This window comes from Stomoxys calcitrans, chromosome 1 (assembly GCF_963082655.1).
Source record: "Stomoxys calcitrans chromosome 1, idStoCalc2.1, whole genome shotgun sequence".
NCBI lineage: Eukaryota > Metazoa > Arthropoda > Insecta > Diptera > Muscidae > Stomoxys > Stomoxys calcitrans.
This window is the reverse complement of record NC_081552.1, coordinates 230,246,761-230,390,939: the sequence shown is the minus strand read 5'-3', so window position 1 is coordinate 230,390,939 and position 144,179 is coordinate 230,246,761. Positions and strand designations below refer to the sequence as shown.

General features: G+C 39.7%; 3 protein-coding genes across 3 annotated transcripts; 1 reads left to right on the top strand and 2 right to left on the bottom strand.

The window, feature by feature from the left end:
- Positions 1 to 6,440: 6,440 nt before the first annotated feature.
- LOC106093427 (uncharacterized) lies at positions 6,441 to 8,195 on the top strand. Its single transcript, XM_059368719.1, has one exon. The coding sequence runs from the start codon at positions 6,441 to 6,443 to the stop codon at positions 8,193 to 8,195; it is 1,755 nt and encodes a 584-aa protein (XP_059224702.1).
- A 15,819-nt stretch (positions 8,196 to 24,014) lies between these two features.
- Positions 24,015 to 88,746, bottom strand: LOC106093426 (neurotrophin 1). Its single transcript, XM_059368709.1, has 8 exons — positions 88,401 to 88,746; positions 38,756 to 39,212; positions 37,450 to 38,693; positions 29,466 to 29,594; positions 29,263 to 29,412; positions 25,134 to 25,806; positions 24,910 to 25,048; positions 24,015 to 24,868 (listed from the first exon to the last, which is right to left on the bottom strand). Exons 2-8 carry the CDS (start codon positions 39,197 to 39,199, stop codon positions 24,015 to 24,017), a joined length of 3,633 nt encoding a protein of 1,210 aa, XP_059224692.1. The 5' UTR covers positions 39,200 to 39,212; positions 88,401 to 88,746.
- Positions 88,747 to 134,654: 45,908 nt separating this feature from the next.
- Positions 134,655 to 141,733, bottom strand: LOC106094751 (mucin-2; the record flags this gene model as incomplete). Its single annotated transcript, XM_013261988.2, has 4 exons — positions 134,655 to 135,814; positions 135,884 to 136,274; positions 138,999 to 139,192; positions 139,285 to 141,733. Coding segments are annotated over 4 exons (3,345 nt in total), but the record flags the coding sequence as incomplete, so codon positions are not given.
- Between the last annotated feature and the right edge of the window lie 2,446 nt (positions 141,734 to 144,179).

The window sequence follows — 144,179 nt, the reverse complement described above, 5'->3', positions numbered from 1 at the left end:
GACCATCGGAAAAATTTTCATCGGTGGTTTTCCCCTCCTAATGCTGGCAACATTTGTGAGGTACTATGTCATGTAAAACTTCTCTCCAAAGAGGTGTCGCACTGCAGCATGCCTTTCGGACTCGACTATAAAAAGGAGGTCCCTTATCATTGAGCTTAAAACTTGAATCGGACTGCACTCATTGACATGTGAGAAGTTTTCCCCTGTTCCTTAGTGGAATGTTCATGGACAAAATTTGTATATTTGTCCTCTGGCCCTGACTAGCTAGCTAACCTTTGTTTCTACCATGGAAGACTTTGCTTCCACAACGGAGACTTTTGTCTTTTCTCTTCACCATGGAGACAAGTGTCTTCACAATGTCCAACGAAGACTTGTCCCTTTACAATTAAGACGTATGTCTGCACAATGAAGACTTGGGTCTGCACAATGAGACTTGTGTCGCCACAATAGAGACTTGTGTCGCCACAATAGAGACTTGTCTCACCACAAAAGAGGCTTGTGTCTTCACTATGGAGATTTGTGTCTTCACAATGAGACTTGTTTTCCACAATGGAGACCTTTGTTTTCACAATGGAGACTTATGTCTTATCCATAGACTTTTCAATTCACTGTGGAGATGAGTTTTTGCAATGGAGACTTGTGTCTTTATAATATAGACTTGTGTCTCCACAATGAGACTTTTGTCTGCACAATGAAGACTTGTGTTGCCACAATGGAGACTTGTGTCTCCACAAAAGAGGCTTGTGTCTTCACACCATAGAGACTTATGTCTCCACAATGGGACTTGTGTTTCCACAATGGAGACCTTTGTTTTCACAAGAGGGACTTTTGTCTTGTCCATTGTCTTTTCTCTTCACGGTGGAGACTAGTGTCTCCACCAAGGAGACTTGTGTCACCATAATGAAGACTTGTGTCTCCACAATGGAGACTTGTGTCTCCACAATGGAGACTTGTGTCTCCACAATGGAGACTTGTGTCTCCACAATGGAGACTTGTGTCTCCACAATGGAGACTTGTGTCTCTACAATGGAGACTTGTGTCTCCACAATGGAGACTTGTGTCCCCACAATGGAGACTTGTGTCTCCACAATGGAGACTTGTGTCTCCACAATGGAGACTTGTGTCTCCACAATGGAGACTTGTGTCTCCATAATGGGGAATTTTGTCTCCACAATGGAAGGTAGCGTCTTGACAATTGAAACATATGCCTTCACAATGGAGACTTCTGTCTCCACAATCGAAACCTTTGTTTCCGCAATGGAGACTTGTGTATCCACAGTGGAGACTTGTGTCTTTACAATTTATCTCCACAATTGACAACTTTTTCAAGTTCTTAACCTTAATGTCCGCAACGGAAATCTTGGTGTCCCCATTGAAGGCCTTTATCTCCACAATTAAAACTTTTTATCTCCACAATTGTGACTTTTTGTCTACACATTATATCCTTTTATCGGCAGAGTGGATATCTTTGTCTCCACAATTGAGACCTAAGTGTCCCTAATGGAGTCCTCTGGTTTTCACAGTGTGAACATTTGTCTCCAAAATAGAGACTTTCGTCTTCATAGTGGAGTCTGTTGGCCGCAATGGAGACATTTGTCTCCATAATAAAGATATTTGTCTCCACATTGGCGATCATTGTCTGCACAATTAGGACATTTGTCTCAACGATGAATATCTTTGCCTCCACAATGGAGAGCCTCGTCTTCACAGTGGAGAACTCTTTCTCCACAATCGAGACAGTGTGAACATATGTCTCCAAAATAGAGACTTTCGTCATCATAGTGGAGACTTTTTGTTTCCACAATGTAGACATTTATCTCCACATTGGCGATCATTGTCTCCACAATCAGGACATTTGTCTCAACGATGAATATCTTTGCCTCCACAATGCAGAGCCTCGTCTTCACAGTGGAGAACTCTTTCTCCACAATTGAGACATTTGTCTACACAAAGGAAGCCTTTTATCTCCACAATGGAAACCTTGGTGTCCACAATGAAAACTTTGGTATCCACAATGAAGGCTTTTATCTCCGCAATGCAGACTTTTAGTCTCCATTGTGGAGACTTTTTGTCTCCACATCGGATACCTTTGTTTCACAATAAAGACCTTTGAAACCACAAGCAGGCGTTTAGTCTCCACAATCGAAACATTTGTCACCACAACAGAGAATTTTGTCCCCACAGTTTAGACTTTTTGTTTCAACAATGGAGACTTTTCGCATACACAATGTTGATATTTTGTCTCAATAAAGGTGAGTTTTGTCTCCACAAAAGGAGACTTTCGTCGACACAAAAGGAGACTTTTGTCGCCACAAAAGGAGACTTTTGTCGCCACAAAAGGAGACTTTTGTCGCCACAAAAGGAGACTTTTGTCGCCACAAAAGGAGACTTTTGTCGCCACAAAAGGAGACTTTTGTCTCCGCAAAAGGAGACTTTTGTCGCTACAAAAGGAGACTTTTGTCGCCACAAAAGGAGACTTTTGTCGCCACAAAAGGAGACTTTTGTCTCCGCAAAAGGAGACTTTTGTCGCCACAAAAGGAGACTTTTGTCGCCACAAAAGGAGACTTTTGTCGCCACAAAAGGAGATTTCGTCTCCATCATGAAGACTTTTTTCTTCTCAAGTGAGACTTTTTGCTCCATCATCCAAGCTTTTATCTTCACAATGGAAACTTATGTCTCCACGTCGTAGACTCTTGTCTACACAGTTAAGACTATTGCCTCCTTAATACAGACATATCTACACATTGGAGGACTTTTGTCTCTATAATGAAGGCTTTCGTCTCAATAAAAAAAACCCTTTGTCTCCACAATGCAGATTTTTTCTCAACAATGGAATCTTTTCCATCAATAATGGAGACTTTTGCAAAGATATTCACACTCGACGCATTCGCTTTCAACCTTCTTATTCCGTTGACACACGTATTTCCGCCTGCAGGACACCCAGATCTATTATGTCCTCTAGCTTTCATCCAACCGTGTTGCATGAACCGCCAGATGGCAATACCAGCTTCTAACGGCCACCGTGGAGACTATGTTAGCATGACCGCCTATGACACCAAATGCCTGGATTCATATCCCTGCGTGAACATCAGTAAATTTTTCGGAGGCGGTTATACCCCTACTAATGCTGGCTGCATTTGTGAGGTATCTTGCCATGTTAAAACTTCTCTACCAATTGTTGTCGCTATAGGGCGAACCGTTCAGACTCATCATAAAAAAGGAAGGGACCTCCTTTATGGGTTGATCATTAGTAGGACAGCTCGCATTGATATGAGAGAAGTACCCCCTGTTCCGTGGAGGCCACCGTAGTGCAGAGGTTAACATGTCCGCCTATGACGATGAACGCCTGGGTTCAAATCCTGGTGAGAACAATAGAAATGTTTTTCTGCGTTGGGGATTCCCCTCATAATGCTGGCGATATTTGCGAGGTACTATGCCATGTTAAAACTTCTCCCCAAAGAGTAGTTGCACTGCGGCATGCCGTTCGGACACGGCTCGACAAATCAGTTCATATTAAGACTCTTAGGTTTATATGGTAAATGTGGATCGATAAGGCTTTATACAACCCCAACCGACCCTAATCATTAGTTCAAAATCATCATGAAATAAATGGTGGGTAAAAAGTAGCCCAATTAAATTTTGTATCATAATTTGGCTCTCACTTATTCTATGTCTGAACAATTTAACCACCTGTGTGATACAAACCAGGTATACTGAATGTATTTCATATTTCCAAATGCGGGCTACACAATGACCTACAATCTACCACAAACAATTAGTGAAAATAGGCGCAGCAAGGTCGTAAGCTATTGAGATGTTTGTGGCGAACCATTAACTAATAATGAATGTTGTCATAGTTATGAGCTAAATGTAAATAGGCCTTGTAGTAATGATGCCTTCAACAGGTGGTAATATTTCTAAAAATGCATCAAATTTAGAAAGCGTGTTGTCAATTATGAAAACCAAAAATGTATCAATGATGGCAAACGAACTATTTTCTGGTCACTTGCGAAAAACTTCAAACGCTGCAACTGGTTTCAAACATGGCTAGATCGAAATATTTATGTGAAATAGCAGTCCCCCGACTTACACACCGCCAAAAATATCTGAAGATATTTTCAAGGAATAACTAGTCCTTCGTTCACAGTTTTGAAAGATTTTTATGTAACTCAAGGCTCGCCCCTATCCTGTTTAGGTATACATAAAAGTTTTAATTAAATCTCCATACCATATGCAAATAACTGGCTATTGGTAAACCATTTGTCATAGTTCAAAAAAAAAAAAAAAATCCCGTGGGCATGTATGTAACGGTTCATGTGGTTTGCAAAAGTTATTAACCACTTTTATGCACTTCCTTTTGTTTGTCCGTCCACATTTCTGCATATGGGGCTGGGTTGGCCCCACAGATAACTTTACTACCCAGATCAAATGTTACTCTGCATCACGTTCTCCAGTTATTGAGGTATATGGAGTAATACAAAATCCTGCAGCCATAGTCTATCCACCCATATCCACACATCAAATATTGGACTATAAAAAAATATATCACACTTTAACTCGTCCATATTGGTGCAATATTCAACATTGTGCCACATATGCCACCCGACCAATGCAAGTGGATGAACTGGTGTCTGTTTGGTGTTTGCTCTGGCACCCATGCATCAAAACCATGGCCATGACAACGGTCAACGTGCCATTGATTTCCCATTGAATGGCTGAGGCTGAGCTGGCGGTGGAAGACATCAATAAACTAAAACAGGGTAGAAAACAAAGGAGATGGAGATGGAGAGAGAGAGAGAGCGAAAAACATCATTGGAACCAGACGTGAACGACATTGAGGATGTTGAGTGTTTGCTTGTGCGGTCAACAAAGACAAAGACACTGAGAGAAACAGTTGTTCAAATTTATCCATGAACATTTGATGAAGGTACAGGGGCACATTTCTCACATATCAATGAAAGCTGTCTGATTCAAATGGAGGCCACCGTAGCGCAGAGGTTAGCATGTCCGCCTAAGACGCTGAACGCCTGGGTTCGAATCCTGGCGAGACCATCAGAAAAAAATGTTTCCCTCCTAATGCTGGCAACATTTGTGAGGTAATATGCCATGTAAAACTTCTCTCCAAAGAGGTGTCGCACTGCAGCATGCCTTTCGGACTCGGCTATAAAAAGGAGGCCCCTTATCATTGAGCTTAAACTTGAATCGAACTGCACTCATTGATAGGTGAGAAGTTTGCCCTTGTTCCTTAGTGGAATGTTCATGGGCAAAATTTGCAATTTCCTATGTGATTCTAGTTTAAGCTCAATGATAAGGGACCTCCTTTCTATAGCCGAGTGCGAACGCTGTGGCGCTGTGCAAAATTTATATGGGAAAAAGTTTTCACAAGTCTTCTTTGCATGGCATTGTATTGGGTTGCCCAAAAAGTAATTGCGGATTTTTCATATAGTCGGCGTTGACAAATTTTTTTTTCTTTGCATGGCATTGTATTGGGTTGCCCAAAAAGTAATTGCGGATTTTTCATATAGTCGGCGTTGACAAATTTTTTTCACAGCTTATGACTCTGTAATTGCATTCTTTCTTCTGTCAGTTATCAGCTGCTACTTTAAGCTTGCTTTAGAAAAAAATGTAAAAAAAGTATATTTGATTAAAGTTTTATGAAAAATGCATTTACTTTCTTTTAAAAAATCCGCAATTACTTTTTGGGCAACCCAATATTATCCTTTGTTTGTCTATAAAAGCGATATCGGCCGAAGAGAAAGAAGAGAGAAATTTATCATGGTCCTTCGACCCGGATCATGGTTAATTTCGTTGTTAATTTCGGCGCTGTGATCGTGAGGCTGTTGAAGAGCAGTAGATGTGGCTTCAACAAAATGACATAATTGGGCCGTATCAATGCAGTTTAAAATCTGGTAGATCCACCACAGATCACATATGTACACAGTGCCAAATACAGGAAAAGACCGACTACAAAGCCGGCTTCGACAGCCCTATACATTCAAAAGTATTTGAGGATATGTCTGAGTTTCTACACAAATGTTAAGACACCTCACACAAAATTTTGTAAAGATCGGACCAAAATGTGGACATTTCGGTCAAAACATTTTTGGGGTTTCTCTTGTGTTTCTTTAAGTGTATGCTGAAAAACACATTACAAAAGTTCAGTTTTCACTTTCATTTTAACTTCATTTTCATATGCTGAGGTAACACATACAACATTTGGTCACTGAAAATCCGCCACTGCACCTCAGCAGCAGTGACTCAATGGAAAAGTGGAAAAACAAGTGGAAATGTTATACAAATCCCTCAAAAAATTATAAAGTCTTGAGATCAACGCATTTTCGCAACAGTTGTGCGGACGATATCAAAGAGTGAACAAAGTGTGGCAAATAAAAAGTATTTTGTGGTCATTGCTTTTTTTTCGGAAAAATTGCATGCATAAAATGTCCAAGCAATTGAAAGGTTTAATATATCTGCTATTATATGGCACATCCTTTGTGAAGGCCATAACAATACGAGATGAGCTCACAACGACCACGGTCAGCTCCAGCGGTAACCCGGTAGAAACCTCAACATACCGCATAACCCAGCCCAAGGCGAAAAATCCCAGTCATCGAGTTCCGGAATATTTGCAGCGTGTCAGGAATGGCTTTGTCTATGAAGATGCCGATGATGTCATTCATGTCATTGAGCCACCCAAGCACTTTGAGCAACTTAAAATGTTAATGCAGAGTCGTCAAAATATACCGGCTCCAGAGATACGGGAACGAGGGACTGTTAAAACTAAACCCACAAGGCCACTGACCAAGGCCAAACCCAAGAAAAGTCTCAGACCACAACGAACTACCACAAAAAAACCAGTTAAAAAAGATTTGGAAATACAAGAGACCGAACAATTGCCAGTGGAAATTTTGGCCTCCGTGAGAAAGACGGAAAATTATTTGAGGAAATTTAAGCCCAAACTGCCATTGGCCCCTTTGCAGAGAGTCAAGACAAAGAAAATCCATACGGTCATTTGGGAAAAGGCTCAAGAGCAACAGCAGTATGTGCAGGGCCAAGAGAAAAAGGTGGGAGGGATACGTCATTTCGCCGAAAGCAAACAGAGGCGTAAATTTCTAAAGAAACGCATTAAACGGGCAGCAGCTTCACCGCAGCCGCTGAAGGGGGAGGACCTGTTGGAACACATCGATGAATTGGTAAAGAATGCTTCTTTATATTTGGATAATTTTAAAGCTTATGAAGATATCAATGCAGGCATTGTTGCAGATACATCTCAACTAGAGCATCTCGATGAAGAAAAACTCCCATCCAGCTCATTTCCACAACAACAACAACCCCCTATACTGGAAGATGATATTGTTAAAATTTTGGAGAACTCTGTCAAAGCCACGCATGTTATAATGGACCAAATTAAAAATCAATCAAATTTTACCAACATTCCCAGCAGATGTGAATACTCCCAGGGCCAGGGGAGCAGCAGCAGTCGAGTACACAATTTGAGGCAACAAATCTATTGCATGCAAGGCATTATAAAACTGATGAGGGCTAAGAAACTTCATGATCTAGGCAAAACTGAGCCACCGCCAACTGCCTATAGGCACTATGGCGAAAGATTGACTGTACGCAAATCAAAAGACTTAAGACGCAAACCTTTTTTGGTAGCCGCTGTGGGAGATGAGTACTTTGAAGACTCCACACCCTCACCCCTAAATACTTCGCTGATATACGATGATGTTATGACAACCATAAGAAATCTTTTGCATGCCACTAATCTACAGACACTGGAAGAATCCATTTTGCCCACCTCGACTACGGCCTCCCCATTGGAGTCTGAGACTGAATTTCTCAGCACTTGGGAAGATTTCAGCATACCTCAAGATAATTCTCAAGAGCCTGTCGATTTTCACAATTTAAATCAATATTTGAATTCTTTGCAAACTGTTGTGGCCAATTTACCTCAAATATCCAATTCATCGTTAAACATTCATGAGATAGAGGGAAAATCCTCCAAGTATTATTTCATTAATCCTCTGGGAGGAATTCACAATCTGCCACAACCTTTTCATTCAAAGGGTCAACGTCCTTTGCCACCTACAGCGATATTTCGTAAGTTTCCTGACATACCCTCGCTCTCGGAGTATCTGGGGGCAAGTGGCAGCCTCCTGAAGGCTACACAGAAAGTTATAGAGATCTTATAGAAATTAATTTTGGATATTATTAAGAAGACAGTTCAGTTTAAGAGGTAATGTTTTTGTTTTCTAAAAGCCAAATAAATTGTTTCTAAAAATGTTATAAAAACTGTTTTTTATACCCACCACCAAAGGATGGGGGGGGGGGGGGTATATTCATTTTGTCATTCCGTTTGCAACACATGGATCAGCGTAAAAATCTAAGACCATCTAGACATGTCCGTCCGTCTGTCCGTCTGTCTATTGAAATCACGCTACAGTTTTTAAAAATACAGATATTGAGCTGAAACTTTACACAGATTCTTTTTTTTTTTTTTTTAAAGCAGGTTAAGTTCGAAGATGGGCTATATCGGACTATATCTTAATATAGCCCCCATATAGACCGATCCTCCAATTTAGGGTCTTAGGCCCATAAAAGCCACATTTTTTATCCGATTTTGCTGAAATTTGAGATAGTGAGTTGTTTTAGGCCCCTCAATACCTTTAGTGAATTTGGCCCATATCGGTTCAGATTTGGATATAGCTGCCATATAGACCGATCCTCCGATTTAGGGTCTTAGGCCCAAATTAAGCCACATTTATTATTCGATTTTGCAGAAATTTGAGACGGTGAGTTGTGTTAGGCCCTGCAATACCTTTAGTGAATTTGGCCCATATCGGTTCAGATTTAGATATAGCTGCCATATAGACCGATCCTCCGATTTAGGGTCTTAAGCCCATAAAAGCCACATTTATTATTCGATTTTAGTGAAATTTGAGACAGTGAGTTGCGTTATGCCCTTCGACATCATTCATCAATTTGGCTCGGATCGGTTCAGATTTGGATATAGCTGCCATATAGACCGATCTTTCGATTTAGGGTCTTAGGCCCATAAAAGCCACATTTATTACCAGATTTTGCCGAAATTTGAGACAGTGAGTTGCGTTATACCCTTCGACATCATTCATCAATTTGGCCCGGATCGGTTCAGATTTGGATATAGCTGCCATATAGACCGATCCTACGATATAGGGTCTTAGGCCCATAAAAGCCACATTTATAACCAGATTTTAGCGAAATTTGAGACAGTGATTTGCGTTAGGCCCTTCAACATCCTTTCTCAATTTGGCCCATATCGGTTCAGATTTAAATATAGCTGCCATATAGACCGATCCTCCGATTTAGGGTCTTAGGCCCATAAAAGCCACATTTATTATCCGATTTTGCTGAAATTTGAGACTGTGAGTTGTGTTAGCCCTTTCGACATCATTCGTTATTTTGGCCCAGATCGGTCCAGATTCGGATATACCTGCCATATAGACCGATCCTCCGATTTAGGGTCTTAGGCCCATTAAAGCCACATTTATTATCCGATTTTGCTGAAATTTGAGACAGTGAGTTGCGTTATGCCCTTCGATATCATTCATCAATTTGGCCCTGATCGGTTCAGATTTGGATATAGCTGCCATATAGACCGATCCTACGATATAGGGTCTTAGGCCCATAAAAGCCACATTTATAACCAGATTTTGGCGAAATTTGAGACAGTGATTTGCGTTAGGCCCTTCAATATCCTTGGTGAATTTGGCCTATATCCGTTCAGATTTGGATATAGCTGCCATATAGACCGATCCTCCGATTTAGGGTCTTAGGCCCATAAAAGCCACATTTATTATCCGATTTTGCTGAAATTTGAGACTGTGAGTTGTGTTAGGCCTTTCGACATCATTCGTTAATTTGGCCCAGATCGGTCCAGATTCGGATATAGCTGCTATATAGACCGATCCTCCGATTTAGGGTCTTAGGCCCATTAAAGCCACATTTATTATCCGATTTTGCTGAAATTTGAGACTGTGAGTTGTCTTAGACCCTTCGACGTCTTTCTTCAATTTGGCTCTGATCGGTTCAGATTTGGATATAGCTGCCATATAGACCGATCCTCCGATTTAGGGTCTTAGGCCCATAAAAGCCACATTTATTACCAGATTTTGCCGAAATTTGAGACAGTGAGTTGTGTTAGGCCCTTCAACATCCTTCCTCAATTTGCCCCAGATCGGTCCAGATTCGGATTTAGGTGCCATATAGACCGGTCTCTCGGTTTTAGGTTTCGAGGCCATAAAAGGCGCATTTATTGTCCGATATCGCTGAATTTTGGGACATCGAGTTGTGTTAGGCTCTTCGGCGTCCTTCCTCAATTTGGCCCTGATCGGTTCAGATTTGGATATAGCTGCCATATAGACCGTTCTCTCGATTTAAGGTTTTGGTCCCATAAAAGACGCATTTATTTTCCGATTTCGCCGAAATTTGGGACAGCGAGTTGTCTTAGACCCTTCGTCATCATTCATCAATTTGGCCCAGATCTGTTCAGATTTGGATATAGCTGCCATACAGACCGATCTCTCAATTTAAGGTCTTGCGCCCATAAAGGGCGCATTTATCGACCGATTTCTCTGAAATTTGACACAGTCACTTATGTTAGGCTTTTCGACATCCGTCTCGTTTATGGTTCAGATCGGTCTATATTTGGATATGGCTGACACAAAGACCAATATTTTGTTCTACAAAATGGAACAATGACTTGTGCTTATTAGACCAGTCGGACCATATTCCGATAAAGCTGCTATGGGACATAACGTATGCAATTTTCATCGGATTTTAATGAAAGGTGGTTTACATATATATACCCGAGGTGGTGGGTATCCAAGGTTCGGCCCGGCCGAATTTAACGCCTTTTTACTTGTTTTTAATTGTTGTTGGTAGATATTGTTAAGCAAAAATCTACTTAAGAACGCACAACAAGCCGATTACTTGCTTAGGTGTATGTCCATAGTGGCATGGGGCGGTTTTATATCCATACCCTCTTTTCACTTGTTCCATCTCTTGTGCTATTCAATCTTTTTGCCGATAAAGCTATTCTTATTCAGATATATTTTATAGCTTATTTTATCTTAACTGCTACTAAGTTTTTTTCATATCTAAATTTAACTGCGGAAGCATCAACAATATCAAATATCAACCAACCTATGAAAAATGGAAGTGTCACTTAATTCCTTTGAAAAAAAAAGAAGACTTAAATGACATTCCAGAGCAAAAATAAGTCTCATATTAATGGCTAACTATACCCATCTCCATAATCGTTGTTTTTCTACACTTCGCCTTTAGTGAACTTCTGGTCTGATAAAGCAAATTATGTTATTTATTTCTACTGTCCGACAGACAATATCAAGATTTGAAATGAGATTTCAATCGCTCCATCAATCAATCGTTATACTCGCACGGAATTAATGCAAATTTTGCGATTAGTATTCAAGCATTATAAGTTAATAAAAGTCAAAAGTTTTTAAGTGATTTGATAATGGGTCTACACACACACACACACAAATATTTTGATATGATCTTCATAGGAAAAATTTGTTATTGAAAGTCAAAACAAAACTCCACATGCGACATTTCATTCAAATCGGATAAGACTTGCAGCGCGCAATCAACTTTTATCAACATTCCCAGTAGATGTAAATACTCCCAGGGGGAGGGGAGCAGCACCAGCAGCAGTCGAGTACACATTTTAAGGCAACAATTTCATTGCATGCAAGGCATTATAAAACTGATGAGGGCTAAGAAACTTCACGATCTAAGCAAAACTGAGCCACCGCCAGCTGCCCATAGACACAATGGCGAAAGATTGACAGTATGCAAATCAAAAGACTTAAGACACAAACCCTTTTTGGTAGCCCCTAGAGCGCCTAGAAGCTCTAGAAGCCAAGATCCGAGATGGGTTTGTATGGCAACTTGTAGCTTGACTGATTATCGCCCTAAAGCTAGAATTATGCAATTTTGAATGAATGTTGCTCTTGGTGATATTCGTACCTTTAGGTACTAAAAACGTACCAAAAAGTACGAAATGGTAAATTTTTGCCCAGCGCGAACGGAAAGGGATAGAATTTTGTTTTTAGGCCCAAATTAAAGAGCTTCTAAAAAAAAAAAAATAAAGTTTGGTAATACAATTTTGGAAAATCGTTCCGAAAGTAAAAGAAATAGTACAAATAGTACCGCAATCGGTACTCTTTGGTACCTTCTTTGTAAATTGAACTAGAGCTCTGAATTTTGAAACTTTGGTACACTATGACAACCTCAATAGGATGACTAAAAGAGTTTTTGGAAACTTGTACATTTAGGTACTAAAAAAACGTACCAAAAAGGTACGAAATTGCTGAACTTTGTACAGGGCGGATGGATAGAGATGGAATTTTTAAATTTGACTTAAAAGACATCTGGTGAAAAAGGATGAGGGTGAAAAGAAAAAAATGGAATAATGGAAAAATAGTACTGGTAACGGCAGAAAACGTACGTTTAGTACCGAAATTGGTACCATTTGGTACTTTCTTTACAGATGGAGCTAGAGGTCTGAAATTTGGCATGTAGGTACATCTAAGAAATGCATATGATGGGTGACTAAATGATCTATTCAAAATTCATACATTTTGGTACCAAAATTGGTACTTTTTTTACCGATGGAGCTAAAGGTCTCAAATATGGCATGCAAGTACAACTAGGATAAATATGATGGGTGACTATGATCTTTTTGAAATTCGTACATTTTGGTACCAATATCGGTATCACTATTTGGTACTTTCTGTGCAGATGAAGCTAGAGAACTGACATCTTGGATGTAGGCAAAATTTAGAAATATATGATGCTCGACTAAATTATTTTTCACAATTCTAACATTTTGGTACCGAAATTGGTACTATTTGGTACTTTCTTTGTATATGGAACTAGAGGTCCGAATTTGGGAGGTAGGTACAACTAAGAAATGAATGGCGGATGACTAAATGATCTATTAAAAATTCGTACTTTTTGGTTCCAAAATTTGGTACCATTTGGTACTTTCTGTTCAGATGAAGCTTGGGGTCTGAAATTTGGCATCTAGGTATAACTATGAAATATAGGATAGGTAACTAAGTGTTCTGTGGAAAGAAAAAATGGAATAATGGAAAAATAGTACTGGTAACGGCAGAAAACGTATGTTTTGTACCGAAATTGGTACCATTTAGTACTTTCTTTACAGATGGAGCTAGAGGTCTGAAATTTGGCATGTAGGTACGACTATGAAATATATGATGGATGACTAAATGATCTATTCAAAATTCATACATTTTGGTACTAAAATTGGTACCATTTGGTACTTTCTTTACCGATGGAGCTAGAGGTCTCAAATATGGCATGCAATTACAACTAGGATAAATATGATGGGTGACTATGATCTTTTTGCAATTCGTACATTTTGGTACCAAAATCGGTATCAATATTTGGTACTTTCTGTGCAGATAGAGCTAGAGAACTGACATCTTGGATGTAGGCAAAACTTAGAAATATATGATGCCCGACTAAATTATTTTTTGACAATTCTAACATTTTGGTACCGAAATTGGTACCATTTGGTACTTTCTTTGTATATGGAACTAGAGGTCCGAAATTTGGGAGGTAGGTACAACTAAGAAATGAATGGTGGATGACTAAATGATCTATTAAAAATTCGTACTTTTTGGTTCCAAAACTAGTACCATTTGGTACTTTCTGTTCAGACGAAGCTTGAGGTCTGAAATGTGGTATATAGGTAGAACTAAGAAATAAATTTTGGATGACTAACTGTTCTATTAAAAATTCGGTACACTTTGGTACCATTTGGCACTTTCCCCATAAATAGAGCTAAAGGTCTGAAATTTGGCATGTAGATACAACTAAGAAATTTATGATTGGTCACTAAATGATCTATTAAATATTCATACATTTTGGTACAATTTTGTACTTTTTTTTCAGATAGAGTTGGTGGTCTGAAATTTGCCATATAGGTACAAGAAAGAAATATATAATGAGTGACTAAATGATCCATTCAAAATTCATACATTTTGGTAGCAAAAAGTGCAAAATTGTACGAAATTGCTTATATTCGCCCACAGGGAAAGGGGACGGCTAAAATTAAGCAATTAAAAAAAAACATTTGCTGTCTTGACAAAAATACGACATGTGGAAAAAACTTACAAATTGTGGTGTAATTGGTACCTTGAAAGAATATATTGGGTAACAAGAAGATATTTTTATACCCACCACCATAGTCATTTCGTTTTTCATACCTCGAAAAATTCGTCTAAGACCCCTTAAAGAATGTATGTTCTTGATCGTCTCGACATTCCGTGTATATCCCGATTTTACTTCTTGAGCCCTGTGAATCCGTAATTATTGTCCGATTTGGCATGTAGTGTTCTGTTATAACTTCCAACAACTGTGCAAAGAACGGTCCAAATCGGTCTATAACCTGATAAAGCTCCCATATAAACCGATCTCCCGATTTGACTTCTTGAGCCCTTACGAGCCGCAATTTTTGTCCAATTGGGCTGAAGTTTTGTGTTTCGTTATGGCTTCCAACAACTGTGCAATAAACGGTTCGAATCGGTCTACAACCTGATATAGCTCCAATATAAACCGATCTCCGGATTTGAGTTCTTGAGCCCTTACAAGCAGCAATTTTTCCCCGATTTGAGTGAAATTTTGTATAGTTGTGCATGTAGAACCCAGGCGTTCAGCGTCATAGGCGGACATGCTAACCTCTGCGCTACGGTGGCCTCCGCTGTAGCAGCCACAGTTTTAGTCTGATCCATACAAAATTTTGCATGGAGAGTTTGGTTTGAGTGGAGAAGGAGGGAGAGTTCGGAGGAGTGGAGAACCGTCCGTCCCTACTCAAGCGCAGATCTACCTACGCCGGATCTTATAGCACCCCCCGTTGGAACCATCCTGTTCCCTCAACAAACCTCGGGAGACATACCAGAGGTACGTTTGCAAGTTCACCCAGAACATAGAAGAAACGGCTCCCCAGAAAGTAGAACCTATGTCTCTGCAGACCCGGACAGGATCACAGCAAGTGCTCAATAGTCTCCTCTTTATCCTCATCGTGGTAACTCGTACAGAAGTCATTGTGCGGTATCCCCATGCGCCCTATGGCTCAGTATCAGGTTATGACTCCTTTCGAAGTACTCATCGAGCTCTTATCGAACGCCAGCAACTCCCACGTCCTCCTCCGGTCGATGACCGACCATAGCGCCTTCGCAGTCCGGCAACCATGTACCGAGTCTCACCTCGCCACCGACGCCGCCCTTCGGCCATCCCATCTACTGTGTTCAGTAGCTCGGCAAATGGCATATAGGCAAGACCGATAACTGGTCCGCCCGGCGCAGACGAACGCCTCCTGGCGCACTCGCCCGCCCTCTCATTTTCTGGAAATCGCTCATGCCAAGGAACCCTTGTCATCATCACATCGTGGGCCCGGAGCCTATTCAGGGATTCCAAACAATCCGCCAATCATTTCGACCTCTCCATCCTCGACCCCAAGGCCTTTAGCGCCGCCATACTGTCCACATAAATTCTGAGTTTCGAGGGCGGTTAGCTCCTTAGAAGAATTTCTCCTGCGGCCACTGCAATGGCACAGACCTCTGCCTGAAAGATTGTACACTCGTCCGACAGTATCAGAGAAACGACGCTGGCCAGTCTCTGGACCTTCTCGAACTCCCTCGCTCGCATTCCACCATACCAGTGCTCCATAGGCCAGTACTGGTCTCACGAAGGCCGTATAAATCCAATAAATCATCCTGGGAGTCACCCCCCACTTCCTACCGAACATCCTCCTGCAACAGTAAAAAACGCACAGTGCCTTACGACTTCTCTCCTCGACGTTTCTCTTCCAGGACAATTTCGAATCAAGGACTATGCCTAGGTACTTCGTCACCTTGTACAGCTGCAGGGTGACACCGTTCAAGGAGCGCCACCATACTGTTTACATAAATTCTGAGTTTCGAGGCCGGTAAGCCACTTACCAGAATTTCTCTTGCGGCCACTGCAATGGACATACCTGAAAGACTGTACACTCATCCGCAGTCTTAGGGACATACTGATATTGAGTGCATCAGAGTAAACCCCCAATCCAGTCCCTGACTCCATCTTAGAGACATCTGTGTAGATCGAGGTCTAATGCTCCTTAAGTACACCATCCGCCCCCATTCGTCTCTATCAGGAAAACGAATCGCGAATGCCCTTATTCCAGTCGCCAATGGTGCCAGGTAGTCGGAGATCCTCCTCAGTCTACCCTCCGCATCCATAACACCCAGAAACGAACTGTGGCCGCAACCATCCTCCTTCAGCATGCCGAGCTCCCTAAGCCTAAGCGCGACCCTGGCGGGGCAGTTCCAAATATAAGCCCTATGGGCTGCATAGACAGCATCGCCTCCAGGCCTGCCTGTGGTGCGAATCTCAGTGCCCCTGTGATCACGACGCAGGCAAGTCTCTGGACCTTCTCGTACTCCCTCGCTTGCCTTCCACCATACCAGTGCTCCATAGGCCAGTACTGGTCTCACGAAGGCCGTATAAATCCAAGAAATCATCCTGGGAGTCACACCTCACCTCCTACCGAACATCCTCCTGCAGCAGTAAAAAACGCACAGTGCCTTACGGCTTCTTTCCTCGGTGTTCCTCTTCCAGGACAGTTTCGAGTCGAGGACTATGCCTAGGTTCTTCGCCTCCTTCGACAGCCGCAGGGTGACCCCGTCCAAGGACGGGAGTCTGAACTCGGGTATCTTATGTCTACGCCTAAAGAACACCCTGGCTTGGAACTCAACCCAGCAGCACGACGTCGTCCGCATAAGCGATAATCCTTGTGCTGTCCCCAATGGGCTGCATAGACAGCATCGCCTGCAGGCCCGCCTGCGGTACGGATCTTAGTGCCCCTGTGATATCCCGACGCAGGCCAGTCTCTGGATCTTCTCTAACTCCCTCGCACGCGTCCTCTTCCCTACGGCATTCCACCATACCAGTGCTCCATAGGCCAGTACTGGTCTCAAGATGGCCATATTCATCCAATAAATCATACTGGGGATCATCCCCCACTTCCTACCGAACATCCTCTTGCAGCAGTAAAAAACGCGCAGTGCCTTACGACTTCTTTCTTCGGTGTTTCTCTTCCAGGACGGTTTCGAATCGCTTGCTTCGACAGCCGCAGGGTGACCCGTCCAAGCACGGCAGTCTGAACTCCGGTATCTTATATCTATGCGTAAAGAGCACCAGCTCCGTCATCCCTGGTTTGGTCCTTAACCCATTTCTGGTAGCCCATCGCGACAACCTCATCAGTGACCCTTCCATGATCTTGCTAATCGTCGACAGAAACTTGCCTCGTACCAGCAACACGACGTCGTCCGCATAAACGATAATCATCATGCCGTCCCCACCGAGATCCATTAATCACGAGGTTCCATAGAATCGGTGATAATGCCCCAAGTAGGGGTGTTCTCACCTCCCTTCTGACCACACTTTCTCCCAGGTTCGCATTAATAATCCTGCCATAAAGCATATTATTTGTCCATTGGGAGATTTAGGGGTGAATCCCCGCGCGGTCCAGTGTGGTGACTATCGCCCCCAATCTCCACATTATTGAAAGCCCCCTTATCCAAAAAGGCCGCCAAAGTTTAATCCTTCTGTCGGAGAGACGTCTGGACCTCCTGTACCACTTTATGAAGGGCCGTCTCCACCGGCCTGCCTTTGAGGTATGCTTATTGTGTCCCACTGAAGTTCTCCGGCGTCAATCCCCCTCTCACCTTCGGGTCAAGTCCTAGTGGTGTTCAATGCAGGCACCTGCCGCGTTGGCCTAATCCTGCAGGGCTCTTAACCCCGTGTGAATATAATGCGTCCACCAACGCCCCCATTCATACCCTAAGCTATGCATGGGTACCAATTCGAGTTCACGTTGTCTGGACGTGTTCTCCCCCTTGGTTAGGGGCGTAGCACTATCTAAAACTCCTTTCGATCTATGGGTCACGGCACCCGGTTGCAATGCAACTCCACATCGAGCTAGCGCTCTACCCGCGATATGGGTCCAAACCAAAGCCACCACGTTACTCCCCACTGGGGCCTCACCATAGTCGGGCTGGAATCGAAATTCCAGAGGCCTCCGACTCCAGTGGTACCATGGTACCAGATTAAGGATTTCGGTCAGACCTCGTAGCCGAAGCTACTACCAGTTGAACCCAAACGGTTCCGGACTGGTCACCTGAAAGGAAAACGGGCAAAGCCCACTTTGCGCAACCTAGATACCTCACTAGTGATATCCAATTCCCCACAAAATTTCGCACAGGAACTCCGCTTCGCATTGCTCGTCTCCTTCTTGAACTTAGCAAGACTGTCACGATGTCCAAGCGCTCTGCCGTGTTCTCTCTCTTGGCCTTATTAAAAAGTCTTCTGCTCTCCCTCTTGAGCACCTTCAATTCCGGTGAGCACCATGACTGGCTGGTTTTACGTGGCGGTACTCTTGCGGGACATGCCTTCAAAAATGGGTCGTTCAGGCATCCCGTTACAAGATCGACTGCGGTCTACAGTTCCCTTGCGACCTTCAGAGGCCCCCTTGGGGGCCCCAATTTCGGCAAGTGTTCCTTGAACTTCTCCCAGTCGTTCCTCCTCGGGTATCTGTATGGTACCCTCCTCGCCCTCGAAAAGGAGCACTCGATGGAAATGTTTCAGTCCTGTTCAAACAAAAAAAGTTTGGTCAAAATGTTCTCATTGTGGTTAGTTTGTTAAGTCTTTTGGTAAAGTTTAGCTCTTCATAGAAATTTCTCTCTTTCTTTCTCCCTCTCACTCTCTCTCTTAGTCCCTATTAAATTACAACAACTATTCTGAAACATATTTTGTGTACTTACAGTTATTAGGTGGGTAATTTGTGGAATGCCTAAAAAGACTGTAAACCCCTCATTTTGGTTGTGACCTACATGTACCACCTAGCTTATCATTCACATTGCTTGTAACTCGTATTTTTCTTTTGTCAAAGACTTCAATTTAACGGCATTCCGCCTAAACAACCTTCAACTTGAACTCTTTCTTACCAAACCGTTTAATTTCTTCTTTTTTCGGTTTCTGGTCTTTGTCAGTGGTCGTATTTGTGTGGTCATCAAGTTTATGTAAATTTATTTTTCACTTCAGTCGTTTGTTTGTCTTTTCTTTGTCTTGTGTAAAGTCAAATCCAGTTTTTGTGAACGCTACAGTTGCTGCTGCTGAGCGATATGATCCACCAATGGTTTATTATTGGGTTGCCCAAAAAGTAATTGCGTATTTTTTAAAAGAAAGTAAATGCATTTTTAATAAAACTTAGAATGAACTTTAATCAAATATACTTTTTTACACTTTTTTTCTAAAGCAAGCTAAAAGTAACAGCTGATAACTGATAGATGAAAGAATGCAATTACAGAGTCACAAGCTGTGAAAAAAATTTGTCAACGCCGACTATATGAAAAATCCGCAATTACTTTTTGGGCAACCCTATATTTGTTTTGTTAAAAGTTAACAGTAATTGGCAGTTAACATTGTATGTACCATTAACACTAGTGCTGTAACAGCGAATGTATTTTAACAGTAAGCCATTGTAATAAGTGGCCCGCCTAAAAGTATGCAACAATTCTATAAAGCGTGCTTAATTTGGGCAAAACGGTTTAAATGTAATTTAAATATTCGGGAAGTTTCTATTGATTGCGTTCGAAGGGATTGTGAAGGAAATTGTGTATGATTTAAGAGCTCTTAGGAGGATCCAAATTTTCGTTTCTTTTAAAATTCCAGGACCTTATAAGGCATCAATAGTCAAACCACAAGCTTAGCCCGATTGACATTAAAGAATTTGTATCCTTAATAAGAGTTTCATAGATCCTTTTTTTTGCGTATTGTTTCTAAGGCCCAAACTTTGAATAAAGATCGAAATATATTTGGATGTTAGGAAACTGACATTGAAAGAAGTACAACCTTGTGCTTTAGCACAATCTAATACATAAAAAGTTAAATTTCAATCGGGCCGAATCTTATATACCCTACACCATGGATCGCATGTGTCAAGTTATTTTTCCGGTATCTCTTTATACGCAAACAAGGAATGGACATGAAGTCCAAGATCACACCTAAGTATTTGGCCTTGTCAGATATCGAAATCGTCTTATTGAGGAAATGTGGTGCCTTAAAATGGCCCACCTTCGTCTTCCTCGTGAACAGGCATATTTCAGTCTTCTCTGGGTTAACAATGAGACCCCTGGGTCTAGCCCAGTCATATGCCATATGCAAGACGCTTTCGGCCCTTCTGCATAGCTCGTTCGGTTCTTTACCCCTTAGAAGTATTGTAACATCGTCTGCGTTGCAGACGGGTTCAAATCCCTCCTCGGTCAGCAGACGGTAGACTCGAAATGGGGTCTGAATCCTAGGATAGTCCACTGGCTCTACAGGAGCGTGATTAGACCTATACTTACTTACGCCTCAGTAGTTTGGTGGACTGCTATGGAGAAAAAGTGCAACATAAGGACCATACAACATTTTGTCTTGGCATAGGTGGAGCGATGAGGACCACGCCCACTAGGGCTCTGGAGACTATTCTAGATATACGACCCATTGACACGCAGATTAAGTGTGAGGCAGCCACTGCAGCTATGAGACTTAAGGCGATGGGAGATTGGATTGAGGATGGGAGCAGCTCATACCATCGCTGTATAATCGAGGCGACGATAGGAAACCTGAAAGAAGGGAAGAGGTTTGCGATCGGAAACCTGAGACGACACTTGAGGTCGAGTGCAAGGTACTGCTGCCATTGACGGAACCCTAGTATTGCCTGCCAACTGGAAGATCATATTACATGGATGGATCAAAGCTTGAGGACAGAGTGGGCTTGGGGGTTTACATTGAAAACCCAGGGACTGACATCTGTTTTAGACTGCCTGACCACAATACGGTATTGCAGGCGGAGATCTGGGCGATCACGGAATGCGTGAAGTGCTGTGGTGCTAAAGCGAGGACGTCGAGTGTGAACATCTTTAAGGACAGTTAGATGGCCATAAGGGCAATAACAACCAGGGCGGTAAGGTCACGAACAGTCTTGCAGTGTAAGAAGGAGTTTAACGCCTTCTCTGAGGATGGCCAAATCCGCATCGTTTGGTTACCGGGCCATAACGGAGTAAGAGGAAATGAAAGGGCAAACGATTTGGCGGTGAAGGCCAGAGGACTGTCTTCAATAAACTTGGTTAACCCGAAGCCGGGTCGGGTCGACGCAGTCCAAGTTAAGAGAATGGGCGAGGAATGCGCATTCAACATTGTGGAACAGCGAAACGATCGGTAGGACGGTGAAAATCCTATGGGGGGGATCTATATCGTGAGAAGGCGAGGCTATTACTGAAAGGAAGCAAGAAGGAGGTCAGTATAGCTATTGGTATCATAACGGGGCACATAGGACACGAGCTCACTCATATGAAATCGGTGCGGCAAATGATAGCAGGTGTAGTTCATGCGGATTATTTCCTTTGTCATTGCCCGGCTTTCGGGTCCAACCGATACCGGTACTCAGGTGGAGACACAATTTAGGGGAGTGGCATTGAAAGCAATTAAGGATTTTGTAAGTAGCACTGAATTCCTAACTTAAAATTTTCTTTTTAGAGGTTACTTTACAGTTTTTAGAGCGCACAACAAGCCGATTACTGGCTTGGGTGTATGTCCATAGTGGCATGGGGCGGATTAATATCTGCACCTTTTTATACCCTCCACCATAGGATGGGGGGTATACTAATTTCTTCATTCTGTTTGCAACCACTCGAAATATTCGTCGGAGACCCCATAGAGTATATACAGTTTTGATCGTCGCGATATTTTATGTCGATCTAGCCATGTCCGTCCGTCTGTCTGTCCATCTGTCTGTCGAAAGCACGCTAACTTCCGAAGGAGTAAAGCTAGCCGCTTGAAATTTTGCACAAATACTTCTTATCAGTGTAGGTCGGTTGGCATTGTAAATGGGCCATATCGGTCCACAACCTGATATAGCTGTCATATAAACCGATTTTGAGTCTTGACTTCTTGAGCCTCTAGAGGGCGCAATTCTTATCCGATTGGAATGAAATTTTGCACGACGTGTTTTGTTATGATATTCAACAACTGTGCCAAGTATGGTTCAAATCGGTTCATAACCTGATATAGCTACCATATAAACCGATCTTGGGTTTTGACTTCTTGAGCCTCTAGAGGGCGCAAATCTTATCCGATTTGAATGCATTTTTGCACGAAGTATTTTGTTATGATATCCAACAACTGTGCCAATTATGGTTCAAATCGGTTCAAAACCTGATATAGCTGTCATGTACACCGATCTGGGGTCTTGACTTCTTGAGCCTCTAGAGGGCGCAATTTTTATCCGATTTGAATGAATTTTTGCACGAAGCATTTTGTTATGATATCCAACAACTGTGTCAAATAGGGTTCAAATCGGTTCATAACCTGATATAGCTGCCATATAAACCGATCTTGGGTCTTGACTTCTTGAGCCACTAGAGTGCGCAATTCTTATCCGATTTGAATGAATTTTTGCACGACGTGTTTTGTTATGATATCCAACAACTGTGCCAATTATGGTTCAAATCGGTCCATAACCTGATATAGCTGCCATATAAACCGATCTGGGATCTTGACTTCTTGAGCCTCTAGAGGGCGCAATTCTTATCCGATTTGAATGAATTTTTGCACGAAGTATTTTGTTATGACTTTCAACAACTGTGCCAAATAGGGTTCAAATCGGTCTATAACCTGATATAGCTGCCATATAAACCGATCTGGGATCTTGACTTCTTGAGCCTCTAGAGGTCGCAATTATTATCCGATTTGCCTGAAATTTTGTACGACGGATTCTCTCATGACCATCAACATACGTGTTTATTATGGTCTGAATCGGTCTATAGCCCGATACAGCTCCCATATATATCTATCTCTCTATTTTACGTCTTGAGCCCCCAAAGGGTGCTATTCTTATTCGAATTGGCTGACATTTTACACAGGTCTCCAACATATAATTTTATTGTGGTCCAAACCGGACCATATCTTGATATCGCTCTAATAGCAGAGCAAATCTTTTCTTCTATCCTGTTTTGCCTAAGAAGAGATGCCGGGAAAAGAACTCGACAAATGCGATCCATGGTGGAGGGTATATAAGATTCGGCCCGGCCGAACTTGTTTCAACCTAACCTAGCCTACTTTCCATAAATTGTTTCCGCCAATCCACTATGCGCCGTCTGTTGGAAGACTGTTGCATGAGGGCTGATGAAGAAGAATGCGTTGGGTGTAGCCTAACCAGCTACCATTCCCCCAACCCATTTAAGAGTGTCCCTCTGCTTAGTGATGAAAATCTTAGGAGCAGTCACAAAGAGGCGCCCTTCTCTTCGCAGGGCTGTATGTTGTTGCCAGAGAAGGCCAAGGGCTGAATACAATGTCAGGTATTCGAATATTAGAGGGTATCCTCAAGATCGGAACGAGGGATTTTTCGTAAATCAGTGATCTGCTGGCTAGCGAAGCCTACCTACTGCACAAAAGCCAAAACTTTATCGATTGCAAAATCTTCCTTAACTCATTATTACCAGAAAAAAAGGTATTTCAACTCTTTATTCAGAAAATATTCGACATATATAAAAAAAAAATTATATTTTTAATAACTAAATTTTGATCCTTAATAAAACTAAGAAATAGGGTAAACTTAGTCTCACACAAAATGGAGTGGAGTGGTGAGCAGCAGCACCTTGTGGAGAGAAATTTTACAAAACATTACAGGGGCAAGCTTTCTGCTTAACAACTAGCAAAATAAATAAGGCAATAAATAAATACAATAAATAATGAATTAAATTTAGAGAGCGACTTATGATATGCACCTAAGTTAAGTTAAACTCGGGCAAGTGTAACTACGATCGGTGTTAGTATTAGATCGACATTAGTGTTGGGGGATAGCAAAGCGGTTTATATTTGTATGGGTGGTGTGTTTAGAAATTCTCCAATACAACGGGGTGCCAAACATCAGCAACTTCCGTTTCCTGCTGAGAGCGTACAGCGGGAAAGGGTTGTTGGGCTAGAGCGGGTGTTTGGTCACCGTGTTGAATTTTATGGGAAAATTGTAGGTGGGTTCTAACACTACTACCGTCACCATCAGCACCGTAACCAATTCTACGCTCATTGTGTTGTGTTGATGGCTGTTGTTGTTGCTCTTGTTGCTGTGAGTTCTGGTGGTGATATGTGTTGAGCGCAACAGCATTGGGAATTTTGTGGGCATACAATTGTGTGGAAGAGAGTAGATATGAAGGCCTTGCCGTCGACCTAACCCTTCTCACAGTGGCCGCTATGGATGGTGCTGGGGAAGGCGGAGGCGTTGTTGTACTGCCATCGCTAATACTCGATTGAATTCTGCGATTATATTCGAAAAAATCAATGATGGGATGATAGCTGTAGTTAATGCGCCTCGGTGGTGAAGGAGATTTTGTGCTGCCGTTAACCTGCGACCCAGTCGCCATCGGCTTCGGTGTGGTCAAATTAAATGTACTTATGTAGGGATTGCGGAAGACATCCGAAGTTATAGAAGGTATAACCGGGCGCTTCGATGGCGTCTCGCGTTGTGCGGTCGTTTCGGGGATGGCCGTTGTGGTGGACGTTTTGCTGCCGGCTGTCGTTCCCGTTGCAGCGATGCGTACCCTCGACCGGTGGACTTTGAGGCCACCTCCTGATGCATCGGTGTAGTAATGGGCTGGTAGTGAAGCTGCCCGGACGGCTGGTGTTGTGGACTGGGATACTGATGATTCGTGTGGTAGTGTGGTTCTATCATTGTCGCTTCCAGCGGCATTCTCTGCTGGTAGGGTCTCTGTGCGTGTGTCGTGGTGGTCTGGCCTGAGTGATGGTGGTTTTTGGTGGGCATTGGTATCGAAAGCGAAAGGTCGTCCTGTTGTGGGTGCGCTAGGGAGTGGTGTGAGTGCACGAATGGTTCCGGTGCTAGTGGTGATGGCCGTAGTGCTGTCATTGCTACTACCTGTATGGATAACAGAATAGATAGGTTTAGTTTTAGTCGATTGAGTGCGATCTTGCTTGCCGTAGGGAGTGCCAAAAACGTTTACCTCTCTCTCGGAGTGTTGTTCACTGGGTGAGTATTCCAGATCAGCGGCTTGATAGTCACCACTGTAGCTTTTCTGAGGTCTACGCTTAGCCAAATCTCGTAGAATTTTCCTAGAGGAACCTGCGGGCGACGAAGAAGATGGCGAGGACAAAGACACTGAAGAAGCTGGAGCCGAATGCTTGTACACCGTACTAGTGTCTCTTGGCAGTTTGTAAGGATATTGCTCAAATTCATCATCTCCCGGAGGACTGAGATAAGAACCCACCGTGGGACTTGGTATCTTAGTTCTCACCCTTTTACTGCTGCCCGACAACAATTCATTGGCATCAAAACTGCTGTCGTGTTTATAGTGATTAGTGGTGCGCACATTAAAGCCAAAGTCATCATCCTCATCCTCATCTAAATCCTCTTCAGCATATTCGTGTGGCTCATTGCGATATGACTCAGTCTTAGGGGCCGGGCTGTATTCTTTCTTATTGAAGGAGCTTAGAACAGCAGCAAATTGCTGCTGTCGGATGCCACTGATTTGACAGGAACAACAGGTGGGCACCTTAAAGATGTCCACATGCAAGCCACGAGTCTTATCCCAACTCAAAAGGCGATGATAGTTATAGACCTGTGAACAATAGGACTTGTAGCTGGAGGAAAGATAGGAGCAGCTTTCTTGGGGACTTCTAAAAAATAAAAGAACAGTGGAAGTGAAATATTAACAAAATTCGTTACTAAAATTCCAAAAATATCGCTGAGGAACTATGAAACTAAGAGCGTGCTAAGTTCGGCCGGGCCGAATCTTATATACCCTCCACCATGGACAGCATTTGTCGAGTTCTTTCTTTTTAGGCAAACGAAGAATAATGAATTAGAACTGTTATGCTATTCGGACCATAAATGAAGTCCATGCTGAACATTATGGAAGTCATTTTGTAATATTTTAGTCCATTCGTATAAGAATTGCGCCTTGTGGGGGCTCAAGAAGCAAAATCGGGAGATCGGTTTATATGGGAGCTGTATCAAGCTATTGATCGATTCAGACCATATTGGACACGTATGTTGAGATCATAGGAGAAGTCGACCTACACTAAAAAAAAAGTATTTGTGCAAAATTTCAAGCGGCTAGCTTTACTCCTTCGAAAGTTAGCGTGCTTACGACAGACAGACGGACGGATATGGCTAGATCGACTTCAAATGTCAAGACGATCAAGAATATATGTACTTGATGCGGTATTAGTATACCCCCATCCCATGGTGGAGGGTATAAAAATAAGTAAAACGTGCAAAGTTCTCATACGCCGAATCGTGAGCACCTTGAGTTCTGCGAAAAATGACTAACACTAACAGCTTAACAATATAAGTGCCTTCATCTGAATCCCATATCATCTTTATTGGTCTACGAATTTGGATGTTAGGCGTACTCCACTCTTAAAATACTTTATTTCAGCCCGATATTCCCATGACACATGATTTAGGGGTGTTTTCGGGGGTCAGGTGGTCCCCCAGACACTTGGCCCTGAAAAAAATATTAGCATCGTGCTCGTATTCTCAAATACCATTTATTTAAACCCCATATTGCCCCCATATGGGGCCATGTGTTTGGGGGACGCCTCAAAATAGGTTATCAAATTCGTTTTCTCATCTCAAATATCTTTCATTTGAGCCACATATTGGCATGGTCGAAAAAATGTTTACCCTTTGGGGGGTGTTTTTTGGGGGAAGGGGTGGTGCCCTAAATACATGGTCCTACATTTGGATATCAAATTCGTATTCTACTCCCAAATACCTTTATTGGAGCCCCATATTGCGATGGTCAGTAAAAAATTGCTGTTTGTGGAGTATATTGGGAAAGGGGTAGACCCCCAAAAAATTGGTCTAGACAATGGATATCAATTATTGCTCTACCCCCCAATATCTTTCATTTAAGCCCCACATTAACATGGTCGGTAAATATGCCCGAATTAGGGGTGTTTTGGAGATTGGGGTGGTCCCCCAAACATTAAGCCTGGAAAATATATCAGCAACGTGCTCTACTCTCATATATCTATATATCATTTATTTGAACCCCTAATTGCCATTGGCCTCAAAATTGAATAACAAATTCGTTTTCAAATCTCATTTAAACTGCTTATTGCAAAAGTCAGCAAATATCTCCGGTTTGGGGTATTGGCCCTAAAAACTATGAATATTTAGTTCCACTCTCTTTAAGAGCCAAATTGTCTTGGTGAGCAAATACGTCCTATTTGGCGGTTGTTATGGTGGTGGGACGGGGTTATTATGCTGCTGGCAGGCGGCCCCTCAAACACCTTTTATTTAAGCCCCATATTCCCATGGTCAGTAAATAAGTCCTGTTTGGGTTTGTTTTGGGGACACGTGGTCCCACATTTAGATATTAGATTCGTATTCTACTCGCAAATACTTTTCATTTGATTGCCATATTGCCAAGGTCGGTAAGTACGGACACATCTAGATCGTCTATAATCGAGAGAGATCGGTTAATATATCAGATTATAGGCTGATTTAGACCGTGCTTGGCACAGTTGTTGGAAGTAAAAACAGAACAGATCATATGCAAAATTTCAGCCAAATTCGACAACAATTGAAATCAAGAAGTCAAATCGAGAGACCGGTTTATATGGGAGCCATATCAGGTTATAGATCGATTCAGACCGTACATGGCACAGTTTTCGGAAGTCACAACAGAACACCATATGCAAAATTTCAGCGAAAAATTTCGGCTTCCAGGGGTTTAGGAAGCTAAGTCGGGAGATCGGCTAAATCAGGTTAAAGACCGATTTGGATCGTACTTGGCACAGTTGTTGGAAGTAAAAACAAAACATGCAAAATTTCAGGCAAATCTGACAAAAATTGCGGCTTGTAAGGGCTCAAGAAGTCAAGTCGGGAGATCGGTTTATATGGGAGCTTTATCAGGTTATAGACCCGTTTAAACCTTACACAGGCACAGTTGTTGGAAATAATAATAAAATACTACATGCAAAATTTCAGCCAAATCGGACAAAAATTGTGGATTTCAGGGGTTCAAGAAGTCAAATCGGGAGATCGGTTCATATGGGAGCTATATCTAAATCTGAACCGAAATAGCCCATTCACTATCCTCAACGACCTACATCAATACTAAGTATCTGTGCAAAATTTCAAGTGGCTAGCTTTACGCGTTCGACCGCTATCGTGATTTGGACAGACGGACGGACGGACAAAGCCATGTCCTGAAAAGAATTCTGCAAGAATTCTGTGCGATATTTGAACGTCTTGTCGTACGGTTTTTTTAGATTTTTCCGTCCGACGTTTCGGAAGGAATGCTGAACGATGTCGTCGCGTCCTGTCGCGTGGGTTTTTTCGAATTTCTCTATTACATTTTGAAGGGAATTTTTATCGATCTCTGAACACCGCATCTAATGTTTTTGTCCATTTTTATATTTTTTTTTTATTTTTTTTTTGGTTCACTAGGTAGTTATCAAATATAACGATATCCTGATTTAAGGTTTATTGGGTATTTAACCGATTTCGTCGAAATTTGACACAATGGGCTATGTTAAGCTTTTCGACATCAGTGCTTTATATGGTCCTTTTCGGTCTTTGTTTGTATATGTGTGTCATATATTTTGGAAGTCACCATAGCGCAGAGGTCAGCATGTCCTCTGCGCTATGGTGCAGCTACAACACCAGAAAAAAATTTCAGCGATGGTTATCCCTTATGCTGGCGACATTTGTGAGGTACTGTACCATTTGGTACGCCAGCCATGTACAAAATTTCTTCACAAAGAGATGTCGTACTGCTATACGCCGTTCGGAATCGACCATAAAAAGTAGGCCCCTTATCAGTGAGTTTAAACTTGAATAGGACAAATTGATGCAGACAACAAATGCGACCTAAACCTTGATCACAAAAATTCATGGATAGACAAACGGACATAACTAAATCGACTCAGGAAGTGATTCTAACCCATCGGTATACTTATCTCTGATTGTAGCTTATCGACTTCTTAGCGTTGCAAAGAATTGCACAAATTTATAATACCATGTACCCCAGTGATGGTGTAGGGTATAAAAACAAATAGCATAGTCACACCATACCATCTGCCCGGAAGAATAGAAAAATCATTCTAACAAAAACTTACGTGCATTTCTCCAATCTCAATGTCTGTGTATGTTGACCGGTATTCACAATAAATTTCCACTCGCCCGATGCAGATCGAGCCTTTTGTGGGCGAGCATAGCGAACAATGCTTTGACACAAACCTCCTTGAACCTCATTCGTATCCTGGCGCCTAGAAAATATATATGAAGCTACCTTGCTACAAAAGATTTTCAAGCCACTTACCTTTTCTTTGAATTAAAATACTCATCGAAATCATCTGAACTCTCCACATTATGCAGCTTGTCATTGTATTCAGCCAACAAAGCTGTCATGGCATTGCGATGTCTTCTTATGCTGCCCATTATCTGATCTCTGTGGGTGATGGTTTAGCAAGGGAGAAAATAAAATTTTAAAATTAATCCATTTAACAGACTAAGCATAAACCTTTAACCTGGAACCGGGTGCTACCTTTTCAACCAAATGCATGGTTAATAAAAGCCAAAAAAAATTTTGCAGGGGTTGCCTGTTTGTGCTGGGTTTTTTGATTTTGATTTTGATTGGGAACAAAGGGCCTTTCATCCTTGTTGTGTTAGCCTTCTTCAGTATTCACAAAATGTACACAACATTATACCAACATTGAGTTAACTTAGTTTATTATTAATTTTATTTATTTTTGTTTTTAAATGCAATCTCGTTGTTGGAAAACTACTTACAATTATGATAGAATTTTAAATTATACGCAAGGATTTTTTAGAAAATCAATTGGGTGTTTAGTTGGTAGTTCGGTAGTTGGATTGGAGTAGAAGCTTCTTATGACAAATGCTTTGATTGTTGTGCAATAGTGCTGCAAGATTGGAGTAAGGGAAACAATGAATGAAATGAGAACCGACATACATAAGAATGTTGGCACGGAAACACGTATTTATGATGTTCCTAACATCCCGTTTGAGATGACTATACGATATATGCAGGTGTGAATAAATCACACCATTCAAGACAATGATCCAACCTGTGTTATTTTATGGCTGCAAAGCATGTCAGTACTTGGAGTGTTTGAAAGAAAGTTTCTTCGTTAAATGTGTGAGTGTATCTCCGTTGATACCGAATGTCGGTGTCATATGAACGCCAAGTTGTATGACGATGCCTAACTATGCTAGGTGAGAAAGAAGCCCTAGCTAAATCGTCCTTTAGAAATAGATCAGATGGTAAACACATTAAAAGAATACCAAAAGTCCTCTCTAAAGACCAAGTGCAGAAGGAATCTTTGACTGTGGTCAGTCACTTCAGTCATTTTACTGTGGAATCAAAAGACTTAAGACACGAACTTCAACAGCTGGATGAATATTTGTTCAGTCCCTTCAATACCAAAAGTCATCTCTAAAGACCAAGTGCAGAAAGAAACTTTGACTGTGGTCAGTCACTTCAGTCATTTTACTGTGGAATCAAAAGACTTAAGACACGAACTTCAACAGCTGGATAAATATTTGTTCAGTCACTTCAGTCATTTTACTGTGGAATCAAAAGACTTAAGACACGAACTTTAACAGCTATGCTAGGTCATAAAGAAGCCGTAGCTATATCGTTCTTTGGAAATAGATCAGATGGTAAACACAGAAAGAGAATACCAAAAGTCCTCTCTAAAGACCAAGTGCAGAAAGAAACTTTGACTGTGGTCAGTCACTTCAGTCATTTTACTGTGGAATCAAAAGACTTAAGACACGAACTTCAACAGCTGGATGAATATTTGTTCAGTCACTTCAGTCATTTTACTGTGGAATCAAAAGACTTAAGACACAAACTTCAACAGCTGGATGAATATTTGTTCAGTCACATCAGCCATTTTACTGTGGAATCGAAAGACTTAAGACACAAACTTCAAAAGCTGAATGAATATTTGTTCAGTCACTTCAGTCATTTTACTGTGGAATCAAAAGACTTAAGACACGAACTTTAACAGCTGGATGAATATTTGTTCAGTCACTTCAGTCATTTTACTATAGAATCAAAAGACTTAAGACACGAACTTTAACAGCTAGATGAATATTTGTTCAGGCACTTCAGTCATTTTACTGTGGAATCAAAAGACTTAAGACACGAACTTCAACAGCTGAATGAATATCTGTTCCGCGATGGGGCGGACCCTTTCCCTTAACACGATTTAATAGAAATTATGTATGCCGACTTATGATAACCTAACATCAGTAAGGAAAGGCAAAAGTCGGGTGGCGCCGACTTTATAATGCCCTACACCTACCTACCCTATAGGTACAAAGTAGAAGCTATGTCTAATTCTAAAACAAATTTGATGGACCTCGCCGGATGTTTTCAGATGGGTTGTTAAACAATCCGTATCATATTTCGAGCAAATATGTTCAAACTATAATAACTACGGTTCACAAATGACAACATTATTGCAATTTACCCAAAATTTGACGAACACGCATATGGGAGCTATATCTAATTCTAAACTGATTTCGATTTCAAACTTCTCAGATATTGTGGTACTCGCCGAGAAAAGTGTTGTGCAAGATTGGTCAAAAAATGCGATTGCAATGGCTTTAGAAGTGAAAATCGGGCGATATACATATATGCCAGCTATATCTAAATATGAACCAATTCATCTATAATGACGAGAGTCAAGAGAAAATCCTTCCTGCCATATTTCGAGAGAATCGATTAACAAATGACCATTTGATTGCATTATTACTGCAAATCGAAAGAACATATATATGGGAGCTATGTCTAAATCTGAACCGATTTCGAGCAAACTTTGTAGACATTGTGGATGTCGTCAAGGAAAGCGTTGTACAAAATTGTGGGATTATTGGTCAATAAATGCGCTTACAGTGGCTCTAGGAGTGAAAATCGGGCGCTATGTAATGGGTTGCCCAAGAAGTAATTGCGGATTTTTCATATAGTTGGCGTTGAGAAATTTTTTCACCGCCTGCGACTCTGTAATTGCATTCTTTCTTCTGTCAGTTATCAGCTGTTACTTTTAGCTTGCTTTAGAAAAAAAGTGTAAAAAAGTATATTTGATTAAAGTTCATTCTAAGTTTTATTAAAAATGCATTTACTTTCTTTTAAAAAATCCGCAATTACTTTTTGGGCAACCCAATATATGAGAGCTATATCTAAATCTGAAGAGATTTCCATGCAATTCACCAGTAATTTCGAGAGTCTAGAGAAAATCCTTCGTAACAAATTTCAAGAGAATCGATTATCAAATGACTATTTTATTGCATTATTACTGCAAATCGGGCGAACATATATATGGGAGCTATATCTAGATCTGAACCGATTTTTTCCAATCTTAATAGGCTTCATCTCTAGACCGAAAAACATGCCCATACCAAATTTAAAGACAATCGGATGAAAATTGCAACCTGTAGTTTCTACACAAATCAACATGGACAGACGGACAGACTGACGGACGGACAGACGGACATAGCTAAATCGAATCGGAAAGTGATTCTGAGTCGATCGGTATATTTGTCAATGGGTCTATCTCACTTCCTTTTGGGTGTTACAAACTAATTCACTAAGTTATAATACCCTGTAACACAGTAGTGTACCCTAGTACAAACACAAAATTGGTTAAAAACTTTCAGGTCAAATAACCGAGGGGGGACGCCCCACCCAAACGGAGATATTTACCGATTGGTTCAATATGGGTATCAAATGAAAGGTATTTAAGAGTAGAGTACGAACTTGACATAACAATTCAACCTCACGTGTCGGGGGGCCGCCCCATCCCCGAAAACCGCATAAAAACCACATGTTTGCCAATTGGGACAGTGTAGGTATCAAATGAAAGGTAATTTAAAATAGAACCCGAAGCTTATATACAAAATTTGGGTTAATTCCCAGGAGGGCCCGACCCACCCAAAAATCATCCAAAAAAAAAAAAAAAACATGTAGGCCGATGGAGACAAATAATATGGGATTCAAACGTAAGGTACTTGAAAGTAGAATACAAAACTTATATTCCCTGACAGGTCACGCCACCCCAAAAATTATGCACCAAATTGACATGTACACCGAACGGGATGAGATGGGACTCAAACGAAAGGTATTAGAGAGTAGAAAACGAAAATTATATAAAAATTTGGGTCAACTCCCAGCGAGTCGCCCCACCCCAAAATGATGACCCAAAAGGACATGTATATGAAACGGGACAATATGGGATTGTAATGACAGTTTAAATACGAATATAAACAATTTTAAAATTTGGACCATGTCGAAAGGGGTTTGCAAACACTTATGAGTGTAGCGAAGTACACCGAGTTATAAAGGGTGATTTGTTTAGCTATTATCTCTTTAGCAACACTCTTTTGTTTCACTTTCAAACATCCTCAGTTTGGTTTAAAACTTTACCGTCTTACAAATGAACCAACGCTTGAACATTATTTAATTTTATTCTCAAAATGGGTGCTCTATTAAAAAAGTTCATCGCGCACTTCTTCTTGTGTTGTGTCAATAAGCTGAATTGTCGATTTTGGAGTGAAAATCAGCCAGATGCATTGCAAGAGCTACCAATGCATCCAGAAAAAGTCACAGTTAGCTGCGGTTTATGGGCTGGTGGCATCATTGGACCGTACTTCTTCAAAGATGATGCGTATGGTTACTTAACTGTGAATGGTGCGCTCTACAGTGAGATGATATCCAACTTTTTTTTAGCTCAAAATGCAAGAGCTTTGACTTGCATGACATGGGCCACATGCTACACAGCACCCGTAACAATGGACCTATTGAGAGGCGAGTTCGGTGAACATTTTATTTGACGTTCGGGATCGGTCAATTGGCCGCCTAGATCGTACGCCTTTTGACTATTTTTTGTGGGGCTATGTTAAAGCTCATGTCTATCCAGACAAGCCCGCTTCAATTGACGCATTGGAAGACAACATTGAAGCATTTATTTGTCCGATACCGGCCGAAATGTTGGAAAGAGTATATGAAAATTGGACTAAGCGGATGGACCATTTGAGGCGCACTCACGGTCAACATTTGCATGAAATAATCTTCAAACATTAAATTATAAGGACCATATCGAATCGATTCAAATAAAGATTTCATAAATTTCATATGATCTTTAATGGTCTACGATTACAAGTTTGGATGTAAGGTGTACTCCATTCTTAAAATTCTTAATTTCAGCCCGATATTCTCATGATGTCTGATTTAGGGGTGTCTTAGGGGGTAAGGCGGTCCCCCAGACGCTTGGGGGTCATGATCTTCTCCCAAATACCATACATTGAAACCCCATATTGCCATTGGTTTTAAGGGGGAGTTTCCATGGATGAGGCGCCCCCAACCAAATGGTCCCAAAATTGGTTATCAAATTCGTGTTCTAATCTCAAATACCTTTCATTTGAGCCACATATTGGCATGGTCGAAAAATGTTTACCCTTTGGGGGGTGTTTTGGGGAAGGGGTGATGCCCTAAATACATGGTCCTACATTTGAATATCAAATTCGTATTCTGCTCCCAAATACCTTTATTTGAGCCCCATATTGAGGTGGTCAGTAAAGAATTGCTGTTTGTGGGGTATTTCGGGAAAGGGGTAGACCCCCCGAAATTTGGTCCCGAAAATGGGTATCAATTATTGCTCTACCCCCCAATATCTTTCATTTAAGCCCCACATTAACATGGTCGGTAAATATGCCCGATTTAGGGGTGTTTTGGAGATTGGGGTGGTCCCCCAAACAATAAGCCCGGAAATATATCAGCAACGTGATCTATTCTCATATATCTATATATCATTTATTTGTACCCCATATTGCCATTGGCCTCAAAATTGGATATCAAATTCGTTTTCTAATCTCATTTAAACTTCTTATTGCAAAAGTCAGCAAAAATGTTCGGTTTGGGCTTTTGGCCATAAAAACTATAAAAATTTAATTCCACTCTCTTTAAGACCCAAATTGTCTTGGTGAGCAAATACGTCCTACTTGGCGGTTGTTATGGTGATGGGACGTGCCCTAGACAGTTGGTCCCGAATGTTGATATCAGATACGTAGTCTTCTCACAAATACCTTTAATTGAAGCCCCATATTTCCATAGTCGGCAAACATGACTAAAACACCCCCAAGTGTTTTAGGGTATGGTAGGTAGGGTTTGGGGAGAGACGGCCCCCCAAACACTTGGTCACATATTTGGATATTAGATTGGAATTCTACACTCAAATACCTTTTATGTTAGCCCCATATTGGCATGGTCAGTAAATAAGTCCTGTTTGGGGGGAGTTTTGGGGATGGGGTGGACCCCCATAAAAGTGGTCCCACATTTGGATATCAGATTCGTATTTTACTCGCAAATACCTTTCATTTGAGTCCCATATTCCCATGGTAGGTAAATATGTCCGATTTAGGGGTGTTTTGGGGCTTGGGGTGGTCCCCCTAGCACTTGGTCCGAAAATTGGATATCAGAAACCCACTTATTTGAGCCTCATATTGCAATAGTCAGAAAATACTTACTATTTGTGTGGTGTTGTGGGGGTGGCATGGCCCCATAGACACTTTTCCCGAATATTGATATCAAATTCGTGCTTTACTCCCGAACACCTTTCATTTGAGCCACATATTGCTATGGTCTTAAATTTGTCCCCTTTGGGGGATGTTTTTGGTGATAGACGGCCCCCCAAACACTTGGTTACATATTTGGATATCAGATTCGTATTCTACATTCAAATACCTTTTATGTAAGCCCCATATTGGCATGGTCAGTAAATAAGTCCTGTTTGGGGGGAGTTTTGGGGATGGGGTGGACCCCCATAAAAGTGGTCCCACATTTGGATATCAGATTCGTATTTTACTCGCAAATACCTTTCATTTGAGTCCCATATTCCCATGGTAGGTAAATATGTCCGATTTAGGGGTGTTTTGGGGCTTGGGGTGGTCCCCCTAGCAATTGGTCCGAAAATTGGATATCAGTAACCCACTCATTTGAGCCTCATATTGCAATAATCAGAAAATACTTACTATTTGGGTGGTGTTGTGGGGGTAGCATGGCCCCATAGACACTTTACCCAAATATTGATGTCAGATTCGTGCTTTACTCCCAAAGGCCTTTCAATTGAGCCCCATATTGCTATGGTCGTAAATTTGTCCCCTTTGAGGGATGTTTTTGGTGAAAGGCGGCCCCCAAACACTTGATTCCACATTTGGATAACAGATTCGTATTCTACACTCAAATACCTTTTATATAAGCCGCATATTGGCATGGTCAGTAAATTAGTCCTGTTTGGGGGGTGTTTTGGGGGTTGGGGTGGTCCCCCAAACACTTGGTCCCACATTTGGCTATCAGATTCGTATTCTACTCGCAAATACCTTTCATTTGAATCCCATATTGTTGTGATTGATCTAAATATATGTCTGGTAGGTTTTAGGGTGGGGCAGCCCCCCTAGGTACTCCATCCGAAATTTGGATATCAAATTTTTGTTTAAAGGTTACTGTAAGAGAGCAAAATTTCGCTTAAATCGCACCACCCATCTCCGAGATCTGGCGTTTGTGAAAATTAGGGTAAGGGGGGAGGGTCCGCTCCCCCTTCAGATATCAAAAAATTTTGTATCCTATTTTATCATTATGTGCCATCTGTGAAAATTTCAAGAAAATCGTTTCCGCTATTTCTGAGTCTTTAAGGACACACAAACAAACCTATAACCGTCGTTGTGTCTGTCTGTCGTCCTTTCATCCTCCGTATATCCTGTTGTCCATGCGTCGAGCAAACGATTGGAGCTATTCTCGTTGATTTAATTCATTGGGGTTGGAATTTGGGCCAATTCACTTCATATTTGGTTGTAGCTCCCATAGAGCTTCAAATTTTATGTAATAGGGCTTGAAATTTGATTTGAGTCTTATCGTCCATATCCTCCAACACCCATGCGTTTAGAAATAATAGGTGATTTATTAGCTACTAGTTCCCCTCAGAGATATTTCTAAAGCCCAATTTAAGCCTAAATTAAGAATTAGACATTCCATATCCTTTAGCTGAACCTCGAGCCACTAATGCACAAAATCAAAGCATTCATTTGAATTATTATAAGCAAAACATAATCTCAAATATGTATAAATAATAAACTAAACTTAATTAATTAAAACTAACTACAATCTAGAATAAATAAAGCCAAAAAAAAAAAAAAAATGAAAAGAAAAATTTAAAAAAAAAAAAATAGGAAAATTCCATAAAACCATTTGCCCGACATTTTCACAGTCAAATGTCATTGCTTACATGGGATAATCTTCGGTTCGTATACACATGGAGGCGGTGAAACGTTCACATTTCTTTGGTGGCGAAACACCAGTGCCCTTGATGGGGCGGCCACGCACCTTGGTCAGAACACGCTTACCTTTGGGCATAGGGCCAGAGGTGCGCATATTTATAATTTTATTTGCCGACACTCGATAACGTGGACCAGCTATCAACTCCTCGGGAGTGGGTAAAGCTTCTGCCGGCTCTTCCTCATTATCGGGGGTGATATCATCCTCGGTTGTCTGATTGTCTGCTCCCAGAAGGATTTCTGAACCATTCAAACTGGCAAATGCTAAATCTTCCACCAATTGGTAAGGCTCCAGTTGATCATTATCAGATTTTGGTGTCTCAGCTGTGTGATCAACTGTGGGTTCGGCTGTAACCAAGGGCTTCAACGTAGACTCCTTGGGCGATGCAAAAGCAGTGGTATTTAGTTTTAAAGTTCTGCCCGCCAAACCTCTTTGCAAGTCAGCCTCATTGACAGACAAAGGCACCGATCTTATCAATTTGTGTACAAATTCACGATTCTCTGTAGCTCTTCGTGTACGTCTTAAAGTAGTGGGTGTGGTGGATACAATTGAAGCTGCAGCGGATTTGGTTAACTTCTTTTCTGCGCCGCTTGGTATGGGCACACTGCCCTTAAGCAATTCTAGGGTGGGTACATCTTTTTGCAATTCCAAATTGATTTTAATGGGATCATCTACAATGACCTCTGGCTCTTCTATGGGTTTCTTTAATTCTTCCCTTTTCTTGGCTTCGGCTACAATCACAGGTATGGCTTTCTTACCGGTTTGAGCTTTTTTTGCAGTTTCAGTTTGTAACTCCTTATTGATTTCCATGGGATCTAAATACTCTTCACGCATATCTTCCATAAAATCTTCCATATCATCTTCCTTGGACAGCTCGCCTGTATAAGGCAAAGTGCCAATGCCCTCATTTAAGTCATCTTCTGCCAATTCAGTGGAAGATAAATCCAATTTTTTCCGCTCAGCTTGAACTGTGCCCTTGCCAAAGTTTGTCAAATTGTCATCTTCATCCAATTCAATGGTAGACAAATCCAATTTTTTTCTATCATTTTGCACCTTGGCCTTGCCAAATTTGGCCAAATCTTGCAAGGAGTAATCGAAACTAATATATTTCTTGGCCGAACTTTTAACCAAATTGGCAATGTCATAGACCACGGGCAAAATTAAACTTTTGTCATCGCCAAACATCATGCGGACCTTTAGGGAAAATTCCATTAGTAAGCAGTAAATATTGAAATTTTTTAATAATTTCTACTCACCTGATCCAATTTCAACTCATGCCCCTGTTTGGCACTTATCTGCGCCGTTATCAATGCTGACAAGGCCAATTTTTGTTGCCTAGACAAGACCCTAAGTATGGGCATTACTTCGATAAATTTTTGTCTCACCACTTTGTTGGTTAAAGCCTTGGACAGTGCCGTTCTTAGCAATTTTTCACGCCAATCGAATGGAATCGAATGCACCTTATTGTCCTGCTCCTCCAAAAGATCGAAATCATCCTCAAAGGTTATGGTATTCTCTTCGGGTTTCGCTGTGGACTTTTTGAAATTCTCCTGACTATTCTCATTTTCGTAATTCCAATCGATTTCCTTAAGATCACTGAAATCGAAATCCATCAAGTCCTCATCGCTGGCACTAACCAAATACAGCACACAGTATAAGGTGGCCCACCAAAAACATCGCGCCGATTGACCCATTTTCATGGTGCCAGTTCAACTGGAAGGAAATGAAAAAAATAAAAATTTATTCATAAAAGTCGTTATAAATTTTTCAATGGAATCGAAAGACTTAAGACACGAACATCAGATAAGTTGATTAACAAAGGTGTTGAAATGAAAGGCTTTTGCGAGGAGTGTGCGAACAGGGTAAGGAAATTCAAATTCAAAATTCGTTTAAATTGTCTAACCGGGCCAATATGACACTCAAATGAAAAGTTTTCAGAAGAGGACTACGCATTTGAGGAGGCTCATTTTTGGCTCAATGGGTACGTGTGAGTGAACGTTTTGAGTGAAGATCAGCCAGAAGATCAAAATACATCGGCAGCGTTGGCGGGGTCATGTTGCCGGAATGGATGAAGAAGCTCCAACAAAGAAGTCTTTTGAAGGCAAACACGGTGGCACACACAAACTGGGAAGACCAAAAGCCCGATGGAATGATCAAGTGGTGGGAGACACTTCGAAACTTGGTGTCAGAGATTTTAGAATGAGCGCAGAAGGTCGAGACACTTGGAACGCTATTCTAAGTTCGGCTAGTGGAACAAATGTTCTATCATAGCCAATTAAAGTAAAAGTAAGATCAGCCAGAAGCATTACAAGAACTACCAATGCATCCTGAAAAAGTCACAGTTAGGTGCGGTTTATGGGCTGGTGGCATCATTGGACCGTACTTCTTCAAGGATGATGCGAATCGTAACCTAACTGTGAATGGTGAGCGCTACCAGGAGATGATATCAAGCTTTTTTTGCCCAAAATGTAAGAGCTTGACTTGTCTGTCATGTGGTTTCAACAAGACGGTGCCACATCCCACACAGCACAATAGACATAACAATGGACTTATTAAGAAGTGAGTTCGGTGAACATTTTATTTCACGGTGGTACACGCAAACCGGAAAGACCAAAAGCCCGATGGAATGATCAAGTGGTGGGAGACACTTCGAAACTTGGTGTCAGTGATTTTAGAATAAGAGCTCGAGATTTTAAAATAAGAGATCGAGGCGCTTAGAACGCTATTCTACATTGGAAAAAATGTTCTGTCATAGCCAATTAAAGTAAAGTAAAAGTAAGATCAGCCAGAAGCATTGCAAGAACTGCCAATTCATCCCGAAAAAGACACAGTTTGGTGCGGTTTATGGGCTGGTGGCATCATTGGACCGTACTTCTTCAAAGATAATGCGAATCGTAACCTAACTGTGAATGGTGAGCGCTACCAGGAGATGATATCAAACTTATTTTTGCCCATAATGCAAGAGCTTGACTTGCATGACATGTGGTTTCAACAAGTCGTTGCCACATCCCACACAGCACAATAGACGTAACAATGGACTTATTGAGAAGTGAGTTCGGTGAACATTTTATTTCACGGTGGTACACGCAAACCGGGAAGATCAAAAGCCCGATGGAATGATCAAGTGGTGGGAGACACTTCGAAACTTGGTGTCAGAGATTTTAGAATGAGCGCAGAAGGTCGAGACACTTGGAACGCTATTCTAAGTTCGGCTAGTGGAACAAATGTTCTATCATAGCCAATTAAAGTAAAAATAAGATCAGCCAGAAGCATTACAAGAACTACCAATGCATCCTGAAAAAGTCACAGTTAGGTGCGGTTTATGGTCTGGTGGCATCATTGGACCGTACTTCTTCAAAGATGATGCGAATCGTAACGTAACTGTGAATGGTGAGCGCTACCAGGAGATGATATCAAACTTTTTTTTGCCCAAAATGTAAGAGCTTGACTTGTCTGTCATGTGGTTTCAACAAGACGGTGCCACATCCCACACAGCACAATAGACGTAACAATGGACTTATTGAGAAGTGAGTTCGGTGAACATTTTATTTCACGGTGGTACACGCAAACCGGGAAGATCAAAAGCCCGATGGAATGATCAAGTGGTGGGAGACACTTCGAAACTTGGTGTCAGAGATTTCAGAATAAGCGCAGAAGGTCGAGACACTTGGCACCCTATCTACGTTCGGCTAGTGGAAATAATGTTCTGTCATAGCCAATTAAAAGTAAGATCAGCCAGAAGCATTGCAAGAACTGCCAATTCATCCCGAAAAAGACACAGTTTGGTGCGGTTTATGGGCTGGTGGCATCATTGGACCGTACTTCTTCAAAGATAATGCGAATCGTAACCTAACTGTGAAGGGTGAATGCTACCGTGATTTGATATCCAACTTATTTTTGCCCAAAATGCAAGAGCTTGACTTGCATGACATGTGGTTTCAACAAGACGGTGCCACACAGCACGCGTAACAATGAACTTATTGAGAGGCGAGTTCGGTGAACATTTTATTTCACTTTCGGGACCGATCAATTGGCCGCCCAGATCATGCGATTTAACGCCTTTAGACTACTTTTTTTGGGCTATGTTAAAGCCCGCATCATTTGACACATTGGAAGACAACATTGAAGCATATATTCGTGAGATACCGGCCGAAATGTTGGATAGAGTATAGGAAAATTGAACTAAGCAAATGAACCATTTCAGACGTAGTCACGGTCAACATTTGCTTGACCGATAGTGCGATCCACATTGAATCATATGGACCGTACTATCGGTTTGAGCTGGAAATTTTTGAAAAAATATTTCGAGCACACCCATCCGCTAGATTCCATTTTCTTTTAAAATTTTTCAAAAAAAAAATTGGTCTAAATTTTATTTCTCTACAAAATTTTTTCAAGATTTCAAAATTTTCTCTTTTTACCCTTCTTTTTATTTTAGTTGTTTAAATTTTTTCATTGGATTTCTTTGTCCCGCTGCTTCTATTTAGGTAAAGTTGAAAAGAGGGTGCGGATATTAATCCGCCCCATGCCACTATGGACATACACCAAAGCCTGTAATCGGCGTATTGTGCGCTCTAAATACTAAAAAGTAACCTCGAATAGAAAATCAAGTCAGGAATTCCGTGCTACTTACAAAAACCTTAATTGTTGTTCATACCACTCCCTTTAGTTGGTTCATGTCTGGTTTTGAGTCCCGTTGCATGTTTGATGCATACTTTTGAATGCTGGCTTGAGGTCGGCTTAGGGCGATTTTTTCTAATTCAGGTGACCAGTCCGCAACTGTTTGGGGTTCAACTGGTAGTAGTCTTTTAAGGCTACGAAGTCTGACCGGAGACTTTAATCTGGTACCACGGGTGTCAGGAGCCCCTGGAACTTTGGTTCCAGCCTGACAATGGTGCGGCCCCAGTGGGGAGCAACGTGGTGTCTGTAGTTTGTACCCAAATCGTGGGTAGAGCATAAGCTCGGCGTGGAGTGCCGTGATCCATACATAGATCGGAAGGAGCTTTAGGTAGTGCTCCGCTCCTAACCAAGGAGGTGAACACGTCCAAATACGTGGGATCAAATTGGTACTCATGTGTGGGTTACCACATGTGGGGGCGTTGGTAGACGCATTGTATTCACCCTTGGGCCTTGGCCCTCGCACGTTTGGGCCGTGATGGCAGGTATCTGCGTAAAAATCGACATTCATGTTCTGCTTGTTATTGCCCAGATGGCCAGTTTACTGTCTGTAAAGATGTTTGCACTCGACATCCTCACTTTAATACCACATCACCTTACGCATTCCATGAGTGCCCGTATCCCCGCCTGCAGGACCATATATTGGTCAAGCATACTAAAACAGATCTCAGTTCCCTGGTTTATCAATGTAGTCGAACCGGGCCCACTCTGTCCTCTAATTTGATCCATCTGTTTAGCATGATCTTGCAGATGGCAATATCAGGGTTCCGTCACGTCAGGGTTCCGTTACCACGTCCGTGGGCGTGGTCCTCATCGCTCCGCCTATGCCAAGAAAACATGTTCTCAGAACCTGGTTCAATGGTCCTTATGTTGCACTTTTTCTCCACCGTAGTCCACCAAACTACTGAGGCGTAAGTAAGTATTGGTCCAATTACGCTCCTGTAGAGCCAGTGGACTATCCTCGGATTCAGGGCCCATTTCGAGCCTTAGACCCGTCTATATATTGCCCAACATCTGTGATCCTTCCCAGTATGCTTCTTAATGTGACACTTCCAATTAATTTTTCTGTCCAAGATAAAAACGAACAGGGGCAAACTTCTAAATGAGTGCAGTCCGATTCAAGTTTAAGTTCAATGATAAATGACCTCCTTTTTATAGCCGAGTTCGAACGGCGGGCGTGCGACACCTCTTTGGAGAGAAGTTTTACATGGCATAGTACCTCACAAATATTGCCAGCATTAGGAGGGGAAAACCACTGCTGAAAATGTTTTTCAGATGGTCTCGGCAGGTTTATAGGGCCTTTGGGTTATAGGGCCTTTGGCTTATAGGGTCTTTGGCTTATAGGGCCTTTGGCTTATAGGGTCTTTGGCTTATAGGGCCTTTGGCTTATAGGGCCTTTGGCTTATAGGGCCTTTGGCTTATAGGGCCTTTGGCTTATAGGGCCTTTGGCTTATAGGGCCTTTGGCTTATAGGGCCTTTGGCTTATAGGGCCTTTGGCTTATAGGGCTGTAGGCCTTTAGTGTCGCATAACTTGCCTTGATCCTGGCTTTCGAAATCTTAAGACAGCAACACATTTCCACTTCAAACAACAGTTACACAAATAAAATGCGTCTTAAATAGTGTTTTACATTTTATAAGAGAATTTTTTGCTTTCGATTTCAGACACAACAACATGTATGGCCAATTCAAAATTGAAATTGTTCTTATACTGATTGGGATTTATAAAAGCTACCATATCTGTTTATAATATCTTTTTGGACTCTAATGTTTCCTCGAACAATTCCTAGGAGCATTATTTCATCCACGAGCCACTTATATACAATGAAGATGTCAGCTACTTTGACAGAAAAGGTGATGACACCTGCCATAACGCCATCATAAATATTAATGGATCTTTTTAATGGTAAGTGGACATACCATTTATTTTTTATTACTTAGGCGCTTATAAAACCATCACGAAGATAGTTAAATTTTACTACCGGCCTCTGAGAGCCATTGCCTCCTGTGGCATGGCAAACGACTTCAAGTGCCTCTGTTCATACATCAAAGTCAAATCATGTTCATACATCAAAGTCAAAGGATTATGACCATGGTACAGTGGGCGTAAGAAAAAAGTAATAAGACTTAGGACAGAAATTGACGAAATTTTCTCTAAAGAATAAATTTTAATGAAATTTTCTCTAAAGAAAAAATTTCTATGAAATTTTCTCTCCCGACAAAATTTCTATGAAATTTTCTCTCCCGACAAAATTTCTATGAAATTTTCTCTCCTGGCAATATTGCTATGAAATTTTCTCTCCTGGCAATATTGCTATGAAATTTTCTCTCCCAACAAAATTTCTATGAAATTTTCTCTCCCTACATCATTTCTATGAAATTTTCTCTCCCGACAAAATTTCTATGAAATTTTTCTCTCCCAACAAAATTTCTATGAAATTTTCTCTCTCCCGACAAAATTTCTATGGAATTTTCTCTCCCGACAAAATATCTATGAAATTTTCTCTCACGACAAAATTTCTATAAAATTTTTCCTCCCAACAAAATATCTATGAAATTTTCTCTCACGACAAAATTTCTATGAAATTTTCTCTCCTGACAATATTGCTATGAAATTTTCTCTGCCTACAAAATTTCTATAAAATTTTCTCTCCCGACAAAATTTCCATGAAATTTTCTCTCCCGAAAAAATTTCCATGAAATTTTCTCTCCCGACAAAATTTCTATGAAATTTTCTCTCCCAACAAAATTTCTATGAAATTTTCTCTCCCAACAAAATTTCTATGAAATTTTCCCTCCCGACAAAATTTCTATGAAATTTTCTCTCCCGACAAAATTTCTATGAAATTTTCTCTCCCGACAAAATTTCTATGAAATTTTCTCTCCCGACAAAATTTCTATGAAATTTTCTCTCCCGACAAAATTTCTATGAAATTTTCTCTCCCGACAAAATTTCAATGAAATTTTCTCTCCCAACAAAATTTCTATGAAATTTTCTCTCCAGACAAAATTTCTATGAAATTTTCTCTCTCCCGACAAAATTTCTATGGAATTTTCTCTCCCGACAAAATATCTATGAAATTTTCTCTCACGACAAAATTTCTATGAAATTTTCTCTCCCGACAAAATTTCTATGAAAGTTTCTCTCCTAACACAATTTCTATAAAATTTTCTCTCCCGACAAAATTTCTATGAAATTTTCTCTCCCGACAAAATTTCTATGAAATTTTCTCTCCCGACAAAATTTCTATGAAATTTTCTCTCCCGACAAAATTTCTATGAAATTTTCTCTCACGAAAAAATTTTTACTAAAATTTCTCTCACGAAAAAATTTCTATGAAATTTTCTCTCCCGACAAAATTTCTATGAAAGTTTCTCTCCTAACACAATTTCTATGAAATTTTCTCTGCCGACAAAATTTCTATGAAATTTTCTCTCCTGGCAATATTGCTATGAAATTTTCTCTCCCAACAAAATTTCTATGAAATTTTCTCTCCCGACAAAATTTCTGTGAAATTTTCTCTCCCTACATCATTTCTATGAAATTTTCTCTCCCGACAAAATTTCTATGAAATTTTCTCTCCCAACAAAATTTCTTTGCAATTTTCTCTCCCGACAAAATTTCTATGAAATTTTCTCTCTCGACAAAATTTCTATGAAATTTTCTCTGCCTACAAAATTTCTATAAAATTTTCTCTCCCGACAAAATTTCCATGAAATTTTCTCTCCCGACAAAATTTCCATGAAATTTTCTCTCCCGACAAAATTTCCATGAAATTTTCTCTCCCAACAAAATTTCTATGAAATTTTCTCTCCCGACAAAATTTCTATGAAATTTTCTCTCCCGACAAAATTTCTATGTAATTTTCTCTCCCGACAAAATTTCTATGAAATTTTCTCTCCCGACAAAATTTCTATGAAATTTTCTCTCCCGACAAAATTTCTATGAAATTTTCTCTCCCAACAAAATTTCTATGAAATTTTCTCTCCCGACAGAATTTCTATGAAATTTTCTATCCCAACAAAATTTCTATGAAATTTTCTCTCCCAACAAAATTTCTATGAAATTTTCTCTGCCGACAAAATTTCTATGAAATTTTCTCTCCCAACAAAATTTCTATGAAATTTTCTCTCCCAACAAAATTTCTAGGAAATTTCCTCTCCTGGCAATATTGCTATGAAATTTTCTCTCCCAACAAAATTTCTATGAAATTTTCTCTCCCAACAAAATTTCTATGAAATTTTCTCTCCCAACAAAACTTCTATGAAATTTTCTCTCCCGACAAAATTTCTATGCAATTTTCTCTCCCCACAAAATTTCCATGAAATTTTCTCTCCCGACAAAATTTCTATGAAATTTTCTATCCCGACAAAATTTCTGTGAAATTTTCTCTCCCGACTAAATTTCTATGAAATTTTCTCTCCCGACAAAATTTCTATTAAATTTTCTCTCTCGACAAAATTTCTATGAAATTTTCTCTCTCGACAAAATTTCTATGAAATTTTCTCTCCCGACAAAATTTCTATGAAATTTTCTCTCCCGACAAAATTTCCATAAAATTTTCTCTCCCGACAAAATTTCTATGATTTTTTTTTTTCTTATTCTTACTTTCAACAACTAAGGTTCAAATCAGTATATAACCTGATATAGCTGTCATATAAACCGATCTGGGATCTTGACTCCTTTTTTTTGCCTAAGAAGAGATGCCGGGAAAAGAACTCGAGGAATGCGATCCATGGTGGAGGGTATATAAGATTCGGCCCGGCCGAACTTGGCGCGCTTTTACTAAATTCCCACACCATCGAATTTTGCAAGCATACCTCTGACATCCACTGTCCAACAGCAACTGAAGCGTGTTTAAACACTTGTCACTTAACTACCGTTTAACCGTTTAACAGTTTAACATTAAACGCAACATCCAATGGTTATCTTTGCTTGTTGGTTTGTTTGCCTTTGTATAGCTCAGCATGATTGTTAGATGAATACAGCGATAAAGAGATAACTAACGATATTGGCTATTTAAGTTTATTTACCTCCTTATGAGCGTCGTTATTATTATGAGCCATTAGACGGACGCAAAGCCTTTGGAATGAGCAGACAATTAATGGGTAATCTCAAAAATATTTGGCTGAAAAGAAGACGACACCTGACAGCGTGGGGTTATCTTCAAGGCAAGGTTGAGTAATTATTTTTGCGCGTCTTGTTCAGCTGGAAGCTACTATGAACTACCATCGCCACAGCTTATAGAGCGTGTATGGAATAATTTCTTCTGGGATCACAAACGGAGTAATGTTGTCAAGAGGCGATGACTTTTACTTTTCCGCTTTGTCATCATCGCCAGCAATGAAATGTCAGACTTACCCACTTGGCAAAGCTCGAGGTGATGGGAAAAGTGTGTTTTTTTGGTAGATGTCTTTCAAAAAAAAAAAAAAAACAGAGTAAGAGAATAATAATAATTGTTGGCATTTATTTAACATTAAGCATTTAAAACGCTTTTGTGTTAGGTGTTTAGTGCTATTAAAAGACAACAATTCCAGCTATTACTTTCTTTCTTCTTCCTCATGTTGGAAAACTTATTCATATGTAAAGTAGCGGATATGATAAGCTAATTGTTTTTTGAAAAACAACACTCATTTTCTGTAGAAAGTCTATGAGAAATAAATATGGCTTGCTGCAATCATTTAAACATTCAATCGGATTGTGGGGCGAATTAATGGTGTGCTGTTTTTGGTTTCTTTCTAACATCACATAGCAGTGGCATTTCGATCATTCATTTCTATTCCTAAAAAGTAGTAAATAATGATGTATAGCATTTAGTGTTTGTTTCCTTTCTGCGATATACTCTCTACAATTGAGTTGATTTACTATTTATGAACTAATGTTATAAGTATTTGATTTAAGTGTTTCAGATTTTTAACGTATCTCGAACTTAGACTTCTTGGGGCTTAAGAACTACAATCGTGAAATGGGCTTAGTAAGGACTATAACTATCTGGATCATAATAATAGAAAATATAAATCTACCTTTGCTTCACATACTTGGGCCGTAAGAATTGAAATCGGAGTTGCAGTAAATATGGGAGCAAGGTATATCCAAATGTGAAATGATTTTTTTTTTTTCGAACAAACAAACGGATATAACTAGATCGACATAGAATTAGTTCGCCACCATGTGGTTGGTTAGAAAATAATGTTCCCAGATCATTCTCAGAGTCGACGGAAGGATATATATGGAGAAATAAAAAAATTAAGTTCGGCCGGACCAAAATTTGGATACCCACCACCTCGGGTATAGATGTAAACCCCCTTTCGTCACAATCCGGTGGAAATTGCATAACTTATGCACCTAAACTCGGCACGGACATTGAGTGGCCTAATAAATATAAGTCACTGGTGAATTTTGTATTTAAAATTTCAACAAAATCGGGTAATAAATAAAGCTTTTATGAGCTTCAGACCCTTAACTGGCATATCGGTCTATATGACAGCCATATTTGAGTCGGATCTTGGGAAGCGTAAAACTACTCACTGTTTCACTGTTTCAAATTTCAGAGAAATCAGTTAAAAATAAAGTTTTATGGCTATATCTAAATATAGTCCGATCCAAACCATATTTGGGACGGATGTCGGGAGCCGTAAAACTACTCACTGTTTCAAATTTCAGAGAAATCGGGTAATAAATAGAGTTTTTGTTGGCTTCAGACCCATTATCGGCAGATCGGTCTATATGTAAATATAGTCCGATCTGAACCATATTTGGGTCCTATGTTGGGAGGATTAAAACTACTCGCTGCTTCAAATATCAGCGAAATCGGGTAATAAATAAAGCTTTTATGGGCTTCAGACCATTTATCGGGAGATCGGTATATATGGTAGCTATATGTAAATATAATCCGATATGAACCATATTTAGGTCCTATGTTGAGAGGATCAAAACTACTCGCTGTTTCAAATTTCAGCGAAATCGGGTAATAAATAAAGATTTTATGGGCTTCAGACCCTTAATCGGGAGATCGGTATATACGGCAGCTACATCTAAATATAGTCCGATATGAACCATATTTGGGACGGATGTCGGAAAACATAAAACTAGCCACTGCTTCAAATTTCAGCGAAATCGGGTAAAAAATAGAGCTTTAATGGATTCTAGACCCTTAATCGGGAGATCGGTCTATATGGCAGCTATATCTAAATATTGTCCGATCCGAACCATACTTAGGTCAGATGTCGGGAGGCTTAAAACTACTCGCTGTTTAAAATTTCAGCGAAATCGGTTAAAAAAATAAAGCTTTTTGGGCATCAGATCCTTTATCGGCAGATCAGTCTATATGACGGCTATATCTAAATATAGTCCGATCTGAACCATATTTGGGTCCTTTGTTGGGAGACTAAAAACTAAAGACTAAAGACTTCAAAAAAAAAAAACAGTGAGTTTCAAATTTCTGCAAAATCGGTTGAAAACTAAAGCTTTTATGGGCCTTAGACCCTTAACCGGCAGATCGGCCCATATGGATGCTATATATAAATATAGTCCGATTTGATCCATATCTAAGACAAATATCGGGAGGCTTAGAGTAACCTACTGTTCCAAATTTCAGCGAAATCGGGTAATAAATAGAGCTTTTATGGATTTCAGACCTTAAATCGGCAGATCGGTCTATATGACGGCTATATCTAAATATAGTCCGATCTGAACCATATTTGGATCCTATGTGGGGAGGCTTAAAACTCCTCACTGTTTTAAATTTCAGCAAAATCGGTTAAAAACTAAACCTTTTGTGGGCCTTAGACCCTTAACCGGCAGATCGGTCCATATGGGAGCTATATCCATATATAGTCCGATCTGAATCATATTTAGGCCAAATGTCGGGAGGCCTAAAACTATTCACTGTTTAAAATTGCAGTGAAATACGATAAAAAATAAAGCACTTATGGCCACTAGAACCTTTATCGTCAGATCGGTCATATAGCAGCTATATCCAAATATGGTCCGATTTGGCCCGTTCAAGAACTTAGTCAGCGTGCATCAAAAAGACGTATCTGTGGCAAATTTCAGTGCAATGCCTCAATTTTTGAAGGCTGTAGAGTGATTACAACAGACGAACGGACAGAGACACACGGGCAGCGTTAAATCGTGTTAGAATTTTGCGACGATCCGAAATATATATACTTTGTAGGGTCGGAAATTGATATTTCGATGTGTTGCAAACTGAATGACTAAATGAATATAACCCGCATTATATATAAAATTCAATTTGTGTTTGTTTGTTTGTCGGTTTGTTTGTTTGTTCCTTATAGACTCAAGAACAGCTGAACCGATTACCTTGAAATTTTCACAGGTTGTGTAGGTTGGTCTGGAACGAAACATAGGCTATATAATTTTTTGATATCGGGAGGGGGGCGGACCCTCCCCCTCATCCCAAAAGTACTACCCAGAAATAAAAATGAACTATCGGAACAATATGGAATTCAAATGAAAGGTATTCAAGAGTAGAGTACGAATTTCATAATAAAATTTGGGTCCAAGTACCTGTGGGACCGCCCCTTACCCCAAAACCCCCTAAAATAGGTTTATTTGACGATCATGACAATATGGGACTCAAATGAAAGGTATTCGGGAGTAGATTACGAATATGGTCAGGAAGTCAATTGTCAGGAAGGAATAGGCTTTATAATTTATTGATAACCCCAAAACCCCCTATTTTAGGGGATTTTGGGGTTGGGGCGCTCCCACAGGTACTTGGACCCAAATTTTATTATGAAATTAGTACTCTACTCTTAAATACCTTTCATTTGAACTCCATATTGTCCTTATCGGTCCACTTTAGATTTTGGGTGGTGTTTTTTTGGGGTAGGAACACCGTTACCCCAAAAACACCACCCAAAATCTAAAGTGGACCGATAAGGACAATATGGAGTTCAAATGAAAGGTATTTAAGAGTAGAGTACTAATTTCATAATAAAATTTGGGTCCAAGTATCAGACCTGTGGGACCGCCCCAACCCCAAAACCCCCTACAATAGGTTTATTTGACGATCATGACAATATGGGACTCATATGAAAGGTATTCGGGAGTAGATTACGAATATGGTCAGGAAGTTGGAATAGGCTTTATAATTTATTGATAACGAAAGGGAACACCATTACCCCAAAAACACCACCCAAATCCAAAATGGACCGATAAGGACAATATTGGTATCAAATGAATAGAATGCGGGAGTAGATACAGAATCTGGCATACAAAATTCATGTCGATGTATAGGGTGTGGCCCACCCCCCCAAAAAAAAACCAAAATGGGTACATTAACCAATACATGGGACTCGGTTTGTTTGTTCCACATAGACCGAAAAATGGTAGAACCGATTTTCTCTAAGTTTTCGCATATTTTGTAGGGTGGTCTGAAAGGAAACATAGCCTATATAATTTTTCGGTATCGGAAGGGGGATGGACCCTCCCCCTTATGCCAAAAATACTAGTCAAAATCAAAAGTGGGCCGATCGGGACAATATAGGTATCAACTGAAAGGTATTGGAGAGTAGAATACGAACAGACTTATAGGATGTTCATTTTAATATGGGGCGCAAATTAAAGGTATTCGGGCGTAGATTTCGAATCTGGCATACAAAATCAGATCGAAGTACAGCGGGTCACGCCACCCCTAAAAAACGCCATTAGACCCATTATGACTATATGATACTTGACTGAACCGATTTTCTAAAAATTTTCATAAATTGTGTACGTTTGTCTGCAGGCGGATCCTCCCCCTTACACCGAAAACGCCACCCATATTCGAAAGTGGTGTGAAGGATACAATCAAATGAAAGGTATTGAAGACCAGAAGGGTACCCAGCAGGGTAAAATTAGGAAATTTTGTAATTAAAAAAAAAAATACTTTATTGGATATATATTGAAATTTGTCCTGCTCCCATCCTATGGTGGAGTATAAAAAATCTAAATAATTAACTTTGATTTTTATATTTTAGATATGTTGGGTTCCTCAAAAAGTGATTGCGGATTTTTTAAAAGAAAGTAAATGCATTTTTAATAAAACTTAGAATGAACTTTAATCAAATATACTTTTTTTAAACTTTTTTTCTAAAGCAAACTAAAAGTAACAGCTGATAACTGACAGAAGAAAGAATGCAAATACAGAGTCACAAGCTGTGAAAAAATTTTTCAAGCCGACTATATGAAAAATCCGCAATTACTTTTTGGGCAACCCAATATTTATTCAGTTCACTTCGATACTTGAGTTAGAAAAAGCTTTCACTGATTCCCATAGGATACGATTAAGCAATCCCTTAGGTTCCCTCAAACATATTTCACCTCAAAGCTAATTATCAAAAATGCGATTAGAGTTTTCTCCTAGCAAAGGTGCTCCCAAAAAAAACAAATTTACCAAAATTTGTTTAGTTCACTCAATCTAATCACGTATCTAGTTACAAGTTTCCTTCACAGCTTGTCAAAACAAAAGACGAGACATTAATTAAATAACAAGAGATTGATGTTTTGACAACATCTAGACTTTCTTTAGCTTCCACAGTAGCGTTGGCCACCACATCACTCTTTAGGGTTTATTAGCACCTAAATGCTAAGAGGATAGGCAAACAAACTCTAAACATTTTTCGTCTTCAAAACAACTCAATCCATAGCAAACATGTTGGCTTTTCGAAGAAAATCTCCAAAACCGACAGACTTTCATTGGCAGGGTGTAAAAACAGCAAATGCCAAAATTAAAGACACCTCGAAACAAGTCAAGGATTTTTCAAATCAAACTGTCTGCAAAAAAAAAAAAATTACACAAAAAATTCCCACACGAAATTGTCATAGACCCATGAGGGATGGCAAATAAAACTTTAGGATGTGGCTGCATCATTGCTGCCATTGTGTGGCATCATCGAACTTTGCAAATGTTATCCAATGTACAGGTGTGCAACATAAATTAACGCCAAACTTATAAGGCACGACCACGAACTCTCAAGGATGATATTTGCCAAAGCCAAGGAGATGCTCCAAAGGCAATGGCCACCACCACCACACCACCAACACCAACCTTCATTTCCAATTTTTTCTTTTTTTTTCTACTAACACACCGCATGTAATGTAACAATGGAATTTCGAATTTGACTTGGAACCAACATTTATTTTCTTATAAAAACAAAATAAGCTTAGATTGTATCAATGGCAATGACTGCAGCTTGGTCGCTAGTGTCATTGATGGCAGCCGGACGGACAACCTTTGAGCTGCATTTTAGATGCCATCACTTATCAAGATTCACAAAGGAGTTGCTCAGACAGCCACCATAGGAGCAGAAAAATGTTTGTCAATTTCCATGACCGTGACGTTAATATTGGTGGACAGTGGTATGCCATAGGGACTCAAGGCAATTGTTGCGAAATGAATCCAAATAGAAAGATAAAAATTTTTATATACCCTTAACTTTCGATCTTCAGGTAGGTTTTGTGCAAGCGAAATTTGTAAGCTGAAAGGAAGGAAAACAAAAAAAAATCGCCTCCACCATGGATCACACTTGTCAAGTTCTATGCCCGGTATATGTTTAAAGGTAACCAAGGATAATGGATAAGAATTGCTATGTTATTAGAGCTATATCAGGTTATGGGCCGATTCGAGTCATACTTTGATTTTGGAGACCATAGCAGAAAATATTGTACAATTTTAGCCAAATTGGATAAGAATTATGCCCTATAACTCAAGAACTAAAATCGGAAGATCGGTTTATATGGGAGCTTTATCAGGTTATGATCTGATATGAATCATGTTTTGCACGTATAATGAAGGCCATGAGAAAAGTTTTACCAAATTGCAGCCAAATCGGATGAGAAAGTGCGCCCTCTAGAGGGTAAAATCGTTTTATATGGCTACCTCAGGTTATGAACCGATTTAGACCATACTTCGCATAGTGGCTGGAATTCAAAACAAAAAACTTCGTGCAAAATTTCAACCACATCGGATAATAAAAGCGCACTCTAGAGGAGAGAAGCACTCTAGTGAAGTCAAGATCCGAGATCGATTTATATAACACTATAAAAGGACATGATCCGATTTAGACCATACTCGGCATAGTGGCTGCAAGTCAAAACAAAACACCTAGCATAAAATTTCAGCCAAATCGGATAAGAATTGCGCCATCTAGAGGCTCAAGAAGTCAAGACCCGAGATCGGTTTATATGGCAGCTATATCAGGTTATGGATTGATTTGAACCATATTTGACACAGTAGTTAGAAGGCATAACAAAACACCTCACGCAAAATTTCAGCCAAATCGGATAAGAATTGCACGCTCTATTGGCTCAAGAAGTCAAGATCCCAGATCAGTTTATATGACAGCTATACCAGATTATGAACCGATTTGAATCATACTTAACGCAGGAAGTGATACCAAAACACTACGTGCAAAATTTCAGTCAAATCGGATGAGAATTGCGCCCTCTAGAGGCTCAAGAAGTCAAGATCCAAAATCGGTTCATATGGAAGCTATATCAAACAAAATCGGTTCATATGGAAGCTATATCAGAATAAAATTTCAGCCAAATCTGCCAAGAATTGCGCCGTCTAAAGGCTCAAGAAGTCAAGAGCCAAGATCGGTTTATATGGCAGCTATACCAAAACATGAACCGATATAGCCCATTTACAATCCCAACCGACCTTCACTAATAAGACCCCAGAAATGGTTGGTCTATGGAGGGATTGCCAAAAACTCTTCAAAGGGGGGAAAGCCACAAGGCAAGGCACCAAAATACTACGTGCAAAGTTTCAGTCAAATCGGATGAGAATTGCGCCCTCTAGAGGCTCAAGAAGTCAAGATCCAAAATCGGTTCATTTGGAAACTGTATCAAAAATCATAATAAAATTTCAGCCAAATCTGCCAAGAATTGCGCCGTCTAAAGGCTCAAGAAGTCAAGAGCCAAGATCGGTTTATATGGCAGCTATACCATTGGACCGATATGGCCCATTTACAATCCCAACCGACCTTCACTAATAAGACCCCCGAAATGGTTGGTCTATGGAGGGATTGCCAAAAACTCTTCAAAGGGGGGAAAGCCACAAGGCACCATGCGATTGGGACGACTATAAGGTTGAGCTATGAAAATACAAGGGCGAGCTGAGAAAGGCACAGAACAAATCTTGGATGGAGTTCCTGCAGCTTCGTGGAGGATACATCTGAGGCCTCTAGGCTAAGGAAAATCCTAATCTTGAGACCTATTACGGTGCGCAGAGAATGCATGGACAATGTCTAGTGAAAAAACACTAGAACTACTCGTTGATATACATTTCCCGGGAAACTCTTCAACAAACAACGTGGCTCTGGAAGATGTTGTCACTATTGTGCTTTCGTCGGAGGTTATCGTAGAAATTATGTCTGAGCCTTAAATCCTTTGGGTGATAAAAATTTTCGACTACGTTAAGTTAACAAATATGCCCAAGAACATTCCATGAGGGACAGGGGAAAACATCTCACAATCTCTATGATATGGGGCCTCATTTTTATAGCCGTGTCCGAACGGCGTGCCTCATCTAAGAAGAAGTTTTTACATGACAAAGTACCTCACAAATGTCGCCAGCATTAGGAGGGAATAACCAACGCTGAAAATGTCTGATGTTATCGCCAGGATTTGAACCCAGGCGTTCAGCTCCATAGGCGGACATGACAACCTCTGGGCTACGTTGGCCTTCTGATAATGTATCTTCTGTAGGATTACAAGATGTGTCCGACAGACTGGATTCTTGGCTTAGGGAGATATACTCTGCTTGCATCAATCCCATGGCAGCCGGTTGTATGTACCGGATTGATCGGCAAGGGCTGCCACCTCAGTGTACCACACACTGCTGCTACAACAACAACAACCTGTGGGATGGAAGGATACAAAGGTCATATTCATATCAAAAGAAGGAAAACCATACTGTCTGTCATCCATTATGGTGAAGACTCTTGAGAAGTTTATAAAAACATGTCATAGTTCAAACGTTCCTGGAGATCGCCTGTCTGGGCCACTGCATGCATATTGCAAGGGCAAGTCCACTGAGACAGCCCTTCACGACCAAGTCGGCTACATAGAGGTTTCTCTCTCTGTCAAGGGATACACAACGATAGCATTTCTTGACATTGAAGGTGCTTTCAGTAATGCAAAACCGACGTCAATCATGAGTGAGCTGAAGTTTCTAGGCATCCACACTACCATAAGAAATTTTTTTAAAAACTTACTAGAAGAAGCATTACGGCAGGCTTTGGATCTGTAGATCTGAAAAGATGAGTCACCAGAGGAACACCTCAAGGAAGTGTACCGACTTCTCTACTTTGGAATATGGTCATTGACAATATATTTTTGTCTCTGGAAGAAAAAGTTGTGTGCTGATAAAGTGGCTATTGCTGTTAGAGGAAAGTTTCCCAGCACTCCTAGAAATATACTTCAGGAAGCTCTACGTGCGACAGCGAAGTAGGCAACCGAAAGTTGTTCAAGCGTAAAACCATGCAAGAAGAAGTTTTTTTCAGGTTACTTAAAGTGGAATCTGTCACCTTGGGCGGAGAGAATGTTTGACTTACTGATAGTGCAAAATACCTGGGTATTTTGTTGGACAGGAAATTCAACTTCAAATCCAACCTTTTGGAAAGGGGAAGAGAGGCAACTCTTGCCCTATACACCTGCAAGAGAGCCATAGGAAAAAAATGCAAGGTTAAACCGCGTGTCATGCGCTGTATTTTTGCTGTAGTTGTTAGACCTACAATGCTATATGGTGTTGTGGTCTGGTGGACGGCGCTTCAAAGGTTCACCTATTGCTCAAAACTCAACCGGATCCAAAGGATGGCTTGTTTGTGCATCACAGCCACACTGAGGACGACACCAATTTATGCATCGAATTTAATGTTACACCTTATGACTCCAAACATTATGGCTAGACAAATTACTGCAACCACTGCTGAAAGGCTAAGGGAGCTTTCCCTTTGGTCATGCGGTGCCTACGGACACTGTGTTATCCTTGATACAATGTCCGATGTTCGAGCCAGTGTGGACTACATCCTAACTGAAAAGCTTTGTGAAAAAAAGTCCAGTACCACTATTCCCAATGGAATCCATTGGCACTACAATATTTCCGGTAAAAGAAGTTACATATACATAGAAGTTTGCGAATGGTACAAAACTAGACGACCAGATGGGCTTTGGGATGTACTCTGAAGAACTAGAATTGATCATATCGCGAAGTTTAGCCGACCACTGCAGTGTGTATCAAACGGAGACCTTGCAATTAAAGAAGTGATGGAATGGCTTGGATACTTTGTCATAACGACGATGGGCATAAATATGTTGTCAGACAGCCAGGCAGCCATCTAATACCTGAAGAATTTACACAGATAAAAATAATTTTGAAAAAACAACAACTTTGGCCGAGAAACGACGACGAAATTTGTTAATTTTCCTGCAACAATCTATTTTGAGTCTAAGCGACCGAAAGTACAAATTTGTTGTTTAAATGCTCTCTATGCAAGGCAGCATACAACAACAACATTGGTCGAAAAACGACGACGAAATTTGTTAATTTTCCTGCAACAATCTATTTTGAGTCTAAGCGACCGAGAGTACAAATTTGTTGTTTAAATGCTCTCTATGCAAGGCAGCATACAACAACAACATATCCATAAGCATGAAAAAAAAAAAACATTTAACACACCACGACATATGCTTCCCATAAGGTGGGGTATACTAATTTCGTCATTTCGTTTGTAACACCTTCAAATATTCGTCTGAGACTCCATAAAGCAAACATATTCTTGATCTTCATGACATTTTAAGTCGATCTAGCCATGTCCGTCCGTCTGTCCATCCTAACACAATTTTGCACAAATTCTTCTTATAGGTGTAGGTCGGTTGGGATTGTAAATGGGCCATATCGGTCCATGTGTTGATACAGCAGCCATATAAACCGATCCTGGATCTTGACTTCTTGAGCCACTAGATGGCGCAATTCTTATCATATTTGACTGAAATTTTGCATGAAGTATTTTACTATGACTTCCAACAACAGTGCTAAATACGGTCGAAATCGGCACATGCAAATTCATTGATCCTCTTTTGGGCCCATGTTATGTAGTTCTATAGGTTAACTTCCTGGCGATAGCAGTTGAACTTGTGTCTGGTAAAGTCAGATTTGCCTCTGAGTTCCTTCAGGCAGACGGCCCACTTATAAATTTTCCTAAGCAGCTTGCTTGACGGTTCATCGATCAACTTGTCTATATTTCTTCGAACTCTTTTTCTTTTTTTGTCTTATTTTGTAAAAACTAGGAACTAGGAAACGTCTGAAATGAATTTTTTTACCCACCACCACCATTGGATAGGGGGTATATTCATTTATTCATTCCGTTTGCAACACGACGAAATATCAATTTCCCACTCTGCAAAATATAAATATTTCGGATCGTTGTAAAATTCTCAGACGATCTAACGATGTCCGTGTGTCTGTCCATCTATCCCTCTATCCGTCTGTCCGTCCGGCTGTTGCAATCACTCTACAGCCTTCAAAAATTAAGATATTTAGCTGAAATGGCACAGATACGTCTTTTTGATGCACCCTGGTTAAGTTCTTGAACGGGCCAAATCGGACCATATTTGGATATAGCTGCTATATAGACTGATTTTCCGATAAAGGGTCTAATGCCCATAAATACTTTATTTTTCATCTAATTTTGCTGAAATTTTAAACAGTGAGTAGCTTTAGGCCTCCCGACATCTGACCCAAACTTTATTCAGATCGGACTATATTTAGATATAGCTGCCATATAGACCTATCTCCCCATAAAGGATCTGAAGCCCATAAAAGCTTTATTTATTACCCGATTTCGCTGAAATTTGAAACAGTGGGTTATATCCAGCCTCCTGACATCTGACTTAAATATAGTCGATGGGACTATATTTAGATATAGCTGCCATATTGACCGATCTGCCAATAAGGGGTCTGAAGTCCATAAAAGCTTTATTTATTTACCTAAAATTTTAAACAGTTAGTAGGTTAAGACCTCCCAACATCCGACCTAAATATGGTTCAGATCGGACTATATTTAGATATAGCTGCCATATAGACCTATCTGCCAATAAGGGGACTGAAGCCCATAAAAACTTTGTTTATTACCCGATTTCGCTTTGATACAGTGAGTTTTTCTGAGCCTCACGACATACGACCTTAATATGGTTCAGATCGGTTATAATTGGATATATCTGCCAAAAATACCAATACTCAATGCCAATGACGAATTTGGTTGCTTAAGTTACCTAATTTTCACCGGATTATGACGAAATGGGATTTACATGTATACCCGTAGAGGTGGGTATCCAAAGTTCGGCCCCGCCGAACTTAATGGCTTTTTTACTTGTTATACCCACCACCGAAGGATGGGGGTATATTCATTTTGTCATTCCGTTTGCAACACATCGAAATATCCATTTCCGACCCTATAAAGTATATATATTCTTGATCAGCGTAAAAATCTAAGACGATCTAGACATGTCCGTCCGTGTGTCCGTCTGTCCGTCTGTCGGTTGAAATCACGCTACAGTCTTTAAAAATAGAGATATTGAGCTGAAATTTTGCACAGATTCTTTTTTTGTCCATAAGCAGGTTAAGTTCGAAGATGGTCTATATCGGACTATATCTTGATATAGCCCCCATATAGAACGATCCGCCGATTTAGGGTCTTAGGCCCATAAAAGCCACATTTATTATCCGATTTCGCAGAAATTTGGGACGGTGGGTTGTGTTAGGCCCTTCGACATCCTTCGTCAATTTGGCTAAGATCGGTTCAGATTTGGATATAGCTGCCATATAGACCGATCCTCCGATTTAGGGTCTAAGGCTCATAAAAGCCACATTTATTATCCGATTTCGCAGAAATTTGGGACGGTGAGTTGTGTTAGGCCCTTCGACTTTCTTCGTTAATTTGGACCAGATCGGTCCAGATTTGGATATAGCTGTCATATAGACCGATCCTCCGATTTAGGGTCTTAGGCCCACAAAAGCCAAATTTATTATCCGATTTTGATGAAATTCGGGACAGTGAATTGTGTTAGGACCATCGACATCCTTCGTCAATTTGGCCCAGATCGGTCCAGATTTGGATATAGCTGCCATATAGACCGAACCTCCGATTTAGGGTCTTAGGCCCATAAAAGCCACATTTATTATCCGATTTTGGTGAAATTTGGGACAGTGAGTTGTGTTAAGCCCCTCGACATCCTTCGTCAATTTGGCCCAGATCGGTCCAGATTTGGATATAGCTGCCATATAGACCGATCCTCCGATTTAGGGTCTTAAGCCCATAAAAGCCACATACAGGGTGGCTGATGAATATTGCTACAATGATGAATATTGCTACATTTTTTTTTCGGTGTATGGAATACATTTTTCTTTTATTCATGTTAAATTAAATTATTAAATTAATTATTAAATTATTATTAATTAAATTAATTAATTAATTAATTAAATTAATTATTAAATTATTATTATTAAATAGAAAAAAAGTTATTACATTTTTTTTTGGTAGCGGCTTTCATCAGCCACCCTGTATATTATCCGATTTTGCTGAAATTTGGGACAGGGAGTTGTGTAAGGCCCTTCGACTTCCTTCGTTAATTTTGCCTAGATCGGTTCAGATTTGGATATAGCTGCCATATAGAACGATCCTCCGATTTAGGGTCTAAGGCCCACAAAAGCCACATTTATTATCCGATTTCGCAGAAATTTGGGACGGTGAGTTGTCTTAGGCCCTTCGACATCTGTCTTCAATTTGTCCCAGATCAGTTCAGATTTGGATATAGCTGCCATATAGACCGATTTCCTGATTTAAGGTTTTGGGCCCATAAAATGCTCATTTATTGTCCGATGTCGCTGAAATTCGGGAAATTCGGATTAAGCCCCTAGACATACTTTTTAATATCGCACAGATCGGTCCAGATTTGGATATAGCTGCCATATAGACCGATCTCTGGATTTAAGGTTTTGGGCCCATAGAAGAGGCATTTATTGTCCGATTTCGGTTAAATTTGGGACAGTGCTTTAAGTTAGGCTCTTCGACATTTTTATGCAACTTGGCCCAAATCGGTCCAGATTTGGATATAGCTGCCATGTAGACCGATATCTCGATTTAATGTCTTGGCCCCATAAAATTCGCATTTATAATCCGATATCACTGAAATTTGACAAAGTCTTATGTTGGGCTTTTCGACATCCGTGTCGTATATGGTTCAGATCGGTTTATTTTTAGATATATCTACTGTACTTATTAGTATTTGGTCCAAATCGGAACATATTTTAATATAACTGATATGGGACATAAGTTATGAATTTTTCACCGAATTTTGATGAAAGGCGGTTCACATATATACCCGAGGTGGTGGGTATCCATAGTTCGACCCGGCCGAACTTAATGCCTTTTTACTTGTTTTCTGTATACTTCTGAATTCAGAAACCGCCCTCGGTTGTCATATATCTCTTAACAAGATGACAGAACAGTTCAAATTTCACCAGTTCCCGGTGCCGGACTACAGAGATATCCCAGGCAATTCTAAAGCGGATGATCTTGCAAGACTAGGAACTACCTTACACATTACAGGGGCAACTGAAATCTGTAGGTATTCATCTAGCGACATGTAAATTAATGTAAGCGACGAATGTTAGAAGGTCAAAAAGGGGGGTTGTGAACATTCCAAAACTATGTGGCCTAATCTAGACTTGTCATTGGCTAGAACAGACGTCTCAGGCATTGTGACCGTCATGATAGGTCACTGCCTGATCAGAAGACATGCTGGCAGACTGAAGGTTGCCAATAAAGACTTTCACCGAATCTTTGAGGATGTCGAGGAAGAAGAGACTTTAGACCATCTGCTGTGTGTTTGTCCCGCACTGGCAGTCAGAAGGAGTTCCACTTTAGGTTCCCATTCTTCTTTGAGAACTTGTGTGATTTAGCGTAAATGAACCAAAGGCCTGCGCAAGACCATTCATTTCTGCTTTCAAGACACACTAGCAATCCTAGAGTATTTCAGAGAGAACTAAACTCTTCGTTTACAAATACAACATCGTATAAGACAATTGAGAACTGATTAAAACTGATAAACAAGACATCAAGTAACGACATGAATGAAAGATTGATTCGGATTTCAATCAGTGCACGTTGTACACGGCATACAATGCATATACAGGGAGTACTTTCTCATAACTCACCGTAGGAGCTACGAATTCGAGAAAAAATACTCCCAGCTACTGAAAGGTGGTTTTTTTCAAGATTATCTACTCAACAACAACGTTTTACACAATCTTCAGTGTCTCGCTCTTCAGTAGTCTGTAAATACAACATCATGTGGGTGCAGTGTTGAGCAAAAACTGTCACCAATGAATGGTTTTGTGCAGTGCTTCGAAGTAAACATTCGCAAGTTGTAAGCCTTGCTGATCGCCCGGGTTCGAATCCTGGCGAGACCAACAGAAAAAAATTTTCAACCGTGGTTTTCCCCTCCTAATACTGGCAACATTTGTGAGGTACTATGCCATGTAAAACTTCTCTCCAAAGAGATGTCGCACTGCGGCACGCCGATTGGACTCGGGTATAAAAAGGTGGCCCCTTATCATTGAGCTTAAAATTTGAATCGGACTGCACTCATTGATATGTGGGAAGTTTTCCCCTGTTCCTTAGTGGAATGTTCATAGGGAAAATTTGCATTTTTCATCCTATGGTGGAGGATATAAAAATAATACTTCCTATTGAGGTAAATCATTAGATATTGGCAAAGGGGAAAATCAGTTGAGATGTGTATATATCTCCAACATAAACCCATCCCCAATCCCAGAAGGCCCAATTTTTGCCTGAAACTCATAAAATTAAGAACAGTCCCGTGCTTGCCCCTGTTCCTTAATGGAATGGTCAAGGGCAAATTTGCATTTACAATTCGATTCTCTGAATTAACTTCTTGGGTCCCTATGCGCCTCAAGTTTCATTTCATCTGGATGAGGAGTTGATTTGCGACTTCCCATACCCATACCAACAACTCGTATATTAAAAGATTACCTAGAAGCTTCCATTTTCGACCGATTATTCTTTCCTCTTTGACCACTGTAAATATATTTGCAAAGGAGTTGCTCATTACCAATTCGTCTAGTGCAAAGGCCAACCAAATGTTAAGGCTGGTTCCACAAAAAAGGAAGCAACCAATGACAAAAAACAAACCCTGCCTGGCGATATCAAACGCCAGTGAGTCTTGGCTAGGATTTATTCATTCAATGCACAAAACATTCAAAGCTCATCCATATCCATATCCCACATAGTTTGAATGTCAAGCTATAATTTCACTTTTGTTTTCATAGGTCACGTTTTGAAATATCAGTTGCGATTAACAGCAGCAAAATAAAAAAAAAAAAAACACACCAAGATGAGACTTAGACTGTGGGTTTGCCTTGGCCATCGATGTGTTGGAGGCCTGATTCCATGCAGCTGCTGGTGGCTCCAAAGTTTAGGCTGTGCCACAGCAGCTCTCAATGTCCATGCTAATGGAATTTGCTTAGCTTGCCACATGGAAATGGAAGCCAATGACACCACCGAATGCATGGAGCATTCAGCCAGCCACAGCTGCCTCCTAATAAGCCTTAGAAACAAGTGTCTTCTTCTTAAGGCAATTTGCGTTTATTTTTAAAAACAGTCAAGAAAAACTACAAAATTTAAAATTTGGCGACAATAAAAACTCGCTGATGTGACAATTTGACCATCGACCTTTGAAAAAAAATCTTGTTTTTGAGACTTTTTTGAGAGAAAAAATTTTGAAAACATTAACCAAAAATAAAATTTATTACATTCACCCAAGATTATTATGTGTAATTTCTTATATGGCATACACTCTTACCACTCTTACTGGCGGCTTTGGTCACTGAAGTAAAGGATGTCCATGTCATTGCCCAAATGACAATGGATTTTTGTTTTAGAAATATGAAAGTCTTTTATGCTATCCTACAATGGAAAGTGTGCACTTTTTAAGAATAATTTTTCCCACCTGTTCTCAGGTCTCACGTTTGAGTGACATACTGTCACTTTTTTTGATGTCTGTCATATTTTAAGTCGTGATCATCCTTTCCCTTTATGGCAAAATCGAGACCACTTCGAAAAGAGCTTAGCCATTAGAAAGGGCACTCAGATGGGGACTGGTAAAATAAACAAATTTATGATTTTGTGCTAATGTATTTCTTTATGGTAGATGGAAGTCAAATTTGGCGAAAGATCCATTCTCTTGAGGGTAATTTGATAATAAACTGGCCATCAATGTAAAATTTTCTGCAGCACCTGTATTGTGAATCAATGAAGAGAGCTTGTTAAAATGACATTGAAACAAACAAGTAAAAAGGCATTAAGTTCGGCCGGGCCGAACTTTGGATACCCACCAACTCGGGTACATATTTAAATTTCCTTCGTCACAATCCGGTGAAAATTGGATAACTCGTGCACCCAAATTTTGTTTAAAATTTCAGCAAAATCGCAAAATAAAGTATTTATGGGTATTTTTAGACCCTTTATCGGAAAATCGGTCTATATAGCAGCTATATCCAAATATGGTCCGATTTGGCCCATTCAAGAACTTAACCAGCCTGCATCAAAAAGACGTATCTGTGCCAAATTTCAGCTAGGTTAGGTTAGGTAAGGTTGAAAAGAGGGTGCAGATATTAAACCGCCCCATGCCACTATGGACATACACTCAAGCCAGTAATCGGCTTGTTGTGCGCTCTAAAAACTATAAAGTATCCTCTAAAAAGAAAATCCAAATGTACAAAATCCTTAAATGTTTTCAATACCACTCCCCTAAGTTGGTTCATGTCTGATATTGTGTCTCCACCTAAGTACCGGCAGCTGTTGAACGCCAAAGCCGGGCAATGACAAAGGAAATGCTCCAACGTCTCATCATCTTCCCCGCATGCCCTACATATGCTATCACTTGCCGCACCGATTTTACATAAGTGAGCTCGTAGTCCTATGTGTCCCATTATGATACCAATAGCTATACTGACCTCCTTCTAGCTTCCTTTTAGTTAAAGCCACGTCTTTCTACGATCTGGATCCCCCCATAGGAATTTCGCCGTCCTACCGACCGACCGCGTTCGTCGCCCACTCCCTTAACTTGGTGTGCGTCGACTCGAAAGGCCTCGGGTTAACCAAGTTTATTGACGGCAGTCCTCTGGCTTTCACCGCCAAATTGTCTGCCCTTTAATTTCCCCTTACTCCGTTATGGCCCGGCACCCAAACGATGCGGATTTTGCCATCCTCAGAGAAGGCGTTCGTCTCCTTCTTACACTGCAAGACTGTTCGTGACCTTACCGTACTGGTTCTTATTGCCCTTAAGGCAATTTTACTGTCGATAAAGATGTTCAGACTCGACGTCCTCACGTCACTATGGATATACGCAATTATTATCCGATCTCACTGAAATTTTACATTTCGACCAAGTATGGTTGCAATCGATTTATAAACCGATCTGCCGATTATACCTCTTGAGCCTATAGAGGGTGCAATTCTTATCCAATTTGGCTGTCATACATGCCAAATGTGGTCTAAATCGGCCTTTAACCTGGTATAGATCCAGTTTTTTTTTTTTTTTAAATTTGGAAAACATTTTTGTGAGAAAAATTATTCAAAGACAACACACCAACATAATTTTCTCTAAAAACACTATTTCGATAAAAGTTCTCTAAGAAAAATGTTCTTGAAATTTTGAATAAGACCGATCTGCCGATTAAGGGACTACATTTAGATATAGCTGCCATAAGACCGATCTGTCGATTAAGGGTATTAAACCCATAGAAGCCGTAATTATTACCCGATTTCGCTGAAATTTAAAACGGAGAGTTGTTTTTAGCCCGCCGATATCCCACCTTAATATGGTTCAGATCACCCTTATTAAGATGTAGGTGCCATATAGACCTATCTTCCAATATAAGGTCTTAATCCCATAAAAAGCGGTTTTGTTGCCCAATTTCGCTGAAACTATAACTTGTACTCGGGACCTCAATCAGACCAACCCCGGTTTGCATATCACAATGGATATGCTAGTGGAGTTGTTACAAAAGAGGATGGTTAATTTCTCAACGGTGGTAGGTATCCAAAGTTCTGCACAGCCGAACTGAACTCATTTTTATACCCACCACCATAGGATGGGGGTATACTAATCTAGTCATTCCGTTCGTAGCACCTCGAAATATCGATCTGTGACCCCATAAAGTATATAAATTCTGGATCGTCTTGACATTCTGATTCGATTTAGCCATGTCTGTCCGTCTATCGAAATCACGATAGCGGTCAAACGCGTAAGGCTAGCAGCTTTAAATTATTAATCGATCTCCCGATTTGACTTCTTGAGCCCCTATCAATTGCCGTAATTGCTATCTGATTGTGCTGCAATTTTTCGTTAGAACACTTCGCCCTGAATGCGGATATTGAATTCGTGCCATTGTAGCCAATGACGCTGAACTCATTCGAATCCTGGCGAGAACATCGCACAAAGCGGTGTTTATCCCTTCTTAATATTGGCGACATTTACGAGGTACAATGGTCATTTAAAAAATTTGTTTTGGGTCTGGGGCGGCCACCAGCTTTTTGCACTGAAAATAGATATCAAATTCGTTCTTTATTCCCAACGGAAATTGAAGTTCAGTTTAGGGGGTGCTTGAGGGCGTACCCCAAAACACTTGGCTCCAAAATTGGAAATCAAATTCGTTTTCTACTCTCAAATACTTTTCATTTGAGTACCATATTGTCATAATGGGTCAAATAACCCAGCGCCACCTAGACTTGAACGCAAATTTTAATATCATATTCGTAATCTACCTTCTAATACCTTTTCCCATATAGCCATGGTCGGCTAATATGCCCATTTGGAAGTGGGCGACCTACCATTACTTGAACCTAATGTTTTATGCCATATTTGTAATCTACTGCCTAATAGGTTTCATTTAAAGTCCCATATTGGCATGAAATTCGAATATATATGTTTAGAGAAGATTTGTGGCTGGGGGGAGGGGGGGGGGGGGGGGGCAAGTAGACCCAAATTTTAATACCATATTCGTGTTCTGCTCTCTCCAATACCTTTCAATGGATACCTGTATTGTCCCGATCGGTCCACTTTTGATTTTGGGCTGTGTTTATGGCATAAGGGGGATGGTCCGTCCCCCTCCCGATACATAAAAAAAATTATATAGGCTATGTTTCCTTCCCGACCAACCTACACAATATGCGCCAATTTCGAGAAAATCGGTTCAGCCGTTTTTCAGTCTATGCGGAGCAAACAAACCGAGTCCCATATATCCGTGATTGGCTAATGTGGGCGTTTATGAGGGGGTGGGGTGACCCCCTATACTTCGACATGAATTTGTATGCCAAATTCGTTATCTACTCCCGCATACTTTTCATTTGATCCCCATATTGGTCTTTATCGGTCCACGTTTGTTTTTGTGGTGGTGTTTTTCGGGGTAACGGTGGAGGGTCCGCCCCCTTCCGTTATCAATAAATTATAAAGCCTATTCCAACTTCGTAATCTACTTCCGAAAACCTTTCATTTGAGTCCCATATTGTCGTGATCTTCAAATTACTCTATTTTGAGGGGTTTTGGGGTTGGGGCGGCCCCCAGGTACTTGAACCCAAATTTTATTATAAAATTCGTACTCTACTCTTGAATACCTTTCTCTGGAATCCCATATTGTCCCGATCGGTCCACTTTTATTTTTGGGTCGTACTTTTGGGATAAGGGGGAGGGTCCGCTCCCCTCCCGATATCAAAAAATTATATATGCTATGTTTCTTTCCAGACCAACGTACACAATCTGTTAAAATTTCAAGGTAATCGGTTCAGCCGTCTATACGGAACAAACAAACAAACCGACAAACAAACAAACACAAATTGAATTTATATAAAGGGTGATTTTTTTGAGGTTAGGATTTTCATGCATTAGTATTTGACAGATCACGTGGGATTTCAGACATGGTGTCAAAGAGAAAGATGCTCAGTATGCTTTGACATTTCATCATGAATAGACTTACTAACGAGCAACGCTTGCAAATCATTGAATTTTATTACCAAAATCAGTGTTCGGTTCGAAATGTGTTCATTCACCGTAACGTTGCGTCCAACAGCATCTTTGAAAAAATACGGTCCAATGATTCCACCAGCGTACAAACCACACCAAACAGTGCATTTTTCGGGATGCATGGGCAGTTCTTGAACGGCTTCTGGTTGCTCTTCACTCCAAATGCGGCAATTTTGCTTATTTACGTAGCCATTCAACCAGAAATGAGCCTCATCGCTGAACAAAATTTGTCAAAATTTGAACACATTTCGAACCGAACACTGATTTTGGTAATAAAATTCAATGATTTGCAAGCGTTGCTCGTTAGTAAGTCTATTCATGATGAAATGTCAAAGCATACTGAGCATCTTTCTCTTTGACACCATGTCTGAAATCCCACGTGATCTGTCAAATACTAATGCATGAAAATCCTAACCTCAAAAAAATCACCCTTTACATAAGATGGGGTCCTAGATCAGTATTTCGAGGTGTTACAAACGAAATTGCTATATTATTGGGTTGCCCAAAAAGTAATTGCGGATTTTTTATATAGTCGGCGTTGACAAATTTTTTCACAGCTTGTGACTCTGTAATTGCATTCTATCTTCGGTCAGTTATCAGCTGTGCCTTTTGGCTTGCTTTAGAAAAAAAGTGTAAAAAAAAGTATATTTGATTAAAGTTCATTCTAAGTTTTATTAAAAATGCATTTAAATACTTTCTTTTAAAAAATCCGCAACTACTTTTTGGGCAACCCAATAGTATATCCCCATGCTATGGTGGTGGATATGAAAGTGAGTGAAGTGTCCCCCCCTGCTGTAAAATGTATCTAATATTGCTCACCAGAATTTTTAGCCAGACATGCATATCCCAGGCGGACATTCTAACCTACGCACCAAGGTTATCTTCACACTTAATCCTTAAACTGCCAAAAAAAAAATGTCTTTGCTTTCTTAGAAATCTCTTGTAATTCATGGTTTATTTTAAAAGATTCTTCATTAGCATTCTGAATCAAATGACCAATTAACTGTTTAGAGTTATTAACCACACATTCCAGCAAGTACTATACTTTCGATAAATCGGTTATGAGAAATATCTTTAGCTTTCTTGGTGAAAATGAAAAGTTTCTCTTGTGGCGGTTTATTTTTCCAATGTCTAATGTCACTGCAGAATAAATATTTTCTTGTATTTTCAGGTAGGAGGCCAATGCCGATACGTTTTACAGTTTAAAAACGAAAACGTTTTCTTTTCTATTCAGCACGAGATAAACCAGTTTCGATTTTTCTCAATTGGATGGATATTTTATTGGAAAAGAAAAAGTTTTATCTCTCCAAACAAGAACGGGTTCTAGAGCATGGTCAAGTTCAATAAAAGTAGCGCAATTAAATGACACAGTGTTTTAGTCTACATGTCAATATAAAAAACCAACTGTTAATGCGATAAAATAAGAAAACGCAGTGGGGATTATACGCAGGCAGGTTTCTCATCATCACATGCAGATACAGCGGAAAATGTAAGTTCTAAGACAACATTTCATAAAAGTCGCCAATAGAAGAATGTTGAAAATGTTACTTTAGATTTATGACACCACACAAAAAGGTTTGTTATCACAGTTTCTTAAAAAAAAGTGTTACAACGATATGACATTGTTAAATTCGTAGATTATTTTTATACCCTCCACCATAGGATGGGGGAAAAATAATTTCTTCATTCCGTTTGTAACACATCGTAATATTGATCTGAGACCCAACAAAGTGTACATATTCTTGATCGCCTTGACATTCTTAGTCGATTTGGCCATGTCCGTCCATCTGTCTGTCCGTTCTTCCGTTTGTCTGCCTGTCGAAAGGACGTGAAATTTCGAAGCAGGAAAGCTTTATTAGTGCAGGTCGGTTGATATTGTAAATAGGCCAAATCGATCCATGTTTTGGTATAGCTCCCATATAAACCGATATCGGATCTTGATTTCTAGATCCTCTAGAGGGCGCAATTCTTGGCCGATTTCGATGAAATTTTGCCAAGTATAGTCCAAATCGGTTCATAACCTGATATGGTTCCCACATAAACCGATGTCGAATATTGATTTCTAAAGCCGTTAGAGGGCGCAATCTGAAATTTTGCCTAATGTGTTGTGGTTTGACCATCAACAACTCTTTCAAGTATGATCCAAATCGGTTCATAACCTGATATAGCTCCCATATGAACCGACCTTGGATCTTGATTTCTTGAGCCGATAGAGGGCGCTATTATTATCCGATTTGGCAGAAATTGTGCGCAAAGTGTTTTGGTATGGCCACCAAACAACTGTGTCACGTATGGCTCAAATCGGTTTATAGCCTGGTATAGCTACCATGTAAACCAAACCATGCAAAAACTCAAATCGGTTTATAACCTGATATAGCTACCATGTAAACCGATTACGGATCTTGTCTTCTTGCGCCGATAGAGGTCGCAATTATTATTCGATTTGGCTGAAATTTTGCATTAAGTGTTTTAGTTTGGTCAAGTATGGTCTAAATCGGTTCATAACCTAATATAGCCCCCATGTAAACCGATTTCGGATCTTGATTTCGTGAGCCGATAGAGGGCGCAATTATTATCCGATTTGGCTAAAATTTTGCATGAAGTGGTTTGGTGTAACCATCAACAACTGGTCCCATGTAAACCGATTTCGGATCTTGATTTCGTGAGCCGATAGAGGGCGCAATTATTATCCGATTTGGTTGAAATATTGCATGAAGTGCCAAGTATAGTTCAAATCGGTTTATAACCTGATAAAGCTACCATGTAAACCGATTTCGGATCTTGACTTCTTGAGCCGATAGAGGGCGCAATTATTATCCGATTTGGCTGAAATTTTGCACAAAGTGTTTTGGTGTGGCCACCAACAACTGTGCCACGTATGGCGCAAATCGGTTTATAACCTGATATAGCTCCCATATAATCCGATCCCGGATCTCGACTTCGTGAGCCCCTAGAGGGCGCAATTATTATCCGATTTGGCTGGAATGTTGCATGAAATGTTTTCATTTGACCATCAACAACTACGCCAAGTATAGTTCAAATCGGTTTATAACCTGATATAGCTCCCATATAATCCGATCCCGGATCTTGACTTTATGAGCCTCTAGAGGGCGCGATAATTATCCGATTTGGCTAAAATTTAGCATGAAGTGTTTTGGTGTGACCATCAACAACTGCCCCAAAATGGTTCATAACCTGATATAGCTACCATGTAAACCGATTTCGGATTTTGACTTCTTGAGCCGATAGAGGGCGTAATTATTATCGGATTTGGCTGATATATTGCATGAAGTGTCAAGTATAGTACAAATCGGCTTATAACCTGATAAAGCTCCCATATAATCCGATCCCGAATCTTGATTTCGTGAGCCTCTAGAGGGCACAATTATTATTCGATTTGGCGGAAATTTTGCATGAAGTGTTTTGGTGAGACCATCAACCACTGCGCCAAGTATAGCTTAAAATGGTTCACAACCTGATATAGCAACAATATAAACCGATCTCTTAGGGCTTAAGACCCTAAACCAGCATATCGGTCTATATGGCAGTTATATGTAAATATGGTCTAATACAGACCATATTCGCTTCCTATATTGGAACTCCTGGTACAACTCAGTCACAGAGCGACAGCTCTTTGGGGAGAAGTTTTTACATGGCAAGGTGCCTCACAAATGTCGCCAGCATTAGGAGGGGAAAACCACCGTCGAAAAATGTTCTGATGTTCCTGCCAGGATTCGTACCCAGGCGTTCAGAGTCATAGGCGGACATGCTAACCTTTGCGCTACGGTGGCCTCCCATGGTTATAGTAGTGTTATAAAAATTATACCCTACACTACTACCACTACCACTACACTACTGGTACAGGGTATTATAACTTAGTGCATTTGTTTGTAACACTCATAGGAAGAGAAATATACCCATTGATAGGTATACCGATCGACTCAAAATCACTTTCTTATTCGATTTAGCTATGTGCGCCTGTATGTCTGTCGGTCCCACGCATTCAGAGTCATAGGCGGACATGCTAACCTCTGCGCTACGATGGACTCCAGTTCACTATCAACTTCGGCCCTTAAAATTTCACCATCCCTTAGCAATATCTTATATATATAGTTCAATTTGTGTTTGTTTGTCGGAAACATAGGCTATATTACTTTTTGATATCAGGAGGGGGGCGGACCCTCCCCCTTACCCCAAAAGTACTACCCAAAAATAAAAGTGTATCGATCGGGACAATATGGGATTCAAATGAAAGGCATTCAAGAGTAGAGTACGAATAGTTGGGTCCAAGAACCAAGTTTGTTTGTTAGTCGGAAACATAGGCTATATTACTTTTTGATATCAGGAGGGGGGCGGACCCTCCCCCTTACCCCAAAAGTACTACCCAAAAATAAAAGTGTATCGATCGGGACAATATGGGATTCAAATAAAAGGCATTCAAGAGTAGAGTACGAATAGTTGGGTCCAAGTACCTGGGGGGCCGCCCCAGCCCCAAAACCCCTTAAAATAGGTTTATTTGACGATCATAACAATATGGGACTCAAATGAAAGGTATTCGGGAGTAGATTACGAATATGTTCAGGAATTAGGAATATGCTTTATAATTTATTGATAACGCAAAGAGGCGTACCCTCCATCGTTACCCCAAAAACACCACCCAAAATCTAAAGTGGATCGATAAGGATAATACGGGTATCAAATAAAAAGTATGCGGGAGTAGTTAACGAATCTGGCATACAAATTAATGTCTAAGTATAGGGGGTCACCCCATCCCCACAAGAACGTCAAAAATGGGCAAATTAGCCAATCACAGATGTATGGGACTCGGTTTGTTTGTTCCGTATAGACTGGAAATGGGCAGAACCGATTTTTTCGAAATGTTCGCTTATTGTGTAGGTTGGTCTGGAAGGAAACATGGGCTATACAATTTTCCGTTATCGGAAGGGGGACGGACCCTCCCCCTTATGATAAAAACACAACCCAAAATCAAAAGTGGACCGATCGGGACAATATAGGTATCAAATGAAAGGTATTGGAGAGTAGAATACGAATATGGTATTAAAAATTGAGTCTCAGTACCCATCGGGCCGTCCAACCCCAAAACTACCCCAAACAGACATATTGGACGTTCATTTCAATATGGGGCTCAAATGAAAGGTTTTCGGGAATAGATTTCGAATCTGGCATACAAAATCAGATCGAAGGGTGTCACACAATCCCTCAAAAACGCCATTAGACCCATTATGACTATATGATACTTGTCTAAACCGATTTTCTTAAAATTTTCATAGACTGTGTACGTTTGTCTAAAAGGAAGCATAGGCTATATAGTTTTTTGATATCGTTGAAGGCGGACCCTCCCCCTAACCCCAAAAACCCCATTCACATCCGAAAGTGGTCCGATGGGCACAATAAGGGTATCAAATGAAAGGTATTGGAGACCAAGTACCCAGCGGGCCCCCAACCCCAAAACTCTTCTAAGCAGATATATTCTAAATTCATGTCAATATGGGACTCAAATGGAAAGTATTAGGCAGTAAATTACAAATATGGCATAAAACATAAGGTCCAAGTACAGGGAGGTCCCCCACCCCAGATACCCCCAAATGGGCATATTAGCCGACCATGGTTATATGGGACTCAAATGAAAGGTATTTGGGAGTAAATTACGAATATGACAATAAAATTTGCGTTCAAGTCTAGGTGCCGCTTTTCCTCCTAAAGATACGTCAAATGGCTTATTTCACCCATAATGACAATATGGGACTCAAATGAAAGGTATTTGAGAGTAAAAAAGGGGCCACCGTAGCGCAGAGGTGACGCTGAACGCCTGGGTTCGAATCCTGGCGAGATCATGAGAAAAAATTTTCAACGGTGGTTTTCCCCTCCTAATGCTGGCAACATTTGTGAGGTACTAAGCCATGTAAAAATTCTCTCTAAAGAGGTGTCGCACTACGGCACGCCGTTCGGACTCGTCTTTAAAAAAGAGACCCCTTATCATTGAGCTTAAATTTGAATCGGACTGCACTCATTGATATATGAGAAGTTTGCCCTTGTTCCTTAGTGGAATGTTCATGGGCAAAATTTGCATTTGAGAGAAGAAAACGAATTTGATATCGAATTTTGGAGCCAAGTGTTTTGGGGGAAGCCCTTAAGCACCCCCTGAAATGAATTTCATTTCCATTGGGAATAAAAAACGAATTTGATATCCATATTTGAGTCGAAATGTCTGAGATGCCACCATTAGGAACCGAGAAGGGGCAAATTCTCACACATCCATGAGTGCTTTCCGATTCAAGTTTAAACTCACTGATAAGGGACCTTTTTTATAGCCGAGTCCGAACAGCGTCCTGTATTGCTACTGCTATTTGGGGAAAATTTTTTAAATGACCATGCATGACATTGTACCTCGCAAATGTTGCCAACATTAAGAGAGGATAAACACCGCTTTGTCCGATGTTCTCGCCAGGATTCGAACGCTTTCAGCGTCATAGGCTTCAATGGCACGAATTCGATATCCGCATTCAGGGCGAAGTGTCGCCACCCTAAATAGATATTAGAGAGTTAAAGAAGGCGCAGCGGAGCGGGCCGGTTCGGCTAGTTCCCTTTGTAAGCCGAACCCCAGGCCAGCAGAAAACTTTTGGATTTCGGCTGCCTTATTATTATTAAGCTACCGCCATTTAGACCCCATAATGGTAAGCGGTATCTTGTTTTTATTAATCCCATATGGCATTTGCTTTAATATTGGGTTGCCAAAAAGGAAATTGCGGATTTTTTAAAAGAAAGTAAATGCATTTTTAATAAAACTTAGAATGAACTTTAATCAAATATACTTTTTTTACACTCTTTTTCTAAAGCAAGCTAAAAGTAACAGCTGATGACTGACAGAAGAAAGAATGCAATTACAGAGTCACAAGCTGTGAAAAAATTTGTCAACGCCGACTATATGAAAAATCCGCAATTACTTTTTGGGCAACCCAATAGCTTTCTGTGTGAGATTTTATCCCATAATTCTTTAACATTCAGTCCATGACCATCACCACTCCCCATCAGAGACTCATTTTACTGTTAAACAATCTATGCATCTATACATATAGACCCCTCCCATAATATTTTACAGCTTTAAATCCCAAAAAACTAACAACAAAAGAGAACAAAAATAGCTACGCAATATCATCCAGTAGATGTTTCTTACCATAAATTGAGGACACATGGTGCAAACAACAAGGCTAGACTTGGTGTTGCAACCATGAATAACAACAACAAAAGCTTAGATTAAAAGGCGAATAGTAATTCAAACCAAACAACTGTAACATCGACGGAGACACCATTAAATGAAGATCAGATAAATGTGTTTTTCGCGGTCGTGCAGCAGCTAACGAATATGGAGAATATGCTGCAAGTTGCTAAACACAAAATTTTTTTATACTCAGCGCCGACAACACAGCTTAGCGTTGACAATAACGCATTGAATTGAAGGCATCGAAATAACCAACTAACCCATTTTTAAGTTTTTTGCCATGACAAAAAACACGGAAAAGCTTTATTTGAATGATGGTATGAGTGTTACTGCAGCGTCAAGATTTACTTCATTGCAACTTTTCGATTTCTATAATGCTGATATTTCCTCCTTTGTCTTTGTGCTGCATAATGACATCGCGTGATAATCATTTGCGAATTTTATTTTTCCCTCGTCTAGCTTTTTTTTGTGTTTCTGTTTCTTTTTCACCCTTTTTATTTTCGGTTAAAGCGGAAATATTTAGCGGAGTTAATTAATATGCTAACCATATGGAGAAGAATTCGTTAAAATCATTATTCAAGATTAAAGGCTATTGAGAAAGACAGCATAGCCCATTGATGTTATTTGAGGCACTTGTCATGTGAGTCAGTGAATTGGGAAAAAGTTTTAATGGTTGAAGCGAATACCGCAGATCACGCTGAAAGCCATAGTTAAAATGCCGATGGGGACATAAAAGAACATTTTTTGCTTGTAGGCTTCCATTTACTGGTACCGATAGCAGAGTTGGTCTAACTCACGACTCTGAACTACCAGTGCGGGGGTCCTGAGTTCGATTCCCACCATTGACCACATCTGTCACCACTGTGGTATCACAATGGGCTTAAGAGTCTAAGTGAGTCTGCCTATACAAGTTAAATCGAGCTAAATTCGTCCAGGCCGAATCTTATATACCCCCAGTCATGGATCGCATTTGTCAAGTTCTTTGCCGGATATCTCCTTATAGACAAACAAAGGATAATGGGTACGAATTGCTATGCTATTGTAGCTATATCAGGTTATAGACTGATTCGGGCCATACTTGGTTTGGATCTTGGGAAACATTATTGGGCAAAATTTCAATCCATTCGGAAAAGAATTGCGCCCTATAGGTGCTCAGGATTGAAAATCGGGAGATCGCTTGATATGGAACCCATACCAGGCTAATGACCTATTCAGACCATATTTGGTACGAATGTTGAAGGTAATAGGAAAAGCCGTTGTACAAAATTTCAGCCAAATCGGATATTATTGGGTTGCCCAAAAAGTAATTGCGTTTTTTTTTTAAAAGAAAGTAAATGCTTTTTTAATAAAACTTACAATGAACTTTAATCAAATATACTTTTTTTACACTTTTTTTCTAAAGCAAACTAAAAGTTACAGCTGATAACTGACAGAAGAAAGAATGCAAATACAGAGTCACAAGCTGTGAAAAAATGTTTCAACGCCGACTATATGAAAAATCCGCAATTACTTTTTGGGCAACCCATAATTACGCGCTCTACTTGCTGCAAAATTTCAGCCAAATCGGATAATAATTCCGTCCTCTTGTGACTCAAGAAGTCCAGATTCGAGATGGGTTTGCACCATGTTTACATCACGTTATATGTCGATTTGCACCATTAACAATCAATCCCAACCGACCTTCACCAAGAAGAAGTATTTGTGCAAGATATCAAACGCATGGAGGCCACCGTAGCGCAGAGGTTTGCATGTCCGCCTATGCATGTCCGCTGATCGCCTGGATTCGAATCCTGGCGAGACCATCAGAAAAAATTTTCAGCAGGGGTTTTCCCCTCCTAATGCTGGCAACATTTGTGAGGTACTATGCCATGTAGAACTTCTCTCCAAAGAGGTGTCGCACTGCAGCACGCCGTTCGGACTCGGCTATAAAAGGAAGGTCAAAGTTAGCTTGCTTTCCACCGACAGAAAGACGGACAGACAGACCGACGGTCATGGAACTTGGAATGTCGAAAGCACCAAGAATATCTAAATTTGTGGGGTCTCAGATCAATAGTTCGATGAGTTACAAACGGAATAACGAAATTATTTGGTTGCCCAAAAAGTAATTGCGGATTTTTCATATAGTCGGCGTTGACAAATTTTTTCACAGCTTGTGACTCTGTAATTGCATTCTTTCTTCTGTCAGTTATCAGCTGTTACTATTAGCTTGCTTTAGAAAAAAGTGTAAAAAAGTATATTTGATTAAAGTTCACTCTAAGTATTATTAAAAATGCATTTACTTTATTTAAAAAAATCCGCAATTACTTTTTGGGCAACCCAATAGTTCACTCCCATCCTATGGTGGAGGTTAAAAAAAGACTATCACTCAAAACTAACCCAACCATCCCTTTACTGGTACTAGCAACATTAAAAAGTATGCCAACTAGAGGAGTGCACGTGAGTCACGTGATTCGTGAGTGAGATCCATATCCAATCACGTGATCATACATGACCGCGAATTAAAATTCTTTGTGTGCGAGCGTGAGAGTGATATCATACTCACAACACTAATCACGGCTAACGGAACGCTCACAAACAAAAATAACGAAAAAGAAAATTTTTCGCATGCTCTTAAATCATATGGTATTTTAACGTACAAATCTGTCTACAGATGCAGAAAAGGGAAAGAGGAAATACCTAAGTGGTTATGCAGGGCTGATACATTGTATACATGATTATTGGTTCGTTCAAATGCTGTATCATTTGAGGCGAGTGGAAACAAATTATTATTCGCTTCATGGAAAAAATATTTGTTTAACCGTGAGTAGGCACTCACGGTCAGTCGTTCTTGTCTCGTGAGTCGTGAGTGTTTTGTGAGTGCCTCTTGAGCCGTTAATGTCTCTTGAGTTATGAGTGTTTCGTGAGTCATGAGTATTTAGTGAGTCGTGCGTGAGTCGTTCTTGTCTCGTGAGTCGTGAGTGCCACTTGAGTCGTTAATGTCTCGTGAGTCATGCGTGTTTCGTGAATCATGAGTATCTAATGAGTCGTGCGTGAGTCGTTCTTGTATCGTGATACGTTAGTGCTTCTTGAGCCGTTAATGTCTCGTGAGTCATGAGTGTTTCGTGAGTCATGAGTATCTAGTGAGTCGTGCGTGAGTCGTGGGTGTTTCGTGAGTGCCTCTTGAGCCGTTAATGTCTCGTGAGTCATGAGTGTTTCGTGAGTCATGAGTATCTTGTGAGTCGTGCGTGAGTCGTTCTTGTCTCGTGAGTCGTGAGTGTTTCGTGAGTGCCTCTTGAGCCGTTAATGTCTCGTGAGTCACGAGTGTTTCGTGAGTCATGAGTACCTAGCGAGTCGAACGTGAGTCGTTCTTGTCTCGTGAGTGTTTCGTGAGTGCTTCTTGAGCCGTTAATGTCTCGTGAGTCATGAGTATCTAGTGAGTCGTGAGTGTTTCGTGAGTGCCTCTTGAGCCGTTAATATCTCGTGAGTCATGAGTGTTTCGTGAGTCATGAGTGTTTCGTGAGTCATGAGTATCTGGTGAGTCGTGCGTGAGTCGTGAGTCGTGAGTGCCTCTTGAGCCGTTAATGTCTTGTGAGCCATGAGTGTTTCGTGAGGCATGAGTATCTAGTGAGTCGTGAGTGTTTCGTGAGTGCTTCTTGAGCCGTTAATGTCTCGTGAGTCATGAGTATCTAGTGAGTCGTGAGTGTTTCGAGAGTGCCTCTTGAGCCGTTAATATCTCGTGAGTCATGAGAGTTTCGTGAGTCATGTGTGTTTCGTGAGTCATGAGTGTTTCGTGAGTCATGAGTGTCTAGTGAGTCGTGCGTGAGTCGTTCTTGTCTCGTGAGTCGTGAGTGCCTCTTGAGCCGTTAATGTCTTGTGAGCCATGAGTGTTTCGTGAGGCATGAGTATCTAGTGAGTCGTGCGTGAGTCGTTCTTGTCTCGTGAGTCGTGAGTGTTTCGTGAGTGCCTCTTGAGCCGTTAATGTCTCGTGAGTCATGAGTGTTTCGTGAGTCATGAGTATCTAGTGAGTCGTTCTTGTCTCGCGAGTGTTTTGTGAGTGCCTCTTGAGCCGTTAATGTCTCGTGAGTCATGAGTGTTTCGTTAGTCATAAGTATCTTGTGAGTCGTGCGTGAGTCGTTCTTGTCTCGTGAGTCGTGAGTGTTTTGTGAGTGCCTCTTGAGCCGTTAATGTCTCGTGAGTCATGAGTGTTTCGTGAGTCATGAGTATCTAGCGTGTCGTGCGCGAGCTTAAAATTTTTTTTCGTGTGTGTGCGTAAGTCGACATAAAAAAGTCGTACGTGAATAACATTTTTTCTCGTGAGCGTGAGTTAAAAATCACTTACGCTCACATCTCTAATTCCAACCTTTTACAATGTCCCTACGTGAGGTGCCGCATTGCGTTCGTAGGATAGTGTGAACATATAGACGAACGGAGAGACAAACGGATTTTGGTAAATCGACTTGGAATCTCATGGCGATCAATTAAACTATATTCGAGGTGTTAAAAATATAATGACGATGTTAGTATCTCTCAACACAGAACGTTATGGGGCTTCGCTGCTCTCAATATAGTATCTCAGTTACCATTATATGAAGAGTGAAGTTAAGTACTTCAATAGGGGTATTAAAAGATCCACACATGTTTTGGATTCTAATCAAATGTTTTGTTAAAGGACTATCTACCAAAACTGCCCAGAGTCTAAAGAACTTCTTCTGAGTGGCAGTGCGAGACACACACACAGCAGATGTCTCTTCAACCTTGAAGTCCTCACAGCTCCTGCAGAAGTCGTTATCTGCAACCTGCATTTTGTCAGCATGTTTTCCGATCAGACAGTGACCTGTTTTGACGAATGTCATGGCGTGACCACTTTTACACCTTTATCTTCCAGAGACAATAATATATTGTTAATGGCTTTATTCCAAACAAATAAGAGCGTGCTCAGTTCGGCCGGGCCGAATCTTATATACCCTCCACCATGGATCGCATTTGTCGAGTTCTATGTGCGGTATCTCCTTTTAGGCAAACAAAGAGTATTGAATAAAAACTGTTATGCTATTGGTGTTATATCAAGTTATAATCCGATTCGGACGATAAATGAATGCTGAACATTGTAGATGTCATTATTTCAGTTCATTCGGATAAGAATTGCGCCTTGTAGGGGCTCAAGAAGCGAAATCGGGAGATAGGTTTCTATGGGAGCTGTATCAAGCTATTGCTCGATTCAGGCCATATTAGACATGCATGTTGAAGGTCATGAGAGAAGCCGTTGTACAAAATTTCAGCCAATTCGGAGCAGAATTGCGACCTTAAGAGGCTTAAGAAATCAAGATCCCAGATCGGTTTATATGGCAGCTATATTAGGTTATGTACCGATTTATGCCATACTTAGCACATATATTGGAAGTCATAACAAAACACCACGTACAAAATCTCAACCAAATCGGAAGAGAATTACGCCCTCTAGAGGCTCAGGAAGTCAAGACCCAAGATCGGTTTTATATGGCAGCTATATCAATACATGGACTGATTTGAACCATACTTAGGGCAGTTGTTGGAAGTCATAACAAAACACCACGTACAAAATTTCAGTCAAATCGGATGAGAATTGCGCCCTCTAGAGGCTCAAGAAGTCAAGACCCAAGATCGATTTATATGGCAGCTATATCAAAACATGGACCGATTTGGCCCATTTACAAGGAAGCCTGTCAGAAACAGCTTCTTATTCAAGTCAAGTCCTGGCATACTAGTGACACTCTCCTGGTGCCACATTGTCTGTTGGAGAGTTTCCCGGGAAATGTGTGTCAACGCGTAGTTCTAATGTTTCCTCACTAGACATAGGTCTCGAGGATACGATTTACCTTAGCCTGGAGGCCTTGAAAGTATATTCCACGGAGCTACAGAATTCCACCCAGGATATGTTCTGGGCCTTTCTCAGCTTGACCTGGTATTTTCTTTCTAGATGTCCCAATCGAATTGTACCCTAATGGCTCTTGCTTTGGCGCTTGGAAATGCTGACACAAGTGAGTCATTCAGGGTCTTTGTGATCCGCTTGACCATTATATCTATGTTCCCTGCAATTTCCTCTTTCTTTTCTGGTCTGGAAGGGATAGTCATGCGGGATAGATGTGCGCCGAAATTTATCCCCATCCACTTTTCTTCTGTTTAGCCGAGAGACCACCTTTGCAGTATTTTTTTCAAGGCTGAAACTAATATAAAGATGATCAGAGAACCTGTGGTCATCCAAACTTTCCCGTCACGTATCGGGGGGAAGTTTGGATCACCACAGCTAGTACCTCCTGCCTGTTCCTGGTAACATAAGTCGCCACATTTCAACTTAAAATATATTCGATAAGCAGCTCACCCCTTTCGTTAATAACCGAACTGCCCCATATCTGGTGATGTGTTTTAGCATCACATCCTACATTGAGGTTGTTTCTCGCAGAAGAAGCAGTTTGAAGCAGCATCTTAAGGCTTGAAGGCGGCATCTCTGAACCGGGTGTCATATATAGGGAAGCCAGCCAATAATGGGATTTATTAATCTGAAGGCTGGCTACTACTGAATCTTCAGTACTTAGCGACGGATGAAGAAAAACATTGCAAAAATACCGACTCTATGACTCCTTTTCGCCGTACCCTTGAATAGTTTAAATCCAGGAATACTTTGTCCACGAACTATTCTTCCACACACCCATGGTTCCTGGATAAGAATCACATGAAATCCTCCTGGCATAAGAATAAGCTTAAGTGGCGCTGAAGCGTCCTTTCAATTGTGGAAATTTATTGGTAGAAACTGGACCATTGTCAGGAATCAAAATTTCCAACAATGTTTGCCTCGCCCACTGAATCTGCCAGAAGTTCATCCTCACAAGATTCGTTCGATCTTCTCATGATGAGTTTCCTTGCGCATTAAGAAGCAGTTGATAGGGCATTGTAACCACTCTTGCTCAGGACTCTGGACACTTGCGGTGTGCACGGTTCCTTCTTAGATACTTCACTAGCTGCTTCTGGAGAAGTAACTTTAAAGTTGCGTCTTGCCTCGGTGGCGCACACCTTTGCCCCAAACCAACCGGATGACCCACCCACAGGGCTTGTCGGGTCCCGTTTCGATGCCTCACCCTTATGTTTTGATGGTAGCTGGAGGATTTTCAGTATCCAGCAATCCGCCAGACTTTAGAAATGTGGCTGACAGTTCCTCGGACTAGTGTTTAGCAACAAATTTTTATACCCTCCACCATAGGATCGGGGTATACTAATTTCGTCATTCTGTTTGTAACTACTCGAAATATTCGTCTGAGACCCCATAAAGTATATATATTCTTGATCGTCGTGACATTTTATGTCGATCTAGCCATGTCCGTCAGTCCGTCCGCCAGTCCGTCTGTCCGTCCGTCTGTCTGTCTGTCGAAAGCACGCTAGATTTCGAAAGAGTTAACCTAGGCTCTTGAAATTTTGCACAAATACTTCTTATCAGTGTAGGTCGGTTGGGATTGTAAATGGGACATATCGGTCCATGTTTTGATATAGCTATCATATAAACCGATCTTGGGTCTTGACTTCCTGAGTTTTTCTATGACTTTCAACAACTGTGTCAAGTATGGTTTAAATCGGTCCATAACCTGATATAGCTGCCATATAAACCGATCTTGGGTCTTGACTTTTTGAGCCTCTAGAGGGCGCAATTGTTTTCCGATTGGAATGAAATTTAGCACGACATGTTTTTCTATGACTTTCAACAACTGTGCCAAGTATGGTTGAAATCGGTTCATAACCTGATATAGTTGCCATATAAACCGATCTTGTGTCTTGACTTCTTGAGCCTCTAGAGGGTGCAATTCTTATCCGATTGGAATGAAATTAAGCACGACGTGTTTTGCTATGACTTTCAACAACTGTGCCAAGTATGGTTGACATCGGTTCATAACCTGATATAGCTGTCATATAAACCGATTTGGGTCTTGACTTTTTGAGCCTCTAGAGGGCGCAATTCTTTTCCGATTGGAATGAAATTTTGCGTGACGTATTTTGTTATAATATTCACCAACTGTGCCAAGTATGGTTGAAATCGGTTCATAACCTGATATAGCTGCCATATAAACCGATCTTGGGTCTTGACTTCTTGAGCCTCTAGAGGGCGCAATTCTTATCCGATTGGAATGAAATTTTGGGCAACGTGTTTCGCTATGACTTTCAACAACTATGCCAAGTATGGTTGAAATCGGTTCATAACCTGATATAGTTGCCATATAAACCGATCTTGTGTCTTGACTTCTTGAGCCTCTAGAGGGCGCAATTCTTTTCCGATTGGAATGAAATTTTGCGCGACGTGTTTTGTTATGATATCCAACAACTGTGCCAAGTATGGTTGAAATCGGTTCATAACCTGATATAGCTGTCATATAAACCGATCTTGGGTCTTGACTTCTTGAGCCTCTAGAGGGCGCAGTTCCTATCCGATTTGGCTGAAATTTAGCATGAAGTATTTTATTATGAATTTCAACAACTGTGCCGAATAAGGTTCAAATCGGTTCATAATCTGCTATAGCTGCCAAAATAAACCGGTCTGGGATCTTGACTTCTTGAGCTTCTAGAGGTCGCAATTATTATGCGATTTGTCTGAAATTTTGTACGACGGATCCTCTCATGACCATCAACATACGTGTTTATTATGGTCTATAGCCTGATACAGCTCCCATATAAATCGATCTCTCTATTTTACTTCTTGAGCCCCCAAAGGGCGCAATTCTTATTCGAATTTTACACAGGTCTCCAACATACAATTGAATTGTGGTCCGTACCGGACCATATCTTGATATCGCTCTAGTAGCAGAGCAAATCTTTTCTTTTATCATTTTTTTTTTTGCCTTAGAAGAGATGCCGGGAAAAGAACTCGACAAATGCGATCCATGGTGGAGGGTATATAAGATTCGGCCCGGCCAAACTTAGCACTCTTTTACTTGTTTTTACTTAAATTGCTATCATAAAATAATAATACAAACAATTCGTTGAAGCCACATTATCGCAACCACTGTAATTAAATTTTTTGTAATGAACTATTTTGCCCCTCCTCTTCATTCTTCCGGGTTATTTTCTCAAACATCTCAACAGCTGTTATCAAACATATAAACCTGAAAAAAATTCCAAGATTTATTTGTCATTACATAATTGTTCCCTTGGGCAATCTTTTCGATATATGATATCTTTATTACCAAAGGTAATTAACAAAATTATGTTGAAGATATTTTTATAGTTTCACATTTATTTTTATTTCCTCTGCGTAAAAGCTATACTGTTCGCCTATTCGTTTTGATAATTTTTATCCGATTAGATGACTACACAAAAAAGTGCTACGTATGAAGAAATGCTGATCCATGGAATTTGAAGTTTTATGTTGAATGTTGAATGTCACTAGCTTACAATCCTGATGAAAATGCTGTTTGAAAAAGTTTTAATAATGGTAAATAATAAACAATTAAAAGCGTGCTAAGTTCGGCCGGGCCGAATCTTATATACCCTCCACCATGGATCGCATTTGTCGAGTTCTTTTCCCGGCATCTCTTCTTAGGCAAAAAAAAGGATGAAAGAAAAGATTTGCTCTGCTATGTGTAAAATGTCAGCCAATTCGAATAAGAATTGCGCCCTTTGGGGGCTCAAGAAATAAAATAGAGAGATCGATTTATATGGGAGCTGTATCGAGCTATAGACCGATTCAGACCATAATAAACACGTATTTTGATGGTCATGAGAGGATCCGTCGTACAAAATTTCAGGCAAATCGGATAATAATTGTGACCTCTAGAGGCTCAAGAAGACAAGATCCCAGATCGGTTTATATGGGAGCTATATTAGGTTATGAACCGATTGAAACCTTATTTGACACAGTTGTTGAAAGTAAAAATAACATACGCCATGCAAAATTTCAGCCAAATCGGATAGGAATTGCGCCCTCTAGAAGCTCAAGAAATCAAGTCCCCAGATCTGTTTATATGACAGCTATATCAGGTTATGAACCGATTGGAACCACACTTGGCACAGTTGTTGGATATCATAACAAAATACTTGGTGCAAAAATTCATTCAAATCGGATGAAAATTACGCCCTCTAGAGACTCAAGAAGTCAAGACCCAAGATCGGCCTATAAGGCAGCTATATCCAAATCGGGACCGATCTGGGCCAAATTGAAGAAGCATATCGAGTGGCCTAACACAACTCACTGTCCCAAATATCAGCAAAATCGGATCATAAATGTGGCTTTTATGGACCTAAGACCCTAAATCGGCGGATCGGTCTATATGGCAGCTATATCCAGCTATATTCAAAAACGTGCTAAGTTCGGCACCCACCCTTGGAAACACACCACCATGGAATCTGCTAAAATATAGGAGCCCATGTAGTTATAGAACGAATTGGACCGTACTTGGCTCAGTTGTTGAGAGTCATAACAGAACACTGTATTCAAATTTTCAGCTAAATCGGACAAATATTGCGGCTTGTAAGGGCTCAAGAAGTCAAATCGGGAGATCGGTTTATATGGGAGCTATATCAGGTTCTTGACTGATTTGAACCATACTAGGCACAGTTGTTAGAATTCATAATAGGATACTATGTGCAAAATTTCAGCCAAATCGGACAAAAATTTCGCCTTCCAGGGGCTCAAGAAGTCAAATCGGGAGATTGGTTAATATGGAAGCTATATCAGGTTCTTGAACGATTTGAACCATACTTGGCACAGTTGTTTGAAGTCATAACATAACACTCCGTGCAAAATTTCAGCCAAATCGGACAAACATTTCGCCTTCCAGGGGCTCAAGAAGTCAAATCGGGTTATCGGTTTATATGGGAGCTATATCAGGCTCTTGACTGATTTGAACCGTACTTGACACAGTTGTTTGAAGTCATAACAGAACACTATGTGCAAAATTTCAGCCGAATCATACAAAAATTGCGGCTTCCAGGGGCTAAAGAAATCAAATCGGGAGATCGGTTTATATGGCAGCTATATCCAAATGTGAACCGATTTGGCCCGTTTGCAATCCCCAATAAGCTACATCAATATAAAGTATCTGTGTAAAATTTCAAGTGGCTAACTCTCCGCATTCGACCGCTATCGTGATTTCGACAGACGGACGGACATGGCTAATTCGACTCAAAATGTCGAGACGATCAAGAATATATCTAATTTTTGGGGTCCTCGATCAATATTTCGAGGTGTTACAAACGAAATGGCTAGGTTTGTATACCTCCATCCTATGGTGGTGGGTATAAAAAGGCATTGCCAAAAATAATTGGACTTGAACCCCTATATACACAAAACTATGGTTTGCCCAAAAAGTAATTGCGGATTTTTTAAAAGAAAGTAAATGCATTTTTAATAAAACTTAGTATGAACTTTAATCAAATATACTTTTTTTACACTTTTTTTCTAAAGCAAGCTAAAAGTAACAGCTGATAACTGACAGAAGAAAGAATGCAATTACAGAGTCACAAGCCGTTGAAAAAATTTGTCAACTAAATTAGTATACCCCTTCCTATGGTGGTGGGTATAAAAAGGCATTGCCAAAAATAATTGGACTTGAACCCCTATACACAAAAAAAACTACTTGACACATTGAAATCAAATATCACATTTTCAGGAGCCCACCGTAGCGCAGGGGTTAGCATGTCCGCCTATGCATGTTCGCTGAACGCCTGGGTTCGAATCCTGGCGAGACCATCAGAAAAAATCAGTGGTTTTCCCCTCCTAATGCTGGTTCTATGCCATGTAAAACTTCTCTCCATAGAGGTGTCGCACTGCGGCACGCCGTTCGGACTCGCCCATAAATAGGAGGCCCCTTATCATTGAGCCTAAACTTGAATCGGGCTGCACTCATTGATATGTGAGAAGTTTGCCCGTCTTCCCTAGTGGAATGTTCATGAGCAAAATTTGCAATTTTGCACATTTACAATAATTGGAATGTTCTCTGTCAAATTGCATGCAAAAATTTGCATCCCGAATATGTTGGATTTTGCCGTTGTTGGCCACGGATGTGATACTGTGTGGCGCGCCTCAGTGCGATGCCTTTTTAGGGAGAAGTTTTTATATGGCTTAAATGTCGCATCATTTAGGGGAGATAACCACTGCTGCCAATTTTGTCTGATATTCTCGCCAGAATTCCATCCCAGACTTTCAGCTTCATAGGTTGACATGCTCTGTGCTACGGTGGCCTCCATTTCATCATGTCACAAACAGAAATACGGATAAATGATGAAATGGGAGTGGACCACAAATGGCCATCGAAACGCTCTTTATTGATATTAGAAAAATATTTTCACCCATTTTGAATCACAGCTTTCTGCATAAGTTTGCATAAAACACAGTACCACTTCATCCGTGTTCTAAATCTAACAAAAAAAAAAAAAAACAAAATCAAAGCCAAACTCACAATCCACTTGCATAAATTCCCTCATGCAAACAAAAGACTTAAGAAACGAACTTCTTATGTTCTTCATCAAGCGAAAGTAACACAGGCTACTAAGCCAGCCATGAGCCTCTTTATATTTCAGCCATAATTTGAACGGTTTCTAAAAAAAAAATAATGTATACTGGTATTTGTTTGCATGGCAGTCGGCCGAATAGCTGACCCAATTAGAAAAAAAGAATTTTCAATTCAATAGCCCAGCCGATAGTAATTCAAATAATCACAATAGCTTGGGTGAATGATACACTCAGCTGTTGTTTGTTGCTGACGACACATCATTAACGGCTTTGTTTTTGTAGCTATTGGTGTTGTTGATGGTCACTATGGTGTTGTTGTTGTTGACACTTGGAAATCGCTTTAAAATATGCACAACAATATTCGTATGCGTGTCTGTGTGAGTTGTTTTTATTTGTGTTGATTTTCTTGCTGTAGAAAGTTACCTTCTTTTCTTGTTGCGTGGTGCGATGTTGTTTTTGTGATGTCAATGGTGTGGCTCCCACTGTTCGTTTGATGGTATCACCTATCAATTCTGCTCAGTTGTGTTATGTTAATCCCACAAATCGTTGTCGGTTGTATTTTTTTTTTTCGCTTTTTTTTTGTAAAAAGAAATTCTTATGAACTACAAAGGCTGTTGTGAATGGGCTAAGATTGTAGTTTGTGCTTTGCCTTGCTTTCAGAGTATTTTCACTTTTATCTCAATTTCGATATGTATGAATAACTTTTGCCAACTGATGGTAGGCTATGGACAACAGAGACGCACAGAGTGCGCGTATTAGTGGCTTATCTTGGTTGCTTGTAATTATTTAATTTTTCTTCAAAAAAAAAAACTCTTCAATCTTCACTTTTTTTCTTAGGATTTTTTTTTTTTTTTTGGTTTTGTTTTTATTTTTGTGTGCCGTATGTTTTCCACCCAATATTAAAGGCCCATAATTAAATCGTAACGAAATGCTTTGTTTTCTTTGCCTTTGTTTTTATGCTATTTTCTTGGATTTTCTATTTCATATTTGTTATTTTCTTTAACGGTTTTTTTTGTAAATTTTTTTGTATTGTTTGTGTTCGACGTTTATGGTAACAGTTGCTTTCTTTCTTTCTTTTCTTAGTTTATTAATATTAAATAGCCATATTAAAGTGTTTTAACCGTACGCCTGGAATCACGTCTTTACCATTCAAACTCTCACCGCTAACTGATAATTCAATGGCAACAATTTTATGGTCTTCTTGGCCAACAGCAAAATGTTGGCACTCCAATGAGTTGAGTGAATTTGGCTTTGTAGACTTTTAAAAGTTTTGTCTTCAAGTCATTTAAAGTCTCTCTTGGAGTGAAGTACGGTTTTTTTGCGGAGAGTGAGTATAAAGCTTGGAATTAGAGTCGTAGGTCGGTTAGAAGATGAGTTGCATATGTATACAAAAATTAGCTGGGGAGGTGAGAAGTAGACCAGCAATGTTGATTATAAAAAAATTCTTCATAATTGGCAACTAAAGTTAATGTGTCCTCTTCTGGCCATGAACGCCTAAATTCCGATCCTGGGGAGTTCCAAATATCCCATGAACATTCCATTAAGCAACAAAGGATACTTCTCTCATATCAATGAGCGCAGTCCGATTAAAGTTTAAGCTCAATGGTAAGAGGCCTCCTTTTTTATGCCGAGTCCGAACGGCGTGCCGCATAGCGACACCATTTGGCAAAGAAGTTTTCAACATGGCAGAATACCCTACAAATGTAGCCAACATTAGTAAGGGGGTAAAGATCGCTGAAAATTTTGTTGATGTGCACGCCGGGATTTGAACCCAGGTGTTCGGCGTCATAGGCGGACTTGCTAACCTCGGCGCCACGGTGGCCTCCCGGCGATTGAATTCCAAAAAAAAAAATGTTTCAACAGCCGTTTTCCCTTCTAATACCGGTGACATTTGTGAGGCACTCGAAGAAGGCTATAAAAATGAGTCCCTTATCTTTAAGCTTAAACTTAAATACGACATCACTCATAGATATGTGAGAAATTTGTCCCATGCTTCGAGACGGGCTATGGGTAAATACCCAAAAGGTGTTTACCCGGTAGATTGAGTAAATACCCGGGTATTTGCCCATTTATACCCAAATGATGTGAGATGTTTGTCCCATGCTTAGAGATGGGCGATGGGTAAATACCCAAAAGGTGTTTACCCGGTAGATTGGGTAAATACCCGGGTATTTACCCATTTAAACCTAAAAGATGGGTATTTATAAATTTGGAGATATCTTGGGTATAAAAACATTTTCCAAACATTTTCCAAACATTTTTTGTTGATTTTTGTCTTCTTTTTTGTATATTAACCTGACCTTTTGATCTCATAAAATCGGATTTTAGTTATATACAGCCGCTATACAGACCGCTCTCCAGACTTAAGGCAATAAATTGGTCTTGAGGCAATCAATTTTTTATCCGATTTCGATGAAATTTGCCACAGTAAGTTCTGGTAGACCCCTATCCATTTATGTTAAGTGCGGTTCAGATCGGACTATATTTACAAATAGCTGCCCTAAAGACCTGCCCTGAGGATGGGAAAATCCGCATCAGTTGAGTGCCAGGCTAAGAGGAAATGAAAGGGCAGACGATTTGGCAGTGATGGCCAGAGGACTGCCGTCAATAAACTTGGACTGCGTCGACCCGAAAGGCTTCGGGTTAAGGGAGAGGGCGACGAATGCGCATGCAACATCGTGGAACAGTGAAAAGGTTGGTAGGACGGCGAAAATCCTATGGGGGGATCCAAATCGTGAGAAGACGAGGCTATTACTGAAAGGAAGCAAGAAGGAGGTCCGTATAGCTATTGGTATCATAACGGAACACCTAGGACTACGAGCTCACTTATGTAAAATCCGTGCGGCAAGTGATAGCATGTGCTTTGTCATTGCCCGGCTTTCGCATTTTACAGATACCAGCACTTAGGTGGAGACACAATACCAGACATGAACCAACTTTGGGGAGTGATATTGAAAACAATTAAGGATTTTGTAAGTAGCACAAAATTCCTAACTTTAAATTTTCTTTTTAGAGATTACTTTATAGTTTATAGAGCGCACAACAAGCCGATTACTGGCTTAGGTGTATGTCCATAGTGACATGGGGCGGATTAATATCTGCACCCTCTTTTGAACTTCGCCTTGACGGACGAATGGACGGACAGATGGACAGACGGATGGACAGATAGATGGACGGACGGATGGACGGACGGACGGATGGACGGATGGACGGACGGATGGACGGACGGATGGACGGACGGACGGATGGACGGACGGATGGACGGACGGATGGACGGACGGATGGACGGACGGATGGACGGACGGATGGACGGACGGATGGACGGACGGATGGACGGACGGATGGACGGACGGATGGACGGACGGATGGACGGACGGATGGACGGACGGATGGACGGACGGATGGACGGACGGATGGACGGACGGATGGACGGACGGATGGACGGACGGATGGACGGACGGATGGACGGACGGATGGACGGATGGACGGATGGACGGACGGATGGACGGACGGACGGATGGACGGACGGATGGACGGACGGATGGACGGACGGATGGATGGACGGACGGACGGACGGATGGATGGACGGACGGATGGGCGGACGGATGGACGGATGGACGGACGGACGGACGGATGGACGGACGGACGGATGGACGGACGGACGGATGGACGGACGGATGGACGGACGGATGGACGGACGGATGGACAGACGGATGGACGGACGGATGGACGGACGGACGGATGGACGGACGGATGGACGGACGGATGGTCGGAAGGACGGATGGACGGACGGACGGACGGATGGACGGACGGATGGACGGACGGATGGACGGACGGATGGACGGACGGATGGACGGACGGATGGACGGACGGATGGACGGACGGATGGACGGACGGACGGCCTCAGATATCTGAACTCAGGTATCTTCCTTCAGTTCAACTTACTATCTACAATAAACACAATCTTGCCGATTTAGAAAGATCCAATGCTGTCCCTTACAGCCTCAGCAATCTGAACTCTTCCAGACATTAACACCTAGTCTACCCAGTAGCCCAAAAAGGCGTGACCCCGAGAGCAGTAGCTCAGACAGGGTATCCAAGAACTTTGCTTTAGCAAGAGTAATCAGGTTACCAGCATACTCCCAAACCCTGACCTCTAGCGTCTCAAGTCACTCTTAAACACCTGCCATTTGGGATTTTTTGGAAGTGGGGCGGATCCCAGGGGCTTTTAGGTAAAAATTTTATTATCGATCCTTGGATAAGACTTGAATATCGGTCAGTTGAGACCCATATTGCTGCAATTACCTTACATATCCATTGAGTGGCATTTTGGTTATTTTTATACCCACCACCACCACAGGATGGGGGCATGCTAATTTAGTCATTCCGTTTGTAACACCTTGAAATATTCGTTTAAGACCCCATTTTCTTTTATATATAAAATTCAATTTGCATTTGTTTGTCGGTTTGTTTGTTTGTTCCGTATAGACTGAAAAACGGCAGAACCGATTTTCTCGAAATTTTCGCATATTGTATATGTTGGTCTGGAAGGAAACATAAGCTATATAATTTTTCGATATCGGACGGGGGACCGACCCTCCCCCTTAGTCAAAAACACAACCCAAAATCAAAAGTCGACCGATCGGGACAATATAGGTATCAAATGAAAGGTATTTGGGAGTAGATTTCGAATCTGGCATAAAAAATCAGATCGAAGTATAGGGAATCACTCCACCCCTCAAAAACGCCATTAGACCCATTATGACTATATGATACTTGGCTAAACGGATTTTCTTAAAATTTACATAGATTTTTTTTTATAATTTTTAATTATCGGGTGGAGGCGTACCCTCCCCCTTACCCCAAAACGCCACCCATATCCGAAAGTGGTCCGATGGGCACAACAAGGGTATTCAATGAAATGCATTGGAGACCATAAAACGAATATGGTATATAAATTTGGGTCCAAGTACCCAGCGGTCCCCCCAACCCCAAAACTCCTCTAAGCAGATATATTTGAAGTTCATGTCAATATGGGACTCCAGTTAAAAGTAATGGCAGTAATTTACAAATATGGCAAAAAACAATAGGTCCAAATAATGGGAGGTCGCCCACCCCCAAATGGGCATATTAGCCGACCATGGCTATATCGGACTCAAAGGAAAGGTATTTGGAAATAGAATATGACATTCAAATTTGCGTGCAAGTCTATGTGGCGCTTTTCCTCCTAAAGATACGTCAAATGGGTTATTTGACCCATAATGACAATATGGAACTCAGATGAAAGGTATATGAGAGTAGAAAACGAATTTGATATCCAATTTTGGAGTCAAGTGTTTTGTGGTACACGCTAAAGCACCCCCCAAACTGAACTTCAATTCCGTTGGGAATAAAGAACGAATTTGATATATAATATCAGTGCAAAGTGTCGGTTGCCGCCCCAGCCCCAAAACACCCTCCAAACGGTTCATATTTACCGGCCATGGCAATATGGGGCTCAAATTAAAGGGATTTGAAAGTGCAGCACGAATTTGATATCCATATTTGAGTGAAAATGTCTGAGGTGCCATCCCACCCCTCAAAAGCACTCCTCATTACACTAATTTTTAAAAACACCAGGAACCGAGCAGGGGCAAGCTTCTCACACATCATTGAGTGCTTTCCGATTTAAGCTTAAACTCAATGATAAGTGACCTTTCTTTATAGCCGAATCCGGACGGCGTCCGGCAATGCCACACCTTTTTGGGGAAATTTTTTTAAATTGCCATGCATGGCATTGTACCTCGCAAATGTCGCCAACCTCAGCTTTTTCCAATGTTCTCGCCAGGATTGGAACTCGTTCAGCGTCATGTCTACAATGGCACGAATTCAATATCCGCATTCAGGGTGGAGTGTACCCACCCTAAAAACATATTAGAGAGTTAAAGAATGCACAGCGGAGCCGGCCCAGTTCGGCTAGTAAGTGCATATTTTATTGATCGTCTCGACATTCTGAGTCGATCCAGCCATGTCCGTCCTCCCATTCGCTTGTCGAAATCACGATAGCGGTCGAACGCGTAAAGCTAGCCACTTGAAATTTTGCACAGATACTTAGTATTGATTAGGGATTGCAAATGGGCCATATCGGTTCAGATTTGGATATAGCTCCCATATAAACCAATCTCCCGATTTGACTTCTTGAGCCTCTGGAAACCACAATTTTTGTCCGATATGGCTGAAATTTTGCACATAGGGTTCTGTTATGACCTTCTGTGCTTAATAGGTTAAAATCGGTCGATGACCTGATATAGCTCCCATATAAACCAATCTTTCGATTTGACTTCCTGAGCCCTTGAAAGCCTCAATTTCCATACGATTGGGCTGAAATTTTGCGAATAGTGTTCCGTTATGACTTCCAACAACTGTGTTAAGTGCGGTGCAAATCGGTCAAGAATCTGATATATCTCCCATATAAACCGATTTCCCGATTTGACTTCTTGAGCCCCTGGCAGCCTCATTTTTTGCCCGATTTAGCTGAAATGTTGCACGTAGCATTCTAATATGACTTCCAACAACTGTGTTAAGAACAGTTCCAATCGGTCTAGAACCTGATATGTCTCCCATATAAACCGATCGCCCGATTTAACTTCTTGAGCCCTTACAAGCCGCAATTTTGTCGGATTTGGCTGAAATTTCGTATGTGGTGTTCTGTTATGACTTCTGTACTAAGTAAAGTCCAAATCGATCTATAGCCTGGTATAGCTCCCATGTAAACCGATCTGCCGATTTGACTTTTTGAGTCCTTGCAAACCGCGATTTTTGTCTGATTTGACTGAAATTTGAATGTAGTATTTTGTTATGACTTTCAACAATTGTTCCATGTACTGTCCAAATCAGTCTATAACCATATATAGCTCCCATATAAACCAGTCTCTCCATTATCCTTATTCGGTTTCTAGAAGCTTTAATTTGATTTATTGTTTGCCCAAAAAGTAATTGCGGATTTTTCATATAGTCGGCGTTGACAAATTTTTTCAACGGCTTGTGACTCTGTAATTGCATTCTTTCTTCTGTCAGTTATCAGCTGTTACTTTTAGCTTGCTTTAGAAAAAAAGTGTAAAAAAAAGTATATTTGATTAAAGTTCATTCCAAGCTTTATTAAAAATGCATTTACTTTCTTTTAAAAAATCCGCAATTACTTTTTGGGCAACCCAATAGTTTGTATACATTTTTACCAGAATCCATGGTGGTGGGTTCCTAAAATTCGACCTGCCCAAACACGTTTTTAATTGTTTAGACCAGACTCCTACCCTACTTCCAAATAACTTTTATTTGATACCGATATTCCTCCAAACGGTTAATGGTGGGGCATTCCCCCCTATCGCATAGCCTCAAAGTTTTTCAATGTATCGCTTGTTCTTAAACTTATGAAAAGGGCATTTTTCCCCCATCGTAGAGTTATAATGATTCAGTTTTTTTCTTCATAACAATATTTTTATTTGGTCAGTGTTCAGTGTTCATATCAACATGGGTTCTAAATTAAAAATTATTTAAAAACGTTGACGGTGGACAAGACGACGTTGGGTTTTGTAACGATAGCCATCATTGCCAAAATCGACGGAAGGAGCAGGAGCAGAGGCTGCAGGAGGAATGTAACTGCTGGAGGGGGCAGAAGCAGCTGGGGCAATATAACTATTGGAAGGAGCTGAGGCAGCTGGGGCAATGTAGCTGTTGGAGGGAGCGGCGGCATAACTTTCAACTTGGGCAGAAGCAGCTGGAGGAATGTAGCTGCTGGAGGGAGCGGAGGCCGCAAAGGAAGGAGCACTATAGGATTGAGCAGCAGGAGCGCTATAAGACTGAGCAGCAGGGGCGCTGTAAGATTGAACTGGAGCCGAAGCAGCTGGGGGAATATAAGTATTGGCTGGAGCAGAAGCCGCTGGAGCATTATAGTCATAACCCGACAACTCGGACACATCAGCCATAGCCGAAGCAACCAAAGCCAAGGACAAGATGAGGAATTTCTGCAAAAAGAACACAAAGGATAAATTGAAACATTTTAAATCTCTTTAATAGTTAGTATTTTTCCACCTACCATATTGAAGTTTAAAAAAAGTCTAAATTTGATTGTTTTCCAAAGAACAGTTAAATAGCTTGTGATATCTTTCAATGTTTCGACATACTATATTTATATGTTTTACTTATTATTACCTTATGTTATGGTATCTTATGCTCTTTCTCAATTAGCATACCCGGATTGCTTAATGATATATGTATTAAGCATTTAATGAATTCCACCTCAATTCTGCACCTCATACCTTTCATTTATTTAAATTTTAGCTTCATTGATAAAAGCAATAGTGTTTTTTTTTTCTTTTTTGGTTCATTTTAAATCTAGCTTATCGAAGTCTAGACATCTCCAAAGCTCTATGTGAAGCATTATTAATTGGTAGACTAAATTCATGTGTCTAACACCTTGCCGGAAGATGCACTGCACTACACTTTCCACATATCAACTCTTATCGGTTTAGTTTTTCAGTCAGTGATGTATGTGATTTAAGCCAAAGACCTTGAATGGCTACCACATGTGAATGGCCAATAGCTAAGATGATCGCAGAAAATAGGGAAAATGTTTATAAAAAGCATTGAGAGCTTCTATATGATAATAGAATATTTAGAGCAATAAAGAGCAAGAATTATCAAATTTTATTTAAAAACAAGCAAAAATGTTCAAACTGTAAAAACTAAGGTTGACAACATTATGGCAAAATTACCCAAAAACTTACGAACGTATATATGGGAGCTAAATCTAAATCTGAACCGATTCCGTGCAAACTTCTCAGATGATGTGGTAGTCGTCGAGGAAAACGTTGTGCAAAATTTTGGCAAGATTGGTCAATAAATACGCTTGCAGTGGCTCTTAAAGTGAAAATCGGGTGATATACATATATGACAGCTATATCTAAATCTGAACCGATTTCTATGAAATTCACCAACAATATTGAGAGTCATAAGAAAATCCTTCCTGCCAAACTTCGAGAAAATCGGTTAACAAAAGACCATTTTATTGCAATATTACTGGAAATCGGACAAACATATAAATGGGAGCTATATCTAAATCTGATCCGATTTCGAGCAAACTCCTCAGATACTGTGGCAGTCGTCGAGGAAAGCGTTTTGCAAAATGTTGGCAAGATGGATCAAAAAATGCGCTTGCAGTGGCTCTTAAAGAGAAAATCGGGCGATATATATATATGAAAGCTATATCTAAATCTGGGCCGATTTCTATGAAATTCACCAGTAATATTAAGAGTCAAGAGAAAATCCCTCCTGCCGAATTTCAAGAAAATCGGTTAACAAAAGACCATTTTATTGCAATATTACTGGAAATCAGACGAACATATATATGGGAGCTATATCTAAATCTGAACCGATTTCCATGAAATTCACCAGTAATGTCGACAGTCGTAAACATTGCTCCATTGGCAGGTTAAGTTCAAAGATAGGCTATATACGCCGATTTAGGGTCTTAGGCCCATAAAAGCCACATTTATTATCCAATTTTGCTGAAATTTGGGACAGTGACTTGTGTTAGGCCAGTCGACATCCGTCTTCAATTTGGCCGCGATCGGTCCAGATTTGGATATAGCTGCCATATACACCGTTCCCCCAATTATGGCACATAAAAGGCGCATTTATTATTAAATTTTGCTGAAATTTGAGACAGTGACTTGTGTTAGGCCAGTCGACATGCGTCTTCAATTTGGCCCCGATCGGTCGAGATTTAGATATAGCTGCCATATGGACCGATCTATCGATTTGAGGTTTTGGGCCCACAACAGGCCAATTCGGCCGAAATTTGGGACAGTGAGTGTTAGGACCTTCAACATCGTTCTGCAATGTAGTCCAGATGGGTCTAGATTTAGATATAGCTGCCATAGAGACCGATCTTCCGATTTGATGTTTCGGGCCCATAACAGGTGCATTTATTGTGCGGTTTCGCCGAAATTTGGCACAGTGAATTGTGTTAGGCTACTCGACTTCTTTCTGCAATTTGGCCCAGATCAGTCCAGACTTAGATATAGCTGCCATATAGACCGATCATCCGGAGCATTTATTGTCCGACGACGCCGAAATTTGAGACAGTGGGTTGTGTTAGACCCCTCGAGATCTTTCTGCCATTTGGCCCAGATCGGTCTAGACTTAGATATAGCTGCCATATAGACCGATCTTCCGATTTGAGGTTTTGGGTCCATAAAAGGAGCATTTATTGTCCGATGTCGCCGAAATTTGAGACAGTGAGTTGTGTTAGGCCCTTCGACATCCTTCTTCAACTTGGCCTAGATTAATCCAAATTTTTTATGCAAATGTTGGCAGTGACTGCGCTTCAAATGGTCCATCCACTTAGTCCAATTTTGGCATACTTCTTCCAATATATCGGTCGGTATCTTAGGAATAAATGCTTCAATGTTGTCTTCCAATGAGTCAATTGAAGACGGCTTGTCTGTATAGACATGAGCTTTAACATGGCCCCAAATAAAATAGTCTAAAGGCTTTCAATCGCACTATCTAGGCGGCCAATTGCCCTGTCCCGAACGTGAAATAGAATATTCACCGAACTCATCTCCCAATAAATCCATTGTTACGCGTGCTGTGTGGCATGTGGCACCGTCTTGTTGAAACCACATGTCATGCAAGACAAGCTCCTGCATTTTGGGCAAAAAAAGATGGCTATCATCTGGCGATAGTGGTCACAATTCACAGTTACGATTCCCAGTATCTTTGAAGAAGTACGGTCCAATGATGCTACCAGCCCATAAACCACACCAATCTGTGACTTTTTGTGAATGCATTGGTAGCTCTTGTAATGCTTTTGGCTGATCTTCACTCAAAAACTGACAGTTCTGCTTATTTAGGTACCCATTGAGCCAAAAATGAGCTTCGTCGCCGAAAACATGAGAGAACAATTGAGCGCGTTGAACTTTCTTTACCCTCCGGCGGGTGAGAAGATCCCTGGGGTCCTTTTTTTCATTTTCAAACTGAAATTACTCCTTGTATTCTAAGGAAATTTTATCTAGAATCGTTAAAAATAATTCAAAGTGACCCAACCAATAGTTTAATTTCGTTTCAGGAACGGGTCAAAAAGTACACTGGGATTAACCAACAGCGAGTTTGCGGCTATTGATGATATTAGCCAAATCTTGCAATCTATCTTGGTAGCAGCTTACACTCCGCATGATGCAGTGACCGTTGATAAGCAGTTATAACCATACAGAGGCCGCACCCGTTTCTCACAATATATTCCATCGAAGCCTGCCAAATATGGTATAAAGATATGGTGGTTGTGCGACTCAAATCATTTTATCCTGTCAAAGGAATGATTTACTCTGGGAAATTGCCTGACCAGGCACGAGAGGTGAATCAATGCCTACAATTTTTTCACAACTTTGGATTCGGCGCGTGCTTTAATCAAGAAGAAAACCGCATATGTTGAAACAGTGCGCTCGAATAAGACATGTGTGCCTAGGGAATTCCAAAAAAAAAATCATTCCTGTAACAATCCAGTTTGGGCAGAGCATTCAACACTTATGCATCGATGCCACACCTGCACAGATAATATGTTGGACGAGGGACAATCTACACAAAAATAGTTGTTTAGGCTCTTTTCTTAATATTTAACTCATAAAAGATAAATAATGTTATATATAAACAAAATTCTAACTTTCATCATAGATGTATAATCAGTAAAGAAAAAAATATGTAAAAAATGCGTTTTCATATAAAGTTCCATACAGAGTCCTTTTTTCAAACACCATTGGTTTCATAAGGAAAATCTCTTTCCGTAGATGTACTGGATGATGCAATACTGTAAAGTTTTCTGCGGAAATCATCGCGAAAACCAATCTTTTTTGGACATAACATTTCAAGTTCGTTTTCAAGACCAAAAACGCTGTGACACCTTAATTTTTTCGAATTTGGAAAATTTTCCAGCATTCCGCAATTCGAAATTCAAAGACGATTCGAATAATAAACAGAATTACTTAAAATTTCACATTTGATTTGTTTACATTTTTTTTTAGCAAGGCTAACCCCTTATGAAAATTTGCAAATTTTGATGCGAAAAAAATTTTCGAGTTGGGTATACAGTATTGAAGATTATGGCACAAAAATTCGGATAAGTGCAACTCCTATGCTTTTTCGTCAAAAAACAAGCTCAAAATCGCATAATTTATAACCGAAAAATGCTAAAAAATCAAGGTGAGTGTGAAATTGCTGTAACATCTTTTGTTTTGCGTATTTCAAAATTTCTGAGGACACCGTTGGATTTTCGAGGAAAATCTCTTTCTGTAATGGTGCTGGACGAAGCAATACTCTGTCCTGTTTTCATGAATACTTTAGAGTTTTCCTTTAAAGTCGCATAATTCATATCCAAAAAATTCAAAAAAAAACACCAACGTGAGTTTGCAATTGCTGTAACTTCATTAGTTTTGCCAGCATCAGAATTTTTCAAACACCGTTGGTTTCGTGAGGAAAATTTCTTTCCAGCATAGGTGCTGGATGATGCAATACTGTAAAGTTGGAAATCATCGCGAAAACCAATCATTCTTGGGCGTAAAAATTCAATGTCGTTTTCAAGACCAAAAACGAATTTCGAAAATTTTCTAGCATTCCGCAGTTCGAAATTCGAAGACGATTCGAATAATAAATAGAATTAGCTGAAATTTCACATTTTATTTTTTTTTTGCATTTTTTTAGCAAATTTTCATAAGGGGTTAGTCTTTGATAAAAAAATGCAAAAAAAATAAAATGTTAAAATTTAAGTAATTCTGTTTATTATACGAATCTTCTTTGAATTTCCAATTGCGGAATGCTGGAAAATTTTCGAAATTCGAAAAAATGAAGGAGTTACAGCGTTTTGTGGATTTGGCCTTGAAAACGACCTTGAACTTTTACGCCCAAAACAAATTGGTTTTAGCGATGGTTTTCACAGAAAACTATATAGTATTGCTTCATCCGGCACCTCTCCGGAAGGAGATTATCCTCACAAAACCAACGGTGTTTGAAAAATTCTGAAGCTTGCAAAACTAAGGATGTTACAGCAATTGAAAACTCACGTAGGGGTTTTTTCAGTTTTTTGGTTATGAATTTTGCTATTTTGAAGCAATACTCTAACGTTTTCATGGAAACAGAAAAGAGTATTGCTTCGTCCAACACCATTACGGAAAGATATTTTCTTCACGATTCCAACGGTGCCCTCAGAATTTTGAAATACGCAAAACAAAAGATGTTACAGCAATTTCAAATTCACCTTGATTTTTTTAACAATTTTTCGCATATTTACTATGCGATTTTGATCTTGTTTTTTGAAGAAAAAACATAGGAGTCGCACTAATTCGAATTTTTGTGTCATAATCTTCAATACTGTATACTCAACTCGAAAAATTTTTTCGCATCGAAAATTGCAAATTTTCATAAGGGGTTAGCCTTTGCTAAAAAAAATGCAAAAAAAATAAAATGTGAAATTTTAAGTAATTCTGTTTATTGTACGAATCTTCTTCGAATTTCGAACTGCGGAATGCTAGAAAATTTTCGAAATTAGAAAACATGAACGAGTTACAGCGTCTTGTGGATTTGGCCTTGAAAACGACCTTGAACTTTAGTTTTAGCGATGTTTTCCACAGAAAACTTTACAGTATTACTTCATCCAGCACCTTAACAGTAAGAGATTTTTCTCACGAATCCAACGATGTTTGAAAAATTTTGAAGTTTGCAAAACTAAGGAAGTTACAGCAAATGCAAACTCATGTTGATTTTTTTGAATTTTTTGGACATGAATTGTGGGTTTTTGAAGCAATACTCTAACGTTTTTATGAAAGCAGAAAAGAGTAATGCTTCATTCAGCACCTAAGCCTAATATAAGTCACTGTGTCAAATTTCAGTGAAATTGGATCATAAATGCGCTTTTATGGGGCCAAGACTTTAAATCGAGATATCGGTCTATATGGCAGCTATATCCAAATCTGAACCGATTTGGGCAACGTTGAAGAAGAATGTCGATGGGCCTAACACAACTCATCGTTCCAAATTTCGGGTACATGAGACAATAAATGGGCCTTTTATGGCCCCAAAACTTGAAATCGAGAGATCGTTCTATATGGCAGCTATATCCAAATCTGGACCGATCTGGCCAAATTGCAGATAGTGTCGAGGGGCATAACATAACTCGCTGTCCCAAATTTCAGCTAAATCGGTTAATACATGTGGCTTTTATGGGCCTAAGACCTTAAATCTGCGAATCGGTCTATGTGGGGGCTACATCTAGATTTAGTCAGATATAGCTCATCTTCGAATTTAACCTGCTTATGCACAAAAAAAAGAGTTTGTGCAAAGTTTTAGCTCAATATCTCTATTTTTAAAGACTGCAGCTTGATTTGAACAGACAGACGGACGGACACTGCTAGGTCGTCTTAGATTTTTATGACGATCGGGAATATATATATACTTTATAGGGTCGGAACTCATTCCAATACTTCGATGTGTTGCAAAGGGAATGACAAAATGAATATACCCTCATTCTTCGGTGGTGGGTATAATAACTAAATCATGGTGAAATTGGACATGGTTTGGCGCCAAAGGTATAATAAATTAAAATTTATTTTACTTGCACCAAAGAGTTTATATTACCCTTTTCCAGGAATACTTTTGGAGCCATTAAAATTCACAAAACAAAATGCGCCTTAAAGTTTTAAAAGTGAGGAATTTTATTATATTTTTTTAGCAGTACGTTTTCTGCTTTAGTATAATAATTGCTTATAAAAACTAAATCGTTGAGATGAATGGTAGATCTTACTTACATATGTGAATATCCATTTTGTATCACCTCTCAACGTTGCTTTTGTTCACGGTAGCTTCATCATATGCTACAATCAAAATTCAGAATGCGTCCGCACAGCTATGTTTTTTTGGTATTAAATACAGTCCAACCTCGATTATGAGGTTACCCCTGTTAGCCGGCATGCAGTACCTCTATGTTGTGATTCAACTCCATTATTCGTGCTTCAAAAATGCTAGAGGTAGCATTTACCTTGCTTTCCTCTATTATCCATGCCCCACCCAGATTTTGTTGATGTAAAATTTTGGGATTTCCTCTTTTTTGTTTTTTTCAACTAAAGTTGAGTATCAAATTTCATTCAGTCTGTAGTTGAAAGTTAACCGGTCAAGGTGTTTTTTCGAAAAAGGCTCCAACTACAAAAGAAACGTTCTTTCAATGCAGAAATCTCTCTTACATCTCTGTTGGTTTGTTATCAGAAAACCAGTAAGGAAAGGCAAAATTCGGGAGGTGCTGACTTTAAAATGACCTACACCTACTCTATAGGTACAGTGTGGGAGTTATATTTAATTCCGAACCAATTTTGATGGACCTCGGCGGATGTTTTCAGATGGGTTATTAAACAATCCGTATCAAATTTCGAGCAAATATGTTCAAACTGTAATAACTGCTGTTGGCACATGATAATATTATTGCCATTTACCCAAAATCTGACGAACCTATATGTGGAAGCTATATTAAAAAATGAACCGATTTTGACCAAACTTCACAGATATTGTGGTAGGCATCCAATAGAGCGTTATGCACAATTTTAGCAATATTGGTCAATAAATGCGATTGCAGTGGCTCTAGAAGTGAAAATAGGGCAATATAGATATGTGACAGCTATGTCTAAATCTGAACCGATTTCTATGAAACTCCCCAGTTATGTCGAGAGTCATAAGAAAATCCTTCGTGCCAAATTTCGAGAGCATCGGTTAACAAAAGACTATTTTATTGCATTATTACTGCAAACCGGAAGAACATATATATGGGAGCTATATCTAAATCTGAACCGATTTTTTCCAATTTCAATAGGTTTCGTCTCTAGGCCGAAAAACATGCCTGTACAAAAGATGAATAAGATCGGATGAAAAGTGCGATCTGTAGTTTGTACACAAATTAACATGGACAGACAGACGGGCAAACAGACAGACGGACATCGCCAAATCGAATCAGAAAGTGGTTCTTAGTCGATCGGTATACTTATCAATGGGTCCATCTCTCTTCATTCTGGGTGTTACAAACAAATTCACTTAATTATAATACCCTGTAGCACAGTAGTGGTGTAGGGTTTGAGTTTGCAACCGCTATAACTTCCTCAGTTTTGCAAGCTTTGGAACTTTTCATACACCGTTGGTTTTGTGAGGAAAATCTCATTCCGCAGAGGTGCTGGATGAAGCAATACTGTAAAGTTTTCTGTGAAAATCATCGCTAAAACCAAGTTTTTTTGGACATAAAAGTTCAAGGACGTTTTTAAGACCAAAAACGCGGTAACTCCTTCATTTTTTCGAATTTCGAAAAATTTTCAGCTGTCCACAATTCGAAATTCGAAGACAATTCGAATAATAAATAGAATTAGCTGAAATTTCATATTTTATTTTTTTTTTTTGCATTTTTTAGCAAAGGCTAAGGCCCTTATGAAAATTTGCAATTTTTGATGCGAAAAAATTTTTCGAGTTGAGTACACAGTATTGAAGATTATGGCATAAAGATTCGAACTAGTGCAACTCCTATGTTTTTTCTTCAAAAAACAAGCTCAAAATCGCATAATTTATAACCGAAAATGGTAAAAAATCAAGGCGAGTTTGAAATTGCTGTAACATCTTTTGTTTTGCGAATTTCAACATTCGGAGGACACCGTTTGATTTGTGAAGAAAATCTCTTTCCGTAATGGTGCTGGACGAAGCAATACACTTTCCTGTTTTCATGAAAACTTCAGAGTATTGCTTCAAAATTGAACAATTCATATCCAAAAAATTAAAAAAACCAACTTGAGTTTGCAATTGCTGTAACTTCCTCAGTTTTGCAAACTTCAGAATTTTTCAAACACCGTTGGTTTCGTGAGGAAAAGCTCTTTCCGTAGAGGTGCTGGATGACTTAATACCGTTAAGTTTTCTGTAAAAAACATCGCTTTAACCAATTTTTATCGGCGTAAAATTTCAAGGTCTTTTTCAAGGCCATAAACGCAGTAACTCCTTAATTTCTTCGAATTTCGAAAATTTTCTAGCATTCCGCAGTTCGAAATTCGAAGACGATTCGAATAATAAACAGAATTACCTGAAATTTGACATTTTATTTTTTTTGCATTTTTTTAGCAAAGGCTAACCCCTTATGAAAATTTGCAAATTTTGATGCGAAAAAATTTTTCGAGTTGAGTATACAGTATTGAAGATTATGGCACAAAAATTCGGATAAGTGCAACTCCTATGTTTTTTCTTCAAAAAACAAGCTCAAAATCGCATAATTTATAACCGAAAAATGGTAAAAAATCAAGGCGAGTTTTAAATTGCTTTAACATATTTACCTTAGCAAGTTTCAAAATTCTGAGGACACCGTTGTATTCGTGAAGAAAATCTCTTCCCGTAATGGTGCTAGATGAAGCAATACCTCTTTCTGTTTCCATGAAAACTTCAGAGTATTTGTTCAACATTGAACAATTCATATCCAAAAAATTAAAAAAAACCCAACTTGAGTTTGCAATTGCTGTAACTTCGTCAGTTTTGCAAACTTCGGAATTTTTCAAACACCGTTGGTTTCGTAAGGAAAATCTCTTTCCGTAGAGATGCTGAATGAAGCAATATTGTTAACAAAAACATCGCTTTAACCAATTTTTATCGGCGTAAAATTTCAAGGTCGTTTTTAAGGCCAAAAACGCTGTAACTCCTTCATTTTTTCGAATTTCGAAAACTTGTCCGCATTCCGCTTTTCAATGACCGATTTTCAGCCGGTTTAACTTTATAGAATCTGTTGTGGGTAGATTTGGTGGAAGAAATTTTCGAGGCATGTTCTTTAAAGTTTGTCTGGTCATTGTTATTCCATAAACCGTTCCATGTCCCATAAATATATGTTCGGATCTGGCGTTTGTAGTCTTTCCATTGAAATCTCTACCCGATATCAATGTTTTCCCCTAGTGCACTTTTTGCCAATTGATCTACTTCCTCATTGCCCCCTATATCGAGGTGACTCGGCATCCACATAAGTACCATATGTTTATCTGAATTTTTCGTTACGATAGTCCTAATGTCTTGAATAATAGAATTTTTACTAAATGGATAACCAATTCCTTCCATGGAACTTGTACTATCAGACTGGATAAGTATATATGGAATATGGTTTTCATTAACAAATGTCTTCAAACATGACTTTATTGCAGACAGTTCGCAAGTATATATTGAGGTGTAATCTGGCAATCGCTTTTTAATCTTTAGACCGGTTCCTAAAACTGCAATACCTGCCTTATCATTTATTACCGAGCCATCTGTATAATATTTTGCATAATTATGAAACTTGGTATATATGATCTCCAAATAACGCTTCTCAGTCTCCAGAGCTGAAATTTCGGTCTTCCTGCAATAGGCCAGAGAAAAATCAATGTTGGGGTCTAAACATGTCAATGGCGCTATAAATGTCGAGCTCATATTTTTGCCGCAATTTCGAAAATTGATCATAATTCCTTAGATAAAGTGGATAGTTCCGCGGTGCCTTGGATCTATAAAGATCAAATCTATTTTGGTTGTCCTTAACACTCCCTTAAAGTCGGCGCCCCGGTAGCCGAGTTGGTAGCGTGCTTAGATTACCAGTGCAGGGTTCTTGGGTTCGACTCCCGCCAGAAGCCTTGGTCTGTCGCTATTGTGGTATCACAATTGACTTAAAATTGTCTAAGCGAGTCTTTAAAGGGCTGCCACTCTTACCTAACCTAACCTAACACTCACCTTAGTTGGTTCATGTCTTGTATTGAGTGTCCACCTTACTGCCGGTGTCTGTTAGGAAATGCTCCAACGAGGAGCAGTAAATACGAAAGAGCTAACTTTTTATACCCACCAACGTCTGATGGGAGTATACTAATCCAGTCATTCCGTTAGTAAAACCTCGAAATATTCGTCTAAGACCTCATAAAGTATATTCTTGATCGTCTCGACGTTCTGAATCGATCTAGCCATGTCCATCCGTCCGTCCGTCTGTCGAAACCACGATAGCGGTCAAACGCGTAGATATAGGCGCTTGAAATTGTGCACAGATACTTAATATTGATGTAGGTCGTTGGAGATTGCAAATGGGCCATGTCGGTTCAAATTTGGATATAGCACTCATATAAACCGATCTCCAGATATGACTTCTTGGGCCACTGGAAGCGGCAATCTTTGTCCGACTTAGCAGAAATTGTGCTCGTAGTGTTGTGTTATGACTTCCAACAACTGTGCCAAGTTCGGTCGAAATCGGTCTATAACCAGATATAGCTCCCATATAAACCGATCTCCCGATTTGACTTCTTGAGTCTTTACAAGCCGCAATTTTTATTGAAATTTTTCATGCAGCGTTCTATTATAACTATAGACAATTGTGCCAAGTGCGGTCAGAATCGGTGTATAATCTGATGTAAATAGCTCCTATATAAACCGATCTCCCGATTTGACTTCTTAAGCCCTTACAAGCCGTGATTTTTGTCCGATTTGGCTGAAATTTCGCATGTGGTGTTCCGATGTGACTTCCAACAATTGTGTCAAGTACGGTTCAAATCGGTCTATAACCTGATATAGCTCCCATATAAACCGGTCTCCCGATTTGACTTCTTGAACTCTGGAAGCCGCAATTTCTGTCCGATTGGGCTGAAATTTTGCATGTGGGGTTCCGATGTGACTTCCAACAATTGTGTCAAGTACGGTTCAAATCGGTCTGTAACCTGATATAGCTCCCATATAAACCGGTCTCCCGATTTGACTTCTTAAGCCCTTACAAGCTGCAATTTTTGTCCGATTTGGCTGAAATTTTGCATGTGGTGTTCCGTTATGACTTTCAACAACTGTGGCATGAACGGTCCGAATTGGACTTTAACCTGATAAAGCTTCCATATAAACCGGTCTCCCGATTTGACTTCTTAAGCCCTTACAAGCTGCAATTTTTGTCCGATTTGGCTGAAATTTTGCATGTGGTGTTCCGTTATGAATTTCAACATCTATGGCATGAACGGTCCGAATTGGACTTTAACCTGATAAAGCTTCCATGTAAACCGATCTCCCGATTTGACTTCTTTAGGCCTTACAAGCCGCAATTTCTGTCCGATTTGGCTGAAATTTTGTATGTGGGGTTCCTTTATGACTTCTAACAACTGTTTCTTTAAAACTTTGAACAATTTTTTAGTACGTTCCAAATCGTTCTATAACCTGATATAACTTTCATATGAACCGATGTCCCGTTTTGACTTCTTAAGTCCCTGGAAGCCGAAATTTTTGTCCGATTTGGCTGAAATTTTGGATGTCAGGGTCCTTTATGACTTCTAACAACTGTGCTATGCACGGTCCGAATCGGTCTTTTACCTTATGTAGCTCCCATATAAACCGATTTCCCGATTTGACTTCTTGAGTTCTTACAGGTCAAAATTTTTCTCCACTTTGGTTGAAATTTTGCATGCAGCGTACTGTTATGACTTTCAAAAACTGAACCTTATACGTTTCGAATCGGTCTATAACCTGATATAGATCCCATAAACCGGTCTCCCGATTATTCTTGTTTGGTTCGTGAAGCTTTAATTTTTGCTGGTTTGACGGAAGTTTAGTATGTAGAAAAGATTATGCCCTTCAATTAAATTTATTTTGTATAAATTTTCAGCAGAATCCATGGTGGAGGGTTCCCAAGATTCGACCCGGCTGAACTTAGCACGATTTTACTTGTTCATATTAAGAGCGCAGAATGGATCGTACGACAAGCCTATTACTGGCTTAAGTGCATATCCATAGTGGCATGAGGTGGAATAATATCCGCACCCTCTTTTCAACCTAGCCTAACCTAGGGCGCAGAACAAGCCGATAAATGGTTATGGTGTATATCCATAGTGGCATGGGGTGGGTTAATATCCTCATCCTCTTTTCAACCCAACTTTTTTGCTATGCAACAAGTTCCAAAAGGGACTTATTTCCATTTTTGTTCCAATTTGTTTAAACCACCTTAAATCATCTGTGTATAAAATTTGTCGATTAAATTTTGTATATGTTTTAGACAGACAAAAAACAATGTTGGTATTGTTTGGTATTTTGATAAAGCCTAAACTTCTCCATCATAAAAAATTTTCCGGTTACCTTTGTAGAGTTTTTTTAAGCCAGAATTCTACTAACGCCTCAATTCACATAACCTTCACTCAAACAACTTGTTCTGAGAATAAAAAACAAAGTCACTCAATTTCATTTTTTTCCTGTTTATTTAATATTTTGCTTTTTTGTTTTTGTTTCGTTTTTCGTACCAATGCGTGTGTTCTCTTTAAGCAGCAACTATAGTGAACTCTGAACACATGCAATGCTGCAACAGTTAATGCGAAACTTCTTCAGCCTTATTCCCAGCCGTTCAATATTTGTTAAAATCCACCACCATACCATGGAGGATATACTAATCTAGGCATTACGTTTGTAACATCTCGAAATATTAAGGTGGGGGCCACCATAGCGCAGAGGTTAGCATGTCCGTCTATGGCGCGAAACACCTGGCTTCAAATCCCTCCCGGAATATCAGAACATTTTGTTTCATCTATGATTATCCCCTTACTAATGCTGGCTACATTTGTGAGGTATGCTGCCATGTTAAATCTTCTCTAACAAGTGGTGTTGCTATGCGACACGCCATTCGGACTCGGCATAAAGAAGGAGGCCCCTTATCATAAAGCTTAACTTTAATCGGTTTGTAGTCATTGATGTGAGAGAAATATCCCCTGTTCCATAATGGAGTGTTCATGGAAAATTCAGTGGTCAGTAATATTGATCTGCGACCCAATAGAGTATACATATATTTTTTGATCGTCTTGACATTATAATTCCATTTAGCAATGTCCACCGCCCTACTGTCAGTGGAAATAACGATAGCGGTAGAACTGGCAAAATATCGATGGCACTATCGATTCTATCGATATTTTTCCCATGGTTCTATTGCAAAAGTTCAATTTTTTGCAAAAGTAAACAAAAACAAGTAAAACGGCGTTAAGTTCGGGCGGGCCGAAGTTTGGATAGTATATTGGCATATATGTAAACCACCATTCGTCAATATCCGGTAAAAAATACATACCTTAAGCCCCATAGCAGCTATATCGAAATATGTTCCGTTTTAGACCAAATTCTTATCTGAGCCAAAATACAAATCATTGTTCAATTGTGTATAAAACAAGTAAAAAGGCGTTAAGTTCGGCCGGGCCGAACTTTGGATACCCACCACCTCGGGTATATATGTAAACCACCTTTCATCAAAATTCGGTGAAAATTTCATACCTTATACTCATATACCTCATACCGATCTGAACTATATACGACACGGATGTCGAAAACCGAACATAAGTCACTGTGTCAAATTTCAGTGAAATCGGATTCTAAATGCGCCTTTTATGGGGCCAAGACTTTAAATCGAGATATCGGTCTACATGGCAGCTATATCCATATCTGGACCGATTTGGGCCAAGTTGCATAAACATGTCGAAGAACCTAAGACAAAGCACTGTCCCAAATTTCGGCGAAATCGGACAATAAATGCCTCTTTTATGGGCCCTAAACCTTAAATCCAGAGATCGGTCTATATGGCAGCTATATTCAAATCTGAACTGATCTGGGCAAAATTGAAGGAGGACGTCGAAGAGCCTAACCAAACTCACTGTCTCAAATTTCAGCGACATCGAACAATAAATGCGTCTTTTATGGCCCCAAAACCTAAAACCTAGACATCGGTCTATATGGCAGCTATATCCAAATCTGGACCGATCTGTGCGATATTGCAGAAGTATGTCAAGGGGCTTAACTTAACTCACTGTTCAAAATTTCGGGGACATCGGGCAATAAATCAGCATTTTATGGGCCCAAAACCATAAATCAAGAAATCGGTCTATATGGCAGCTATATCCAAATTTGAACCGATCTGAACCAAATTGAAGAAATATGTCAAAGGGCCTAAGACAACTCACTGTCCCAAATTTCAGCGAAATCGGACCATAAATGTGGCTTTTATGGGCCTTACACCATAAATCGGAGGATCGATCTATATGGCAGCTATATCCAAATCTGGACCGATCTGAGCCAAATTAACGAAGGATGTCGATGGGCCTCACACAATTCACTGCCCCGAATTTCATCAAAATCGGATAATAAATGTGGCTTTTGTGGGCCTAAGACCCTAAACCGGAGGATCGGTGTATATGGCAGCTATATCCAAATCTGAACCGATCTGTGCCCAATTGAAGAAGAATGTCGAAGGGCCCAACACAACTCATCGTCCCAAATTTCGGCGACATCGGACAATAAATGCGCCTTTTATGGCCCAAAAACCTTAAATCGAGAGATCGGTCTATATGGCAGCTATATCCAAATCTGAACCGATCTGTGCCCAATTGAAGAAGAATGTCGAAGGGCCTAACACAACTCACTGTCCCAAATTTCAGCAAAATCGAATAATAAATGTGGCTTTTATGAGCCTAAGAACCTAAATCGGCGGATTGGTCTATATAGGGGGGCTATATCTAGATATAGTCCGATATAGCTCATCTTCGAACTTAACCTGGTAATGGACAAAAAAGAATCTGTGCAAAATTTCAGCTCAATATCTCTATTTTTAAAGACTGGAGCGTGATTTCAACAGACTGACGGACAAACTTGGCTAGATCGTCTTTGATTTTTATGCTGATCAAGAATATATATACTTTATATATATTATAATTCCGACCCGGAAATTGATATTTCGATGTATTGCAAACGGAATGACAGAATTAATATACCCCCCGCCCTCGGTGGTGGGTATAATAAGCAATCCGACACCGAATGTATCCTTCAAGATACATTACGCCTATAGAGGGCGCAATTTTCATCCGATTAGGCTAACATTTTTTACAATGATTTCTCTCATGATTTCCAACTAACTTTATTAACATTGCTGTTATTTGGGCTGTTTATTGACATTGCTTCTATATAAATCGATCTCCTGATTTTTATACCCTCTACCATAGGATGGGGGTATACTAATTTCGTCATTCTGTTTGTAACACCTCGAAATGTGAGTCTAAGACCCCGTAAAGTATATATATTCTTGATAGTCATGTCATTTTAAGTCGATCTAGACATAGACCGTCTGTCCATCCGTCCGTTAGATTTTTCTGTCGAAAGCACGCTAACTTTCGAAGGAGTAAAGCTAGGCGCTTGAAATTTTCCATAAATACTTTTTGTTAGTGTAGATCGGTTGGGATTGTAAATGAACCCAAACAGTCCATGTTTTGATATAGCTGCCATGTAAACCGATCTTGGATCTTGAGTATGGTTCGAATCGGTCCATAACCTGATATAGCTGCCATATAAACCGATCTTGGGTCTTGATTTCGTGAGCCTCTAGAGGGCGCAATTCTAATCCGATTGTACAGAAATTTCGCACCTGGTGTTTTGGTATCACTTTCAACAACTGTGCTAAGTATGGCGCAAATCGGTACATGACCTGGTATTGCTGCCATATAAACCGATCTTGGATCTTGACTTCTTGAGCCGCTGGAGGGCGCAATTTTTAGCCGATTGGAATGAAATTTTGCACGACGTGTTTTGCTATGATATCCAACAACTTTGCCAAGTATGGTTCAAATCGGTCCATGTTTTGATATAGCTATATAAAGCGATCTTGGGTCTTGACTTCTTGAGCCTCTAGAGTGCGCAATTCTTATCCGATTGGAATGAAATTTTGCACGACGTGTTTTGTTATAATATCCAATAAATGTGCCAAGTATGGTTCGAATCGGTCCATAACCTCATGTAGCTGCCATATCAACCGATCTTGGGTCTTGACTTCTTGAGCTTCTAGAGTGCGCAATTCTTATCCGATTGGAATGAAATTTTGCACGACGTGTTTTGTTATGATATCCAATAAATGTGCCAAGTATGGTTCAAATCGGTCCATAACCTGATATAGCTGACATATAAACCGATCTGGGATCTTGACTTCTTGAGCCTCTAGAGGTCGCAATTATTATCCGATTTGCCTGCAATTATGTACTACGTATCCTCTCATGACCATCAACATACGTGTTTATTATGATTTTAATCGGTCTATAGCCCGATAGAGCTCCTATATAAATCGATCTCTCTATTTTACTTCTTGAGCCCTCAAAGGGCGCAATTCTTATTCGAATTGGCTGACATTTTACACAGGTCTCCAACATGTAATAATATAATAATAGCAGCGCAAATCTTTCCTTATATCTTATTTTGCCTAAGAAGAGATACCGCTCAAAGAACTCTACAAATGCGTTCCATGGTGAAGGGTATATAAGATTCGGCCCGGCCGAACTTAGCACGCTCTTGCTTGTTATTTCTCATTTTCGTTTGAAATACAGGTGATGTGGAATAAACGATAGTATCAGAGCTATCGATTTTTATTATTAAAACTATCGAAAATATCGAATGTTGCGATTATCGATAGTTTGCCAGCTCTAGATAGCGGTCGAACGCTTAATGCTAGCAGCTCGAAATTTTGCAAAGATAGTTCTTATTGATATATTGTGTTGCCCAAAAAGTAATTGCGGATTTTTTAAAAGAAAGTAAATGCATTTTTAATAAAACTTGGAATGAACTTTAATCAAATATATTTTTTTTACACTTTTTTTCTAAAGCAAGCTAAAAGTAACAGCTGATAACTGACAGAAGAAAGAATGCAATTACAGAGGCACAAGCTGTGAAAAAATTTGTCAACGCCGACTATATGAAAAATCCGCAATTACTTTTTGGGCAACCAATAGATTGCAAATGGGTCGATTTGATTTTTGGGCCCTTAGAAGGCGCAGTTGTTATCCGATTGGGCTGAAATGTTGCATGTAGTATTCCTTTCCAACTTCCAATTACCGTGACTTGACTTCTTGACCCCAGTAAGCCGCAATTGTTATCCGAATCGCCGATTCAGGTAATATTTTGCAAGTGGTTTTCTGTTACAACTTTTAACAAAAAGTGCTAAGTGGGGTCCAAATCGGTCAATAACATGATAAATCTTCCATATAAACAGGGCACCCTTCTATAGCCCCTTGGTGCTAAAAGTTTTGGATACTTAATGATGCGTAATATAAATTTTTAGCACAATCCAAGGTGTTGGGTTCCCAAGATTCGTTACGGCCCAACTTAGCACGTATTTACTTGTTTAAGTTTATATCCATTTTTATCTTTTGGCTATTTTTCGTCGTCATGACTTTTTTCCGCTATGTTTGGTTTTCTTTGGCTTTCCTACAAAGTGGCTCACAATGAAAATAAATTACCAAACCGATTTCTAGGCAAACAGTGAGAAAATACAACTTCTTAATGGATATGCTACGTACAGATTATAATCTAATCATACTGACAGCAATATTGATGATGATGATGATGCTCCAACAGGGGTTTGTTTTTTGAGGAAGTAACTTGTCTTGTTTGATGAGTTTGCTATTTAATTATTATTCGTTGGTAGCATTGTGTGACACCCTCAGCAAACACCAAAATTTCCTTATTTATTCTAATTTAAGAGTCAAGGTGGGTATTAAGTTCGTTCACTGTGGAAAGTTTCCACGAAAAAAAATTTGTTCACTTATTGTAGACTAGCCGAACCGGGCCCGCTCCGCTGCGCCTTCTTTAACTCTCTTACATCTTTTTAGGGTGGGGACATTTCGCCCTGAATGTGGATATCGAATTCGTGCCATTATAGCCTATGACGCTGAACGCGTTCGAATCCTGGTCAGAACATCGAACAAAGGGGTGTTTCTCCCCTCTTAATGTTGGCAACATTTGCGAGGTACAATGCCATACATGGTCATTTAAAAAAATTTCCCCAAAGAGGTGTCGCACTGCGGGACGCCGTTCGGACTCGGCTATAAAAAAAGGTCCCTTATCATTGAGTTTAAACTTGAATCGGAAAGCACTCATTGATGTGTGAGAATTTGCCCCTGCTCGGTTTCTGGTGGTAATGTTCTTCCTTAGGGTAAAATTTGCAAATTTTGCCCATGAGCATTCCACAGGGGCTAAATTCTCACATATCAATGAGTGCAGTCCGATTTAAGTTCAAGTTCAATGCTCGGTTTCTGGTGGTAATGTTCTTCCTTAGGGTAAAATTTCCAAATTTTGCCCATGAACATTCCACTAAGGAACAGGGGCAAACTTCTCACATATCAATGAGTGCAGTCCGATTCTAGTTTAAGTGCAATGATAAGGGGCCTCCTTTTTATAGCCGAGTCCGAACGGCGTGCCCCATTGCGACACTTCTTGGGAGAGAAGTTTTATATGGCATAGTACCTCACAAATGTCGCCAGCATTAGGAGGGGAAAACCACCGCTGAAAATTTTTTTCTCATAGTCTCGCCAGGATTTGAACCCAAGCGTTCAGCGTCATAGGTGGACATGCTAACCTCTGGGCTACAGTGGCCTCCTCTTCCTTAAGCTAATGTTCTCATTAGGGGAGGGATGGCACCTCAGACATTTCGACTCAAATATGGTTATCAAATTCATGCTGCACTTTCAAACCCCTTTGAATTGAGACCCATATTGCCATGGCCGGTAAATATGAACCGTTTAGAGGGTGTTTTGGGGCTGGGGCGGCCACCGGCTCTTTGCACTGAAAATAGATATCAAATTCGTTCTTTATTTCCAACGGAAATGAAGCTCAGTTTAGAGGGTGCTTTAGGCCGTACCCCATAACACTGGGCTCCAAAATTGGACATCAAATCCATTTTCTACTCTCAAATACCTTACATTTGAGTCCCATATAGTCACAATGGGTTAAATAACCTATATGACGTATCTTAAGGAGGAAAAGCGCCACCTAGACTTGAACGCAAATTTTAAGGCCATATTCGAAATCTACTCCCTAATACCTTTCATTTGAGTCCCATATAACCATGGTCGGCTAATATGCCCATTTGAGGGTATCTGGGGGTGGGGGACCTCCCATTACTTGGACCTAATGTTTTATGCCATATTTGTAATCTACTTCCTAGTACTTTTCATTTGAGTCCCATATTGTCAAATAACCCATTTGACGTATCTTTAGGAGGAAAAGCTCCGCCTAGACTTGAACGCAAATTTTAATGTCATATTCGTAATCTACTCCCTAATACCTTTCATATGAGTCCCATATAGCCTTGATCGGCTAATATGCCCATTTGGTGGTATCTGGGGGTGGGGGACCTCCCATTACTTGGACCTAATGTTTTATGCCATATTTGTAATCTACTGCCTAATACTTTTCATTGGAGTCCCATATTGACATGAACTTGGAATATATCTGTTTAGAGAAGTTTTGGAGTTGGGGCCCCGCTGGGTACTTGAACCCAAATTTTAATACCATATTCGTGTTCTGATCTCCAATACCTTTCAGTTGATACCCTTATAGTGCCCATCGAACCACTTTTGGATATGGGTGGCGTTTCTGCGGTAAAGGGGAGGCTCCGCCTCCTCCCGATATCTTAAAATGTTATTGCCTATGTTTCCTTCTAAACAAACGTACACAATCTATGAAGATTTTAAGAAAATCGGTTCAGCCAAGTATCACATAATCATAATGGGTCTAATGGGGTTTTTGAGGGGTGGCGTGACCCTGTAACTTCGATATGATTTTGTATGCCAGATTCGAAATGTACTCCCGAATACCTTTCACTTGAGCCCCATATATCTGTTTGGGGGAGTTTTGGGGTTGGGACGGCCCAATGGGTACCTCGTATTTGACTTTAATACCATATTCGTATTCTACTCTCCAATACCTTTCATTTGATACCTATATTGTCCCGATCGGTCCTCTTTTGACTTTGGGTTGTGTTTATGTCATAAGGGGGAGGGTCCGTCCCCCTTCCGATACCGAAAAATTATATAGCCTATGTTTCCTTCCAGACCATCCTACACAATATGCGAATATTTCGAGAAAATCGGTTCTGCCGTTTTTCAGTCCATACGGAACAATCAAACCGAGTCATATATATCAGTGATTGGCTAATATGCCCATTTTGGGCATTTTTGTGGAGGTGGTTTTTTCGATAACAATTTGTATGCTAGATTCGTTATCTACTCCCGCATACTTCTCATTTGATACCCATATTGTCCGTATCGGTCCATTTTTGATTTTTGGTGGTGTTTTTGGGGTAACGGTGGAGGGTCCGCCCCCTTCCGTTATCAATAATTTATAAAGCCTATTCCTATTTCCTGACCATATTCGTAATGTACTCCCGATTACCTTTCATTTGAGTCCCATATTGTCATGATCGTCAAAGAAACCTATTTTAAGGGGTTTGGGGCTGGGGCGGCCCCCAGGGTACTTCCCCCAACTTTTATTATGAAATTCGTACTCTTCTCTTGAGAATCTTTCATTTGAATCCCATATTGACCCGATCGGTCCACTTTTATTTTTGGGTAGTACTTGTGGGGTAAGGGGGAGGGTCCGTCCCCCTCCCGATATCAAAAAATTATATAACCTATGTTTCCTTCCACAATTTGGGACATTTCACAATTAAAATAGGTTTATTTGGCGACCATGACAATATGGGACTCAAATAATGAAAGTTATTCGGAAGTAGATTACGAATATGGTCAGGAAGTAGGATAGGCTGTATAGTTTATTGATAATGGACGGAGGCGGACCCTCCACCGTTACCTCAAAAACACCACCCAAAATCAAAAGTGGACCGATAAGGCCAATATGGGTATCAAATGACAAGTATGCGTCAGTACATAACGAATCTGGCATACAAATTCTTGTCGAAGTATAGGGGCTCACCCCACCCCCACAAAAACGCTCAAAATGGGAACATTAGCCAATCAGGGATACATGGGACTCGGTTAGTTTGCTCCGTATAAACTGAAAAACGGCAGAACCGTTTTTTTCGAAATGTTCACATATTGTGTAGGTTGGTCTGGAAGGAAACAAATGTTATATAATTTTTCGGTATCGGAAGGGGGACGGGCCCTCCCCTTTATACCAAAAACACAACCCACAATCAAAAGTGGAACGATCGGTACAATATAGGTATCAAATGAAAGGTATTGGAGAGTAGAATACAAATATGGTATTAAAGTCAAAGTCGAAGTACCCATCGGGCCGCCCCAACCCCAAAACTCCCCCAAACAGATATATTGGACGTTCATTTCAATATGGGGCTCAAATGAAAGGTATTCGGGAGTACAAAATCATATCGAAGTTACAGGGTCACGCTACCCCTCAAAAACGCCATTAGATCCATTATGGCTATACGATACTTGGCTGAACCGATTTTCTTAAAATTTTCATAGATTGTGTGGAAGGATACATAGGCTATATAATTTTTAGATATCGGGTGAAGGCACGAATTCGATATCCGCATTCAGGGCGAAGTGTCCCCACCCTACAAAGATATTAGAGAGTAAAAGAAGCCGCAGCGAGCAGGCTCGGTTCGGTTAGTGTAGTACATATATTCTTGATTGCCATGACATTTTAAGTCGATCTAGCCACGTCCGTCCGTCTGTCTGTCGAAAGCGGGCTAACTTTCGAAGGAGTAAAGCTAGACGCTTGAAATTTTGCACAAATACTTTTGGTTATTTGTAGGTCGGTTAGGATTGTGAATGGGCCAAATTGGTCCATGTTTTGATATAGCTGCCATATAAACCGATCTGGGGTCTTGACTTCTTGAGAATCTAGAGTGCGCAATTCTTTTCCGATTGGAATGAAATTTTGCATGACGTGTTTTGTTATGACTTCCAACAACTGTGCATAGTATGGCGCAAATCGGTCCATAACCTAATATAGCTGCCATATAAACCGATCTGGGGTCTTGACTTCCTGAGCCTCTAGAGGGCGCAGTTATTATCCGATTTGGCTGAAATTTTGTACAACGGCTTCTCTCATGACCTTTAACATTTGTGTCGAATATTGCAAGAATCGGTTTATAGCCTAATACAGCTCCCCTATGAACCGATCACCCTATTTAACTGCTTCAGCCCCTAAAGTGCGCAATTCTTACTAGATTTGGCTGAAATTTTACACAATGACTTCTACTATGGTCTCCAATATTCAGTTCAATTATGGTCCGAAATGAACCATAACTTGATATTGTTCCAATAACATAGCAATTCTTTTCTCTTATTCTTTGTTTGCCTAAAAAGAGCTACCGCTTATAGAACTCGACAAATGTGATCCATGGTGGAGGGCATATATAAGATTCGGCCCAGCCGAACTTAGCACACTCTTACTTGTTTTTGGATATTTTGACCTATACAAGCCAAACTATTAAGATTTTCCATCCAATTCTAAGACAAAAATTGTAGCCAAGGCAATAGTTAAGAACTCTTCAGTGTATCGCAAGAGCATTGGAATGCTCCTTCAGGCAATTTTGGCCTTGTGGTGCAAATTGTTCGTGAAAATATTGATAAATTACTATGAACAACTGAAAATGGTCTCGGCAGATCGGCAGTCTATATGTCGTCTATATATATATATAAATATAGTCCGATTTGGACCATTTTAGGTTCGGACCTAGTATTACCATTCCAAATTTCACGAAATCGGTTAAAAAAATGGACTTAAGACTAAAAATCGGCAGATCGGTCAGCAATATCGAAATATATTCCAATTTGGACCATATTCAGTTCGGTCATCGGTTGGCATAGTAAAACCCACTATTCCGAATTTCACGAAATCGCCATTTATGTATTATTGGCCTCTCTTTCCATACAAGTCCGACCACAGTGCAATGGCTTTGGTGTAGGCACATTCTCTTGCAAAGGCAAAGAAGGAAATCTGGTAACTGAAACACATAGTGTGCTTGGAAGAAACCTTTTTCCAGTGACCCGGCTGAAGAACAAGGCAGCAGGATCCGATGGGTTGCCCGCTGAACTATTTAAGGCTAGAGGTGACTTGTTGATAAGGCGTATGCATCAGCTCGACTGTGTCTACTGGCTAGAAGAACGCATACATGATGATTGAAACCTCACACTGAAAAAAATTTTGTCCTAATTTTAAAGATTCGAGCCAAAGACTAACGAACTCAATTTGAAGATAATCAATTTTCTAACTTTTTAAGGAGACATTCCCTTTGGGAAAAAATATTTTCCCTCATGTTAAGGACATAACCTGCCACATCCTTGCTAAGTAGGGTGCGAATATTTTCGTAACCTGGCTTTCGTATTTGAATCATTGAAACACTGATCTAATCCGATTTGTCTGAAAAGTTTCCACATTGTTCATTTCGATTGCTTCATTCAATTTTAATTATTTTTAAATCGTTAATGATGTACAGATTCATTTCCTCTTTTTGAACTCCCCTATTTGTGTCGACATTCCATTTCAAGATCACTTCCTTAAGCCATATGCCTCCATATGCCTATGAATAAATTATGCATATTGCAAAGAGGATGAAAAATCAAGGCATTATTTTCCACACGAAAAACTCTTACTTTTCCCATTTAACACAACAGAAAAAACAACCTTTGTTATACATGAATGATTTTTTCAAAATAATTTGAATTTATTGCTGCAATGCTGATCTTTTTTTATGAGCACTGGCGTGTTCATTCAGCAAAGATTGCGATTTGTGTGAGGCTTTGCTTTGGCCCAAAGTGATGGTTGGCGCCACTACAACAGTTCAACGTAATTGTTGCTGTTGTGTTCCCTTTTATGCTCTAATCAATTATTCACCTGCCCATTTGTGAAACTATTGTAACATTTTTTGCTGGCCTTACAAACACAATAGCCTGCAAGGTATGAAGAATTACCGCGAAATAAATCTTCATCATCTTTAGCTTGTACATGCACCAAGGCATTAATTTCCTTAATAAAACCCACTAAACTACTGAATGGTTTGAAATTATGAACCGAAAGGTATTTTCGCACTTTCTTTTTTTTACTTGCCTTTATTGAAGTTAAAGATCTATTTTTTTTTAACAATTAAAACTTTTTAATTTTTTTGTTTTTGGTTCCGATCAACTGTAATACCAAGATGTTTGTTGATTTTAAACACCAAAAAAAACTACCTAAAGTTGTTGCATATATTCTTTTAAATGATTATCATATCATTCCAGTGATATTTATTCTCATGGTCAACTCCCCCCTTTGGAAGATTAATGAAAGAAAGTTGAAATTGGTGACCAGCCAAAACGGCAAACATAAAAAATAGATAATTTATTGGGTTGCCCAAAAAGTAATTGCGGATTTTTTAAAAGAAAGTAAATGCATTTTTAAAAAAACTTAGAATGAACTTTAATCAAATAAACTTTTTTTTACACTTTTTTTCTAAAGCAAGCTAAAAGTAACAGCTGATAACTGACAGAAGAAAGAATGCAATTACAGAGTCACAAGCTGTGAAAAAAATTTGTCAACGCCGACTATATGAAAAATCCGCAATTACTTTTTGGGCAACCCAATAATATGGTTTTTCATATTTTTCCATATGATGTCTTAATTTACTTTTGTTTTGTTTCTTAGGCCCTTACACGCCAAGTTTGTGTCACTCAAACTTACTTAGACATCTTAATTTTATATTTCCGTCTTGAATAATTTGTCACTCCAACATAAACTGAACCAACCATCCATGAATCGAAACGGATTGTAATGTGTAATGTGAAAACAACAAACCTCTTCATATAAACCCAAAGCAGTTCTACACAATGGCGCAATACGCATATCTCTTCTAATATGTGAAAACTTCAACTTCAATTTACAATTTGTTGTTCATTTGATTTTATGAAATTCGAATTTGTGACGGTCTGGCCACATTCGAACCATCTAAATATTGTGGCATACTTTTAGGCGCTAGCATAAAAAATTGTAAGGATGCCAGATCGTGAAAACAACAAACGGATTTTAAAACTTTACGTTAAAAACATACGGAGGCTCAAGAAATCCAAAAGGAAAACAAAAGCTTATGGCCTGGACCAAAACTATTACAGAAAACGTGAACAAGTTGGCTTTGAGTAGTTGTTGTTATTGTTATAACAACATTTTAGGTATTTATCCTTCATTTGCTTGATGGATTCTGTTGAATGTGCAGATGTAGGAACTACATAACTTAGGAAAGGTTGTCTGGACATATCAACAAGTGGGGTGTGATGTATGGTCTCTGGTTACAAACAGGACGTACTTCTAGAAAGTTTACAACAATCCCAATCTAATTGTTAATGAGTCAGTTGTAATTGCCGGGCAAAGTTAATACACAACTTATTTGGTTTGTCGATGAAGCTTAACTTCGTCAGACGCTATGGGCGGTCTGTGATGCCAACAATTAACCATCAAAAAGGATAATATCCAGAGAGACAAACAGTAGAACATGGCTAGATCGACTTAAAATTACATGACGATCAAGAATTTATATTTATAGGAGTTACGAGGAGTTTCAAACGAAATGACGAAATTAGTATACCCCCAATCCAATGGTGGAGGGTATAAAAATGAATTTGTGTTTGTTTGTTTGTCTGTTCCGTATAGACTCAAAAACGGATGAACCGATTTTCATGAAATTTTCACAGATGATAGAGCTTGAGCCTCGGGTGAAAATAGGGTACTCAATTTTTTAATATCCGAAGGAGGGTGGGTGGGGGGGGGAACCCTTCCCTAAACCCCAATTTTCAAACACACGCCAGATCTCGAATATGCATGCACCGATTTAAGCGAAATTTTGTATGCCACCTTATGCTACCCCAAAATACGAAATTATTATAGAATTTTGAGGCCAAATAACCTGGGGGGACATGAAGAAAATCTCTTTCCGTAATGGTACTGAATGAGGCAATACTCTTTTCATGAAAACGTTAGAATATTGCTGCAAAATCGCTCAATTCATATACAAAAATTCAAAAAGACCAACGTGAGTTTGCAATTGCTGTAACTTCCATAGTTTGGAAAGCTTCGGAATTTTTCAAACATCGTTGGTTTTATGAGGAAAATCTCTTTCCATAGAGGTGCTGGAAAAAGCAATACTGTAAAGTTTTCTGTGAAAACTATCGCTAAAACCATTTTTTTTTTTTTTTTGGAGAAAAATTCAAGGTCTTTTTCAAGGTCAAAAACGCTGTAACTCCTTCATTTTTTCGAATTTCGAAAATTTTCTAGCATTCCGCAGTTCGAAATTCGAAGACGATTCGAATAATAAGCAGAATTAGCTGAAATTTCACATTTTATTTTTTTTGCATTTTTTTAGCAAAGGCTAACCCCTTATGAAAATTTGCAATTTTTGATGCGTAAAAAATTTTCGAGTTGAGTACACAGTATTGAAGATTATGGCAAACAAATTGGGATTAGTGCAACTCCTATGTTTTTTCTTCAAAAAACAAGCTTAAAATAGCAGAATAATATCCGAAAAAGGTTAAAAAAAATCAAGGTTAGTTTAAACATGCTTTTGTTTTGCGAATTTCAAAATTCGGAGAACACCGTTTGATTCGTGAAGAAAATCTCTTTCCGTAATGGTGTTGGACGAAGCAATACTCTTTTCTGTTTCCATGAAAACGTTAGAGTATTGCTTCAAAATAGCACAATTCACATCCAAAAAATTAAAAAAAAAACCAAAGTGAGTTTGCAATTGCGGTAACTTCATTACTTTTGGAAACTTCAGAATTTTTCAAACACCGTTGGTTTTGTGAGGAAAATCTCTTTCCGTAGAGGTGCTGCATGAAGCAATTTCGCAAAATTCTCTGTGAGAAACAACGCAAAAACCAATTTGTTTTGGCAGAAAAAGTTCAAGGTCTTTTTCAAGGTCAAAAACGCTGTAACTCCTTAATTTTTTCGAATTTCGAAAATTTTCTAGCATTCCGAAGTTCGAAATTCGAAGACGATTCGAATAATAAACAGAATTACCCAAAATTTCACATTTTATTTTTTTTGCATTTTTTTAGCAAAGGCTAACCCCTTATGAAAATTTGCAAATTTTGATGCGAAAAAATTTTTCGAGTTGAGTACACAGTATTGAAGATTATGGCAAAAAAATTGGGATTAGTGCAACTCCTATGTTTTTTCTTCAAAAAAAAGCTCAAAATCGCATAATTTATAACCGGAAAATGGTAAAAAATTAAGGTGAGTTTAAAATTGCTGTAACATCTTTTGTTTTGCGAATTTCAAAATTCTGAAGGCACCATTGTATTCGTGAAGTAAATCTCTTTCCGTAATGGTCTTGGATGAAGCAATACTGTAAAGTTTTCTGTGAAAAACATTGCTAAAACCAATTTGCCAATGCATTCACAAAAAGTCACAGATTGGTGTGGTTTATGGGCTGGTAGCATCATTGGACCGTACTTCTTCAAAGTTACTGCGAAGCGTAACTATGAATTGTGACCACAATCGCCAGATGATAGCCAACTTTTTTTGCCCAAAATGCAAGAGCTTGTCTTGCATGACATGTGGTTTCAACAAAACGGTGCCACATGCCACACAGCACGCGTAACAAAGGACTTATTGAGAGACGAGTTCGGTGAACATTCTATTTCAGGTTCGGGACAGGTCAATTGGCCGCCTAGATAGTGCGATTGAAAGCCTTTAGACTATTTTGTGGGGTTATGATAAAGCTCATGGCTATACAGACAATTCAACTTCAATTGACGCATTGAACATTGAAGCACTAATTCGTAAGATACCGACCGATATATTGGAAGGAGTATGCCAAAATTGGACTAAGCGGATGGACCATTTGAAGCGCAGTCACTGCCAACATTTGCATGAAAAATTCTCCAAACTATATTATATAGACTGTACTATCGATTCAAATAAAGATTTTATGCATTTTTCTGAATTTTATGTGTTCTTTTTTGAAAAACTTTCCTATAGCTCTTAAAAAATCACCAGTTTATATGAAAACTAATTTTTCGAAAAGAATATCCATGAAAATGAGGAATTAATTTTCAATAAAAAGAGAAGAAGCATAATCACAAAATTTTTTGTTGTTTTTATACCATCCACCACAGGATGGGGGTACATTAAGTTAGTCATTCTGTTTGTAACTCCTTGAAATATTGATCTGGGACCCCATAAAGAAGGGAAAATTCTTGATCGTCTCGACATTGAGTCAAATTAAAAATCCAAACAAAAACAAAAATGAGTGTGCAATTGCTATAACTACCTCAGTTTTCCAAGCTTCAAAATTTTTCAAACACCGTTGGTTTTGTGAGGAAAATCTCTTTCCGCAGAGGTGCTGCATGAAGCAATTTTGCAAAATTCTCTGTGAGAAACAACGCAAAAACCAATTTGTCTTGGCAGTAAAAGTTCAAGGTCGTTTTCAAGGCCAAAGACGCTGTAACTCCTTCATTTTTTCGAATTTCGAAAATTTTCTAGCATTCCGCAATTCGAAATTCGAAGACGATTCGAATAATAAATAGAATTACCCAAAATTTCACATTTTCTTTTTTTTTTGCATTTTTTTAGCAAAGGCTAACCCCTTATGAAAATATGCGATTTTTGATGCGAAAAAATTTTTCGAGTTGAGTACACAGTATTGAAGATTATGGCAAAAAAAATCGGATTAGTGCATCTCTTACGTTTTTTCTTCAAAAAATAATCTCAAAAACGCATAATAATATCCAAAAAAGGTTAAAAAAATCAAGGTTAGTTTAAACATGCTTTTGTTTTGCGAATTTCAAAATTCGGAGAACACCGTTTGATTCGTGAAGAAAATCTCTTTCCGTAATGATGTTGGACGAAGCAATACTCTTTTCTGTTTCCATGAAAACATTAGAGTATTGCTTCAAAATAGCACAATTCATATCCAAAAAATTAAAAAAAAAAACTAAAGTGAGTTTGTAATTGCTGTAACTTCATTACTTTTGCAAACTTCAAAATTTTTCACACACCGTTGGTTTTGTGAGGAAAATCTCTTTCCGTAGAGGTGCTGCATGAAGCAATTTTGCAAAATTCTCTGTGAGAAACAACGCAAAAACCAATTTGTTTTGGCAGTAAAAGTTCAAGGTTGTTTTCAAGGCCAAAAACGCTGTAACTCCTTAATTTTTTCGAATTTCGAAATTTTTGTAGCATTCCGCAATTCGAAATTCGAAGACGATTCGAATAATAAACAGAATTACCCAAAATTTCACATTTTATTTTTTTTGCATTTTTTTAGCAATTTTTTTTTTTTTAGAAAATTTGCGATTTTTGATGCGAAAAATTTTTTCGAGTTGAGTACACAGTATTGAAGATTATGGCATAAAAATTCGGACTGGTGCAACTCCTATGCTTTTTCTTCAAAAAACAAACTCAAAATCGCATAATAATTCGAAAAATGCTAACAAAAATCAAGGCGAGTTTGAAATTGCTGTAACATCTTTTGTTTTGCGAATTTCAAAATTCTGATCGGCACCATTGGATTTGTGAAGAAAATCTCTATCCGTATTGGTGCTGGACGAAGCAATTTTCTTTTCTGTTTCCATGAAAACGTTAGAATATTGCTTCAAAACCGCACATTTCATATCGAAAAAAAAAAACCAACTTGAGTTTGCAATTCCTGTAACTTCCTTTATTTTGCTAACTTCACAATTTTTCGAACACCGTTGGTTTTGTGAGGAAAATCTCTTTCCGCATAGGTGCTGGATGAAGTATTACTGTAAAGTTTTCTGTGGAAAACATCGCTAAAACAAATTTGTTTTGGGCGTAAAACTTCAAGGTTGTTTTTAAGACCAAAAAACGCTGTAACTCCTTAATTTTTTCGAAAAATTTCCAGCAGTCCGCAATTCGAAATTCGAAGACGATTCGAATAATAAACAGAATTACTTAAAAGTTCATATTTTATTTTTTTTGCATTTTTTTAGCAAAGGCTAACCCCTTATGAAAATTTGCAATTTTTGATGCGAAAAAATTTTTTGAGTTGAGTACACAGTATTGAAGATTATGGCACAAAAATTCGGACTGGTGCAACTCCTATGCTTTTTCTTCAAAAAACAAGCTTAAAATCGAAGAATAATATCCAAAAAAGGTTAAAAAAATCAAGGCGAGTTTGGAAATGCTTTTGTTTTGCGAATTTTAAAATTCGGAGGCCACCGATGGATTCGTGAAGACAATCTCTTTCCGTAATGGTGCTGGACGAAGCAATACTCTTTTCTGTTTTCATGAAAACTTTAGAGAATTGCTTCAAAATCGTACAATTGATATACAAAAAATTCAAAAAAAAACCAACGTGAGTTTGCAATTGCTGTTACTTCCTTAGTTTTCGAAGCTTAAGAATTTTTCAAACACCGTTGTTTTCGCAGGGAAAATCTCTTTCCGTAGAGGTGCTGGAAAGAGCAATACTGTAAAGTTTTCTGTGAAAATCATCGCTAAAACTAAGTTTTTTTGGCAGTAAAAGTTCAAGGTTGTTTTCATGGCCAAAGGCGCTGTAACTCCTTCATTTTTTCGAATTTCGAAAATTTTCTAGCATTCCGCAATTCGAAATTCGAAGACCATTGAAATAATAAACAGAATTACCCAAAATTTCACATTTTATTTTTTATGCATTTTTTTAGCAAGGCTAACCCCTTATGAAAATTTGCGATTTTTGATGCGAAAAAATTTTTCGAGTTGAGTACGCAGAATTCGGATAAGTGCAACTCCTACGTTTTTTCTTCAAAAAACAAGCTCAAAATCGCAAAATAATTTCCAAAAATTCTAAAAAAAGGTTAAGTTTGAAATTGCTGTACATCTTTTGTTTTGCGAATTTCAAAATTCTGAGGAGACCGATGGGTTCGTGAAGAAAATCTCTTTCCGTAATGGTGCTGGACGAAGCAATACTCTTTCCTGTTTTCATGAAAACTTTAGAGAATTGCTTCAAAATCGCACAATTGATATACAAAAAATTCAAAAGAAACCAACGTGAGTTTGCAATTGCTGTAACTTCCTTAGTTTTCCAAGCTTAAGAATTTGTCAAACACCGTTGTTTTCGCAGGGAAAATCTCTTTCCGTAGAGGTGCTGGAAAGAGCAATACTGTAAAGTTTTCTGTGGAAAACATCGCAAAAACCAATTTTTTTTGGGCGTAAAAGTTCAAGGTCGCTTTCAAGGCCAAAAACGCTGTAACTCCTTCATTTTTTCGAATTTCGAAAAATTTTCAGTATTCCGTAGTTCGAAATTCGATGACAATTTGTACAATAAACAGAATTACTTAAAATTTCAAATTTTATTTTTTTGGCATTTTTTTATCAAAGGCTAACCCCTTATGAAAATTTGCGATTTTTGATACGAAAAAATTTTTCGAGTTGAGTACACAGTATTGAAGATTATGGCATAAAAATTCGGACTGGTGCAACTCCTATGCTTTTTCTTCAAAAAACAAACTCAAATTCGGATTATAATTCGAAAAATGCAAAAAATTCAAGGTCTGAGTGTGCAATTGCTATAACTACCTCAGTTTTCCAAGCTTCAGAATTTTTCAAACACCGTTGGTTTTGTGAGGAAAATCTCTTTCCGTAGAGGTGCTGCATGAAGCAATTTTGCTAAATTCTCTGTGAGAAACAACGCAAAAACCAATTTGTTTTGGCCGTAAAACTTCAAGGTCGTTTTTAAGACCAAAAACGCTGTAACTACTTCATTTTTTCGAATTTCGAAAATTTTCTAGCATTCCGCAATTCGAAATTCGAAGATGATTCGAATAATAAACAGAATTACCTGAAATTTCACATATAATTTTTTTTGATGTGTTGCAAACGGAATGAGTAAATGAATATATCCCCTATCCTACGTTGGAGGGTATAACAAGCAGACCTTGATTTTTTTGCATTTTTCGAATTATTATGCGATTTTGAGTTTGTTTTTTGAAGAAAAAACGTAGGAGTTGCACCAGTCCGAATTTTTTGCCATAATCTTCAATACTGTGTACTCAACTCGAAAAATTTTTTCGCATCAAAAATCGCAAATTTTCATAAGGGGTTGTTAGCCTTTGATAAAAAAATGCCAAAAAAAATAAAATTTGAAATTTTAAGTAACTCTGTTTATTGTACAAATTGTCATCGAATTTCGAACTACGGAATACTGAAAATTTTTCGCAATTCGAAAAAATGAAGGAGTTACAGCGTTTTTGGCCTTGAAAGCGACCTTGAACTTTTACGCCCAAAAAAAATTGGTTTTTGCGATGTTTTTCACAGAAAACTTTACAGTATTGCTCTTTCCAGCACCTCTACGGAAAGAGATTTTCCCTGCGAAAACAACAGTGTTTGAAAAAGTCTTAAGCTTGGAAAACTAAGGAAGTTACAGCAATTGCAAACTCACGTTGGTTTTTTTTGAATTTTTTGTATATCAATTGTGCGATTTTGAAGCAAGTCTCTAAAGTTTTCATGAAAACAGGAAAGAGTATTGCTTCGTCCAGCACCATTACGGAAAGAGATTTTCTTCACGAACACATCGGTGGCCTCCGAATTTTAAAATTCGCAAAACAAAAGCATTTCCAAACTCGCCTTGATTTTTTTTTAACCTTCTTTGGATATTATTCTGCGATTTTAAGGTTGTTTTTTGAAGAAAAAACATAGGAATTGCATTAAATCAATTTTTTTGCCATAATCTTTAATACTGTGTACTCAACTCAAAAAATTTTTTCGCATCAAAAATTGCAAATTTTCATAAGGGGTTAGCCTTTGCTAAAAAAATGCAAAAAAAATAAAATATGAAATTTTAAGTAATTCTGTTTATTATTCGAATCGTCTTCGAATTTCGAATTGCGGAATGCTAGAAAATTTTCGAAATTCGAAAAAATGAAGGAGTTACAGCGCCTTTGGCCATGAAAACAACCTTGAACTTTTACTGCCAAAAAAACTTAGTTTTAGCGATGATTTTCACAGAAAACTTTACAGTATTGCTCTTTCCAGCACCTCTACGGAAAGAGATTTTCCCTGCGAAAACAACGGTGTTTGAAAAATTCTTAAGCTTCGAAAACTAAGGAAGTAACAGCAATTGCAAACTCACGTTGGTTTTTTTTTGAATTTTTTGTATATCAATTGTACGATTTTGAAGCAATTCTCTAAAGTTTTCATGAAAACAGAAAAGAGTATTGCTTCGTCCAGCACCATTACGGAAAGAGATTGTCTTCACGAATCCATCGGTGGCCTCCGAATTTTAAAATTCGCAAAACAAAAGCATTTCCAAACTCGCCTTGATTTTTTTTAACCTTTTTTGGATATTATTCTTCGATTTTAAGCTTGTTTTTTGAAGAAAAAGCATAGGAGTTGCACCAGTCCGAATTTTTGTGCCATAATCTTCAATACTGTGTACTCAACTCAAAAAATTTTTTCGCATCAAAAATTGCAAATTTTCATAAGGGGTTAGCCTTTGCTAAAAAAATGCAAAAAAAATAAAATATGAAATTTTAAGTAATTCTGTTTATTATTCGAATCGTCTTCGAATTTCGAATTGCGGACTGCTGGAAATTTTTCGAAATTCGAAAAAATTAAGGAGTTACAGCGTTTTTTTTGGTCTTAAAAACAACCTTGAAGTTTTACGCCCAAAACAAATTTGTTTTAGCGATGTTTTCCACAGAAAACTTTACAGTAATACTTCATCCAGCACCTATGCGGAAAGAGATTTTCCTCACAAAACCAACGGTGTTCGAAAAATTGTGAAGTTAGCAAAATAAAGGAAGTTACAGGAATTGCAAACTCAAGTTGGTTTTTTTTCGATATGAAATGTGCGGTTTTGAAGCAATATTCTAACGTTTTCATGGAAACAGAAAAGAAAATTGCTTCGTCCAGCACCAATACGGATAGAGATTTTCTTCACGAATCCAATGGTGCCGATCAGAATTTTGAAATTCGCAAAACAAAAGATGTTACAGCAATTTCAAACTCGCCTTGATTTTTGTTAGCATTTTTCGAATGTTATTATGCGATTTTGAGCTTGTTTTTTGAAGAAAAAACGTAGGAGTTGCACTTATCCGAATTTTTATGCCATAATCTTCAATACTGCGTACTCAACTCGAAAAATTTTTTCGCATCAAAATTTGCAAATTTTCATAAGGGGTTAGCCTTTGCTAAAAAAATGCAAAAAAAATAAAATGTGAAATTTTGGGTAATTCTGTTTATTATTCGAATCGTCTTCGAATTTCGAATTGCGGAATGCTAGAAAATTTTCGAAATTCGAAAAAATGAAGGAGTTACAGCGTCTTTGGCCATGAAAACAACCTTGAACTTTTACTGCCAAAAAAACTTAGTTTTAGCGATGATTTTCACAGAAAACTTTACAGTATTGCTCTTTCCAGCACCTCTACGGAAAGAGATTTTCCCTGCGAAAACAACGGTGTTTGAAAAATTCTTAAGCTTCGAAAACTAAGGAAGTAACAGCAATTGCAAACTCACGTTGGTTTTTTTTTTGAATTTTTTGCATATCAATTGTACGATTTTGAAGCAATTCTCTAAAGTTTTCATGAAAACAGGAAAGAGTATTGCTTCGTCCAGCACCATTACGGAAAGAGATTGTCTTCACGAATCCATCGGTGGCCTCCGAATTTTAAAATTCGCAAAACAAAAGCATTTCCAAACTCGCCTTGATTTTTTTAACCTTTTTTGGATATTATTCTTCGATTTTAAGCTTGTTTTTTGAAAAAAAAAACATAGGAGTTGCACCAGTCCGAATTTTTATGCCATAATCTTCAATACTGTGTACTCAACTCGAAAAATTTTTTCGCATCAAAAATCGCATATTTTCATAAGGGGTTAGTTAGCCTTTGCTAAAAAAATGCAAAAAAAATAAAATGTGAAATTTCAGCTAATTCTATTTATAATTCGAATCGTCTTCGAATTTCGAATTGCGCAATGCTAGAAATTTTCCGAAATTCGAAAAAATGAAGGAGTTACAGCGTTTTTTTTGGTCTTAAAAACAACCTTGAAGTTTTACGCCCAAAACAAATTTGTTTTAGCGATGTTTCCACAGAAAACTTTACAGTAATACTTCATCCAGCACCTATGCGGAAAGAGATTTTCCTCACAAAACCAACGGTGTTCGAAAAATTGTGAAGTTAGCAAAATAAAGGAAGTTACAGGAATTGCAAACTCAAGTTGGTTTTTTTTTTGATATGAAATGTGCTGTTTTGAAGCAATATTCTAACGTTTTCATGGAAACAGAAAAGAAAATTGCTTCGTCCAGCACCAATACGGATAGAGATTTTCTTCACGAATCCAATGGTGTCTTCAGAATTTTGAAATTCGAAAAACAAAAGATGTTACAGCAATTTCAAACTCGCCTTGATTTTTGTTAGCATTTTTCGAATTATTATGCGTTTTTGAGCTTTTTTTTGAAGAAAAAACATAGGAGTTGCACTAATCCGATTTTTTTGCCATAATCTTCAATACTGTGTACTCAACTCTTAAAATTTTTTCGCCTCAAAAATTGCAAATTTTCATAAGGGGTTAGCCTTTGCTAAAAAAATGCCAAAAAAATAAAATATGAAATTTTAAGAAATTCTGTTTATTGTACGAATCTTCTTCGAATTTCGAATTGCGGAGTGCTGGAAATTTTTCGAAATTCGAAAAAATGAAGGAGTTACGGCGTTTTTGGCCTTGAAAATTACCTTGAATTTTTACACCCAAAAAACAATTGGTTTTAGCGATGATTTTCGCAGAAAACTTAAAAGTATTGCTTCACCCAGCACCTCTACGGAAAAAGATTTTCCTCACAAAACCAACGGTGTTTGAAAAACTCTGAACTTTGCAGAACTAAGGAATTTACAGCAATTGCAAACTCACGATGGTTTTTTTTTTTATTTTTATACCCTACACTCCTACACCACATTTGTTTGTAACACCCAGATGGAAGAGAGATGGACCCATTGATAAGTACACCCATAGACTCAGAATCACTTTCTGATTCGATTTAGCTTTGTCCGTCCGTCTGTCCATGTTTATTTGTGTACAAACTACAGATCGTAATTTTCATCCGATCGTATTCAACTTTTGTACAGGCATGTTTTTCGGCCTAGACACGAAGCCTAATGAAATTGGAAAAAATCGGTTCAGATTTAGATATAGCTGACATATAGACCGATCTCTCGACTTAAGGTTTTGAGCGCATAAAAGCCGCATTTATTGTTCGATTTCGCCGAATTTTTGCGACAGTGAGTTGTGTTAAGCCCTTCGACATCCTTCTTCAATTTGGCTCAGATCGGTCCAGATTTGGATATAGCTGGCATATAGACCGATCTTTCGATTTAAGATCTTGGGCCCATAAAAGGCGCATTTATTGTCCAATGTCACCGAAATTTGCGACAGTGAGTTGTGTTAGGTGCCTTGACATCTATCTGCCATTTGGCCCAGATCGGTCCAGATTTGGATATAGCTACCATATTGACCGATCTCTCTCGTTTTAAGGTCTTACGCCCATAAAAGCCACATTTATTATCCGATCGCGCCGAAATTTGTCAAAGTGAGTTGTGTTAGGCTTTTCGACATCTTTCTGCAGCTTGGCCCAGATCAGTCTAGATTTTGATATTTCAATTCCGATTTCGCAAAAATTGAGACAGGAAATTGTGTTACGTTCCCCGACATTTTCCTGGAATATGGCACAGATCGGTTCAGATTTGGATATAGCTGCCATATAGATCGATCGGCCGATTTAGGGTCTTAGGCCCATAAAAGCCACATTTGTTATCCGATTATGCTGAAATTTGGGACAGTGAGTTATGTTAGGCCCAACGATATCTTCATCAATTTGGCCCAGATCGGCTCAGATTTTGATATAGCTGCCACATAGACCGATCTCTTGATTAAAGGTCTTGTGCCAATAAAAGGCGCATTTATTGTCCAGTGTCGCCGAAAATTGGGACAGTGAGTTGTGTAAGGCTTTTCGCCATCTTTTTGCAGCTTGGCCCAGATCGGTCCAGATTTGGATATGGCTGCCATATAGACCGATCTCTCTATTTAAGGTTTTGGTCCCATAAAAGGCACATTTATTGTCCGATTTCGTCCAAATTTGACACAGTGAGTTGGGTTGAGTCCTTCGACATCCTTCTCCAATATGGCCCAGATCGGTCCAGATTCTGATATAGCTGCCACATAGACCGATCTCTTGATTAAAGGTTTTGTGCCAATAAAAGGCGCATTTATTGTCCGATTTCGCAAAAATTTGGGACAATGAGTTGTGCTAGGCTTCTCGACATTTTTCTGCAATTTGGCCCAGTTCGGTCCAGATTTGGATATAGCTGGCATATAGACCGATCCTCCGATTTAGGGTCTTAGGCCCACAAAAGCCACATTTATTATGCGATTTTGCTGAAATTTGGGACAGAGAATTGTGTTAGGCCCCTCGACATCCTTCGTTAGTTTGGCCCAGATCGGTTCAGATTTAGATATAGCTGCCATATAGACCAATCTCTCGACTTAAGGTCTTGTGCCCATAAAAGGCGCATTTATTATCCGATTTCGCCGAAATTTGGGATAGTGAGTTGTGTTAGGCCCTTCGACATCTTTCTGCAATTTGGTCCTGATCGGTCCAGATTTTGATATAGCTGCCATATAGCATTGGCCCCATAAAATGCGCATTTATAATCCTATTTTGTAGAAATTTGATACAGTAACTTATGTTAGACTTTTCGACATCCGTGTTGTTTATGGTTCAGATCGGTCTTTATTTGAATATAGTTACCAGAAATATCAATATTTTGTTCTACTAAATTAAGCAATGACTTGTACTTATTAGACCACCCTAGCAAACAATCGAAGGAAAAATAAAACGCATTTTTTTTTGTTATTTTCGAATACAAACAATTTTTTGCATTTATTTGCATAAACAATTTTCTTGGTTTAAAATTTTATAAATAAATTCAATTTGCATTAAGTCCTAAATAAGAGAAGAAAAAACAAAAATCGGTAGATACAAGGTGATGTCGAAAAAGAGGTTTGTTTTGCTAAAAAAAAACATATTTTATATATATTTACAATACACAATAGAGTATATACAAACTAAAGTGGGAGAAAATAAAAATCAAACAAAAAAAAAAAAACTTGATAACATAAATGGAATGTGCATAATAATACCTAACTACAAAAATAATGGAAACAAATTTGAAATGTACACAGAAAAGGGGGCAGAGGTGAGAAAAGCCAATAGAAATTTTGAAGAGATTAGGCAAAAGACAAGTAAATCAAGAGGGAAGGCATTTAAAAAACATCTTGAATCCCCTTGAATACTTCTCCCAATCCTTTTGATTAACTCTTGGCCATAGTCATCCAAATCATTTTTAAAATATCCAAAGAAAAAATAGACTAGAAACCTAAAACAGATTGAAAATAAGGCATAGAGTTTTGTTATCATTAACTCTAGAGCTATTCTAAGAAATAACTTAAAAATATACAATTTGCAAAAATTTATTCTAATATGTACAATGAACGCATGAACTCGCTTAAAAACAAATGCGAAATATTTGCAAAATATTCCGGAAGATCATCATCTTCATCTCTTCTCACTGATGAAAAAGCACCATTCTTAGCACTTGTATGAGAGAGAACTGTTAAGAAAAAAGAAACAAAACGACAATAATAATACTGCTACGAGCACTTAGTGATGATGGAAGAAGGAGGTGGACAAGGGATGCTAAATGGGGAGAGGAGTCTGGCACTCGCTATAACCTAATGTCAAATTTCACATTCAAATTCAGATATGCGGTGGTTAAAGTAGACCATGCCCTGTTCCAGATCCTCACTGAAGCCACTGACATCCATATAATCAGAGGCAGCGGAGTCATCGTCCACCCATTTGTGTAGGGAACGAGTAATTTCCAAACGGCATTGGCTAAAACTAGGACGCATTTGGGGATCCTTGTGCCAGCAGCGTGACATTAAATTGTAGAACTCATGGCGGCCTTCCTTGGGCAGATCTGGCCTCAAACCCTGTGGCACACGGCGTATAACTTCGCGACCCGTCAAATGCGAGTAAGGAGTAGAACCTGGAAAATTAAAAAAAAATTATAGTCATATATCACCGGCTTGTTTTTGCCCCACTGCTTTATTCCTACCCAATGTGGCTATTTCCCATAGCACTATACCAAATGCCCATATATCCGTTTCCATGCTAAACATATTGTACTGCAGCGACTCAGGCGCCATCCATCGTATGGGCAATGCTGGCCTCTTGCCTATGGTATCTTGACCCTTTTTCTCACTGCAACCACCACCGCCCTCCTTGTGTGGACTTCCCGCTGGCCAATGATTCATTATGAATTTGCCACCAAAATCAAATTTGAATTTATTAAAGTTGCTGCGCATTATCTCATTGGCACAATTCTTTTCCTGTTCCTTGCGTTTACGCTCTGCATCCAAATCTATGGACATGCCGAAATCACAGATTTTACAGACACCGTTATGATCGAGTAGAACATTGCGGGCTGCCAGATCACGATGAACAATCTGAAATGAGAAATGCAAATTTTATTGAAAATGAAAAAATTGAAAAATTTTTTTAATCACCAAAAAATTTATAAAAATTCTCAACAATTTTCTCTTATAAGCTAACCACTAATTGGGAGATCTTTGTGTATATGACAATATCTTTTTCTTATTTATAAAGATCACCCAAAGCCTTAAATCGAGATATCGGTCTATATGGCAGCTATATTCCAATCTGGACCGATCTGGGCCAAACTGAAGAAGGATGTGGAAGGGCCTAACACAACTCACTGTGCCAAATTTCAGCAAAATCGGACAATAAATGAGCCTTTTATGGGCCCAAAGCCTTAAATCGAGAGATCGGTCTATATGGCAGCTATATCCAAATCTGGACTGATCTGAACCAAATTGCAGAAGGATGTCGAAGGGGCTAACACAACTCACCGTCCCAAATTTCAGCAAAATCGGAAAATAAATGAGCTTTTTATAGGCGCAAGACCTTAAATCGAGAGATCGGTCTATATGGCAGCTATATTCCAATCAAGACCGATTTGGGCCAAACTGAAGAAGGATATGGAAGGGCCTAACACAACTCACTGTCCCAAATTTAAGCAAAATCGGATAATAAATGTGGCTTTTATGGGCCTAAGACCCTAAATCGAGAGATCGGTCTATATGGCAGCTCTATCCAAATCTGGACCGATCTGGGCCAAACTGAAGAAGGATGTGGAAGGGCCTTACACAACTCATTGTCCCAAATTTCACTAAAATCGGATAATAAATGTGGTTTTTATGGGCCTAAGACCCTAAATCGGCGGATCGGTCTATATGGCAGCTATATTCCAATCAAGACCGATCTGGGCCAAACTGAAGAAGGATGTGGAAGGGGCTAACACAACCCACTGTCCCAAATTTCGGCGACAACGGACAATAAATGCGCCTTTTATGGGCGCAAGACCCTAAATCGAGAGATCGGTCTATATGACAGCTATATCCAAATCTGGACTGATCTGTGCCATATTCCAGGAAGATGCCGAGGGGCCTAACTTAACTCACTGTTCCAAATTTCGGCGAGATCGGATAATAAATGCGCCTTCTATGGGTCCAAGACCCTAAATCGAGAGATCAGTCTATATGGCAGCTATATCTAAATCTGGACCGATCTGGGCCAAATTGAAGAAGGATGTCGAAGAGCCTTACACAACTCACTGTCCCAAATTTCAGCAAAATCGGATAATAAATGCGCCTTTTATGGGCCTAAGACCCTAAATCGAGAGATCAGTCTATATGGCAGATATATCCAAATCTGGAGTGATCAGTGCTATATTCCAGGAAGATGTCGAGGGGCCTAACTTAACTCACTGTTCCAAATTTTGGCAAAATCGGATAATAAGTGTGGCTTTTATGGGCCTAAGACCCTAAATCGAGAGATCGCTCTATATGGCAGCTATGTTCCAATCAAGACCGATTTGGGCCAAACTGAAGAAGGATGTGGAAGGGCCTAAAACTTCTCAATGTCCCAAATTTCACCAAAATCGGTTAATAAATGTGGTTTTTATGGGCCTAAGACCCTAAATCGGCGGATCGGTCTATATGGCAGCTATATTCCAATCAAGACCGATGTCGAAGGGCCTTACACAACTCACTGTCCCAAATTTCAGCAAAATCGGATAATAAATGTGGCTTTTATGGGCCTAAGAACCTAAATCTAGATGCACACTTATGGCAGCTATATCTAAATCTGGACCGATCTGGACCGAAATTGAAGAGGAATGTCAAAAGGCCTTACACAACCCACTGTTCCAAATTTCGGCGACAACGGACAATAAATGCGCTTTTTATGGGCGCAAGAACCTAAATCGAGAGATCGGTCTACATGACAGCTATATCCAAATATTCCATATTCCAGGAAGATGTCGAGGGACCCAACTAAACTCGCTGTCCTAAATTTCCGCAAAATCGGATAATAAATGTGGCTTTTATGGGCCTAAGACACAAAATCGGCGGATCGGCCGATATTATAGCTATATCTAAACCTGGACCGATGGGCCAAATTAAAAAAGGATATCAAGTGGCCTAACATAACCCATTGTCCCAAATTTTGGCAAAATCGGACGATAAATGCGCCTTTTGTGGGCCCAAAACCTTAAATCGAGAGATCGGTCAATATGACGGCTATATTGAAATCTGGACCGATCTCTGTCATATTGCGGAAGTATGTCGAGGGGATTAACCTAACTCACTGTACCAAATTTCGGCGACATCGAACAATAAATGCGCCATTTATGGGCTCAAAACCTTAAATCGAGAGATTGGTCTATGTGGCAGCTGTATCTGCGCCATATTCCGGAATATGTCGAGGGGCTTAACTTAACTCACTGTCCCAAATTTCGGCGGCATTGAACAATAAATGCGCCTTTTAGGGGCTCAAAACCTTAAATCGAGATATCGGTCTATATCGCAGCTATATCCAAATCTAGACTGATCTGAATCAAATTGATAAAAGATGTCGAAGGCGCTAACAACTGTGCCAAATAGGGTGCGAATCGGTCTATAATCCGATATGGCTCCCATATAAACCGATCTCCCGATTTGACGTATTGAGTCCTTACAAGCCATAACTTTTGTACGATTTGGCTGGAATTTTGCACATAGTGTTCTGAGTTGCCATATTCGATATTTAATGTGTCCTTAACTCCTGGTCAATACCGATTCCAAAGAGTAAAATCTCCCTTCATTACTTACTCTCTTTTCGGCAATGTACTCCATACCGCAGGCTATATCCAAGCAAAAGCCAGCTAAAGTTCTTGGCGACAAGGGAGCCAAACTACGGCCACCGGGCACTGAGGCGGGCAATATATTTGTAGCATTTCGGGCAGCTCTCAACAAAGACAACAGACGGCCACGCATGGCATATTCCATGATCAACATATGAGGCTCTGCAAAACAAAAAACACAAAAAAAAAAAATTGACCAAAGCTCTTGTTGACATCTTCTTTGAAAACCAAAACAATGGAACAGAAAAACAGACCACTTTCGATGCAGGCTCCCAACAGAGTCACCACATTGGGATGCGAACCCAATTTACGCATAATGTTACCCTCATCCTTAAGACTTAGCTGGGTGCTGCAGGCCTTAATGGTTTTAACAGCCACAATGCGAGTGGCCCCAAAATGTCCACTCAAATCATCAGCCTCGGCCTTCCAAACCTGGCCAAAATTACCCTCACCCAGCAGGCTTTTCAGGCGGATATTGGAGCGATCGAATTCCTGATCACTTGTTATGGAACTCTTGTCATCATAACGCTGCTGTTGTTGAGAATGATTGTGCTGGCTGTTCTCTCGGGGTGGGGGAAGGGGAGGTGGTATCACCAGCTTGCTGTGCAGACTATGCTGACGCTGGGGCAATTTCTTGTGATGGTCCACCACATCTTCCTCTTCTTCTTGATATTTCGATTCCAATTTCTTGACCGGACTAATGGGCTGTTGATCTGTTATGCAAACATCAAAGTCCTCATCATCCTTTATGGGTCGTTTGAGTAGATAATTTCTCAGCAGGTACATAATAATGGCCAAGAGGGGCACTATGCCTATGCCAGCCAAGACCATGGTCACAATATTCATGCGATGCATTTCTAAGGATATCTCCTGTTCATCGGTAACCACGCTAGAGGAAATTTCTCCCGTCACTTGATTGGGCCTATTGGTGGAGTTGGAAGGCTCATTTGGGCTTGTTGTACCATCGGCCTCTTTGTTTAAGGGATTTAAGGTGCTGGACCTTAAGGGTCTTGCAGTGCTGATGGGTAAAAGATCCGCTATCACAGGCTTCATAGTGGTGGTAGTAGTGCTTGGGGCTCCCAAAGAGCCTCTGTATACGCCCGAAGTGTGATTGACAAAAATTATGAGATTGGTACGATCATCGGTGTTAATGGGTTGCGTTAGACTGGGACCCAAAGCCCTGAGAAGTTCAGTGTCCTCTTCTATGATATTTGGTTTTTTGCTGGTGGCTGTTGTAGATGTGGCAGGGGGGGAAGTGATCAAAGGCGGCGATGTACTTGTAGTGGTAGTTGTTGTAGGTCTCAATGTTGTTGTCGTTGTTGTCGATGATGATGATGATGATGATGAAGTTGTAAAACTCGTCGTCGTTGTAGTGGTCCTTGGTGTTGTTTTGGGTATATAGTCCAAATATTTTCTCTGAGTTTGTGTGCTGCTAGCCAAGGTGGTTCTGGGTGTGGTGCTGCTTGTTGTCGTCGTGGTGGTAGTGGTTGTGGGTATGGTTGTTGTGCTAGTGCTGCTTGTTGTTGTCACTCTCTCGCTTGTCGATGATGATGATGGTGACGATTTACTTGTGGCTGCTGCACTTGCTGTTGTGGATTCTGAAATGGGTGAAGCCATTTCTTCATCACTCAGCACTGTGATAATCAAAGGTGTGGGTGATACCAAGGGCAAGGGCTCCTCATCCGCCTTAAGAACCTCTCTGGCCAACATTTCTTGCACAGGCACTTTCACTTCTTTCAAAACTGGTGTCTCAGTTATTATCTCCGATTTATTCTTGGCTTGGGCCAATTTTCCCTGCTGTTCTGTGACTATTCGCAAAGTTGTGGTCCTCACTTCGGTGGGAACTTCGGGGGTAGTGCCTCTGTGCAAGGTGGTATAACGGCGATTAAAACTAACCCCACCTCGCATGTTGTATTTAAACCTAGAACGGCTTCGCTCCACTGCCGACAAAGTGGAAGCCAATGGTACTGGCGTTGTGGAAGAGGGCACATCTTCAGCCACCGACACCTCCAATAATTTAGGATGTTCATCACTCACCGAGGTTATGGTCAAAGAGTTGGGCTTTAAAGGTGGCAATTTTTGTCCAAAATACAAATAGGGCTGTATCTCATCATCCTCTATGGAGGTGGTGGCCACTGTGGCTGTTGTGCCGGGTTTACGTCTTCCCCTCAACTTGCTGGCCGCTCCCCCCAAGCCCTTGTTGACCTCATCTGTGATATGGTTTACAGTGTCATTCTGCTCCTTGGCAATGACCAGCAGGCCATGAGATGACTCATCGGTGAATAGAATCTCATTGGTATCCTTTTCTCCAGCCTGCGCGGTACCAGTTCCAGTTTTAGAGGAACTCTTTACCATGACCACACTGGCGCCGCCACCAGCACCAACACTACTCGACAAATTGGGTTGATTTGCCACACGTGAGAAATTGGCACATTGACGCATGCAACTGGCTGTCGTTCGTCTGGTAAAATTTTTCGTACAATTTCTTATGCAAATCGAACGAGGATCGGTGGGTGATTTCGATGTGGTCTCTACAGCGGTGGCTGTACGTCCTGTAGTTCCTATACGATTGCGAAATCCTGGCCTATGTAGAGCACTTCGCCTTGCTGCTAAGACGTGCATTAGGCGGCGCTCCCTTTCCTGGGCAGCTGTTAATTGTGGGGTAGCAGAGGTACGGGTAGGACGATAGGTTGTGGGTGAAACCTCGTAGCCATCTGGAAAAAGAAGAAGAAAGGGGAAGAAAAATTGGTTAGAAAATGAAATGGGAAAATTAGAGAGAAAAAAAAAATAACAATACAAAAAAATCTTCTTATATATAAAAATGTCGGTTTGTTTGTTCGTTCCGTATAGACTCAAAAACGGCTGAACCGATTTCCTTGAAAGGTTGGTCTGGAAGAAAACAAAGGCTATATAATTTTTTGATATCGGGAGGGCGGGCGGACCCTCCTCCTTACCCCCATAGTACTACTCAAAAATAAAAGTGGAACGATCGTGGCAATATGGGATTCAAATGAAAGGTTATCAAGAGCAGAGTACGAATTTCATAATAAAAGTTGGGTGCAAGTATCCTGGGGGGCCGCTCCAGCCCCAAAACACCTTAAAATAGGTTTATTTTACGAATATGGTGAGGAAGTAGGAATAGGCTTCATAATTTATTGATAACGGAAGGGGGCGGACCCTCCACCGTTACCCCAAAAACACTACCCAAAATCAAAAGTGGACCGATAAGGACAATATGGGTATCAAATGAAAAGTATGCGGGAGTAGATAACGAATCTGGCATACAAATTCATGTCGAAGTATAGGGTGTCACCCCACCTCCACAAAAGCGCCCAAAATGGGCACATTAGCCAATCACGGATATATGGAACTTGGTTTGTTTGTTCCGTATAGACTGGCAAACGGCAGAACCGATTTTCTCGAAATTTTCGTATATTGTGTAGGTTGGTCTGGTAGGATACAAAGACTATATAATTTTTATACCCACCACCGAAGGATGGGGGTATATTCATTTTGTCATTCCGTTTGCAACACATCGAAATATCCATTTCCGACCCTATAAAGTATATATATTCTTGATCAGCGTAAAAATCTAAGATGATCTAGACATGTCCGTCCGTCTGTCCGTCTGTCTGTTGAAATCACGCTACAGTCTTTAAAAATTGAGATATTGAGCTGAAATTTTGCACAGATTCTTTTTTTGTCCATAAGCAGGTTAAGTTCGAAGATGGGCTATATCGGACTATATCTTGATATAGCCCCCATATAGACCGATCCGCCGATTTAGGGTCTTAGGTCCATAAAAGCCACATTTATTATCCGATTTTGTTGAAATTTGGCACAGAAAGTTGTGTTAGGCCCTTCGACATCCTTCGTCAATTTGGTCCAGATCGGTCCAGATTTGGATATAGCTGCCATATAGACCGATCCTCCGATTTATGGTCTTAGGCCCATAAAAGCCACATTTATTATCCGATTTTGCTGAAATTTGGGACAGTGATTAGCCTTAGGCCCTTCGACATCTTTCTTCTATTTGGCCCTGATCGGTTCAGATTTGGATATAGCTGCCATATAGACAGATCTCTCGATTTAAGGTTTTGGGCCCATAAAAAGCGCATTTATTGTCCGATGTCGCCGAAATTTGGCACAATGACTTGTGTTGGGCACTTCGATATTTGTCTTCAATTTGGCTCAGATCTGTCCAGACTTGGATATAGCTGCCATATAGACCGATCTCTCGGTTGAACAATGACTTGTACTTATAAGCATTTGGTCTAAATCGGATGATATCTATAGAGCTGCTATGGGGCATAAGGTATGCATTTTTCACTGGATTTTGACGAAATGTGGTTCACATATATACCCGAGGTGGTGGGTATCCAAAGTTCGGCCCGGCCGAACTTAACGCCTCCTTACTTGTTCGATATCGGAAGGGGGACAGACTCTCCCCCTTATGCTAAAAACAATAAGGGTATCAAATGAAAGGTTTTGGAGACCAGAAAACGAATATGGTATTAAAACTTGGGTCCAAGTACCCAGCAGGCCCCCAACCCCAAAATTCCCCCAAACAGACATATTGGACGTTCATGTCAATATGGGGCTCAAATAAAAGGTATTCGGGAGTAGATTTTGAATTTGGCATACAAAATCAAAACGAATCAAAGGGGGTCACCCCACACTCCAAAAAGGCCCCAAATGGGCATAAGACTCGGCTGAACCGAATTTCTCAAATTTTTAAAGATTGTGTAGGTTTGTATGGAAGGAAACATAGGTTATATAATTTGTATATATTTTATGGGGGCGGACCCTCCCCCTTACCCCAAAAACCCCACCCTTAACCAAAAGTGGTCCGATGGTCACAATAAGGGTATCAAATGAAAGGTATTGGAGACTTGGGAGCGAATATCGTATTAAAATTTGGATCAAAGTACCCAGAGGGACGACCCAAAGCCAAAACTCCTCTTAAACAGATATATTCGAAGTTTATTCTAATATGGGACTTACATGAAAAGTATATGGCAGTAGATTACAAATATGGCATAAAAAAATTAAGCCAAGTAATGGGAGGTCGCCCACCAAATACCCCCAAATGGGCATATTAGCCAACCATGGCTATATGGGACTCAAATGAAAGGTATTTGGGAGTATA

What these genes read in the sequence shown, in the direction of transcription:
- LOC106093427 (XM_059368719.1), top strand. Translation starts at nt 6,441, where the DNA reads ATGTCCAAGCAATTGAAAGGTTTAATATATCTGCTATTATATGGCACA.
- LOC106093426 (XM_059368709.1), bottom strand. Translation starts at nt 39,199, where the DNA reads ATGAAAATGGGTCAATCGGCGCGATGTTTTTGGTGGGCCACCTTATAC. An exon ending in TTGAGATTGGAGAAATGCAC is followed by an intron (nt 25,807 to 29,262) that starts GTAAGTTTTTGT and finishes TTTATTTTTTAG; the next exon opens with AAGTCCCCAAGAAAGCTGCT. An exon ending in AACAACACTCCGAGAGAGAG is followed by an intron (nt 25,049 to 25,133) that starts GTAAACGTTTTT and finishes TTATCCATACAG; the next exon opens with GTAGTAGCAATGACAGCACT.